Consider the following 114,838-nt stretch of genomic DNA (forward strand, 5'->3'; position numbering starts at 1 on the left):
TTCCCCAGGAAAAATACTGCTTTGGAGAGTGCATCTTTAAAACTTAGTTTCATTTGTGTATTGAATAAATGGCCACGCTACTGCATAAAATTTGTCCGGTATTTATTATCGGGAGCATGGCGATATTATTATTATTATTATTATTATTATTATTATTATTATTATTATTATTTAGCTGGGTTTCCCCCACCACTCTGGGCGGCTTCCAACAAACACCAAAATACATTAAAATATCACAGATTAAAAACTTCCCTAAACAGGGCTGCCTTTAGGTGTTTTCTAAATGTCAGGTAGTTGTTCATCTCCCTGACCTCCGATGGGAGGGTGTACCACAGGGCGGGTGCCACTACCAAAAAGGCCCTCTGCCTGGTTGCAGTGAGGGAACCGCCAGAAGGCCCTCAGCGCTGGACCTCAGCTGAACGATGGGGGTGGAGACGCTCCTTCAGGTATACAGGACCGAGGCCGTTTAGGGCTTTAAAGGTCAGCACCAGCACTTTGAATTGTACTCGGAAACATACTGGGATAGAACTCCCTCCTAGCTGCAATTAGAGACACCTACTCTCTCTCGAGCTTCAGATCTTTCCTTTTCAGCAGACATTTTAAGGGTTTGTTTCCCTCATTTTTATGATTAATTCTAACTGATTTTAATCTTTCTACGCTTTTCGTCATTTTTGTGTACTCCGCTGATAGAGATGTCAGCAATTAAGCGGTATGCAACGACCTTCAATCAATGAATCAATCCCTTTTGACTTATCAGTTATTTTCTCAAAGGTGCTTCATAGAATTGTAGAGTTGGAAGGGATCACGAAGGTCATCTAGTCCAACCCCCTGTGATGCAGGGATCTTTTGCCGAACATGGGGCTTGAACCCACAACCCTGAGATTAAGAGTCTCTGGGCTCTACCAACAGAACCTCACCAAACATTTTAAAAACATGTCTAGGGATAGTCCTTATAAGGCCTTCCAGGTTTGAGCTATAGTTAGCCGAGCAGTTACTAAAAGAATAGTCAATAAATCCTTAGTCCTCGTATCAACACTTAGGCCTTTAAAGAGGGACAGTGAAAACAACTGGGGTGAGATATCTATGGTCCTTTGAATTGTTTTGGATACTTTGGGGGGCACCAGTCCCCCAAATACCTTTAATAATACTAATAAATGCATTTATTGATCTTTTCTGCTTAAAGCCATTTTGCAAATGATGGCTGCTCTCTTGAAGCAGTCTCCTCCTATACATGCCTACTCACACAGAATTCCGTGGGACTTGCTCCCAGTTAACATTTTATTTTTCTCTTTCATTTGAGAGCATTTAATAAGCATTGCACAATGTAAAAACCAAAACAATATCATTAGAATACCAGCAAAACTGTAGTATAAAAGCAGATGGAAACAAGTAAAATAGGATTTCGGGGGGTTCTAAAACATAAAACAGGGTCCTTAATCTCCCCACCCCCAATTATTCTCTACTGAAACTTTCCCATCATACAATAAAACACAAACTAATCTAAATAAAAGGGACGCAGGTGGCACTGTGGGTTAAACCACAGAGCCCAGGGCTTGCTGATCAGAAGGTCGGCGGTTCGAATCCCTGCGACGGGGTGAGCTCCCATTGCTTGATCTCAGCTCCTGCCAACCTAGCAGTTCGAAAGCACGTCAAAGTGCAAGTAGATGAATAGGAACCGCTACAGCGGGAAGGTAAACGGTGTTTCCATGTGCTGCTCTGGTTAGCCAGAAGGGGCTTTGTCATGCTGGCCACATGACCTGGAAGCTGTACGCCGGCTCCCTCGGCCAATAATGCGAGATGAGCATGCAACCCCAGAGTCGGTCACGACTCGACCTAATGGTCAGGGGTCCCTTTACCTTTACCTAATCTAAATAAAAACAAAAAAGAGTGAAGTAAATGCAAAGCCCTCTCTCAAAGGTATATCATAATCCTTGTCTCACCCAGAAGGGGGTGGGCCCTCCCAGTTTTCACTTGGGAGCTTCCCTTCCTTCTCTCAACCTCCCACCCTGGGAGATCTTCTCTTCCCAGCCTCTCATACAGGGTCCCTGATCTTATGGGTCAAGGAAAGCCTAGGCAAAAATAGAAGTCTTTGCAAGACCAGTTGCTGGAGACCACATGAGGGAAGTGCTCTTGTGTTCGAATCCTACCTGTGGGTTTTCTATAGGTATCTGGTTGGCCACTGTGAGAACACGATGCCAGACCAGGTGGACTAGGTCCAGCAGGGCTCTTCTTAAGACATCTGAAACCACTGATGGTTGCAGCCTCACCTGTACAGCCTCACAGTACAGGGGCAAGTGCAGAAAATGCACATTTTCAGGTCACACTGCTATTAGATTTGACAGTGTGTGGTGTCGTGAGCAGGATCCAGTTGATCCTTCATGTCTATACTGACAGGCAGTGAATGTGCTTAGATGTGCAGCCTCGAGAGGTGCTTTACTCTTTTTAAGAATATTCCTTGCTGCTTCTGGGAAACACCTTTACCTGCTTACTTTCCTTGCGCTGAGTTCCACATGGAGCTCTGTTGCTCACCAGAAGCCTGCAGAAAACAGGACTGAATTCCTTGCTGATACTTTCAGAAATCGTGCGCTGGCCTCTTGCCCCGGTGGGCTGGCTTTGACAGGTGGATGAGCTGCCCAGCTGTCAATCACCTGACATTATTATTGTATTGTGTCAGATGATTGGCATGCAGTGTTCAAAACTCCCATTGTTCTAGGCGCATTTTGAGACAGGGAATTTCATTAGCGCGAGCAGTTTCTGAGCTCTGGGTGCAGTACTGCACCTATGATTTTCGATTAAAACTGCAGAGTGGAAGGAAAGGACGACTTTTTTCTGCCTCCTCACTTCCAGCTACTCTCTGAATATTGGAGAGGAGGCCCTCTTAAGAATATTAGGGGGCTGGGCAGGGGAAGGACTAGACCATGTGAAAAAGGAACATTATATTTTAGCTGCAGTTCATTTATTTTTGGCTTTGTATTTTTGTTATAAAAAAAGAGCGCCTAGACATTATGTTGTTGCGCCCATAACCTAGGGTTAAGGTTCCATTTAGCTCCTAACTTTCATATCTCATTTTCTAATACTGGCGGGTGGTCCTACCCACTTGTCAAGTAGGCATGCGGGGTGGGGAGGAGATAAATATTTTGTGGGGAAATGCCATATCTGGAAATTAGTGAGGAAGAGGGAGAAAGGCCCAAATCACTCCCCTGCTCCACATGGCAAAGAGTGATATTTCTTGCAGCAAGCAATTAGCCATCCACTAAGTATGCAAATCTGCGAATACAGAGGCAGATCAAATTTAAGTGATTTGTCATGATTCATGGGTGGCTTAAACAACAGGAAGTCCTGGATGATATGCCTTAAGGACATTAATTGACAGTGAAGTAAATAATAGAGGAACTCTCAAAATCGAAGGCAATTAGGGATTCACAAAACTGGAATGACAAAGCTAGCAACAACAACCCAAGGTTACCACTGTTGCAAAAGCGGTGAGTAATAGCAGTGTTTATCACTAGTTAAGCTACATGTGGGGAGTTCACTTTTGTTGTAGGATATAATATGCATCTCCTTAGAGGAGTGCTGCTATTCAGGATTTCAGACACACACACATCACTTTCCCTGCAATCAACCAATATTTTCAGGAAAGGCTCAAGTGGACGAAAGCGTTGCTTATTTGCTTTGTTGGGTGTACAAAACAATCATGCACAAAAAAAGACTTAATTTATTTGTCTTCAGAAGGGCAATTGGTCATGTCAAAGATATGCACGACTGGGCCGTCAGGACTGGAGAGATCATCATCCGACCTGACTCACAGTGTGACAATTACTAGCCTAGGCAGAGCCATAAGCAAACATATAATCAACACATAATGAAAGCATAGGATTCAGAGGTCCATGGAACCAAAATGTTGTGTTTGATCGAAGAGCCTTCTGGGGCCATCAGCCCAGAAAAGACCTCCCCACCTCAATTACACTGTACCTTTGTTCCTAAATGACTTGCTGTGGGCTGGATGGAAACAAAGCTGCTTCATACAGTCAGTGTCAGAAGATTTTTTTCTACCTACCTACCCACTTTTCTACCAGTATTTTCTACTCTGCAGGTGGAAAATGTGGCATGGCGGTGTGGGAGAGAGACACTTGTAGGCTGCATACACACTATAACTTTAAATTTATTTACTTATTTATTTGCTTTATATTCCACCTTCCCCCCAGAAAGCATACATGGCTTTTCCTGTCTCCCCACTCTATCCTCACAACAACCCTGTGAGGTAGTTTAGGTGAAGAGACAGTGAAAGGCCCCAGGTCACCTAGTGAGCTTCACAGCTGAGTGGGGATTTGAACCCTGGTCTCCCAGATCCTAGTCTGGCACTCTAACCACTATGGCACACTGACGTATCTGTTGGTCCACCCCTTGTGGCTGGTGCTGATCGGAGTTGTAGTCCAAGAGTTCTGGGTGACACCAGATTAGGGAAGGGTGCCTGAGGTCAGAGCTGGGGAACTTGTGACCCTCCTGATGTTTTGGACTCCAGTTCCCATCAGCCTCAGCCAAAAAGGCAAATTGTCAGGGATGGTGGGAGCTGTAATCCAGCAACATCAGAAAGTCCAGAGATTCCCCGCTACTGTTCCCTGGTTCTATCTAGGTCAGGCGGCCCCAAACTGCGGCCCTCCAGATGTTTTGGCCTACAACTCCCATGATCTCTAGCTAACAGGACCAGTGGTCGGGGAAGATGGGAATTGTAGTTCAAAACATCTGGAGGGCCGAAGTTTGGGGATGCCTGATCTAGGCCAAGCATAGGCAAACTCTGGCCCGCCAGATATTTGGGACTACAATTACCATCATTCCTTGCTAACAGGTCCAGTGGTCAGGGATGATGGGAATTGTAGTCCCAAACATCTGGAGGGCTGGAGTTTGCCTATGCCTGATCTGGGCCAATACTCCAACCATGAAACCACTTTAAGCACCTTCCACACACTCTCCCTCAAAGGATTCTGGACACTGTGTATGCAAAGCGTTCCTGGGAACTCAAACTCTGTAAGCGGAAAAGTACAGTGCTCAGAATTCTTTGAGGGGAAGAATGTGCTTTAAAGGTGTGGTACTTTTATGTAGTCTGTACCTAGCCGTAGTCACTGATGCCTTCTCCTCCAAAAATTTCTCAGTGAGCCTGAGACAACCCGCTGTCAAAATGACGTTTTCAGCACGAGACGAAGGCGCACCTGCTGGAAACCTTCCTTGACGTGTGTACAAAGTCCCTCCTTGCTTAGGGAGGATTGGATAAGTCCAATCGAAGGGGTCGCGTCCAGCTCATCTGAGTGATCTCCTGCAACAGATTTTACTTGTTCCTCGCCGGGGCTCTCCGTTCCTGGAAGACCTGGCAAGAGGAACGGAAGCGTCTATCTACACACACACCCACACCCGAAATTATTGATAATCAGACACCCGCTCAGTTCCCTTCTTAAAACGCGCGCACCGACCAATTCCGATTGCGCCAGGAAACGGGTGGGTGTGTTCCCAGTTAAGATCTGCTAAGAGTAAACCGCTTGAAATGAATCTAAGTGGCTCGTGTCCATTAACTTCAAGGGCCTACTCTGAGCAGGACTGACATTGGTTGACTGATAACTGACAACCCTGGGACTGACAACCGTGAGTTGGGCGCACTTGTGGGGTTGACCCTCAGCTCGTCTAGAAGCGACCTTCGGAGAGGGTTTGTCGCTCGCCACCTTCCATCCTTTTTTCTTCCGCCGGACTTTCCCTTTCTCTCTCCTCCTTCCCCCGAATACGCCGAGGCGGTGGGCTGCTTCAGGCTCTCCCTTCCTTCCCGGCCCGGCCCTTTGTCCCCACCCCGTCCTCGGCGCTGCGATCTCTCCTCCCCACCAGCAGGTGACCCTAAGCCGGCTCCTCTCCGCCTCCCTCCCTCCCTCCCGCCCTCCCTCCCTGCCTGCCTGCCTGCCGCCGCCGTTGCCGCCTCCGGCTCGGCGATCTTCGTAAAGCGGAGACGCCTCGCCTGCCCGGGGGGCGGAGGAGCCGCGGGAGGGGGAGCTGCGCGGTGGCCCGGTCGGCGCTCCGGACCAGGTAACCTCTCCAAGGAGCGCGCAGGGGCTCCCCAAAGCGGGCAGGGCAGGAGAAGGTCTTTGGGGCCGGAGGGAAGAGACGGGGGCCGGATTCCCAGGCTGGGGACCTCCTGTTGCGCTCCATCTAGGCGGCGGAAGCCTCTTTAAGGGAGGGCGCGGAGAGAGAGCGCTTCCCGGGCATTTAGACGGGATTCCCAACGGGGTTTTAGCCCCGGATCTTCTTTCCAACGCCAGGGATGCCTCGGCCCTGAAGACGGACGAGGCATCCAATAAGAGAAGCTCGAAGCACGTGCAAAGGGTCTCGCGCCTCCTCCCCACAGATCTGGAGGAAAAGGGGAAAGGAAGGGACTTAAGAGCCCAGGTGCAAGGAGCTCGGTTTTCCTTTAAGAAATTGATGAAATGAAAAGCCCCTCCCACCTGTTGCACCTCCACTGAAATGACTCAGGTAGGAGGGGGGGGCGAATCTCAGTGCTTGAGTACTGTGCTTCACCTTTCCCATTTTAAGGCAGCATTTGCTGATCCCGAGGCTGTAAGTGGGGAAAGGCTTTTTCTATAGTTTTCCTTCCATAACAGTCTCCCCTTCTTCCTCTCCATCTTTCTATTTTGAATTTATCTGTTGTCATTCTAATAATAATAATAATAATACAGTGGTACCTCGGTTTAAGAACAGCCCTGTTTACGAGCTATTCGGTATAAGAACTCTGCAAAACCGGAAGTAGTGTTCCAGTTAGCGAACTTTACCTTGGTCTACGAATGGAAGCCGAAAGGTGGAAGGGCACCGGTGGCAGGAAACCTCATTAGGGAAAGGACTTCCGGAACGGATTAAGTTCGTAAACCGAGGTACCACTGCACATATATTTAAAAATACTAACCTTTGATCTCACTTTGTAATTTCCTTCTACACTTATTCTGGCCCTGCAGAGGAGAGAGAGCTTTATTCTTTTCTCCCTTCTGAATTTCTCTGTCTCCCGGCCACCTTTATTCACCATGCAACAACTTAGTCCATTGTAAGAGGCTATGGTGAGGCTAGGGGTTGGAGCAGGCAAGTGAGGAGGTACTGGGCAAGCTGTGGCATGTGAAAGTGGCCCCCAAAGCTCACTGGTAGGTCTGAGTCCACTATCTAAGAAACACTGCTAGTGGAAACAGATGCAACTGGTTAACCCTCCTTTTAAAAACCTAGTAAGTTTCCAGGCCTCACATAAGCTGCACAGCGTACAATTCGAATAGACGACACCTTGCCTTACACAGGCATGGAGAGGGTTTTTTTAAAAAAATTTTTTTTAAAAAAGATAGAGTACTGCTTAACACTTAGTGAAAAGTTATTGGAAATAAATAATTTGTGGAAATAAATTTCAGGCTCTTTGTGCTGTGCTAACCTTGGGGTTTTCCCAGAGAATGCCTCCCGTTTCTCAAAAGCTTCCGTCGCCTCTTTTTGACAACACCCACCATCCAAGATTGCTATTGAAAGCAGTGTTACAGAAACTAAGATATGGCCCCCTCAAAGCTAGGTTCAAATGGCACCTTGAACCTGGGATATGGTCGCCACAACGGAATGTCTATTCACCAGGTGGTTGGACTGGATGAGCATCAGGGTCCCTTCCAATGCTACAATTCTATGATCTTAACTACATTGCTTGACTCTTACAATAATTCACTTGCCCCAGTATGCAAGATGGAGAAACATACACAGTGGAAATGGAAATGGAATTAACTATGGACTGAGATTTTTAAACCATGGTTGTCAACCTGGCGCCCAGAAATCTCCACGTGGTCCCAGTTGGACCCACATCAGTAGCAAAATGAACCTGGCGCCTGGCTAATTTCTAATTGGCAGGAGTGATTGGTGGCTGTGTATTGTGGGGGGCTCCTGGTTGGTTGCAAGAATTGAGGGATTTAACTTCATCCCCTTCTTTCTGCCCTCTATCCCACCACAGGATGGTGGCTACCCTGGTCCTCCAGGTGACCTTCAGCCTGATTGGCTGGTTCTCCCTCTACACATGGTCTTGCCGTTGGTTCAAAGGTCGCACCTACGAGTGGAACTGCAGGCTGGTCGCTCTGACTCACGGGGTCCTGGCAACAGGCCTCTCCGGCTACATCAGCTTCATCCATGGCCCGTGGCCTATGTCTTACCCAGGTACGCTGCAACCGCCTCACCTTAGATCGGAAGTTGGCTCTACACTAGCTGAAAAACGACGTGGGGACAGCGGCAGAAGAAAAGTAGACATAAGGGGCTATTGGAAAGGGAATTGAAAATAGCTCAGGTGGTTCAGCGTGATGGGCACATGTCTAAAATGGTCACTGCCTGAACAGGTATCCTCCCCTGCTTAATGTGCAATCAACTTGTATGCAGCTACCAGTATGTACACATGCAGCACAGGGAAATAAATACATGGTTGAATTCCTACTGAGTTGGCGAGTCCTCGTGGCTCGTGAGGAGACCCTCCCTGGAGCCCAAAGAGGATGTCACTGAGGGCGGAGGAAGCCCTGCAGAGACTGGAGGAGATGAAGCGGGGCTTTGTTTAGGCTGCTCAGCCTCCCTGCCTAACAGCTGATATGCGGGGTAGCGCAGCAGCAGCCAGTTTCCCACACATCCTCCAGGCTTCTGCGGGCCCCAGAGCTTCAGTTCTAGTTGTGGATTTTTGGGGGATACAGCTTTTTTTTTTTTTTGCAAGGGTTGAAGAGAGAGCGGCAGAGAGGGTGTTTAAAGGATGCTCCCCACATTACATGATTCCACTTATGTGCATGGCGGGCCAGAACATAACCCCAGCATAAGTGGGGGGCGGCACCTGTGTTGTATAATCTTAGAAAGCTGTATAATCTTAGAAGGCTGTGAGTATCATGAAGACTTCTGAATTCGTCACTACACTACACTACACTACTGGCTAGATGGACTGGCTTGATATAAAACAGCTTCTTACAGGCTACATGCAGTCTGACCTAGAGCTGGGTGATAAGTTGTTTTCAACATTGTGATATACCAATACAGAACTACCTTGGTTCCCGAACTCAATCCGTTCTGGAAGTCTGTTCGACTTCAAAACGTTCGCAAAGCAAGGCATAGCTTCTGATTGGCTGATTGGCCCCAGAAACAATGCTGACAGCCGAAACAGATGTTCGGCTTCCAAAAAACATTAGCAAACTGGAACACTTCCGGGTTTGTGGCATTCAGGAACCGATTTTTTCGTCAACTAAGCCATTCGGGAACCAAGGTACCACCGTATATCACAAATGTCTAAAATAAGGATGGCGCTATGTACTGTAGAGGCATTGGCTGGCTTCACAGTTTTCCCCACATTGTGATTTTTGCACAGCACACATACACACATACATCATAAAAAAATTCCTTCAGTAGCACCTTAAAGACCAACTAAGTTTTTATTTTGGTATGAGCTTTCGTGTGCATGCACACTTCTTCATCTGAAGAAGTGTGCATGCACACGAAAGCTCATACCAAAATAAAAACTTAGTTGGTCTTTAAGGTGCTACTGAAGGAATTTTTTTATTTTACTTCGATCCAGACCAACACGGCTACCTACCTGTAACCACATACATCATAATTTGCAATACATTGCCAGGTCAAAAATTATGAAACTGATATAAGGATGTGGACTTCAAACCGGTTTTGGATGATATATTGATATATCGCCCAGCCTTAATCTGACCTTTTTTTGCCTTTCTTTTCAGGGTCACCTAACACCACTCTGCAGGTCCATGCGCTATGCATGAGCTTGGGTTATTTCCTCTTTGACCTTGGTTGGTGTGTCTACTTCCAGGCAGAAGGGGCTCTGGTGCTGGCCCATCACACCGTCTGCATCCTAGGCATCACCATCTCCCTCGCCCTGGGCGAGTCAGCCACAGAGGTCATCGGGGTCATCTTTGGCAGCGAGATCACCAACCCGCTGCTGCAGGCCCGTTGGTTCCTCCGGGAGAAGGGGCTCTACCACACACTTACAGGGGATGTGGTGGACTTCTTCTTTGTGGTGCTCTTCACAGGGGTGAGGATCGGGGTCGGGGCGTGGGTGATGTACTGCGTGTTGATGTCACCCAAGCCCAAGTGGTTCATCAAGGTCAGCGGGGTGATCATGTACACCATGTCTTGGGTCTTCATGGTAGGCATCTGCCGGTTCGCCCAGAGGAAGAGCATGAAGAAGTACCATGCCTGGAGGAGCCGGTGGAGCAAAGAGATGAACTTGAACACCAACGGGCACCTGAAGGACCATTGACACCCAATCTGGGTGTCAATGTTCATGATCTGGTTAGCATGGGGCGGGGCAAGTTTCCAAAGGTCTGGTTCGCAGGGCCATGTGTGCAAGACAGGTCACATTGGAATGAATACCCCGGGCTGTCTAGTAGATACGTAGAGTGCTGGATTAAGACTGGGGAGACCCTTGTTCCAAGACCTCCTTAGCCACGAAGCTCACTGGGTGACCTTTGCCAGCCACTTTCCTCTAAGCCCAACATACCTCACAGGGATTTTATGAGGAAAATAGGACAACTCCTGCCCTGGGTGTTTTGGAGGAAGGGCAGGATACAATCATGATCAGTTGATAGACCCACATCATGCTGGAGTAGGCTGGAATAGGTGTCAACTCCCGGGAAATTTGCACTATGGAAACATTGGCATATTGTGCTGCAGACGAGGTGTATTCAATGAGACGAAAACACTTGTGCACAACACGAAACCTGTTTGCACTCCCAAGGCTGTGACCACTAGGAATGCAATTAACCACAACCACCTCCAGCAATGTCACTACTGTACATGAGAACAGAGGATGCTCCTTTATCTTGAGTGGGATCATTGGCCCATGTCTACACTGTGCACTAACCGGCAGCTGATCCCTAGTTTTTTCAGGCAAGCCATGTTCCAGTCCCAACCCTATCTACAGATGTCTCGGGTTGAACCTCGAGAGGACTTGCTAAGAAGCACCAGTTCATTTTTATGAGACATTTCCCCAACATGCAATTCAGGGATCAGGATAGCTTGTCATTTGTAGCATCCAAAGACTCTGAAAAGTGGCACAGGAAGAGAAAGATTCCTATTGTTGCCACTTTTTGAATGTGTAATATGATGCTGAATTGGAACAAAGATTCACCCAGCCGGTATTTGTTTCTGGCAGGAAAGCCAGATGTCAAGCCTGAAGCTGGCAGCAGCCCTTCCATTCTGCCACCACTGCTGCCAATATTCGGGGGTATTCCACCTCTAAGTGTGGCAGTTTCACTTAGCAATCATACTTAAGGGAATGCTTCCAATTTCTCTGAAGACCAGGCTTGAAAATGGGAGAAGGTTGGGATACATCAACCCATCTTGTGGTGGAACCCAGGTAGACAAAACCATCTACCGCCTCCTGCCCCGGCTGCAACAAATCATGTCTCTCTGGCTTGACTTCACCCTCAAAGGCGCACCCCTCCATGGATGACAACCATCAACCCATCTTCTTAAACCACACACAAACGTATCTTTCAGGAATCGTTGCTCCAGTACGCCTGGGACTTCCCTGAACAGTAAATCGACGTTACTTTGCCCAGTGTTAATGAAATAATTGATTATTGTTGGTTTGAAGATAATGCCTGAAAGCAAATTTTAGAATTGGGGTGGGGGAGGGGGCCAATCCTTAAAGTGGTTCTTGTTTCCTGATAGCTTGCTGTTTTCTCTTAGGCACACTCTTCTGTATTTTGAGTGATAATAAGCGGAAGAACTAAAATCAGTGTTATGGCGCTGTTAGGGTGAGAGATGTTTGGGTTTGTCTCCCCTGTGGGCAATGCTGAGATCCTCTTATTCAGCCAGACCAGAGCTGCAACAAAAGTCCTATTGGTAGATTTGGGACGATCTGAACAGTGTCATGCTCACGGGACTGGACTGAAAGTTTGTAGGTATAGTTTCTAGCTGTTTCCTGGGCTGTGTGGTCTGGATGTTGGTAGAGTGAGTTAAAAGTCCCAGGTAGGCATTATATGCCAGGGTTGAAGTATCGAGGCACCTGACAGCTTCCATAGTATGAGCTGCAATGTGGCTGGGATTTATTTTGATTCGTACCTGGGATACTGGTTAAGCCGGCCCTAGGAGTTTGAACGAACTGATTCCCTCCCTACCCCTCAGGGTTGTGGAGGAAGAAGATGCCATCTCTTGCTCTTAAACCTCAGGAACGTAGGAAACTGCCTTGTACTGGGTCAGAACTTAGGTTCCTGTAACTCAATACTGTCTACACTGATTGGCAGTGGCTCTCCAGTGTTCAGGCATGGGCCACTCCCAGACCTGCAGAAGCCGGAGATTGAACCTGGGACCTTCTGCATGCAAGGCTAATGTACTACTGAGCAATGGTCCTCTCCATTGTGTGTGTGTTTTATATAAAAAACACACCACTGTTCATAAAATCAGAGTGGTTTACAGGCGGCCATTTTGCATGGGGTTTTTTTTCCGTTCCCAGCCCCCGTATGCATTGGCTGAGTGTGCACAAGTATGCCCCACCCCCATTCTGCCCTCTTCTGGGTCCAAAAGGACCTGTGTGTCGGCAATCGCACATCAATTAGACACACCTAAAATGATTGCTGCCTGTACAACAATCAATACAATAAAAACCATACAGAAAATTTTGAACTCAGAAATCAGCTTACTGTTATGGAAAAGTGGGTTCCTAATTTCCTGCATAAGTCTTGCATAATAGTTCTCACCAGGTGTTTAGAAGATGACAGATGACAGTAGGTGATTGCTGAATCTCCATCGACAAGAGTATTCCACAAGACTGAACTGACGGCACTAAAAGCTAGGTTCCTTGTTGCTGTCAAAGGAGCCCCACCAACTAGAGGAACAACTAGTGGTGCTCCTGCAGAAAATCCCAGTGATCAGTCTGGGGTATAAGGATTCAGGGCGTCTCTAAGGTCCCTCGGACCTAAGTCGCTCAAGGCCTTGTAAATTAAAAAAAGGGCCTTGAACCTGGCTTGGTACTAGATGGGCAGCCAGTGCAGGTGTTTTAACAATACTACCTCCATCAGCAGTCTGGCTGCCCTATTCTGCACCAGCTGGAGCTTCTGAACCAAGGGCAGCCCCACAAAAAGCACATTGCAGTAATCCAGCCTTGATGTTGTGCATGGGCAGCATGCCTGCCATTCATCACTGGATCTTGGAATCGATATGGCTTTGATAATACAATAGAGCAAATATATATATCCTCTGAGGATAAATCTGGTAGCTTCTGCTTCCTAAAAAATAATAGTGAAAGGAACAAGTTCCTTAGCCTGGGTTGTTGTGGATTTGTCCATTCACTAGTTTATCATTGTGGGGAGCTGGGGACAAGGGGCTACTTAGCATCTCAGCTTCAATCCTCGGCATCTCTAGGTAGGGCTGGGAGAGTCATTACTAGCCTGGGTGGACCAAGGAAGTTTCCTTTGTTCCTAGGCTTGGGAGCCCTGGACTACCCATTAATAATGTCCCTGCAGGGATCTCTATAATGGCACTGATGCTGCTGGGCCTCATTATATATATATACACATGAAACTCTCCCCTTTTGCCTGGTCAGTGGGATCTCTGTGCATTAGAGGCGTGCAGGATGGAGACAGACCTGTGCAAGAAAGAAAGCTGAGCCGAGTGCTTAACTTGGCATAATCGCCTTATCCGCTGGATAAGGAAGGTCACTCAAGCCACCCTGATGCTTTGGAGTGGCATCTGTGACGTACGGGAGCAACCGCTTCCTTGATAAGGTAGTCCAAGTATGGGCAGGTGCAAGAAACCGATCTTGCAAAAATCAAGGAAGCTGCGTTCGCTGCCATTGTTCTCTGAAGGGCAAACAGGCTCCAAATACAACACAAGAGTGTAGCCACGTGTCACAATAACCAAACCTCAAGATTAATGGGAGCTGAAACGTATGCAATCAGCAGGTTCATATCATAAAAAAGGGACTCAGCAATTCCACCAGTAACCAGGGCTCTGGACCCTAGAAGGATATGATCAAACACTAAATGATTATATATGCAAATAAATGAATGGCCAGATACAGACCTAGCACTGTTTAATTAAACATTTCTGCTTCTTCCTTCCTCAATAGCAGTTCTTGAGGCTTCAAATGAATGCTGGGAACCAAGGCAACAGTGTTAAGAGCACTCAAGATTGAAGGAGTTTGGCGTATGAAAGATAGTTTTGTTTTGTTTTTAAAGGAAACTTAAGCACCACATAGAAATGAAGAGTTCCAAGTGGGATCAGCAACAAAATGTTACAGTGCAGAATGTTCCTGTTCAGGTTGCCAGCCATGCCCTTTTTTTTTATTATATTTCATTCCATACTCGCCCTTGCAGTTTTCTGTCCCTCCCCGTCACATTAGGTAACCAGCATTCTGTGGTTACCTATCCATCTTCATTGGGCTGTTCTTGTGTTTCACCCCACATTTCCTCCCTAAGCACTTTTTGTACTTCTCCCAGGTCTTCAGATAGCTCTAACTTGTCTGTGGGTGGTGCTGTTTTGGCTACATAGGGACCTACACTCAGAAAAATGAGTTTTCCGTTACTATATAAGAAGAATATAGGATCATCCAGATAAGAGTTGGATCAGGTGGGTGTTAGATATAGCAGTTCCCCTTTAATGTTTCTGGATTTGATTATTGCTCTGTGTTGGGGACCACAGCTTCCATCATCCCTGACCATTGGTCATGGTGGCTGGGGCTGATGCAGTCCAACAGCATCTTGGGGTGGGGGGACAGGTTCCCCATTCCTGCCCTGTAAGTAACATTTCCAAGTCAGAGTGGCCATCAGAATTAAAATGTTTCGAAGGAGGTCGATTGAGCTTCTTTGCCAAGATTGCTGATGTGTGATTCCTCCAAAACCCATTTACAAAAGTCTGTTCTTGTGCTTGCATTCAGTTACGTAGATTACATTGTTAGACATGCAGGTGACATTCTATTTAACAAATAGGTCTTATCGCTTGTTCTGCTTTTTAAATATGAGTGTTTTTGCAAGGTAAGTGCAGGTGACTGGGTTCACCTGTCTGTGACTAGCATTTCAGGGAGAAGGCTGGATTCAAACATTACCTTGACATGCTAGATTTCCACAGGCAAAGACTTTTCCTTTGATATGGAAGAGTGTTCAAATATTTGATCTCCCACTGTTACCAGCCCCTGCATTCTGAAGTGGTACAGCTCAACACCAGGTGTGTCATGCCTTGATATTGTACCTCGGTTCCTACTGACTCATGAAAGGCTCTAGAATCGAGGATGGGTCTCCTTTTAAAGGGATGGGCAATGCTTAAAATAATTCGTGATTTCACTATTCAGAAGGGTTAGCCCAAGGTGTCCTGGCCCCAAGTGCGTACAAAGGACAGCATAAAAATACTAGCATAAAAGCACCATGTTTTGAATTTCTGTGTAATAATTATTTAATGTTCCACCAGTGATGGGTGTAGCAACTTTGTATTATATTTTATAAAAATAAAAGATTTTATGTGCGCAAGGCTTGACATAAAATGTGCATTCCTCTCCTTTTTCCTCAGGGACACAGATGAAATGGAAACTCAGTCAAGTTACTCTGTTCAAACTCCCTGGGGAGGCTATTCCGTAGATGAAGTGCTACTACCACAAAGGCTCTGTCCTTGGAAGGCACCTATCTAATTTCAGTTAGCATGGGTGGCTGGAGGACCTTAAGGGTCAGTTAAACATATGCAGGAGGGAGCATTCCTTCAGGAAACATGGTCCCCAGTTGGGTACTGGTCCCAGTTTGGCAAGAGGAATCAGGGGTAGGGTGGGGCTCCCTCTGGATCAGTCTCCCCATGTGCAAACTGAGTGTTGATGACTGAACACACACAGATCCCCCAGTCTTGCTCCCATAACCAGCACCCTGTGTTGTATAATTGGTAGGATGCAGTAGATGGTTATATATACTTTTAAAAACTCACATTTCGCCACAAATTAACTTCCACCAATCTTCCTTTTTGCCCCTCTCCTTTTGACAGGGTCCTTTGTATAGCTGTAATTTGTTACTTTATATACGTCCACGCTGTAAAGTTCAGAGCTTTCTTCTGAGCGGTTAAGAAACAGAGCTTCAGATCTGGGCCGTCTCGAGGAAAGCCAGCACCGTAAGCAAATCTGTTCCTTGGATCCAGAGATGAGAGGAGAACGTTTAAAAGTCTCATGAAAGCTCCAAACATGCTTAGACAGCTCCTAGGTAGCTTCTGTATTGCTTGGTTTGGGGTTGGGGTGAATTGCTGAAGATAGCTTCCATTTCCAAAGAACTCCTCCTTCAAACGCCCAAACAGTTTTCAGCAGACGTTTTTCATTTCTTTAAACCATGCCACTTTGATCTTTTCCGCCCAGACTGAAACGGATGTTTTGTCTCTCTCCGTGTGCATGGGGGTGCAAGAGATTGAGAGAGACTGCTCATTGGAATAAATCTGCAGGATAATGATCATTTGTGGGGACCCATGGCGCCATCCGGGTAGGACTTTGGGGCAAATATCTAGGGACCCACTCAGTAGAATTAGCAGGGAGGCCCCCAAATGCAACAAGGGTTGCTTGACACATTTTAAAGCAAAGTTGTACAAATTTCTATCTAAAGGAGGAGGCAGCCAGATGCACCATTAATTCCAGAGTCAAAAAAACTGATGGGTACAGGAATAATGTGGCTTGTGGGTCTTCCCCTATTTTGGTGGGTGGGGAGGGACTGTCAAGATTTTGCACTCTTAAGCTTGATGCCATTACCAGATATTGTGATGTTGTGAACTGCTTTGAGATCCATGGATCTAATAATAATAATAATAATAATAATAATAATAATAATAATAATAATAATAATAATAGATTGATCCACAGGTTAATTATGTGAAACAAGAAGAAGTACTTCTTTTGTCTGTCCAGAATCTACTGCCCAGTGGGTGACTCCAAGGTCTACTTTCCTCAGCATTTAGGATATTTGTGAATATTCCATGGTATCACAGCAGTTTGGCAAATTTGGGTGGAAGGCTAGGAGAGCCTCTGTGTGTTTATACGTTATGTAGGTTGCTAGCTCAGCCAAGTGCTGTGAATTAAGGAGCACTCCAATTTTTGGCAGCCATTGCTTAACCATGATAGATTTCCTGCATTACAGAATGAAAAAAAGGAGGCTGCCAATGGATTTTCTGGCAAGCTGAAATAAATGGAGCAGCCTCCCTTCCCAAACAGTTCCTGCTTCAGCCTATCAAGATGCTTTTCCCTGGAGGTGCTAGATTCAGAGAGATGCTGAAAAACTCAATAAAAAGAACTTTTGTATTCCTTTAATCCTAAGTAGGTTCCAATCCATTTATCAGGCTGTGTGTGTTGAATACGGCATTGTGTAGTTCATCTATTCTTCTCTCCTATGTCAATAAATTGAGTCCCACCCCCACCCCCCACATTTTGTTAGACATACAAGGATTAGTTCCACCACACCCACACCCCCAATCATGCACTCTCTTTGTGTCTAAAACTACTAAAGTCCAAACTGTTTCCAAGAGTTGATTGTTTCATTTTAAAATGCATCTCCCGTTGATCCACTGCCCTCTCTCCAGATAATCATCTATATATATAAAAATGTAAAAATCTTGAAATTGACGGCCGCTATGTTCTCCGTAACCGCTTGACCGATCGTCCTGAAATTTTGACACAGCGATCCAGGCCACTCCCCGAGGGTTGTAGGGGACATGAAAAACCTCAAATCACACACCTTGGCAGGATTTGACCCGCTTTTCCACCAAGTCAAACAGCGCCCTCAAGTGGAATTCCTCCCACAGTACACCCCCTCCCTTCCTGTGAAATCTAAGCCACACCCACAAATCAAATGACATCATCAACCAAGCAACTGAAAGTCGGCCATTATCAAACCCCTAGGCCCTGCCAGGCTGCTAGGCCTCCACTAGCCCCGGGGGGGGGGGTAAGATAACCCACAAACCCCGCCTCCGCCACGAGATCCTGTAAAACAGGAGGCCTTGGCTCCATTTTACAGGCTAGGCCTCAGCTCTACAGCCCTTTAAATACTATCCCGAATGGAGCCCTGGGTGGGAGGTGGGGGGGAGGAGAAGCCCAAACAGGACATGGGCTGACGTAGGGTAGGGGGAGCAACTGTCCAACAACCACCGAAACAGCCATTCCACCCAAAGCCTCTCCCGGCGGCTGCATTAATAAACGCCTGGCAGCATTAGGCAGCCGTTCATCATTTCTCCTAACACACACTTGGGGGGCACAGCGAGGGGTTTTCGCTTTATAATTTAGTGGGCGTTGTGTAATGCTTAGAAATCCTGCTATGGCTTATTTTATGGGTATGTCTTATTTTAGGAGAAACAACTGATTGTAAGCCTCTGTGTCTTTTTTTATTATTAAAAAAACAACAACCATGTACTTTCTCTCCTCAGTTTAAGTCCTCAGATATTTGCAGTGGCTACCCCCCACCCCATTTACAATATCTCCCCTCGGCTTTGCAGACTAGGCCGCTTTCCAGACTAGGCCAAGTGGAGGTGGGGGGGGAGCAATAGAGGGCAGGGATACGTAATGGGTCAGAAGGGGGGGGGAGAGACACAGGAATGAAACCTGCCCTCTCCACAGTGTCTCGCCTCGACTCAGGGGGACTCTGAGGCTCAGGGGGATCTGAAGGGGGACTATTACCCTCCATTTCATAGACTAACGCACAGCAACGCGTGCAGGGCCAGCTAGTAATAATATAATTTATTGGTTTGCTCATCTATCTATCTTTACAAGGCAGCAATGGGGGATTTCCTCCCAATGCAAACAGCACACCCGGAGGAGAGATTTTCCTCCAACCACAGCAGGGAACAAAATTGGGGGTGGATTTTCCACTCCACACCTGCTCGGATCTTGGTAATAATCACCCTTGTGACCCAGTTGCAGGAGTGGGCAACCTTTGGGGGAGCACATGTCAGTGGTGGATGGAACCAAATACAAAAGTGAGTAGAGTTGCCATACCCTCCCCCCCCAAAAAAGTTATGGGACTTTTTGGATTTTTCATTTATGTATTTATTTTTAAATATCTCCCTTGCCATAGGCCTGGGTTTTCCCAGACATTTTGCTGATTTTGCAAAAATCCACCCAGACGTCATTAGTCATTATGCTGCCTGATTCCAGGAAAATCTGGACATAATGGCAGCCCTAAAATTGGGTAGAGCAATGCTTGTGATCCTTATCTTTGCAGAGCACTTGAGCTATATTGTACTGCTGTGCAGAGGTTTTTGAGGGGCACAAGGATTTATCTATTTTATTTATATTTTATTTATTGAATTTATATACCGCCCTCTACCTGCAGGTCTCAGGGCAGTTCACGGGATAAAATCAGAAAATAAAAGCACAAAGTACATAATCAAAATAAAAACAACAACCCAATTCTTCTTATTTTTTGGTGATCACTTGTAGTTAAGTAGAACTGTCCTCCATGAACAGGGTCTTAACAGTGACTGTGAAGGCCAGTTCTGGATCCATACGTCCTTCCACAGTGGGGACATAGGTTTCCCGGCGGGAGTTGATCATGGTGAGGGTTTGCCAAATGTGCCTTCCTCTTAGCTAGTTTCTCCCTTTCGTCCTGAATTTGAGTGTCTTCAAAGTCCACAACACCTTTGGTAAAGGCTGTTCTCTAATTGGAGCGCTCGCAAGCCAGTGTTTCCCAATTGTTAGTGTTTATACTATGGTGTTTTTTTTAATTGCCTTGAGAGTCTTTAAACTTCTTTTGTTGACCACCAGCATTATGCTTTCCATTTTAAAGTTTGGAATAGAGTAGTTGCTTTGAAAGGCAATAATCATAGCTGTCAAGTTTTCCCTTTTCTCATGAGGAAGCTTATTCAGCATAAGGGAATTTCCCTTAAAATAAAGGGAGAACTTGACAGCTATGGTGATAATCAGGCATCCAAACAATATGAGCAGTCCAACGAAGCTGATGTTGAAGAATCATTGCTTCTTCCAGTACACTGGCATTAGTTCGCCAGTCTTCCCAAGTGATATGTAAAAAAAAATTCAGAGAAGCCATTGTTGGAATCTTTAGAGCAGTTGGAGATGATGTTTATACGGTAAGTGGTCCATGTTTCACAAGCATACGGTAAGGTTGGTAGTACAATAGCCGCCCAGAGTGGATGGGGAGACTCAGCCAGATGGGCGGGGTACAAATAATAATAATAATAATAATAATAATAATAATAATAGCTTTGTAAACAAGCATGTTGGTTTTCCTGCAAATGTCCCGGTCCTCAAACACTCTGCACTTCAATCAGGAGAAAGCTGCACTCACCGAGCTCAAGCAATGCTGGATTTTGGCATCAGTGTTAGCCCTTGTGGAAAGGTAACTGCCAGTGGCGTAGCAAGGCGCTGCGACACCTGGGGGCGTGGCATAGGATGTCAATCAAATCAACCAAAGGCCTGGTTAAAGAGGAATGTTTTTGCCTGGCACCGAAAGGTGTACAGTCATACCTCAGGTTACATTTGCTTCGCATTACGTATTTTCGGGTTGCGTACCCCGCAAACCCAGAAGTATTTTTTGCCACGCGTGCGGTCTGCGCATGCGCAGAAGCGACGTGCACGGTCAACGCATGCACAGAAGCATTCTGTGCAGTTCGCGCATGCGCACAAGTGCACTTTCGTGCTTGTTCGGGTTATGAACAGCACCCCGGAACGAATCGGGTATGTAACCCGAGGTACCACTGTATAATCAAGACAGATTAATTGGTTACTTCACAGAAAAATTGATGGCAGTGGAAAGTCTCCACTACTGAAGTTTTGAATGATACTTAGACCAGTTGCAGGGAACCAGGCAGAGGGCCTTCTCGGTGGTGGTGCCCACCCTGTGGAACATCCTCCCATCAGATGTCAAAGAGAAAAACAGCTACCAGATTTTTAGAAGACATCTGAAGGCAGCCCTGTTTAGGGAGGCTTTTAATGTTTAATAGATTATTTTATTTCATTTTTCTGTTGGAAGCCGCCCAGAGTGGCTGGGGAAACCCAGCCAGATGGATGGGGTATGTATAAATAAATAAATAAATAAATAAATAAATAAATAAATAAATAAATAACAACCACCTCCCTGGGGAAAGCTGGTATGGCCTGGGAAGGGGGTTGGGAAGAGTGCTGAGGGTGAGATACAGAGGCCCCAAGTGCCCCATTTGCCCCTGGGCCTGAAGCTTCTCACTCTTGCTCTACAGAAGGGGTCAGCAAACCTTTTCAGCAGGGGGCCAGTCCACTGTCCCTCAGACCTTGTGTGGGGCCGGACTATATTTTGAAAAAAACTATGACCGAATTCCTATGCCCCACAAATAACTCAGAGATGCATTTTTAAGAAAAGGACACATTCTACTCATGTAAAAACATGCTGATTCCTGGACCGTCTGTGGGCCAGATTGAGAAGGTGATTGGGCCGCATCCGGCCCCCGGGCCTTAGTTTTGGTACCCCTGCTCTACAGTCTACTCTGTGCTATTCAAAGTAGAGGCAAACAGGGTTTCTTTAGGAGGACTGGCCTCTGTCTTTCGTCTGCTATGCAGATACCGTAGTGATAATGGAAATTTGCAGTACTAAAATATTCCAGTAGATGGCAACATGTTGTAGAATGCACTCAGTCACTTCTGGCTCTCTTCAGAGGTGGGCAAATCTCACCCAACCAAAACTCTATTTTTAGGCTTCCTGGCGGTTCAGTATGCAAAACTGCTTGCTGTGTGCACTATTAAACGGGATTTCTTTATTTCTAATTTTACCTTTAGCTTTGCAGTTATGGTTTCCACCATTTAACTCCAAGGGAACAAAGGTAGACGAGCCAAAACGGTGCTCAAAGATGGCCATCTGCCCAGATCGTTCACCTGGGCTACCACCTGGTACACTACCCCAGGCATAGCAACATCATTGATTTTTTAAAAGGGTAACTTTCAGAACTCTCTGCCTATCAGGATTTCCTACTTGAATCATTAACATTTCCTCTTTTGGGTGAACTGGAGGGCTGTACTTCAGGGTGGCACACTCATGAGGCAAGACTGCCTTAGGTGGCAGGATCCACAGGGGCAGCAGACCCAACCTCCAAGGAATGCATCATGTGCACTAGAGTATCTGCACAGGGTTGGATTAAGACATGCAGAGGCCCCAAACCATGACAGCGTTTGCACTATACCTTTAAGGCACATTCGAGGCACAGTGGTGCCTCGCTTAACGAATGCCCTGCTTAACGGAATTTCCGCTTAAAGAAAGGATTTTTCAAACGGAGCTTGCCTCGCTAGACGAATGCGTTTTACGAAAAATTCATCTAGCGAATCGCGGTTTCCCATAGGAATGCATTGAAATTCAATTAATGCGTTCCTATGGGCAAAAAAAAAAAGCCGAAAAAAATTCAGTGCATTCCTATGGGATTCGCTAGACGAATTTTTCGCTGTAAGAAAAGACCCGTGGAACGAATTAATTTCGTCTAGCGAGGCACCACTTTCAATCTTTTCCTCAAAGAACTCTGGGCACTGTCGTTGGTTAGGTTGTTGGGAACTGTGCCTCTTTGAATTCTTTGGGGGAAAGAACGGGCTTGGAATGTGCTTTTCAGGCAGGGTGGATTTGATTTAAATCAAACTGATTTAAATCACGATTTAAATCACGATTTAAATCACTAGTCAGTAAGGCTTGATTTAAATCATAGTTGATTTAAATCATAAAGACTAATTCTTGCTGGTATAACTTTAATATGCAAGTAGATGAAGATTTTTAGAATAACAACTTTTCATATTAGTTTTTTTTATCCCCAGTTTAATAGGTTAATCATTCATATTTGGACAACTTTACTGTTGTACTTAGGAAGGAGAAAAATAATCATTACCTTAATAATAACAATTTAAATAGATTTATTCAACTGAAACAATAACATTTCAGCAAATGTTATTTGCTTAAACAAACATCCATGTTTGTTAACTAATTTGGCTAAACAAAAACAATATATATATATTTTAAGAAACTTAGACTGTCAGCCCAGCCTACACATGAAAAACTTAAATACTGTCCACTCCAAACAATCAGAAAAATATTGTTTCTATTCTATTCACTGAACTTCTTGAAACTTAGCACTGAAGGGGTTGCTTCTGTATTCATAGGTTTGTAGAACAATAGGATTAAGGTCTTTTTCTCAACTCTGTTCATGTTATAACATTTTTGCTGTGAAGAAGAGGCATGTGATCTCTGTTGAGTCAAATTCAGTTTTGAGAACTGCAAAAGTAAACCAAGCACCTGTGATAATATCTTGTAGGCAGAGAAACTGCCCAATAATCTTACAAAAACCTCTGGAAGAGCATGACATTGTGAATGGATTAATGGAATTTATTTACCCCCAAAATTAAACATATACAACCTTATACTACAAAATTAAAAAACTAATCTTTATTTCATGATGGAATAACCTTTGGATGGTAATATGTTTTCCTCAAAAAGCATTTTATTAAAAAAAATCCAATTTAAATCAAAAAAAATCGATTTAAATCAAAAAAATCTGATTTAAATCAAAAAAATCCGATTTTTTTGATTTTTTTTAAAAAAATCATTGATTTTTATCCACTCTGTTTTCAGGTATAGGGTGTACACAGCCTGTCAGGTTTAAGAAGCTCCACAGCAGGGGTCAGCAAACCTTTTCAGCAGGGGGCCGGTCCACTGTCCCTCAGACCTTGTGTGGGGCCGGACTATATTTTGAAAAAAATAATAATGAACAAATTCCTATGCCCCACAAATAACCCAGAGATGCATTTTAAATAAAAAGCACACATTCTACTCATATAAAAACACGCTGATTCCTGGACTGTCCGTGGGCCGGATTGAGAAGGTGATTGGGCCACATCCAGCCCCCGGGCCTTAGTTTGGGAACCCCTGCTCCACAGCATTATGGGGAGGGGAAACGCTATAAACCCAGTATGCAGGGCCGGATTTAGGTTTGATGAGGCCCTAAGCTACTGAAGGTAATGGGGCTCTTTACATGTCCAGCTGTCCTTTGTCAACAACAAATTGTCACTGTTTCTTGTGTTGAAGATATGCTATATAGTTATTTATGGACCTAATAGGTATCTAAAGCCATTTGCCACTGTTGCTGTATTTTTTATGTTATTTGTTTTCTATCTTATATTTTGGAAATGTATGTTTTTTCCTTTAAAAATTTTTTGGGGGCCCCCAAGAGAGTGGGGCCCTATGCGACAGCTTGTTTAGCTTATACATGAATCTGGCGCTGACAGTATGACAAATAATTGCCCAGACATTTAGTATCTTTTCATCACATCAAACAATAATGTCTGTTTTAGAGTCTGTTTTCCCTGTTTCCTTTATTATGTAAAACACAAAATTAAGTGGGTTTTTGTTTTTTTTAGTATTTAGGAACACTTCATAATCAAAGGCCCTAAGCTGTAGCCTACTTAGTTTGTGTGTTAATCTGCCACTGAATCTGCACCCAACAGAGGTTTAACTGTGAGGGAAATGAAACAGTACACAGGGCTGAACCCTGGCGAAGGAAAACTTGAGCAACTTACCTTAACAGCATTTTAATATGGCAAAACCTGGGACAAAATGGGGACAGAGATTGAACAAAGCTGGGTACCAGAAAGTGCAGAGTGTTTGAGGACCGGGACATTTGCAGGGAAACCAAAATGCTTGTTTACAAAGCTATTGTACTACCAACCTTACTACCGTGTTTCCCCTTTTTTAAGACACCGTCTTATAACTTTTTTTCCTCAAAAAAACACAAGGTGTCTTATTTTCAGGGGATGTCTTAATTTTTTATTACTATTTTTATTATGGACCCACCCTGGGGAGCAACTTCCTTTAAAAAGAGACAAGGAAAAAAGAGCAAAGGCAGCGGTGAGGGAGACACTTTGTGCATGCTCAGAGACCACCCCATCCCCAGCTATAAACCCACCCCGGTTTTCCAAGACGCCTTTTCCCCGGCACTGGACTGGCGGGGGGATGTGAAGGGGGTGTCTCTCTGTGCATGCTCAGAGGCAGCCTCGTCCCGGGCGCCGCTATGGGAGTGGAGGGCACTCACCTAACCATGACCCAGATCCCGGCCACGACGAGGCGCCGTGTGCCGGCAGCGGACTGAGCCGGAGCCCCTGGTGCAGGCCAGCGTTGAGCTCACTACCGGCCCCGCCGAGCACAGCCACGGGCCCATCGCCCAGCCCGCCCGCCTGCCTGCCTCCCGCTTCCCTGCCCACAAAATTCCGGCGGCGGGCCATGCAGCCCATGCCGCTCCAGCAGAGCGGAAGGGGCCAGCAGCGCTTCCGCCGCCGTCCGCACCCCGGCGCCACAGAAGGACCCGCGAGCCTCCCGCCACCGCTCTGCCTTGGGCCATGCGGCCCACAACATTCCGGCGGCGCGGATGGGGCCAGCAGGGCTCCCGCCGCCGCCCGTCACCCTGGCAGGGCCAGCGGGGCTCCTGCCGCCGCTCTGCCTTGGGCCATGCGGCCCACAACGTTCTGGCGGCGCGGATGGGGCCAGCAGGGCTCCCGCCGCCGCCCGTCACTCTGGCAGGGCTAGCGGGGCTCCCGCCGCCGCTCTGCCTCGGGCCATGCGGCCCACAACGTTCCGGTGGTGCAGAAGGTCCAACGGGCCTCCGGCCGCCGCTCTGCCTCGCCGCTCTGGCTGGGCACTCCGCCCGGTGCTGCTGGACGTTCCGAGCGCTCGGCGCTGCGGAGCGCTCCACTCTGCAGCCGCCTGTTCCGGCGGCGGGGCGGCAGGCCTCCTCGGCCGGGCCAGGAAGAGGCCAGGCCGCTGGCTGGGCGCTCCACCCGGCGCTGCTGGGCGCTCTGAGCGCTCGGCGCTGCAGAGCGCTCCACTCTGCAGCCGCCTGTTTCGGCAGGTGGCTCGCCGCTGCAGCAGCTGGTTCCAGGCCCCGCTGGCTGGCTGGGGCGCTTGGCGGTCTCGCTGTATATGGTATGAGAGGTATGTCTTATTTTCGGGGGGTGTCTTAGATATAGCAACTCCTAAAAAATGCTGCCATGGCTTACTTTATGGCTACGTATTAAAAAAGGGGAAACACGGTATATGCTTAGTTACAGGTAGGTAGCCGTGTTGGTCTGAGTCGAAGCAAAAAAAAAAAAAAATCCTTCAGTAGCACCTTAAAGACCAACTAAGTTTTTATTTTGGTATGAGATTTCGTGTGCATGCACACTTCTTCAGATTCGTATCTGAAGAAGTGTGCATGCACACCAAAGCTCATAACAAAATAAAAACTTAGTTGGTCTTTAACGTGCTACTGAAGGAATTTTACTATATGCTTGTGAAACATGGACCACTTATAAACGCCATCTCCAACTCCTCAAAAGATTCCATTAGCGGTGTCTCCGAAATTTTTTACACATCACTTGGGAAGACAGGCAAACTAATATCAGTGTACTGGAAGAAGCAAAGATCACCAGTGTCGAAGCAATGATTATTCAACATCAAATTCATTGGACTGGTTATGTTGTGCGGATGCCTGATGATCATCTTCCAAAGCAACTACTCTATTCCAAACTTAAAAATGGAAAGTGTAATGCTGGTGGTCAACAAAAGAGGTTTAAAGACTGTCTCAAGGCAAATCTTTAAAAATGTAGTATAAACACTGACAACTGGGAAACCATGGCCTGCGAGCGCTCCAGTTGGAGAACAGGCTTTACCAAAGGTGTCATGGGCTTTGAAGAAACTCGATCTCAGGACGCAATGGAGAAACATGGAGAAGCGTGCTAAGAGGAAGGTACGCTTGGCAAATCCAATGTCCCCACTGTGGAAGGACGTGTGGATCCAGAATTGGCCTCCACAGTCATTTACAGACCCATTGTTAAAACCGTGTTTATGGAAGACAATCTTACTCAGCTACGAGTGATCGCCAAAGAAGAAGACGACACTTGTATACTATGATACCAATAATAAATGCAAAATAATTAGTATAGATCCCACAAGTCTGAAGACTGCCCACTCCTGCACAGGTAGCAGGCAGGTTTCTGCTAGATTGAGGCCACATTCACACCATACATTCAAAGCAGTATCGTACTGCTTTCAATCGTTATGGCTTCCCTCAAAGGATTCTGGGAACTGCCGTTTGTTAAGTGTGCTGAGAGTTGCAAGGAGACCCCCCTATTGCCTTCCCAGAGCGGTTTAACAATCTCCCTTCCCGAGGCGTGGCAAGCCCAGGTGGTACCCAGTGTGGAATTTTTTTTTGTCACCCCCCGCCACGCCACTTTGCGGGCAAAGCTGTGCCCTCTTGGGAGCCACGGCTCCTGTCCGTTCCCCTCCCTCCCTCCCCAGCTCGCTGTAAAGCGGCAAAGTGGGAGCCGCTTACAGCGAGCGAGCGAGGGTGGGAGGGAGGCTGGGAGGATCCTCTACATGCGGCCACGCTCGTGCTGCCGTGGCGGGGCGCTGCCTTGTCACCCCTAGAGACATGCCACCGGGAGCACACCACCCCTCTGTTGTGATGCCACTGCTCTCTTCCCAGGGGACTCTGGGAATTGTAGTTCTGTAAGGGGAATAAGGATCTCCTAACTACTCTCAGCACTCTTAACAAACTACAGTTCCCAGAATTCTTTGGAGGAAGCCCGGACTGTTGAAAATGGTGTCCATAGTGCAATGGTGTGACTGTGACCTGAATGGCAAAAATGGCTACCTGCTGGAATCAAGGGTGCCACAAGTGGCTTAGCAGGATAAGTCCTGTTTGAAAGCCATCCAAGCTGGTGACCATCAATGTTCCATAGTTTAAACCAATGTTCCATAGTTTAACCAAATAAATACTTTGTTTGTCCTCAATCTTCCAATATGCAGCTTCATTGGATGTCAACGGCTGACAGAACAGCACCCAAACTTAGCATCAGGCAAAACAAAAGAACTTGGTAATGCAGATGGGGCATAGAAAAAGAGGAATAAATGGACTGCTGTTTAATCATGGGACGCGAGACTGCGTTTTGGGCAGTTCACATACCACCCATTTCAAGCATCTTCAACTGTACATTTAAAGCACATGACTTCTCCCTAAGAATCCTGGGAATTGCAGTTTTGTTAGGGTGCTGGCAACGATAGCTCTGAGAGGGGAAACTATGGTTCTCGGGATTACTTGGGGGCGGGGAAGCCATGTGCTTCAAATGGATACATATTGCTGCTGCTCTTCCCGAATAAGTCACCTTCTCCTGACATGAGGGACGTGAGCGACAGGAGGGTCAAAGGAAGATCTGCTAGGTGTGGCCTCGAACGGACTCCTTTCCTTCTCTCTCACTCCTCCCTCACCCCCCACCCTCCCGCCGCGGACTGTGGAGGCGGCGCGCTGTGTATGGCCGAAGAGCAGCGACGACGGAGATTCCAAAACGACGTGTGACGCGTCCCGGCGGAAGGATTCGAGGAATGGAACGGCGGGAGGAGGAGGAGACGAAGAGCGAGGCGGATCCCTGAAGTGAAGCGCTGTGTGTGTGTTGGTGGGGGGAAGAATGCATTAAGAAGTGGCGAGGGGAGGGGGGAAGAGGAGGAGGAGGGGGGACAAAATAGTCCCGGAACCGCCGGAAGAGGCCGAACAGAGCCGAGTGGAGTCGAACCTGGGCCTGCCCCAGCGAAGCCGGCGGTGAACGTCGGCCTGAGGAGAATCAAGCCCGAGCGAGCGAGCGCCGGCGGGAGCGGAGAAGCCGAGTCAGGCCCTCAGACGACGGCGGCGAGCAACGAGAGGAGGAGGAGACGCGGCCTGTGGAAAGGAGCCCACATTTCTTCCCCTCCCGCTCCGCTTTCTCCCCCTCACATTCCGGACTCGACGGCGGGAAGGAGCCGCTCCGGGAACGGCAGCCGCTTTCGCTGTTGTTTTAATCTTCTTCTTCTTCCTCTCCTCGTCCCAGCCGTCGACGGGAGAGGCTCGGGTGGGTTGCCTCCACCGGCGAAGCCTCGGCGGCGAAGCGGGCTCCCATACCGGACTCGAACCAGAGTCAAGCCGGTTCGACGCGGAGGGGCGAAAAGAAGTCGCATCTCTTCTCACACACCCCACCCCCACCCCGCGGCCGCCGCAACTGCTGCTACGAGGACTTCGGGGCGTCCGACCCCCCCCCCCCCCCACGCATCGACGAACTTAGTCCTGTCAGATGCTGGGGAAGAACCTCTTCGGGGCCTAGAAGGGGAGAGAGAGAGAGGCGGAGATAAAGGAAAAGGGCGGGTGGCGTCGAGAGAGGACCCCCACCCCCGGCCTGGCTCGTGTGTGTTTTCATACTCCCAACCCCCACCAAAGTAGGGAATATTATGCACCCTGCCCTGAGGGGAGGCTCCGAGGTGCGACCTCAGTTCATGCAAGACTAATTTTCTCTCTCCCTTTAATCAGCCCCAGAGCCTAATTTGGGGCCGGGGTGCGTGTAGATCTCATTTCCCCACCCCTTCGTAGAGGAGGGGGGCTGGCTTACTTTGCTGGTTTTTCCCCCTCCTAAAAGGCAGAGTTTCTCTTTACCCTCCATAGAAGGGCTAAGGGGGTTTCCTGCCTTCCTAACATCTCGCCACCCCCACCCCCACCCCCCTTGGTGGAAACAGCTCAAAAGTGGGACACCCCTACTAGCTTTTCTTGACAATCCTACAGAGAAAGGTCAGCAGGGCCATAACAGCTAGTGCTGCAAAAGGGGTTTCCCCGCCCCCCCCCTCAGGAAAGGAAAAAGAAAATCAAGTGCAGGAGAGAAGTGCCACCCCACACGGTCCCATAGAAGGTCATCAAAGGGTTCTTCAGTTTAGAAAGTGGTGGAGCCTGGAGAAGCAACTTTCAGCAGTGGGGAGTTGACCCCAAAGTGTATTAGATGAGGCGTTCCTGTCCTCCCATGGGGTAGTAAGGGTGGGAGGAGGCTAGTTGCTCCCCCACAAGGTTCCCTCACCCCTTCCTTTGGACAGGGATTGCTACACTATTTGACTACTTGTTGGTTTGCTGTGGCCTAATGACTTGAGAAGAGTTCTGGAACTGTGATGCCTGGACACAAGGCTTGGGAATAACTTGAAGCAGATGTGTCTGCGTCTGACAGTTACCATCTTGAGGCAACAGCAGGATTTTCAGAGGATTGAATCATGACTTTGAAGGCCTTCTCCCATACTACTTGGAGGATTTGGGGCAGAAAAGGTGCTTTGTGGCTTTTCCTGAGTGTGCTCTGATATGGATCTTTTGGGCAATCGTGAAGAACTGCATTGCTGTTGTTTTTAACTGACTTCACTAGTACTTCTCTGGAGCAAAGTTGGTGTGTGTATGGGAAATTGACAGTAATGTACTTAAATTATAACTAGTACAATGCAGATTGGCTAAAAAGTCGTCTCCTTGCCAAGGGCTCCAATGAGTGGCACACAGTCTGCAATCACGGACAGGTCAGTATGAATAGTGTTTCTGTGCACCCGTTACATTGACTGCTTGGAGTTTGGTCGGATTTTAAGTTTTAATATTGCAACAGTGGGAAAGGTGCAAAGGTTGACAGCCTTGAGTAAATGAGGTTGGAATTTACTTTTTGAGTTGGCAAGCCCAGCTTTGATCTGATGATGATCAAACTATCTGGGTTAGGTTCTAAATGGATTCAGATAATAGGGTTTTTAAAGCTGCTAGTCTGTTGGTCCAGATGTGCGTTCTGGTATACTCTCATAATAGGGTTACGTCTTGAAAGTATTTCCTATCTTCAGTGAAGGGGCTGTATAGAAGATTGCTCCATCTTGGGGGTGCAAATGTTTAGTGGGCAAGTCGTTCTGAGTGGAGCTGGAAAACACCACGTAATAACCTAACCTGTTTCCCAGTTGGCACGGTGGCATTCTTCAGTACCTGGCACCCACAGTATTTATTTGGAGCATTGTATTGTGTTTGGACTTATATTTTGTTCTTCAAAATGGGATGCTGAAGTGTCTGTCTTTACAGTAGATCTGCTGTAGTTGGCACATGAAAGCCTGCCCTCCCCCCTCTTCCTCTCCTCCTTCCCCTCTGACTCATGTTCCCTAGCTTCTCTTTGCATCCTATTAAACTGCAACCCCACCCCATTTCCTCCCAGCAATTGGTACTGGGTACTTAATGATACTGACAGTTCTGGAACCTAGGATATGCCCTCTTCATCTGCAGGGAAGTCCTAGTTATCTGGGACATGCAATATGTTGAGTTTAGATAAGAGGTTTCATATAGCGCTTTTATTATTAAAGTCTGCTTCCTCCTCATTAAGTACTAAATTAAAAAACAAAACTTTGGAATCAACCATCACTTTGTATTTTGGAGTTTGGATGCATAATCATAAAGAAAAGGATGCGGGGAATGAACTTGACAGCTGCTTTTTCTTTGGCAAGTATCTGTTACTCTTCTGGATAGGAATAGTGTTAGTTTGTACTTTATCACCCAATAACATAGGCATTACAAGAAGTGAAGTTTGGTCCAAATGTTTGGCCTTGTGACTGCTGCAGCAGCCCTGAAGAGTTTATTTTGTAGATGAGTCATGGAGTCAACAGGCACATAACCCAGCTCTGTTGATTATCTCAGACAATTTTCTGGGTTCCAGAGCTGGCTACAGAACTGCTAAACAGGCTGCTTATTTATGCTTCTAAAATGCTGAACCTTTTCTTTAAAAGCAGCAGCAGACTCAATTTAAATGCATAATTGGATTTTGAATGCATTTTCTTGTTTGAATCATTCTTCTATAAAAGTAGGAAGAATGCTTTGGATTTTCTTGTACAGAGCACAAGCTCTAATTATCTCCCTACAAATCTGTTTCGAGCTTAAAAAATAAGAGTGTAAGTGTTTTGTTTCGGTAGCTTACTGGAAGTTCTATTAGGCCATTCATTTATTTCATGTTATCAAACAGGTTTAAGTCAGCTAGTAACTGATCTGAATAGCAGAAAAATAGGCTGCGGGTGAGCAGTTATATAGTGGAGATTGTTGGTTGCTGAAACAAAGTATCCTTTTTATCATTGTATTAAAATAACCATTATAAAAATTGATATATATTGTCTTTTTATATTCCTTGTCTTTTTAATGTGCACATTCAACTTACAGAACAGTCATACCTTATGTTGTGTCCGCTGCGGGTTGCGTTTTTCCAGGTTACGAACGCAGCGGACCCAAAAGAGTTTACTTCCGGGTTTCGCCACGTGCACATGCGCAGAAGTACTCTATTGCGCTTTCGTGCACGTGCAAAAGCGCTGCTTGGGTTGCAGACTTTTTGGGGTGTGCTCAGCACCCCGGAACAGATCGGTCAGCAACCCGAGGTACCACTGTATTAGCAACTACTTGCTAATGGTGGTGAAAACTAGCTTTTTGTCTTCAGCCCAGGTGGGCTGTATGACAGGAATCTTAGACTTTTTATGCCACCCTGCTTGACCTCTGTTCTTGAGCAACTCCTTTTATAATGGTGATAAGGTAATTGTTTTCACATTCCCACACTCACTTTCCTAAGCTTTGACTCTGAACATGATGCTGCATGAATATATGTCTGCTCAGTAGTTTCCTCTGCTCAGAAAACACCAGATAAATAATGACTTGGTGACTGTCCTATGTTTTATTTTGGTAGGAGACAGATAAATGGTTCTCTCCCCCCCCCAGCTTTTTTATTATTATTTAAGAAAAAGAAATGAACAGTTCTGTTATTCCTAAACGTCAGCTTCATGTTTTTTGACTTGCAATGTATCCAACCTGGCCTTGGTTTGTCATGGACATCAGTCTTCACTCATAGACTAATTTCTTACCAATTACTCTTGAAGTGCTAGAGATGAACTGGTGAGAGAGGGCTACGGTAATTCCCCCATGTCTTGCTTATGGACTTCCTATAAGAACCTGGTTGGCCACTGTGGAAAAAGGATCCTGGAATAGATAGACTTTTGGCCTGAACTAGGAGGACTCTCATTCTGTTTGGAATTTATTTCTTACATACTGCTAATTTCTTCAGTCTGTGTTGGATTAAGCAGGATATAGCTTTTCTCTCTGCTTTTTTTTATTTAAAAAAACAGAGGTTATGCTTGCAGGACAGGTTGCAGATCAAGGTCTAGATCTGTATGTCAACAGTAACTTCTATTTCCTGTTGGCTTCAGATCTCTATTACCAGTGTTGATGCTCTTGTGACCAGAACGGAACCTGCCCATTCTTCTACTTGCAACTTTTCTAGATAATATCATTTATGGTATTGATTTTTGCTCTCATTTATGGTATTGATTTTATAATGATCATGCTTCCTATATGCTAAGATCATCCAAAGAGACTTCACTTAGGTCAGGTTTTTTGGTGTGTGTATGTGAAGCTGGGTAATCAGGACTTTCATTGAAGTAACACTTTTTTCAGAATTCTGTCTATAGGAATAGTTTTGTCATCATCTTCTGGAAAGTAGTTAAGAGTAAGACCTTTTAATTTCAGCAATATATTGCAAGGTGGAACCAATGCAATTTAGTCAAGTTGGGAATTAAACTACCCATAGGCTCTTTTTTTAAAAAAGTATAGCTTTACAGGCTCTGTTTTTATTAACTGAATTATTGTTGTTAAATCTTTGTGTTAATATTTATATATTATTAGCTGCCTCAAGGGCCTTCTTAAAACTACTGTATATGGGAGGGTTTGAAAAAAGTGTCTATATCTATATCTATATCTATATCTATCTACACCTAACAGTAGAGAGACTCATGGCAAATCTGTTCTCTTTGCCCTTTTATTTTATATATAGTAAAAAAAACTTGGGGGTAGGGGTTGAACTGTTTAGAATGTGTTTCAGAATGACTGCTTCACATTTTCAGTATTTAAACACATTTTCAGTTTTTAAATACTGTACAGTATCTGCTTAGAGCTTAGTCATTATTTTTTAATCACAGTATATATCAACGTACAGATTTTCATGGCCACGGTCTTGGCAGTTACATAACAAAGATAGAAAACAATATTTTTGGTCTCTGCTGTCTGAAACAGGCAAGTGTTGGCATTGAACATCCTCTGTTTGCAGTGGCAGGCGATATATGGCTGAGTGGGATAAAGTGTGTTTTTCCTTCATTGCTGAGCAATTAGAAAACGTTTAAGATGATCATGATGACTTGAGTGCTTGTGTTGCTACAACCTAGAAACATCTGGATGTGCCTGCTTCCCTTTTTTGTCAATCTACTTAACTGCATTTATTTCCATGCAGCATTGCCAGTCATTGCCTCACACACTGTGCACATTTTTTGAGTGTCATTAGAAGGTAGTGTGTCCCATGTTTAACAATTGATATCTTTTCCCCCAGCATGTTTTTGTTAAAGTGAATTCTTATAATAGCATCTAAAATCCCTGCTACCATGAGTGAAATAAGGGTTTATGGAGAATTTACACAATTACTTAAACAAGATTTCTTAATCATTGTTTTTCTTCATCACTAGATGCTAAAATTGACTCTTTCTAATTTGCCCTGTATTTCAGCGTATGCCTGCATAATAATAGTGACATCTAAATGGGTGGGAAATAAGAATTGTTCTGCTAAGCACAAGCATTTTCTATGAAATTCTTATCCTTTGTTGCAGTTGTTTAGCTGAAAAGTTGTAAGTATATAAAAGTTGTGCATACTTCTCATTTTGCTAATTTGTAGTGTTCAGACATTTAAACTACTGTATATTTGTAGCAGTCATTTTAGCCAAACATTTCCAGTCATCGGGTTATCTTTTTTTAAAACTTGTGTTGCCTATCACTGTAAAGTACCTATTCCCAGGTTATCTGGAAACACATTAAATGATAGCATATACAGCAGAATATAAAGAAATATATTCTGTTTCAATGTACAGTGATTATTCAGACTGTTAGTGCCACTGATTTTCTCTGAGAAGAAGAGACAAGTTATGACTTTTTGTCCTCCCACCTAGAACATTCTTATGCTGCTTTTTTAAGCACCACAGTCCACTGTGTCAAACTGCAAGCTGTGTGTTTGATCCATTGTCAGAAAGAGGTCTAAAGACTGCCATTTCAAGAGGCAACCTCTTGCGCTTCACAGACAGAGGGTCTGGCCAGTTCTGTTCCAACATTGTGTCAAGCAGTACAGAATGTGAGTATTTCATTAATGAGATACTCCCTTTCCCTCAGTGGAAGCTGGAAGTGAAGCAACCAGTAGTTCCACCCATGAAATAATGTAATACAAATAATACAAACTGCACTAGCTGGTGTGACCATATACTTAGTCTGAGCTTTCCTTTAGTTATTATTCCCCCCTTCAAGTTGGAAATTTTGATCATTGTTTTTGGTTAGAACTAGACAGTTTCTTCAGGCTTTTATTCTATCTCTAGCAAAAATTGGAGCTTGCTTTTCTGGTTTTGAAGAAAGCTGTGGGTGCCAAGGTAATTGCTTGGGTGGAGGCGGGATACTGCTGGCCAAATGGATGTAATCCTTTGGTTGCACTGAACTTACTATGACATAAATTAGTAATGCTGAAAGGTTCAAAGCGGTAATGGATACCAAGTTATTTTCATTCCATCCAGTACATCATATTTAAATCCTGCCAAAGCCTGAAAGAAGCCAATTAGGAGTACCTTATATTTCAAATTGGATAACAGTCGGATTGGGGATAAATGAGAACTTCACAATGACGGCCAATACACTGGAGGGGCAAATATTTCTACCAATTCTTGTATGTGAGAGCTGCTTCATTTCATCAGAATTCAGATAAAGCCTGTGGTGTTCCATGCAGGATTCTCTAAAGTGTGACTATTGATTCATATTGATTTATACACCAACTGACAACCTTGCATAGACAGTCAAACTTAGTCAAACTTCAACTCCTTCCTATATTTTGATCATCAAAAGTTGCTTTGGATCTGAAGTTGAAACCAGCTGGATGGGCAGTGGTGATTCCTTTGTTTAAACTGTGAGACACACTTTTTGTATAATCAAAACCTATAGTTGGTACTGCATGGGTATATATGAATGCTGCACTAAAAAGTATTGAGGCTTTTTCAGTATATGTGCCATATTTTAACAGTACAGTACTAGAAGAACTCAATGGGATACCATTTTCTAATGCAACCAAGGTGCTGGTTTTAACATTTAAAGCAGTGCACTGGGGCAGCCAGTTGGTACCTTCCAGATATTGTGGACTCCAGCTTCCATTATTCTTGGCCATTAACTGCATAGACTAAGACTAATGGGACTTGGAATCTACAGTATCTGCAGGGCACCACACAAAGGAAACATTCCCTCTTGTTTTGTGAGGAATAGTATGTGTGTAAACAGACAAGCAATTACGCATTTGTCACTTGTTTTGCAATAATGAGCTCTGGTTAAGGAAGGTGGAGATGCAAAGTTAAAAACAAAGCCCCACAACAAAACCTTTAAGATATTGCTTAATGTTATAAAAAAGAAAGAAAATTTATATGAAGGCACCCTGTTTAAAATTCAGTATTTTCTTAGTTATGAATACAAAGGTATAAGAAATGAAGATGGGAAATGGAAGTCTGTCTGATCTTAAGACATGCTTATTTTATTTTGCTTCCTTAGGGAACATCTAGCAAGTTTCTGGCACCATGTAAATAAATGAAATTTGTTCCAAAACACTTTAACTCTTGAGCCGCATGCATCTACCCTTTACTTGGTGCCATTTTCAGAGATACTTCATTTATTTATTGCTAGCGAACTCAGTTCTAGAGATGTGTGTGGGTTTTAATTAATTTATAGTCTACAGAAGTTCTGGAGAAAAAATGGGCCATTTTACAATCCTGATTTCTGGCCAGCAGAAACATGTATTGCATATGTTTAGAAATTAGAAAGGTAAGCAGCTACCATCTCTTGGCAAACACTTGCATATTTCCTATCCCAATGCTTGGTTGGACTTTCCACTCCCCTTAGCTTTGTGTTCTGTAGAACAACAAGAACTTCTACAATTAACTCAAAGCAGTAAATAAGCATAGAAATGCTTCCCAATGGATGGAATAGTTGTGTAAACTTTTCAAATTCCCAATCTGTACAGTTCATTCAAGTTCATACCTTGTTTCTGTGTAATTAATTTGCGTAAATCATAATCATGTTTGTCAGGTGCCCTTCAGCTACTGATGGCCAAAGTATTGCTGTCTCTGTTAGAAACACATTGTCCTCTTTAGGATTGCAACAGGATATACTTACTGACTCGGGAGATGCACTTTAAGCTTCTAAACTTGTTTAAACAGCTCAGTGAAATTATGGCTTCTCTGTTAATGATCTCATTGGGGGATGCAGCATGAAGTGCAAGGTGTGAATTAACCAGAAGGGCCTCTCAGTGTGGATAAAGAAATGGCATGTATAAACTGCCAAAGGGAGAACTGCCTATCTTTCTGCTTGTACTCACATGAATGAGGTGTGGCTTTACAAGGGCAGTACACTTGGAACAGTTTGATGCACTCCTGAACTAAATGTGTGATGCAAATAAATTTGACTTATTCAAGCAGTTTTTATTGTAGCGATGTGTCCTGGTCTGGCCAAATAGTTCCTGTTTGTGTAGGAAACTGATCTCAGACCCTCTCTATTCATAGTCTTGGTTTATCATGTCACATGGCATAGTGTTTGGATAACTTCCAATGTTGAAAAATTAAAGCTGATGGTAATCTGTGAGCAGTTTAGGCATGTTTTTGTGGAATTTCGAATGAGCCAGTATTCTAGAAGGTGCCTGGAGGAAGTGTTATTGGAATCCGGAGGCATGAAGAAGGGTCATTTGATTTTTGGCACCAGATGCAGAGAAAGGAGGGGGATACAAGTTTGGAGAGACTATATATAAGAATTGAAAGAAATTGCAGGATTACAAATTCATTCATATTTGGCTGTCAAAATTAAAACAAGCAGTAGGTCTTGGGAACATACAGATTTCTTTATACTCTGGTTGTGGTGCTAAGGACCAATTTATGCTCCCTGCATGTAGAAAAATAATGCCAGAGAGAAGAGTTTGACATATCCTTTTCACTGGTACATATTGATTTTCTGTACATGAGTATACAATATACAAACCCACTGCAACTGAAGTGTCACTTTACCACTTGAAGCTACTGATTCTATAAATTGTTACTCCATTTATTATAGCTATTATGCACATTTATCCTATTGAAGACTCCTTGTATAAGAGAGGGAGAGGAAGACTGAGGATGGGTATCATTTGCAAAAAATTATTCCAAGTATTTATTTGCTGCTGTTTAGCTATTTGCCAACTCATTTATGCTCTTTTTTTGCTAGGTAGGATACTGATGCTACCAGAAACTTGGAAAGGGTGATATTAGTCATTAACAATCCAACTGCATATAAGCAGTGATGAATAAGATACAGAAGGCTACAGAACTTGTAAAGAGTCAGAAATAAGGATTATTATTATTATTATTGATTAAATTTGTATACTGTCCTATACCTGCAGGATGGCTTCAGCTGCAGAATTTTTATGGTTTTTCTGTCTGGGTGATGTTATTGATCACTACAGAACAGCTGAATAGGAATATAATAGTAAACCTCAAGTCTGTATTACAGGACAGCGGGTAGAAAAGAGATGGAGTTATCTTCATATTGGGAAGTTCTATATAACATTTTGATTCAATTTGATTTGTGGCATAAAATGAACAATAATAGATCCATAAAATGAAGTGTAAAGGGAATTGATCTGCCTACTTCCTGGAAGTAAGCATGAATTCTGGGATAGAGGACAAAGGAATCTCCTTGGATATTATCATGGATAGCTGCACATTTCAAACTGGAGACCCACTGTAAGCTTCTGGGGGGAAAAGCTGTGGTTTGCCTTCTGCAGTCCTTGTGGTTTCAAAAGCGGAAGTGGCTCTTGTGGGTAATGATATGATCACATTTGGTACCACATGTGTTGTTTCTGTTTCTATTGGCTGGTTGAGAAACCAGCCCCATTACTCCAGGGTGGCTTTTATAGACTCGAGATGTTTTTCAGCCCATGTAGAATTGGTGCATTAAAGTATCCAGAGTTTTGTCAGTGAAGCTGAAATTGTTGCTGAAGTCATACATGATACAAATAAATGTCACAGTCCTGAGTAGACATGAGAGTGATTGGATGAGATACAGAAAGTTGTGTAGAGTTCTGGGATAAAAGGAAAATGTTTTATTGTTGTCTTGTTGTAACAGCAGCAAAGGGTAAGCTAACAAACTATTGAGATTGCAATCTTTACATCTTTGCAATATAACATGGAGGTAAAAATGCCTCTGTATTCACATAAAACTACTTTAGTGTGCAAGGCAATGCTCTGGTGTGAACATTTATTTTTAGTTACAGGGAATATATTATAAGAGCTGTCCCCTCTCCCACCCCTACGTGGTGTAAGTCTTATTTGCCATAAGAAAATGTTTTCTTGGTTTACCTGTTTCAGGGGCTATCATATCCCTTGCAAGATACTCTCCTGCACTCCATTCCCTGCTTTTATTGTTGGGGAGAACAAGCATTTTACTTGTAGCAAGATCTTACTCCCATGGAACTCTCAGAAAATCTTGTACTGTAGAGGAGTAATAACATTTTTTTGTCTGGCTTTGAAAATAAGTTCACAAAAGTTGTTAGCCCATTTTAAATTTGTTTTTATTAGGTGGCCCATACACTTTGTGACACCGAGTAGCCTGCTGAAAACAACAAGAAAAATATCTCCCAAGTTTTAGCTATAGATTATAAATTCTAAGTGTTTTCCTTTGTCTCATACTTGAGGGTTATTAGTTAATAAGGAAACATACCTACTTGATGATTTCCCTATATGGCCTTTCACATCCCCTGAAATTCTATGTGCTCTTTGGGAAAATCAGAAAACAATATCTCAACTTTTGCGAATAGGAAGCTGGCAAAATATAGAGGAGCTTCTAGCTGTGGTGTCTCAGCTCTCCCATTGAGTGTGGAAAGCTTTTTGGAGCTGTTTGACTTTTCTGCAGGCTGACATCCTTTAGCAGTTGTGCTTAGTGGGTTGGTGTTGAACAAAGGTTCAGAAATAGATATGATGTGAAAATGTCCCTTCTAGAAGTGTTCCTTATTCACTAATAAAATAGTAGATAATTAAGCTTTGAGGATGAAAACTAACCTTGCAACAAGTTGCTGTGAGTCACAAGCAGTTTGATGTTCTCTGCTGTATTTTGGAATACAGCCAGTTGACAAGAATCCCATTTTTTATATCAATTGTTCCATAGCTGCTGGAAGTTCTTTGTTTATTTACTCCATTGACAAGAACATCAGGATGACTGAGACACACTTCTAAAATCTTCCCTCTCCCTATCATTTGTTTGCATTGCAGGGAAATGGTTCCTTCTGATCTGCACTGTGTTTCCTGAGATACTGGAACTGTGCTTAGTCTCCAGGCCAGCTGCTGAGTGAATTGTACTGGAAAGTTCATAGAAGCTTACATCAATGTGAAAACATGCCTTTTGCCTGTCTGTCCTGGCAGTGTAGAGCAGGCAGCTTTTGTAGAAACCCTTCTTGCTTTATCTTGGTTCTGAATTCCAGTAGTGAACAAGGTAGACTTCTTATTTAAATCACCACTTGGATCAGATTAATCAGAAATAAGAAAGAAAGAAAAACAGCAAAGCTAGCTGTTAGTGAGGTAAAATGACCACGGAGACGACTGGGCTTCTGGTGTTTGTCGTCAAAGCAGGACTGTTCTTTTCAGGGATTTTCCTAGGTAGAAATCTGCCCCCAATTTGTTGTAAATGCCACTAATGGGACCAATAGTCATTTTCATTTTGCTGGGAGATGCATAGCAACATAATCTGTGTATGGTAATACCATTGGCAGCTGGAATTTCTCAGAGTTGGTAGTATGTCTGTATCAATCCATATACAGTGGTACCTCTACTTACGAATGTTTCTACTTACGAATGGAGCTCCGTCCGCCATCTTGGATGTGGTTTAGATAGGATTTTTTCTACTTACGAATTTTTAGATAGGGTTGCTTCTACTTACGAATTTTTTCTTCCAATGCATTCCTATGGGATTCGACTTACAATTTTTTTCGACTTGCAAATGTGCGTTCGGAACGCATTAAATTTGTAAGTAGAGGTACCACTGTACTGGATTGTGTGTGCCTGAGTGCACATTGGGGGGTGGTGGTATTGTTGTAACTGTTAAGCAGATTGGTAGGGAAAGGTGGAGATAATGGTAATGTACAGTTTATAACATATATACAAGTATGTTATAGGAAAGTGGAAATTTATAATCGATCAGTATATGTACAAGATGAGAACACTGCAGACATTGGGAATAGTGAGGAGACGACTGTGTAAATGACTAATTATTCAGGTACTCTTTGGTCTAAATTAACAGTATGTCAGGGCTGATTTGGTTACTGGTAGAGATGCATGACTTTTCTCCCCAAGTTCACATGAGAGTGGCTTGGAAACTAAGCCAAGCGAGTTTTACTCCGTTTTCTTTATGGAAGAGTTACCCTGTGGAGGAGAGCTTCAGCTATGGGAAAAATAAGAAGAGGGAGATGTGTTCTTTTTCTCTTCCTTCCTTTCTTTCTTCCTTTCCAGTACATGGAGGAAGGCAGACCCTGGTGGACCTTGCAAAACTTATTGCAGAGGTGGATTTAGGGCAGTGTGACCAGTTCCCCTGCACAGGGTGCTGAGCTGAGAGGGTACCTTCCTGCCTCCTTCCCAAAACCTAGTAAGTGCTGGGCTTTGGGAAGGAGAAGTGAGGCCTCTGCAAGGTCCTAGAATCCTCCTTATTCCTTCGTAAAGTTTAGTTAGCGCTTGCCCAGCTTTGGGAAGGAGGCGGGAGGGCTCTAGGACCCTGTCAGAGCCTCATGCCTCCTTCCCAAAGCCTGGTGCCTTGCTTAGCCAGCTTTGGGAAGGGAGTATGTTGGCTGGGGGTGGGCAGCAAATGTTGGCCTCGCACAGGACACCATATTACCAATGTCCGTGCCTGGCAGTGGGTGCCAGGACCTGTCTTCCTGTTGGGTTCCAGCTGCACTAGAAAGGGGACGAGGGCACAGGGATTGGTTCTCCCTATTTTGACAGCTTGTTATCCTTGCTACTGTTGTTGGATGCCTTTTTTTAAAGGGGTGGGAGGGGCTCTAGTCTGAACTAGAGGAGGACTAGAGAAGGACTAGAATAGTCCATTTAGATAGTATTTTAATGAATATTTTGGATTTTCCTTTCTGTAAAGTGCTTAGAGGTATTTTTAAAAGAGTAAGTGTTATGCACATTTTGGGTAGTGATGCACAGCCCATCTTTTTTTCACAATTTTTCTACACGTGGCCTCCTTTAGTAAGTTGAATGTTCATATGGTGATCAGCGATGTATAGTTAACACTCTTTAGCTCTTCACATCAAAAGAATTCCAATAATTAATTTTTAAATTATAATCAGTTCAGTGGCAGAGAATTGCTTAATTTTAATTAACTATCCTTTGGACCATGCAGGTTCTTGGTTCCATTATTAGGTAAGCAATCAGACTAAATTCAAGAGTCTCAATGAAAACAAACATATTTAAAAGAAGAAATGGAGTAATGACAAAAAGTTAACCACTATGATTGTTGAAACATCCCTCCCCCCCCCCGTTTGCAAAGCATTATTTTGAGTAGCAGTGCATGTTACTGTTAAACATAAATTTGGGAAGGAACACCAGAAGGCCTGGAAAAAAGACTATTGATCATTTATTGGCTTGGAGGGGAAGGGAGTGAAATTATCAGTGTGGAAAAAAGTCAATAGCTTTATCAGTGACAAAAGAAATGATTAATGTGTGGTGAGTGGGAATCAGAAGGTCTGTTGTGAGCCTCTTATATACTTTCTGGGCTTAAAGTTGCTCATTGGTCTCCAACATTGAAATCTGAGTATCTGAAGCTGTTTTAGGCAATGGATCTTTGTGTTTTCAGAGGTTGGGAAAATGAAAATAGGTACTGTTGTTTTTGATTCTGTATCCATCCTATTGCTTTCTGATATTGGGTATGTGCAGTTCTAGACTTATAAGTACCCAGATGTATAGATTTCAAATAGATTTGGGCATGTTACAGTCCATATAGTTGTGGCTTGCAGTGTTCTGGGCTAGTGCTGAAGATAGCATGAGATTGCCTGTGGGCCTTCTAAAATATTTTTTTTGCCAGTGCAGGTATCCCCTGCCAATTGTTCCAGAACTATTGGTAAGTACTGAATGAATATATACTTTACGAGTACCTTGATAATCTTCTTGCTTCCTGTTTTTTTCCAAATACTGTAGATTGCTATTGTGATATAGAAGAAATCGAGATCTTGGTCTGTAGTTGTTGTTTTATTGCTTGTTATTTCCTTAGGAGTTATTTACAAATATTCAAGGATTGAATTACGGTAAGCAAGGAGCAGGCAATGCTGTTATGCTTTTAGTTCTCAGCTCAGCAGCCTGTCTGGAAGAGCCTTGCTTAGCATGCTTGTTCTTTAGATAAATGAAAGTTAACTTTATTGGTGCATTTTCTTTATTTTCACTCACCTTTCCTTTCCCATCAGCCCAAAGAGCTGTTCAGCCTCAGTGAAATTGCTGCATCACGTTCCTTTCGTGGGCCCACTTCAGCTCTGATCTTTATAATTTTAACTTGTTCTTTATTATACACACTGTTGTTGCCTTAATAGTTAGCTATTTATTTATTTTTGTAGTTTTTAATTGGCACTCATAAAGTTGCCTCTAAGATTCATCACATTTGAGCTGCTGCCTTCTTTCTTTCTTTCTTTCTTTCTTTCTTTCTTTCTTTCTTTCTTTCTTAATCTGAAGTTTCTCTCTGTTAATACTATACAGAGATCATGAACAGCATATGATGTGTGCATTCTCAGGTGGTTTAATATATGAAAAAGAAAACCATAGCACTGTACGATAACTTGAAGGGAATGTTAGAATGCTTCAAGTAGCAAGCACAGCATGGTTTCATAATGTGCAACAGTCTAGACTGGATTAATATCATTTGGTACAGTGGTACTTCGACTTACAAACGACTCGACAACCGAATTTTTCGACTTACGAATGGGGCTAATGGCCGCACGCTTACGAATGTCTCGGCATCCGAAAGGAAACCACGGCGGTTTTAGATAGGGATTTTTCGACTTATGAATTTTTCTGTTTCCAATGCATTCCTATGGGAAATCATGTTTCCAATGGCGTTTTTCGGCTTACAATTTTTTTGACCTATGAAGGTGCCTTCGGAACGGATTAAATTCGTAAGTCGAGGCACCACTGTAGTTCAATATTCAAATTTGAAAATTGCTGAGAGTCTAAGTGGGCCACTTAATAATCTTTTCCTCACTTTTACATTGTGTATATACATTGTGTATATAATAATAGAAAAAATCTTCAGCACTGACTTCTTCCAGTGCAACTGGTGTTTTAATTGTAAAATTAGTAGATTGTAATATGAAAATCAAAGGCTCTAAACCAGGGTGTTAGCAGCCTGCTTGATAAAGTAATTTGGCCTTGTGACATTGTGTGGAAACAACTTGACATGAAGGACTGAAACCACTGTAACACCATGCTTCCCAGCCCCGTTCTAACCTGCTGATTCAGGAAGATACTATGGTCAATGGTATTGATTTCCCAAGCATCTCTTGATGGTGTTCAGCAGGGTCACGTTCCCTTTTCACCTCCCACTTTAGGTCATCCCACCAACGTTTCATTACTAGACACAACCAGAAAGAAGTTTGGAATTGTTCTAAATCAGGGGTAGCTTATGTTGTACCTTCCAGATTTTTTGGACTACAACTCCACTGGCTTGGGTTGATGGAAGTTATAGTCCAAAATATTTGGTAGCCATCCAGTTGGCTACCTCAGTTCTAAATAATCAACTCCCAAAGATGAATACTAAGGTAACTCATGTTTTTTCCTCTCATCAGTGTCAAAAGACTGAACTTTTTTTACATTGAGCATTATGGGTTTTGAAAGCTTGCATGAATTAAAAGAAACTATTCAACTTTTCCACATGTTCATTTATTCCGTGACAGATGTTTCTTTTTTAATGCAGAAGATGGAGGAATCTGAGGCTAGTGAGAAGCAAGAGGAGTTGGAGGCTGTGTTGTCTAAAATACCTTGCCATTGCTTGGTAGACACCTAGCTTGGCCAAAATATATCTTAAGATGCTCTGCATTCTACAACATTTGAAATTAGTCTTCTTAAATGAAATGTGAGAGTTTTTAGTTTAGTAATGTAGACTGATGTAGTAACAGTTCTCTCGTGAGTTTTGCAGATTCTCTCCCCTCCTCCAATTTTGTTTTAAAAAACTGGAGAAAATTGAGAGGCAGAGACCCCCCAACACCCCCCCAAACACACACACGACCTTCTTGCCTCTACTCTTAAGATGCAGGAAGTGGCTGGTATGAAATTCAGGCACGTCCAACAGGTAGATCGTGATCTACCGGTGGATCACTGGACGTCTGTGGTAGATCTGATAGATAACTGTTTTGCCCCAAAGAAGCTCAATAACTTCGGCTCCCCTAAAGAAGCTCAACATTTTAGCCCTGCACCCCCCAAAACGGTGCTTTATTTCCACCTCCCTAAAAAAGCTCAACAACTATGACCTGAACCCCTAAAAATGGACCCAACTTTGACCTGAAACCCCCCCCCCCAAGGAGGTAGATCACTGCTAGTTTTTAACTCTGTGAGTAGATCGCAGTCTCTTGGGAGTTGGCCACCCCTTAATATCGTTTCCCTTCTTGCTAGCCCTTTCCACCTCAGTTTGTTGGACTGATTGCTGATGTGTTGAGAGGCTGAACTTATCAAAGACCGCTTGACAATCTGTGGCTGTGCATACTGTTGAACTGATACAAATCTTTGCAGAAGGGAAACCAGAGACTTTTTAGTATGACCCAGCGCTGTAGTCAGTGCACTTCATCTTCCATTGGTGATAAAGCTTCCGTTCCTCGGGGACGCCTCCATATCCGCTGTGTAGAGCTCTGGGAAGCTGCTCATTTCCCATGCCTGGCTCCTTATTTGGGGTAAAGGTCTGTGAATTCTGCATAAATATTTACCATATCTTGTTCTGAGCAGCAGGAGAGCTTCTTGTGTTGTTTTTTCAAGAAGCTCCAATTTGCTTGGTTTGTTCTTGCAGGGGATCATGCCTTTAGTACCGGTAATCTAAAACAGGAAGGAGTTCCTTTATTAGCAAAGGCCAAATTGAAAATGAAAAGACCTTATAACAGGAACAGCAGAAAGATAAGCAAGGTATCAGTCTGATTTTTAATTATATTTCCCAGGATGAGAAGTTGGTTTAACTTATGTCCCCTAAGACCAGTGCTTGTAGTATAGTGGAACCTGCTCTTTGAAATGCATTCCCAATTCAGTGTTTGTCAGACAGACACCTACAGTATAGCACTTACGGTAGATACCTCTGTAGAACTAATCTTTTCACCCTTGCTTTCCCTGAGGGCATGATTCAGTTATGTTTTAAGCTGATCTACTGATTAGTTATGTATTTTGTAGTAGTTTTATAAATGTAATTTTATTGTTTATTTTATCTTGTTTGCCATGATAATTATTTCTTAATGTTCGTGGTATATAAATATATGCTGAATAAATATTCCAGAAAAGCATTCTTATTTTAAGGCAACTCATGTTGCATGAAAGATGAGGCATTTAAAGAATGTAAGCGACTTACACACTTCTTTTGATCTGATAATCCATATGTAATCTATTTTTAACTTGCTAAATTGCAAATGTATACCAAATAAAATACAGCCTTTTCCCTCTGAGGAAGGTATCATAAAACACAAAACAATGCTATCTTTGTCATGTATGTTTTCCCTGTCAGTATTTTCCACTTAATAGGCCTACCTTTCCTCTCTATTAGCTCTGTGAACATTTTTTTTTGAATGATCATATATCTGCAATATTTCTCTGTAAAGGGTAAAGGGACCCCTGACCATTAGGTCCAGTCGAGACCGACTCTAGGGTTGTGGCACTCCTCTCGCTTTATTGGCCCAGGGAGCCGGTGTACAGCTTCCAGGTCATGTGGCCAGCGTGACTAAGCCACTTCTGGCGAACCAGAGCAGCGCACGGAAACGCCGTTTACCTTCCCGCCGGAGCAGTACCTATTTATCTACTTGCACTTTGACGTGCTTTCGAACTGCTAGGTTGGCAGGAGCAGGGACCAAGCAACGGGAACTCACCCCGTCGCGGCGATGCGAACTGCTGACTTCTGATCGGCAAGCCCTAGGCTCTGTGGTTTAACCCACAGCGCCACCCGCGTCCCATATTTCTCCTTACAGTGTGGTAAATGTCTTTGTTATTTTACTCTTGCTGAAAATCACATTCTCACAATGTCTTACAACCTGGTAATGTATGAAGGTGCCAGAGATTGAGCATGGGACCCTTTGAATGCAACGCATGTACTATACCACTGGATTATAGCCCTTCTTATATATGTTGGTAGAATGTATAGTAGGGTCAGCATTTCATAGGATCTGAAACTGCAGTAATGGATCTGTAAAATCTTTTAAAATAACTTGTCACTGGGATTGTTTATTCCCAGCTAATGATGATTTGATGGTTCAGTTAGTAAATGGGAGTGGTGTTTTGAGAGCTTTTCACTTTTCTGAAGGATATTATTTAAAGCACTGCTTGCTTTACATCTTTCTGCATTATAACCTTGCACAAATCGTGACAATTGGAACATTAACCTAAAATAACAATAATCATAAAAAACCCAACAACAACAAATTGGTTAATACCAATGGTTAACAGAGAGCTTGATGATATATGAGTGTCTAGGTGGGCTTTTGATTTGATTTTTCCTTTAATGCTGACTTTGATGTTTTGATTACTTGTCATATTGCCTCTTTCTCTGGCTTTAAATTGTTTTAGTTTTTTGGTGGTGCATTTTTGTGGACGTTAGCTACCTTGGACATTATTAAGGCAAGATATCATTTATCTTAGTATGTAATAAATATGGATTTATTTATTTTTTACATCACCAAAAATCAAGACATACTAATATTGGCAAGAGTTCCATTTAATCCTCAGATTGAACAAAAGTAAGTAACATTATACCTGTTTACAGCTAAGGGAACTGGAGTGATCTAGTTACTCAGTACATGAGAGTAAAAGAATGAGGAACAGAATTGGTTTAGTTTTTTGTTCCTCATCACAGTATCTGTGACATATATGGGAATATGCATGAAATATGGACAGTTGAAAGTTCTAGGAATGAGGAAGTTTCAACCTCCTGTCAGCCGTGTGCTAAGGATACCACTTAATGAAGTTCTCAAAGGCAGGCTGATAGAGGCTTAGTGAGAGAGGCTGCGGCCTAGGGCATCTGGCTTACAACTGAACTGTCATTTAAACCCGTTTCCTAGATCAGATTTCCAGCACCATAAAAAAGTCATATTGGTTATACAGAGAGATGTTTGCATTTTCAGTGTATGCAGGGCAGTGTTGGAGCAGTAGCTGAGCAAGTGAGCTGGACATTTAAGCAGCCCAGTATAGAGCTTTTAATCCAGTAAGTGTCCAGAGGAGACAGAGAAGTATTAAGACTGTGAGCCTCTCCTCTTCCTGGTCATCTGCTTGGTGTTTGAGGCTGGTTCTCCTCTCTCCTCTGAAGTAAACCGTTTTTCCTGAGGACTCCCCTGGTGACAGAGCGTTTGAGCAGCCAAATGGTCACTTGTATGGTGACTCTGGACAGCCCACGAGGTCCACTGCTAATTTCACTCTTGAGGCCCATGGGGCAAAAGGGAAAAATCAAGGATCAAGGCAGGGCTTGTGATGTTGCCATTGGCATAGTGGGGGCAGTAGAGCCACCAATGAAGTGGGGGAGCTTCAGGCTGTCTTCTGACTTCAGGTTCCTCCGGGTTCTCAGTTGCACTATGGTTCTCCATGAGGTCTCAAGACAATCTCATAAAAAATATCCCGGAGTCTGGACAGTGTCAGGTCCTGACACCATGGTAACAGGACAAAATTTGGACTTTGGATTAGCATCTACTCTTTTGACCAAATCCTAGGAGTCTGCATCAAATTCCTACGTAGCATAGTAAATGTTTTGCATGTGAGGGTTTTTTTTTTTTTTGAGGAATTTTTGCTAAACTCTTCAGTCTTTTATCTTGGTTGCGACTCATGCATTGCCTGTAATGTGGAAATCAATGACTTTGCTGTATTTCATCACATCAGTTTTTTTTTTTTAATCTTAAATCGATCCAGACTGCAGGTGATGTGATGCCTGTCTTGTAAGCTATAGGAAAAGTGTAAAGAAATGTTGTTGCTTCCTTTCCAGATTTGCTATTCCACGCAGTTCTTTGGTTTCCAACCCTGATAATGTGAGAATGAAGTGATATCACAGACAGTAGATTATTTTAGGGGAAATTCTTGAGGATTCCCCCTCTACTACTACCATCTTTGTGTTTTCTTTCTGTTGTATTCAGCTGCATGGATGCTTGTTAACAGAGCTTCAGCCATCATGTTGCCTGAGGCATGGTTAGTGCCTTGGGAAGATTTACATTAATCAAACACAAACAGACAGTGTAGCGTGAAGAAATTTCTCTCCCGCCAGCACTGCTCACAATCCTAATTATGTTTATTGGGGCAGAAAAAGAAAACAGCCCTTCCATCCTTGCCCTCCTTCCCCTGGGCTGAATTGGTTATGTCTCCGGAAGAGAAGTGAGCTGACTGCTCTCTGCACTGACCTGCTGACCTCCATTCTCCCTTGTGGGAGGAAGGGATAGGATTCCTGAATGTTGGTGCTATTTTTATAGTTGCCAGGTGTAAACTTCTGGAAGTCCTTGCAGAATTAGAACTCTAATGAGCAAATGAATTCTGCATATGGAAGTGTTCTGGTCTGGCACACCACATAAAAGTTGCCAACAGGTCTATATGAGAGAGAAGTGCCAAAGAAAGACAGGATTGAGAACCAGTAAAACCATCTAGTTGAACACAAAGTAGAATTGGAAGTGTGGCCAAAAGTGACCAGGCAGTAAAGGGCAGGGATTGGACAGTGAGCTGGACTGGTAGGCAAGCTAGGAGATTTATCGGTATAGTTACGTAGGGGAGTCCTAAAAAGAGTGGGCCAGAGGTCTTCTTGCAAAAAGAATAAACCTCTTGATTGGTGGAAAATCTGCATATTTAGAGTTTTTGGGGGAAGGTACAGCTTCTTAGAACGGAGGATGCAGATTCAAGGCTTTTTTTCTCCCTTGCCCCTCATCCCTCCAAGGTGCACTTCTCTGCTTAAAGCAGTGAGAGTCAAGATTGCTTTAGGTGGGGGATCTCAAGTACTTGGCTTTATCTTCTAGTTGCCGTTCTTACTCCTACACAATTACAAGCTCACCAGGCATCATTTTTAACTACATGCACCCCCGTTTTTTTTTAGCAAGGGCATAGCTCAGTACCACAACAGCTGCTGTATACATAAGATCTCAAAATCAACCCCCAGCATATCCAGCTACGGTTGAAAATGCTCTGCCTGTAAATGTGGAGAGCCACTGCCAATTAGTGTAGGTAGGCAGTAGGAGCTAGGTCAGGGGTTGTCAACCTGGTCCCTACCGCCCACTAGTGGGCTTTTCAGGATTCTAGCAGGGTGGTAGGGGGTTCTATGGCACAAGCTGAATCCTCCTTCCATCGAGCACTGGTGGGCGGTAAGGAAATTTTACCATCAAGAAAGATGTATTAGTGGGCAGTAGGTATAAAAAGGTTGACTACCCCTGAGCTAGATGGACCAGTGATCTGACTATGCATAGGTCAGCCTGTGTGTTCCTATGTTTGTATTAGAATATATAGATACCATTTATTCTGTGAAGCGTTTAGAATAAACCTATATTGAGTTGCGAACACCACAAAAAAGAACTCTAACCCAATTTGTGGCTGTAGTATCAGTGATTTTTTTACTCCCCACACACTGCTATTGTAATTATATTTTTATTTTTTGTCTCTAAGATAGCTAAACACTCAGTCCTAAGTTGTTCTTTCTACTGGTTGAAGTCCTTTCCCGAAGATCTATGTAGATGCTGTTTTCTTCCTCTCCATTAGCAGCATTGAGTCTTCTCTGCGATAATAGCTAAGAGGGAGGTATGAAGAAACTCCACCTCTTTTTGCCTATCCCAAGTGGACTGACCAAATGCCTTTTCAGGAATTCCAGATGAGCATTTCTAAGGAGCCATCAAAATCAGATGGGGTGGCTGGGTTTCTTAAACCATTTGACCTTCATCAGAAATAGTATTGCTGGCTAATTTCTCTGGTCCCTTTCAATCCAGGTAATCTCTGTAAGTCTTTGTTTCCTTGTTCTGATGTGTGATGTGGGAAGAGGGATAGAAAACAGCTTATCTTGGTACAGAATAATAAAAGGTGAAAAATTCTTCTTTATGGAAAACTATGTGTTTAAACAGAGAAAATAATATTGTACACAACTGTGTTGTGTTTTGTGGTCTAGCTCCTACTTTTTAGAAAGCATATTTCAAAAAATCTGAGCTCAGCCTCGGTTTGAGAACAAAGGTTTGACAGCCAGGAAAAATGTCTCACACAGAAGAGGCAGACAGCAACACTGTCTCCGCTATGCAGAATCCTCAGCTGAATCCTTATGCTACTTTGCTGGAACCACACGACCTGCTTTTGTGATTTAACTGTATGTTAATCTGTTTCATATTCATTTAGTAGTTACTGTTAGGTGTATGCTAGATGATCTCTTATCTCTGTTGTAGTCCTGAATATAGCATATCTCATTCTTATTCTTACCAGAAAAAGCAAAAAGACTGCTTTTTAACCAAAGGATGTAAATTAATAGGAGTAAATAAGAATTGTATTTATTTTCCCTTCATTTTTATGGTCTATGGTTCATTTAATAAATTTGACATATGCTTCTAAAGCAGACTAATAGATCTTTGTCATAAGACACTCAAAAGCACAACTGCTGACAGGATCTCTGTGCTGAATTACTATTGCTTTTTTAAAAAAATGGGATGAGGGAGTTAAATTGGTAGTTTGTTTTCTGCAGAACATTGCTGGATAACAAACAGAAAACATTCTGAAGATTTGGTTGTATTATCAGCAACACACCATGTGTGGTGAAGCTGCTGTGTGGGTTTCTGACAGCACGGCGAGTGTTATGGTATCCATCATGCCTATTAATGCATGGATGTTAGATTAGATGTGATGGGCGGAGGATGTTGTGAAACCATTTCCTTGAGGGGAAACTGCTTCAAAGGAAGCAGTATTTTTTTCATAGGAGGCAGTTTTCTAGTTACTCCTGTTCTAGGGCACAGCTGTGTAAAAAGGGATGTGCTTGACTAGACAAGGCATTGTGAGCTTTCACCTTTCTCTGAACTTAGTGAGAATTGTCTACTCTTTGTGCTGAATAGAATTGGACATTTTAGTTTTCAGAGCTGGTTTTGTTAGCAACGGTTCAGCAGAAATATCTGGAAGGAAAGGCTTTGGATTACGTACAGTATTTGCATCTCTATCGTCTAACCCTAGTGATCTCTCTATCTCTCAGTCTCTTCTTTAAATGGGCATGTTTTATGAAGATGATCCAGGACAGATAGAGAATGGTTAAAGCTTAGTGGTAGGGCATATGTTTTGCATGCAGTTCAGTCCTTGGCATCTTGAGGCAGGAGTGGGTGTGACTCTTGACTGAAAATCTGAATAGCCATTGCCAGTTAGTGTAGACAACACTGAGATTTGATGTTTTGCATGTTCCTAGATAATATCTTACAGTATCATTCTCCTTTTATTTTTGAGACAGGTATGTCTCATCTATTCTCTATCAAAAAAACCTTCCTTTTAAATATTTGCATGCACAATAGCCATTTCAATATATGTGATCAAATACAGTATAACAGTAAACCAGGGTGGATAAAAATCAGTGATTAAAATTTTTTTTAAAAAAAATCGGATTTTTTTTATTTAAATCGGATTTTTTTAAAAAATAAAATGCTTTTTGAGGAAAATATATTACCATCCAAAGGTTATTCCATCATGAAATAAAGATTAGTTTTTTAATTATGTAGAATAAGGTTGTATATGTTTAATTTTTTGGGTAAATAAATTCCATTAATCCATTCACAATGTCATGCTCTTCCAGAGGTTTTTGTAAGATTATTGGGCAGTTTCTCTGCCTACAAGATATTATCACAGATGCTTGGTTTACTTTTGCAGTTCTCAAAACTGAATTTGACTCAACAGAGATCACATGCCTCTTCTTCACAGCAAAAATGTTATAACATGAACAGAGTTGAGAAAAAGACCTTAATCCTATTGTTCTACAAGCCTATGAATACAGAAACAACCCCTTCAGTGCTAAGTTTCAAGAAGTTTCAAGAAGTTCAGTGAATAGAATAGAAACAATATTTTTCTGATTGTTTGGAGTGGACAGTATTTAAGTTTTTCATGTGTAGGCTGGGCTGACAGTCTAAGTTTCTTAAAATATATATTTTTTGTTTTTGTTTAGCCAAATTAGTTAACAAAAATGGATGTTTGTTTAAGCAAATAACATATGCTGTAATGTTATTGTTTCAGTTGAACAAATCTATTTAAATTGTTATTGAATTGTTAAATTCAACTTTTCCTTAAATTGTCACTTTTGATGATACAACTAAATAATAGACTAGACAGAATTTCTTTACCTAAAAATACATACATACTCCAGATAGAGGAAAATAACTTGCATAACTTATAATTTTAATTATTTATTTCATATCACTTGATTGTAAAAATCCTCAAAGCAGTTTACAAAAAGATAAAACAAGAAACTCAACAAAAATTCACAACCATACTTTAAAACATACAGCAGTTAAAATACTGAAATAGATTAAAATTACCTCAAACTGCTAAGCATCAAGCAACATATATACAGTATACCCTTTGGCTCACAGGTATTTTGGGACAATAGCCAGATGATTCATAGGGAAGCATAGTTTGGAATCTCACTAATGTATCGGTTCTGTCTGGTGAGAAGAATATCAAAATGCTCAGATTTGTGAGATCTTAATAAAACTGCTATATAATGGGCAGTCCATGGAATCTAAGATGTGGAAACATCTTAGTATTCCTGTTTAGGTACTTACTGGTATGCTGTGTAACTTACTGGGGAAGAATGATTTCACTTACTCCTTAGATTTTTTTTCTTTTCCCATTTTGGAGAGCTAGTAACTCTTCCTAACATGCCTGTTGGAATCATCACTATGCTAGATCTCAGAGTTGCACAGGATGTGGCATCAATGCACTCCACTAGGACTGCTGAGCATAAATGTGGAATGAGTTGCTACTTAAATCTCAAAACCAAATGCTCTGCATAAGTGTGGAATATGCATGATGAGTTGTGAGGGGTAGAATTTATACCATGTTTGGAGTATCCTGATTGCAATCTTCTCCCAATATGCTTAAATTAAGGGATGACTTCCTTCATTTTAATTCCTGTTGGTAGTATCAGACGATGGCTGTACTGTATTTCTGCGCAGTGAAAATATGGTCTTTAGAAACCTCTGAGATGGGAAAATTTGGTGTCACGGCACTTACCAATACTGTACTGTCTTGTGAGTACCTTGCCAAATGTAAACTAGTTTTGTTCCACAGGTTCAGTGGGCCTAAAATACTTAGGGCATTAGATGTAGAATGAACTGCCCCATGAGAAGTACAGTATTCAGTGCTGGAAATGTTTGATTGTAAAACACCCTTCTTTCTAAACAGGCATAATTTCTGCAGCAACTAAAACCAATCTGCAAGGCTCTGCTCTGGCTGCAGCTACAGAGCAGCACAATGACCACATTGAGAGCAGCTGGGGAAGCCCTCCTTCCTTGCTGGCTCTGTAAATGCAGTTCTTTCTCTGTGAAAAGCCCTGACATCAGCTCTTGGAAAAAATTAGAGGACTTGTGTCATGGAACAGTGCTGAGGAACTTGCTTGACCAGGGTCTGAATGGCTGGACTGTGGCTGAAACTTAAGAAGCAAGACTTTTACACTTCCACCCCCTCTATCTTCAGCCTTTCTCTAACCCTCTTGCTGAAACAGATATTAATCTATATGCTTGAAGCCTTGCTTGGAACAAGAGCAGCACTGTACTTTGTTACTGGCAATATATGTAAAATAAAAATGCACCTTGCTGTTTGAGGCTGCTGAGAAGCTTTGGAATCTCTTAAGTGTTTTAGTGGGTTGCAGAGGAATTGGGTGGGAATGTGAGAAGCAGACTTTGAACACAGCATCCAGAGTTGCACCATGGTGGCTCTGGCTTTTAGTTTTTCCTGAAGTGGCACAGTCTCATCGTGGGATGCACATATAGGGCAGAAACAGTAGCCTGATGCATTGATTTGCCAATCGAGCTTAAAGCTCATACAGTGATGCCTCGCAAGACGAAATTAATTCGTTCCGCGAGTCGCTTCATCTTGTGATAATTTCGTCTTGCGAAACGCGGTTTGCCGCGGCAAAACAAACAAACAAACAACCCGCAAAAAAAATTGTCTTGCAAAGCATGGCCATAGAAAACTTGGTGTTGCGAGTCACCAAAAACATCGCAAAACGCTTTTGTCTTGCGAGCTTTTCGTTGTGCGAGGCATTCGTCTTGCGAGGCATAACTGTACTTAGATTGAGTAGGCACAGTAACCTCTTAAAACAATGGCTACTCTTAACTTTCTCTATCAATCTTAGATATTGCATGTTGCCAATAAGCCCACAGGGCAGTTGCATCAACTAATTAAAATACATTGAAAACAATTTCATAACTCTTAAGACATATTAGGAAAAGGCAGCATTAAATTATTTTTCGCTTCCATATGAATCCCAACCGTGTGAGATCAGCTATCAAATCTTTACCCCACCCTTCCTCCAAAAGCCTGCAAAAAGCAATGTTTCTTAACCTGTTTTCTGAAATAAATAAATAAATAATGAAGAGGCTGGGTACATCTCAGTGGGGAGGAAGTTGCACAGATGTGGAACCACCACAAAAAATGCCTTTTTCTAGGGGCCTGTACTACATACTTTGTACTGTGCATGGACCACCATGTCGGTCTCTTCTGCAGATCCAAAGGCACAGGCAGGTTATATGAAAACAGGTGTTCTCTTAGATATTTGGGGCCCAGGCTTTTAAGGGATTTATGCAAGTGTAAGCACCTTGGACCCAGAACACAATTGGCAACCAACAGAGCTGGTGTAAAATGCGGTTTATGTGTGTTTGACCTTCTGTTACCATCATGATCCTAGCTGCCGCATATTGCATCCTTGCATTTTCTGGATTGTTTCCATGGGCAGCCCCATGTACTGCATATTGCAACAGTTCAACCTGGAGTTTACCAGAGCATGGTGACTAGCCAGGCTGCCCTGTCCAGAAATTTTCACTGTAGCATATAGATGGAAAAATATTATGAAATATTATTTTAAAAACTAAGCCACATTGGCCACATGTCTCTTATCATTCAAATTAAAAATGAATAGTACATACAAAAGCATTCTTAACACATTTACTATATTTAGACATGCCTACTACTGAATTTGATAACACTGTGAAATCTGAAATTGGATGTTATAACTTGCCTCAAGTTCTGAGTTCCTTAAATCATGAAGCTTTAATGTTATTGCATTGAAGGTGGAGACTTGAAGTGTTTGTAGAACAGCCAGAAATCTAAAACAAATAATACCATGCATCATTTTCTCATTAGTCACTTTTTGGCTGTGTCTGCTGTCCTATTCTTCTACTAAAAATGTTTTTGTTGGTTTATGTACATGAAATTTGGGAACAACTCTGGCAGTGTATATCAGCTGGTCATTCTCCTAGGCCAGAGCTTTTCAAACTTTTCATTTTTAACATGCATCATTTTGTGACACATTAAATCAGTTTTACTAGCAAACCAGAGGTTGAACTAACCAATTTCCAGCCCTGTGAGGAGAGCAGGGAGCATTCACACGACACACCTACACACTGCAGCTGACACACTAATGTGTTGTGACATAATTTGGAAAGCTCTGTCCTAGGCTGATGGGTTTTCTCCAGTCTGTGTCACACGAATCCTGTTGTCATCATTGGAACTGTAGCATAGTGGTGTCTTTAAGAGTTGTGTTTCTCTCACCTAAACACAAAGCAATGCTTTAGTGAGAGCAAGAAGTATGAAACTGACTAGCTGCTTTATATGTTGTATCTGGAGAAACAGCAGAGGTGTAATCACTGGATGTGAATGTAAATCTAAAAAACCCTCAAACCTAAATTGAATCTCATCGCTGTAGTCTACACCAGTACTATACACAGTTCTGCCTAAATCATCCACATGGGGTTGATATAATAGTAAAAATGAATGTCTTCAGCAGACTGGCATGTGCTGTGAATGTTATATAAGTGGACTGAGAAGAAGAAATTCTTTGCGTAACTAAATCTTTCTATTTTGTTTAATCGACATATTAAAATCATATTTGGTTTAATATGCTTTGTTCTATGCTTTGTGGAATATCTCAGAGATTACTGAATGATCTTTTTTAAGGAAGGTGGTCAGAGTCTAGTTTGACTATTTTCTTTAAGTGAGCACTAAATAAAAGAATTTTATACTAGAAGGAAGAAATGAGACCTTATTAGATTCTACTTTTCAGACTTGCTTGCTACCCTGCCTCCATATCCCTTTCTTCCATTTCTCTCTCCCCCCCCCCTCTCTGTGTGTGTGTAGAGCGAGAGACTGGGAAAACTGGCCTGCAGCCCAGGAGCTTCCGGGAATCTATCACAGAATCCCTTTGGAACAGTTCTCCCCTTGACATATGCAACATTGTTTTGTGACTGGCATTCTCATGTAAGAAAGACTGAGGCCATGGGAGATAAGCTTGGAGTTTATTCTCCCAGAACTGCATTATGGAGTGTTTACATCCTCAGGCTTCTGAACAAATCTGCCCTGGTTAACGGCAGATGCTCTGCTGCAGCATGGGGGTGGGGATATTATAGAGAAATGTTAACAGTTTAAAACAGCTGCTTCACTGTGCAGTAATATTGTATAGCTTGAAACCACCTTTATGGAGGTAGATGCATATAGAATGAAGTGAGTTGCCCTACAGATTTACTTGGTGTGCCACAAGTACTTACGTACACACCTTTCTAACTCGTGTTTTTAATAGTAGCAGTCAAAATATGGAGTTGCTAAAAGTAATTATGCCAAACTCTTTGGCATAATTTGGTTACTTTGAGGTTTGTGTGTGGAGAGAAGCAACAAAGAAATGATAGAGCTATGCTAGAATTCTTATTCTTGTGATTCTTAAATGTCTAACTATTCTACACTAATTTTTATTTTTATGTTTCAGGTTTCCCCTCAAAAAACCTACAAGGTGAGTGTTTGAGAATTTGACTACCTACATACTACCTACAATATTATCTTCATAATCAAGATAATATTGGCAAATTACCATACTTGTGCAGACAAGTGAGCTCTTGGATCCAGCTCGGTGCTTCTGTGTGCTTAAGAGTTTCAAGGGTGTAGGGTTATTTACCTATCAGAGATGGATCTGCAACTGCTTGAAGTTGGCTTTTCTTAGGCACACATTACCTCCCTACATACAGGCAACTCCCCATTTTTGTGCAATCTACTTGCACGTGACCGTGGTGATGTTGGGGACCTGGAAATGGGGAGCATCCTAGAGACTCCTAGTGACTTGCAAGAAGGCACTCACCAGAACCCGAAGAGGATGTTCTATTTGGTCTACTTGTGAGCTGGAAGCACAGCAGGGATTTATTGAGGTTGCAATGCTCAGCCTTCCCACCTAACAGCTGATGTGTGGGGTAGTGCAGCGGCCACTACTGTTTCCCTGAACATCAGCTGAGAAAGCCCCGCTTCCCCTCTGGTTTGTGCAGGGGTGTGTGTCTCTGCATGAGCTGGAGGGGCAGCAGGGCTTTGCTGAGCTGTTAGGTGGAAATGTTGAATAGCCTCAACAGATCTCCACTGCCCCTCCAACTCGCCAGGAGACCTTGCCTGGGCTCCGGGGGGGGGGCGGTCTCCTCACAAGCTACTAGGATTCTCCAGAGTGTCCCCCATTTATGCACATTTCACTGTGGAAGGACGGAACGTACCCCCAGCGTAAATGGAGAGTTGGTTGTATCAGTAATGTGGAGAGCCCAGCACTTGTTAGTGTAGGGCTAGGAATCAATCAGAGTTTTTCCATGCAGAAAACATGGGCACAAAATTGACACCCTCCCCCACCCCATCCAAGTTTATCTTCAGGTTTGTGTCTCCTGTGACTTCTTGCACTGGAAGGCAGGAATCAGGCACGTCTTCCCTGTCTTTAGGTGCTGTAGAACAAAAGTGGCTGAGATTACTATAGCTGTGACCATTTACAGAAGATAAACTTGAATTTGAGACGCAACTTCCAGTGTCGCTTTGCCCATCTATGGGCACCGAAAATGGCCGCCGACGACACCGGAAGTTGCGCCTACGCACTTCCGGACATGCGTAGATGCAACTTCCAGCGCCGGCCATTTTCAGTGCCCATAGATGGGCAAAGCAGAAAAAAAAGGCCGCCGACAGGAGCGGAATAAGGGAGAATAACGGGAGACGAAGTGATACGGGGGACCGCCGGGAAACGGTACGAGAAAACGGGGGTTTCCCGGGGAAAACGGGATACTTGGCAGCTATGGGTGGTGGTGGTCAACTTCATACCCTCAGTTGGGTATTGCAACTTCACAGCCTGTGAAGTTAGGATAGCTTCAGCTCAGCTTTATATATAAAACACTTGAATTTTTTAAAAATAATATTCTCTGCAGATTTAGACAGCAGAATAGAAGTAGCAGCAAAATTTTACTGGATACATGGGAGGAGCTGTGCAGATTTCTTAAATTCTGCAGGGTCATTTCATGTTGATGATTTTATAGTATCTGTTGTCTTGGTTGATCGTCCATCTTTGCTTCTTTTTGTTTTGCTTCAGACATGGCAGCATTCTGAGCAGAGAGTCTCCAGCAGACAAGAAGCAGAAGGTTGAACGCTGCGTCAGTGCCCAGGACTTTGACCCTACAGGTAGACTCCTCAGCCTCCCGCACAACTCACTGCTTCACAACAAAGAGCTTTTAGAGTGAAAAAGTCATCTAACTTTTTCCATAGTGTAACATTAAGAAGCTACTGCTGCCTTTCTTTTTCACAGTGATTGCATAATTTTAGATACCCCCTTTTCACAAGTTGAATTCCCCAATGTATTAACTGTTGTGTTCTTCAGTTATGTAGATAATGACTCCAGTAGTGATAGGTGGGGCGAGTGGTGGTGGCAGAATCTCTGGCAAAAGCAAATATGATGGACTTCTGTTGTTACCTGTTTGATTCGATTTCTTTTATTTTAAGCCTATTTGGAGAGAAAGGGCTATTGGTGGAGCACACATATTCTGGTGGAAGAGGTGTTTCGAAACCCTGGAACCAAGCTATTTGAACTATGTGTTGGATCTCCAAACATTTCTCTTTTTGAATAAGTCTTCTGTGGCTGCATTTTTAATTGGACCAGTGGTCTCCTCCAGCACTCCTTCTATACTCAAAATTGTGGCTGCGTTTTGGAAACATTAGAAGATCTAGTTGCACATCCTATGTCATTTATCCCTATGGCTCTAGGAAACAATTATTTAAAGCAGCTGCAGCCCTTAACTATGCAGGTGCCAGTCTTGCTGATTTGGCACAATGGCAAACTGCATGGGGATTATGCTGATCTGCATGCATATTTCTGCAACGCAAAGGAGCAGACCATATGACTAGCAATCATCGAAAATGGGTATTACTGAGGGTTTTGTTGTACAAATTCCTGCACGACTTTGCATCTCTTATCCTACTTCACGTATTTTTAGGACAACATTATTAAACCACCAGTATTTGGGGACCTCCCTTTGGTAGGTTTCATAGCTACTGTGTTTTTAATAATCTAAAGCTGACTGTAGCACATTATTGGTCTAGATAAATTATTAAGGCTACTCTTTGTCTGTGAAGCGAATTTTAAACATCACCTGGCTTCATCACCCTTCTGAGTGATACCCGTCCTCACCCTTTCTCTATATATAAGCATCTGGGGACGTCTGTTTCAGTGTATCTGAAGAAGTGTGCATGCACACGAAAGCTCATACCAAAATAAAAAACTTAGTTGGTCTTTAAGGTGCTGCTGGAAGGAATTTTTTTATTTTGTATCACCTGGCTTTGTGAACCGAAGAACTTCATTTCAGTCTCCTGAGTGAAGTTGTACTTTCTCATTTTGTATTTTTATAAACCTTTAACTGGACATGGCTATTCACTTTCTTTCTTTTTCCCTATACTTGTAGACCATCTATGTTGCATTCAGAGTCTATTGCTGTCTTGGAAATTAGTCTGCATGTGGAGGTTCCACCCACCCCAACCTACTAACCCAGTGACTGCTGTGTGCTCCTAACTGTATGACTGGCTTGCGGGTGAGCCTCTTGGCCCCATGTGTTGTGTTGCTTTTTGTGTGTGCACCATACTGTTTAGTCTGTTATTTCCCCAAATCATGCAGCAGGTAAGAGGTGACTCTGAAGGTTGCAGAATGTGATATGCAAAGATAGGTCAATCAGGTATTTATACTACATCTTAATACTGGCTGGGTTCAAGCATGTTGGGCTTGAATTTTGGAGAGCAGGATTCAGTGTCTAGTTAAGCTGTGGTCTATGCTGAGTTATTATAATTATAATTATTATATATTTATTTATATAATTACTTATTTCCCCTTTTGTGAAAATTGAAACAGTTGCAACCTATTTCACTGTTTGTTTATGAGGGTGAGTGAAAATAGAAATTTCTATCCATTACTTCATTTGCCCCTGCTTAAAACTACTTATTTGTCACAGGAAGGACGTACTGCTCATTTTTATGTTACAAGCTCAACCCATTTCTAAGAGTGAGGGCTGGTACCAGTTCTTTTTTGTGAAAGTAAGAGTATGTAAATTTTCAGCCACAACATTCTGATCGTAGGTGTTCAGGATTCTTTCACCTTTGTATCCTAAGTTGTAGTGATGATCTGTTCCGACTGCCATGAAACATGTGATTCTAGCTTAAATAGGGAACTTAAATAGGGCTGGAACAAAACTATTTCACAGACAGCTAGATTCAAAACTTGCTGCCATTCCCCAGAGTGGTGGGAGCAGCCCATTTTTTATATGGTGCTTTTATAGAGTAGGGCCTGCATGTTGATCATATTAAATGCAATCCAGTTGTTGATATAGGGAGCTGGATTGTGTTAACATTTTCTTCCTTAAAAAAACCTTACAGTGTGATCTTACCTGTATTGTTCAAACCTCTGGTATTCACATTCTGATTTCAAAATGTTATCACCTCTGTGTTGTTCATACCTTGTTTGTGTTTTGCATGAATTAACCCAATTATACAAATCATTCTGACTTTTATGAATTTTTTTCCATGTTGGTCTCCATATTTCCTATATCTTTTTCTCCTGCTTTCGTGCAGATAGCTCCTCCAGGAAGACAAAGTGTAGCTCGGAGGAGAGTAGATCCGAGACGTATGGTAAGCTGAAGCAGCCACTGCAGCCTTGTGCCTTTGTTCAGTGTGCTCTGTGCTGTTGTTCTGTGTGCCCAAGGCCTCTGCCCTTTACCTGCCATGCATGGCTTATTCTGCAGCAGGGAAAAGGACTGAGCTTTTTAATGTGGCTGCTATGTGCAAGCTTTTGGCAGATGGAAACTAACTCGTGTAGTAAAAGCCAGATGTCTTTTATTTTGTCTTCCATTTCCTAATAAGAAACCTTTTTAAGGGTTGGAATATTTAGGAATCAGTGTCAGCTAATAGCAGCTTAGGGACGCGGGTTGCGCTGTGATCTAAACCACTGAGCCTTGGGCTTGCCGATCAAAAGGGCAGTGATTTGAATCCCCACGACGGGGTGAGCTCCTTTTGCTCGGTCCCTGCTCCTGCCAACCTAGCAGTTCAAAAGCACCCCAAAAAGTGCAAGTAGATTAATAGGTACCGCTCCGGCGGGAAGGTAAACGGCGTCTCCGTGCGCTGCTTTGTTGTCGGTGTTCCATTGCGCCAGAAGCGGCTTAGTCATGCTGGCCACATGACCCAGAAAAACTGCGGAGCGGACAAATGCCAGCTCCCTTGGCCTGTAAAGCGAGATGAAGCGCTGCAACCCTAGAGTCATTCACGACTGGACATAACTGTCAGGGGTCCCTTTACCTTTACCTAATAGCAGCTTAAAGGTTTGTGAATAGGTTGAGTTATAGACCGTACAGGATATGGATATATTTGCATTTTGTTTGAAGGAAATTACAGTCATTTCACTTTCCAACTGGGCATCTCTTGCTGAGTTTTCCTTAGAGAAATTGATATCCTTACTATACCTAAGATTGACAGCTACCGTACTTGCATAGAACCATTAGAACAGCATGGGTAGTTTTGTAATTGAAAATATTAAAATTTCAGTTAACTGTATAATAGGCATGCTCCACATCAGGTATGATTTCTACCCCATAATTTCTGTTCTGCTACTTGTCTTGTGAATGATCAGACCTTTTTAAAATGGGTAAATCCAGAACTGTAAGATTATTTAATATCAGTGTTCCTACCGCTTTCCTTGCATCCTCCCAGTAGTGAAATACATTTTTATCAAGGAATAACAAATGGCCCTATAGGACAAATACCTGCCTTCCTCTTGTTTTGATTCCACCACCTCCTTATATGTATGTTGGCACAAAACCTTCTGATACTAATCTCAACTTGAATTTGGTATAATCACTTGTTACCCTGTGTGTTGTTTTTTAGCACTTGAATTCTTTTCAAAACAATTTCTTTCTAGATAAGTTGTTTCAGTTTCTAGCTTTAATGCACTTTGGAAGAAATCCCATGCTTTCTCTAGAAAAATAACAAATTAAAGGGTCCAGTCTTGTTAAGATTTATGTACTGGTTTGCTGAACTAATTGTTCCCTGCTGCAGAATCATCTTCATCAGTTTTGCTATGCTGAACTGCTCTGTGGGATGGAATGGACAGTGAGGTGTGGTTTTTGCTATTTGTTCCAAACAATGCATATGGAAACTCTCCACAGCTAATTCATTCTTGTGTGGTTCCTTAAAAAGGAATTTAAGTAGCAGCCATAGTGGTAGCTGCTGAACCCTCTAAAGCAGTGATTCCCAATTTGCTATGTACTGTGGACCCCCTGTTTTTCAAAATCCAAGCCAAGGACCCCCTACTTTTGAAAATTCTGATATCTCTATTGTAGTTTTTGGTATGTGAATGATGCCACAGACCCCTTGGGTAGATAGTGCAGACCCCCTGGGTTCACATACCCCCATTTGGAAACCACTGCTCTAAAGCAACCTTGGCCAACCTGGTGCCCTCCAGAGTTTTGGACTGCAATTTGCGTTGGCCTTAGCCAACATGGTCCTAACAAATAGTTTGTACTTTGAAGTAGAAGAGTTGACTATATTGATGTAATCCCCTTTGGGAGAGGAGTTTCCCCTCCCCTGCAGCTATTTGCATATCCTTCTGCTATGTACAAAATGGAGGAATGACAATATTGCTACCTTAGAGGTCAGAAGAAATCCCAGTGCTAGTTGTATTGAATACTGGTCTAAGTATCATTCAGAACTTCAGTATGGTAGTGCAAACTTTCCACTGCCATCAGTTTTTCTGTGAAGTAACCAATTAATCTGTCTTGATTACAGGAATTGTGCTGTGTGCCTTTTGGGATCAATCTTAAATTTTGTTTCCCCTGCCTTTACTGTGTGCCTTGGCTTTTCATGAATGTAGAGTGAAACATGATTTCCTAACCCAAGCCTTTCTGCTTCCTCTCATACTTCCTGCAGAAACTTTGTCTTTGGTTAGGATTTATCTGTGTGACTCCCATTCCTTTCCTTTATTTTGCTGTGCTGGCTCTCTTCCTCCCCTCCTCCCTCTTCCTACTGGTGCTGTTATTTGTGTGGAAAAGTTTGTAGTATTTGTTTTGGATGGGGTCAAGCTATTTAAGAGCCTGCAAGTGGAGAATGCTATGCTTTTTATGACTGCAGCCTCTTTTGCTTGTCTTTGGATATTACTGAGGGAAATGTCTTGAACAGGTAAAATTGATTAGAAGTGTTGCAGTTACCCTTTTAAGGTGAGAGCTGTTGAGATGCCTGTTTTGAATGAGAGAGAAGTTCACACTCCTTGATTGCTTATGATATGAGATATAACATAAAACATAAACAGGGACTGTGGTTTTAAACTCCTGGATAATACAAGGTGTCTTTTGCATTCTTCTTTTTAAACATTGCCAGTTTCTCTTATATTCAGCCGACAAAGACTAAACATTTCCCCCCCTCCCCCCTGTTTTAGAGAAATAGCTCCATAGCAGAGTTTGATACCTACACATTGAATCTGTGTTGTGGTGAATATTGCTGTGGTCTGTTTCTCAATACCTGTAATTTCAGACATTTAAGAGGTTCAAGGAATGGTTTTGAAATCAGGTTCTTGGCATAAATTGTAGTTTTTGTTCCAGAAAAGCTTAGCCACCTCATGTTCATGGCAGATAATTTGGGGGTTGAGGATGACTCGATTAGACTTTGTTGACCCTCCCCTCAACAGTTTTCTTTATTCAGCTTTATTTTTGCAAAGCATTTGTGTTACATAAAGACTAAATCTGAGATTCTTAGTCCTAAACTCTTTTTCTATATTTTTTTTTTGGGGGGGGGAGTTTACATGTCTATATTTTATAATGCCATTTTTTTCTGTTGCCTAAATGAATGCTAAAGGAGTCTATATATTTTGTACTGCCCCTTTCCCTCATTTTACGCCTCCTACATCCTTGCAATATGTAGCAAGAACAAGGAGCAAAATTATCGTGGGGATTCGAACCGCCAACCTTCTGATCAGCAAGCCCTAGGCTCAGTGGTTTAACCTACAGCGCCACCTGGGTCCCCTATACCTATTTTAGGTATAAATAAATAAATAAATAAATAAGTAAGTTGAGCACTGGACAAATGGAATTGATTGAGTTCTACAAGTAGTGTGTGAGCTATTGCTACTGTAATAATAAGCTCACAAATAATAGTTCAGAATGCTGCACTGTAATACTGTTGAGTTGTTGCTTCTATACAGGGCTATGCTTTTGGTTTTGCTTCTTCTCACCTTTCCCATGTGTCATTGTACAAATAGCCCATGGTACTGATAGAAATACAGCTATTCTTTTACTGAATACTTGAATATTGATTTATTGTTACATGATTCTTTTGTCAAGCCAGTTGGCCAATTACCTGAAAGAGAATTTTACCTCAGGATTTTTATTCCCCCCACCCCCGCTGCAAGGAAATAGCTGGACTAATGGCCTGACTTGGTTATAGGGCTGCTTCCTACATGTACTGCAGCATTTAAAAGACAAGCAACAAATATCAAAGGAAAAAGCAATCTGTAAAAGTAGTACTTTATTTTTTAAAATTATTTTCATTTATAAACATTACAATTATTCAACAAACATTCTAACATTTCAAACTTTGACTCCCTTCCCCCTCTGTCTGTGGTTCTTTGCATTTATTTTTGTCATTTCCTGCATACTCCAAATTGTCTTAATTTATTCTTTTATTCATCTATCCTCATAAATATCTCATATACATTTTTGAAACTGCAGGTTGTAAAAGCAATATTTAAGAGGGGTTGGGAAGATGAGTAAAGGATTTTCTACAAGGCAAAGCTTCAATGTTGCTTGCTACTTGCTTGTGCAATCCACTTTTGATTGGAAAGCAATGGCAAACTCTCAGTTGATTCTGATAAATCTGGATTGCATCCAGTATGATTAAAGTTTTATACTGAACTTCAGATGTATAACCAGAAAGATTAAAAATCTGTGTGACTAGAGAATGTGTTGCTAGCCCATTCATTTACTTGCATGGAATTCCTAGTCACCTATGGAGATCAGGTGAATCGTGAAATACAATACTGTATTCAGTGCCACCACTTGACAGACATTCATTCTGGCCTTCATTTGTCAAACTGTTTGGGCAGAAGGCGGTTTTTAAAACTGGTTTGCTGTGAGGCCAGTAGCCTGTGTTTCCTATTGGCTGGAGAAGAGGGGAACCTCTCCCCACCCTCTGCAATCAGCCTAGAAATGGAGACTATGGTAATTACAGATAGACAAGTCAGTGAGTTCTTTGGCTTTATTTAAAAGCTTAATTTTACATTACAGCTTTTAATACTTTACCAGGTTATTTCTGTTTAAAAAGGGTACGCTTTTAGTGTGTGGTTTGTTCAGCCCATCTGAATATCTGGAGTGGGGTTATCCATTTTGGTTTTCTCCAGATGTTGTGAATTACAGATCCCATCAGCCTAAACCAGCATGGCCAACGGTCAAGGTTGTTGAAAGTCATACCCTCCATATGTTTTGGACTCCCACTCCCACTGCATATCAAATTTGGTAGCTTTTTGGTGGCCATTTCCCTGATATTGGGATGCTCTCCTTGAAATGTACAACTACAAACCTGAGGATGGTGAGCCTGTGCACAGCTTTAGCAAGGGAAGCAGTTTTTATGGGAACTGTAGGTGCTTTGTAGAAAACATTGGAAAGAGAGCAAATGTGCAGTATCATTAAGGAGCCCGTTAACTTGGAAATGCAGGGGAAAACAGTATAAATGTAAGAAAGAGGGGGAGGGAAGTCAAAATATGATGTGGAATAATTCAAATTTAGGTTTTGTGTTTGTTGTAAAATGAAAAGTATAATTTATTTATTTTCATAAAAAGAATCATTAAGTTGCCCTCTTCTCCAAAGGTTATTGTTAGTTGATGATGTGGCTGATGTGCCTGTGTACTTTACCTTTCTTTACTATAGCTTTGTGTCATGTGATCAATGTTGTAAGCATGGCCAACCTTCTGTAGTAATTACCTTGCTTATGGACTGATCTCCCATTGTTGGTTTTTTTTCCCTCCTTCCATGTCCACCCTGCAGCTTCCCTTTGCGCACATTCTGTAGGTTGCAATTATTGCTAACCAAAATGAGGTTTTGGCTTGATGCCTATATTGTGTCTCTTTTTCATTTCCCCCTTATGCAGGTCTTGTCCAGCGTTGTGTTATTATCCAGCGGGATGAAAATGGATTTGGGCTGACCGTCAGTGGAGACAATCCTGTCTTTGTACAGTCCGTCAAAGAAGGTGAGGGTGCTCGTTCAGGGCAATTCCATGTATTACAGTTGTAGTGAATACATGTGTGTCTGCTTGTACCTTGCAGTGTGAAACTTGAATATGCATGTTTCACATTACAATGCATTCAGAAACATGGCAAAGAAAGCTTCCATTGACCCTTATTGTTAGCAGTATATTTATGTAGCATACAGGTAAAATGAACATGATTGTTTTGTTTCACATTACAGATGTGCAAATAGGTTGAATATTGTAATGTGTTTCCACTAAAATTCTAACATGCAAAAGGGCACTAAGTCTTTCATATGAATTTTTGTGTTTGAAGAACAATACCCATGTAGAAAATAGCATTCTGTGTATTTCGGTTGTGAATTCTGTATGTATATATATTTTAAAGGGACAAGCATAGAAAAAGAGGATTTCCACATTTGACATGCAATACATAGAATTTGTATTTGGGTATTCTGCCAAGTATATAAATCTCTTATGAAGTGATCATAAGTATGCTAGAGACAAAAATTAATCTGTAGTCGATAGAGGCCTACATGAGGAAAAAGCCTTGCTTTATTGCATATTGGGAGAATAGTGCAACTCTAGAGACTGAAATAAAAGAAGTGCTTTATTGTCTTTGCTATGAAGGAAACTAATTAGTTATGGTTCTACTTGCAATTCAATAAATTCAGTAAACTTTATTTGTATAGCCAACAGCCATAGCAACAAAATACATGCAATATAGAATTAAAAACAACAAGGATAAAAAGATCATATGACTATGGTTGACGTTTAAAAGGTAGCCCTTAGTCTCATTGCACCCTCGATAAATTTGGCAACTGTTGTTGTTCTCAGGTCATTTTGATCTGATAGAAGATCAGATTGCAACCAATCATCAATTTCCTAGAATATATAGGCTCTTGGAATTGTAGGTGGCAAAGGTCTTCTTTCTGTAAGGCAGAATGAAGGCTTGGATGCAGCTGCATGATAACCTTCCACATTGTATATTTTGGCCCAAAACAGAAGCAGGTAGGCAGGTAGACAAGTGGACTGTCCTTTTTATGAAATCCAGCAAAGCAGGTTTTGTGGCTCATGCTGGTGATGGTCTGGCATGGTCTGCAGTTGGGGACAATCTGTGCCATTGGAACAGCATACATAGTCTTTACAGGGTGTGGGCCTTGCATAGCAAGAAAGGGAAAGGTGTGTTTGGCTTGGACACGAGAGTAGAAGAACACTGGGAACAAAAATGTGTTGAGTTCTAAATGGCTGATTTTTCCCTTTAGATGGAGCAGCCATGCGGGCTGGGGTTCAAACTGGTGACCGAATTATTAAGGTGAGAACATTTAGTGTCATTAGAAGAGTAAATTGCTGCTGGAGAGTGACAAGAATGCTTCCGTGGTCGTCATCACAGTGTTTTGCCAAAATCTACCGCCCAGGAACATTTGAGACACTGTGTGTTTTTCTATATTTAGAATTGGCAATGAGCAAGAGGTATTTTTGGGGGAGATGCTTTTTTTTGTACAGCACTCTAGTTTCATAACCTTGCTTTATAAGCTGATGTAAATTGCACAAGGCTTCAATTTCATGTCTACAAAAAGGTCTTTAAGCATAGAGTTGGTGTTTGTACGTGTGTGTAGAAGAGGGCAGAGCCAGAATTCACTTCAGTTTCTCAGTTTCTCATTCCCATTAAAAATCACAAGAAAGTGAATATTTGGTTCTAAAACAATCTAAGAGTATAACTCCAAAGGTTTTATCTGTTGTTAAATTGTCTCTCTGATGCCTGTGGTGAAAATCTTTTACTGTTTTAGTTAGATATTTCAGGGCATTCTTGTCTATCATGCTGTTGGAGCATAGTTCCTGTTAAAAGGCATGAAGGAAGTGAAATCAGTTCAGTTTTGTAGCATGGAAGACCCATGTTATGTACAATTGAAAATGCAAATTCACACAGCTATTACCTCTTCCTAGGTGAATGGGACTCTGGTAACTCACTCCAACCATTTGGAGGTGGTGAAGCTGATAAAGTGTGAGTAAACTAAGGACAAACTGCTATTGTTCTCCCTGGGCTTAATCATGGAGGTTGAACTGTCCCAGTTGAGCCAGGGGGCAGTTTGTAACGGGATTTTAGCCATGATACTGCTCTATTACTGTCTGAAGGCATTGGGGTGCATTTCAGGATCATAGTATTAAATGGAATCTTGCATAATTTGGAAAATTATGAACCTGTGGGTATGAACCTTGAGACCTGTGGGTATAGGGCAGTAAAAAAATTAATATATAATAATAAATATTTTTTTTAAAAACCCTCAAGGTCTATGAGACAGTTAAACCTATTTGACTAGCAGATGACTTCCGCTGCTTATTTTGTTAAAAGCTAGGGGAAAAGTTGCTTATCTGACAGTCCCTCACATTTAATTCTTCTTGTTGTCAACATTATTAAGTTGATTTTAAACCTGTGCTTGTCATGCTTAGTTGTCCTGATTCCCTGCACTATAGCTGAAGCAGGTGGAATGATCTTCTGACCAACTTCTTTAAACAGGGATTATTTGGCCCAGGACAACCCTGTGCTTCCTCTGCTCCTGTGGTACTGCACACATTGTTTGGTGCTCCAGTGCCATAAGTATACATGTGGTGGGTGCTTGAGGAAACAGAAGGAATCTGCTTCCCTCTTGTTGCACCTTTGTAATGTACACAATACCCTGACAAGCATCACACTTTAGGAATCCTGGGTTGATACTTAATAACTAAAGTGGGCTTTGCTTGCTTGCATGTGTTCTCTCAGTTGGTAGTAGTGGCAGGTATCTTAGCATGAGAAGTTGGTTTTCTGAATGGATAGACTTTTTCCTCTCTGGTCACAAGAACAAAAATAAATGGAATTTTGTCCTTTCTCTGCAGCGGGTTCCTATGTAGCACTCACTGTGCAAGGGCGCCCACCTGGGTCGCCCCAGATTCCACTGGCTGATTCTGAGATGGATCCAGTAGCATTTGGACATATGTCTCCCATCATGACATCTCCACACTCACCTGGAACATCTGGAAACACAGAGAGAATTACCAGCCCAGTGTTGATGGGGGTAAGATCTAGCAGGTTTGGGGAGAAGTGGGTTAGACTATGTGGTATGAAAATGTCCTTTGTCCTGCCCCAACCACTCTAATGGTACCGTAATAAAGTCTTAAGTCCTGAGATGCATCTGATTAGTCTGTTACAATATATATTTCTCTGCCTAGCCACATTGCCACAGAACTCAAATTGTTGTATTTATATGGAGGCATGAGACAGAGGCAGAATTGGGATAGCAGTGGGTGGCACTGCTGTTGATCTGTTATGCTGCTGCTTGAAATAGTATTTTCTCCAGCCCATCTGTCATCCATAAATTTGATTCTCTGCTGAAGGCAAGGAGAGAGGATCACATGATAATGAAAATGCAACATTGCAACAAACATGCCCCTTCTAAGAAATAAAATTAGCCCAGTGATTGTGTTGTCTTAAATACAAAAATAAGTATGGATAACTTATAATGTGTTTTAACATACTGTGAGCAATTTAGAATACTTTGTAGAAGATCTGTTTGAGAAGAGTTGAACTTGCCTTGTAATTATGTTTTGCCTTCTCTTCTTATCAGGAGGAAAATAATATTGTTCATAGCCAGAAGGTGGAGATTTTGAGGAAGATGCTTCAGAAGGAGCAGGAGAGGCTACAGGTACCAAAGAGGAATCTTTTGGAGAAAAAAAGAATGCTGCTTCCTAAATTGGCCATTTAACCTGGTTTAACACCTGAATCCCAAGCACAATGCATGAATGATTGTACATTTGAAAGCTCTAAGATTAAGTCTGCATTGAATGTTTCTCAGGCAGGCATCTTCATGTTACCTTAGCAGGGGCCAACAACCTAAGGCCCATGGGCTACAAGCGGCCCACGGGGGTCGTTTAACCGGCCCATGAACCGCCCCCGAACTGAGCCACCCACTTGGCGAGTCCCTGCGCGCTGTCAGCATGTCCAGGAGGGTGCCTACTCAAGAGTAAGGCCATGGCAGAGACACATACCCAACTGGCATGCTCCCTCCCTCCTGGGAGATCGTTCGGGAGCTTCTTGAGCGTTCTTCAGCCCGAACGTCACAGTGACCGGTGATGTGAAGCACCAGCACACTTTAGGGATCCGCAGAGGTTTGCACAGTTGCGTGACAGACTCAGCAGCACAGCATTCTGGCTAAGCTAGTTTATCTACATATAAACAGACTCGGAGCTCTTCATTATGGCTCCCTCTCTCTAGCATCACAGGCAGTAAAGAGAGTGAACAAAGGAACAACAGTTCCACTTCAGGAACACGTAAGACAAACATCCTGTCTACGTCACTTCCACACTGTGGAATGAAAACACATACAGTCATATGATACACAATAAACCTATGGCTGCAGATGGGCACAGCGCGGCGTGGGGACTCGCTTCCGCGGTGCCAAAAATTGTGTCTGCGCAAATGCCAGAAATCGCGGGGCCATGCACGTGCATGATCCAGCCCACGGAGGGATCTCCACTGGAGTGAACCGGCCCAGGCGAGGTAAACCTTGCCGACCCCTGCCTTAGAGAAACAAAAAGTCACAGGATCTCTGGAAGTGAATATTAGTGCAGTTTACTATTCTTAGGCAATGTTTCAAGTTAATTTATTTTCAGATTTGGGAGGCACATTGCCTCCTTATCCCAGCCATTACATTAACTTGAATCATTGGTTGCTAATATGGAGGGAAAGGGGACAAATGGCTATATAAACCTGTATAGAGCTGTTTTTAGTCTTCAGTGTGATTGCAGAATTATGTCCGTATATATACAACTTTTAGTCATTTTATATCTGGCACATTTTTGTATACTACAGAGCACTTCACCAATTCAAACTAATTTATCTTTACAAGGCTGAGGAGTCCTTGTCTGTGGCCTCCCAGTGACCTTCAGCCCTTTTTGTCTCCGAAATTATCTCACTGAACTTGACTGCATTAGTAGGAATAGTATTTATTTATTTTTATTTCTTACAATTTAACATTCAATATTAAAAAACAGTGTAAAACAAATTAGTCACAAGAATAGGGTGGGTGCTGAAAACGTGGCTTAATTTGTATTTGAAACTTGGCCTATAAATACAACCAGGGGATCATAATGATGGAATGATTCTCCAAATCTTTAAATTGTTTTAGTCCTTGCAAGAAGATTACGGCCGCACTCCCACTCCAAAACTTCTCAAGGAGATCCAGGAAGCCAAGAAGCACATCCCTCAGCTACAGGAACAGTTGTCCAAGGCAACAGGCTCCATTCAGGTAATGGGAATGCTTGCAGTCTTGATCAGACTATCCTAGAAGGGAATGTTGTGTGGGAGGAGGAAACTGTTCCCAGCTCTGTCTGTGCCAGTTTGCACAAGCTTGTAGTGTTCTCTGAGTGCAGTAAATTAAAGTACACACAAGTTAAAGCTTGGTCTCATTTCTGATTGAGCGCATAGAAACTGATGATTGATGAGGGGATCATTATGCAGAGGATTTAAAGCCTTTTTATGAGTAATTACACACATTCCTTGTTCAAATGGTTTAGTAGGGTTAAATATAGCTGTATTTATGCCTGGCCCTTTTTGGGGATCCCTTAAATTAGAGGCCGAGATGTGTTTTGCAGAGTTCTCATCAGGGACCTGCAAAATTTTACATGCCCCTCTTCTGATATAGCTCACTCTTGTAAAATTTTTGTTAAAGCATCACTGCATGGGGTGCTTGCTGTTTCTTACCCATGTCTGTCTATTTACAGGATGGAGTTTTATCTTCCAAGTCTGTGACAGAGTCTTTGCAGATCAGTGAGGTAGAGACTGAGAGCGGGGATGGGCTGAACAAAGGAGACTGCAGTTTTGGTGATGGCTCCCAGTTAAATAGTGACACAGCTGAGGTGAGCACTTTGCTTGAAGCAACATGTGACTTGATTAGTGAGGATTGTCTCAGCCAGTATCTTGTATTTGTAAGGCAACCAATCCCCTGTTCTGATAGAAGCAAGTGAGGCCCAGTTTGAAAGAGTTGTGGTGGTTTTAGTGTCCACTGTCACTTGACAACCCCCTTAAAATTGCTGTTTCTATCCTGTTTCTCCTGCCTTCCTCCATAAATGTGCCAGGTGACTTTCTGTGCAAAAAGATCTTATGAGATGTGTTTGACGGAGTGAGTGACTTGACCAAGATGACCCTGTGAGCCTCCTGGCCTAGCAGGAATTTGAACCCACCTTTCAAGCCCAGTTTTGATCCTACAAATAATTCCTGCTTCTGTATTCTTCCTGTTGTCTCTCCTACCTTTCAAATGGTTAAGCTGTTAGTCTGCATACTCTTCTTAGAAAGAACAGTATGAGGACAGAACCCATTGTTGTGTGGAAGCCTGCTGTGCGAGTCTTCATTGGCAGCCTGGAGAAGGAGTGCCATGTTTTTCAAGCCCAGGGTTTCCTGGCACGCACCCAGTTGCTGTGCAGAGAACAGCAATGCTGGCCTCTCCTAGTGAACCAAGGGGGATAACAGTACCTTTAAGAACATGTTAGAAGCCATTTTGTGGTTAGAATGACTCAAACTTGTAGGGGCAGGAGTGTTAAAGGGAGGGGGCAGGAGCTTGATTCCTACCACAGACAGCTGAGTCCCTTTCCAACTGTTTTTTTGTGAATTTAAATATTTGGGTAGGGCTCAGGGCAACCTAAACCATTCCATACTAGCCTAGGTTAATATATCTCCAGGTTTAAAGCAAGAGAACTAAATGGTATTTTCCCTTGGGTAGTGACTGTCTTACGTCACCTCACTCCCCTCCCCTCTATCACCTAACTTTTAAAAATCTGTGACACTATTGTAAACTTGATAGTTTTAATTAAAGGTAAAGGTAAAGTGACCCCTGACCATTAGGTCCAGTCGTGACCGACTCTGGGGTTGCGCGCTCATCTCGCATTATTGGCCGAGGGAGCCGGCGTATAGCTTCCAGGTCATGTGGCCAGCATGACAAAGCCGCTTCTGGCGAACCAGAGCAGCACATGGAAACGCCGTTTACCTTCCCGCTGTAGCGGTTCCTATTTATCTACTTGCATTTTGACGTGCTTTCGAAGTGCTAGGTTGGCAGGAGCTGGGACCAAGCAACGGGAGCTCACCCCGTCACAGGGATTCGAACCGTTAATTACTGGCATGTTTATGAATGGTACCACACAGATGTGAATTTGTGACAGCATATACTTCTAACACTAGATTCCTAGCCTGGCAGAAGCAAGTACTTTGAAGCTATACACTTGGAATGCTTTCAGAGAGGAGTTTTTTGTGGAGTCACAGCTGAATTGCTGCTATTTGTACATCCAGTCCCCCCCCCCCCAGCATTCTTACAATGCCATCATCACAGCATTCAATCCCGATTTCCCTTTTCTGCAGAGAATCTGATAAGCAAAAATAGCCTTAATCATCTGCAGTCATTGCTGCTGTGGAAGTTCATTAGTGCATTATGGGGACAGTGGGTTGCTTGCCACATTTGTGGAATTTCAGTGGGTGGTCTCTTATCACCACACCTCTATTTCATTTTTTTCCTCACCTGAGCAGAACAGAGTGATTTTTTCCCTGACACCCCACTGCCAAGCAAAATACACTTATTACGATTGATTGCCACATGCTGTGAAGGCACACAGCAAACCATTTTGAATGAGCTATCCCTCAAGATCTTCACACGGTAAATGTGGAAGATTGTCTCTGAGGCAGCAATCAAAGTACATATATCAGTCTTTAACAAATGCAGAGGTTTTTAAATTATTTTTGTAAATGCATTATTATACATGCATACAAATAGGACAATACTTGATATACACACAAATGCACTTTTCATGTTAGGCTGTACATACATTATTCTGCCATGATTTTCTTTTGTACATGTTACAAATAGGAAATGCTATTTGTATGACTTCTACAAAGTTCATAAGCAGGAAGTAATTGGTGGTGGTGGAATCTAAAACTTAGAATTCTGTACCGGCTGTTTTGGGGAGGAGGGTGATGTTTCCTTTTCATTTGCTTTTGAAACATGATTGCTATTAAGTGACATTTTGGTAGCCTTCATATCACTGGGCATTTTCAGGTTAAAGAATGAAGACTCAATTCAGGACCATAATCCAGCTTTAAAAATGACTGCAATTTGGAATTTACCAGAAATGGAGGCTCTTCTCTTTACTCTAAGAAAGTAGTTGAACAGTTATTTACCTAAACTTTCAAGTAAGTGTGTGTGCACGTGCATGCACACAATTTTAGTAAATATAATTTTGAGAGAAAAACGAGGATTTATTAAAAAGTGGGATGAGGATCCTAGGCATAAAAAACAACCACAGCATAGCTAAATTCTTAGAGAGATTTGCATAAAATTTCTTGTAGGCTTCTCATGGTTAAGATGAAGTATTAGCATTGTATAAATAATTACAGTTAAATAGTGGATCATTTGGCAACTTTGATTATCTTTTTAATACTGAGGTGCATTTTAGGCCACAATTGCTATACAGTGGTACCTCCGGTTGCGGACAGGATCCGTTCCGGAGGTCCGGTTGGATCCCAAGGTTTCCACAACCTGAGGACCACTTCTGCGCATGTGCAGACCTCTTCTGCACATGTGTGCACGGCGAAACCCGGTAAAAGTACTTCTGGGTTTGCCAAGCGCACATCCCGAAGTTTACGTAACCAGGGTTACGTAAACGGAGGTACGACTGTACTCACTGGGAATAAGTCCAGCAAAACTAGGTGGATGTTACATCTTGGTAGTCATGTGCAAGATTGTGTTGCCAGCGGGATTTTTTTTGAAAACAGTGTTTAAAAAGAGGAGCAAGCCAGAAATCACGAAGGCTTTATGTCTAAAATTAAGTTTGTTTCTCTTTCATGTCCCAATGAGATTTTAAGGCCAAATGATTTTGAGATAACAGTATCTCGGAGAGGATACTATACCATTCTTTAGCATCCTCAGTATGCTGCTTTAACAAGTTCTGCTCTATTGCAGAAGAATATAGAACTTGGTTATTCATATACACTATATGATGCTGGTGGTGCCCATTAATGTTGTTTTAGCTCTAATGTATACTTTACAACTGTATGATTGCAGGAGTCATGGGACCATCCTTTCTTGTTTGTTCCCATTTTTTGATACTGCAAGCACTGAGAAGAAAACTTTCTCTCTTTGTTTTTCCCAGAGTCCCCGGGGTGGCCTGAAGGAACGGATCTATCTGGATGAGAGCCCAGAGAAGAGTGAGACACAAGATACTGTGAGTGTATGATAAAGATTTTGGGTGTATGGGGTGTTAGGGGAGGGGTAGTATATATAGTGTGGGACATGCTCCTTCTGGGGTTGTTTGTCCACTTTTGGTTCCCACCCTGCACTCAGCTCTCACCAGTGACTCCTAGAAGCTGTCAGCATGTGACAGTGGCCACGCCCTGGGAAACTGCTATGACTGGCCAGCTAAATCAGGTGAGTTAGGAACTTCTGTTACATGCAAAGACAGGCAATGGTGGATTGAGTGGACAAGACCAATAGTGGGTCCAACAGTCAAGAAGGTTTTTGCATGTGCTGTAGAAGGAAGTGAGGGGCAAGTGGGGCTCGTCAACTTCGGAAAGTAACCTATCTAGGAGAAGGACAAGTCTTATCCTTAACCTCTGCTGCCGTGCGGAATATATTTGAGAGAAGAAAAGGCTGAGGAGTAAAATAAGAGATTTTATTCATTTATTTTATTGTCTTTTGTTGAATGCTTCCTAATGTGCCAGCCAGGATTTTGTATTTATCAGAGCAACTCTCTTGTTGTAATCAATTGAGAATTGCCACTCAGTGCAAGCCTGAAGGGAGGGGTTAATAGGTCTGTGCCAGAGCACAGGCAGACATTCCTAGGTTCATTCCTCAGCATTTTCATTTACAAGGGTCTGAGAAAGCAGGGCTTCCTCATGAGAGAGCTGCCAATTCCTTGATAGTGCTGGGTTAGATAGATTAATGGTCTGACTCAGCTATTGGTTTGTGCATTGAACAGCAGCTATGGGCCCATGTATTTGTCTTATGTGTACTTAGTTAGAAGGATTATATAACTTAATGAGCAAGGATTGCAGCATGTGGGTTTGAAGTGTTTTGTTCTTTTCTTTGAGTGCCCTTGAACTTGAGGGGCAAACTCTAGCAGTGCTTGGGTTACTTCTGCCTTGCCATTAAAGAAGATAATTTGTGTTTTCCTTCTATGTTTATACCCCACTTTTTTACTGCAGTTCTCAAAGTGGTTGACAACATTTTATAAACATACTAGTCATTCATTCATTTATATCACAACCATTTATATAGTGCTTAACAATGTAGTATCTAAGCAGTGGTATAAGGCTACAAAAGAGATACTATGTAGCTGAAACCAGTTAAAATTAGACAAACTTGGATTACTTGAAATGCTTGCTGAAATAAAAATAAACAATAACAAAATTTCTTCATCAAACACCAGAAGTTCAGCAGTGAGGGGGGCTGATCTGAGCCAGGATGGAGTTACTGAGCTGGTAGATAAATGTTGGCTGGTAGCACCATGCATTGAAGTCATAGGCCACTAACAGTGACTTCTCCAAAGACTTCTGTGATTGGGCAAGGATGTAAGGCATATCATTGCATCAAGAACAGCTCACTTAAAATGAAAACAAAACAAATCCTGCAAACAACCAGCTCTGCTGAAGCAAGAATTAACACTTTCTGTTCTGACCCGTTGGGCAGTTGTTGTAAGATGTCCTATTGGTTTGAGAGGAGTCAATCCAGGTGGAACAGAAGCAGGATACTGATGATGTCTTGTCCCTCACACATATTTCCCATATATTTCACTGTAGTTCTTTACAATGGTCTATAATTCTCCATGTACCACATATACAGTGTTTTGCTACATGTATAAATATGGGTAATAACTCAAATACCTTTTCTTGAGGATAAATCACACATGCCATTTTCCATAACTGTACTACATAATTCTGACTGCTGAATTTCAGTGGATTCACTGCAGTGTAATTTTAGGAAGACCCTTGCAGCATACATGATGCTGGATAAATTAAGTAGTGTTATTATAACAAACAAGCATCACCGGGTCTTGTTTTTATCCTAAACTAATCAGCTGAATAAAAATACTAAACAGAACACCCTTGTTTTATCCACATTTGTCAAAAGAGCAGTTGCTTTGATTATTATTTATTTCTTCCTTTGTCAATGCTAGGACTCTCAATCCAGTATTGGAAGTCCCTCCAGTCGTATTGCACCTCCAATCATAGGAGCAGAAGATGACGACTTTTATGGTGAACAGGAGCAGGTGAAGTTTAAACTATTCTCTTCTCATTGTAAAAGGCTGGTTGTGGTGTGATTGCTTTCCTATGGTTAAGTGACAGGTTTGTTCATGCAGGAATTTGTTTTGGTGGTGGTAGGAGCCCCTCTTGGGAAAATTCTGTTAAACTTGTTAGATTCATTGATAGGTTGACCTATCAGCCAGCAGTAATTGTTTGGGATTTTTTGTTTTAAAATATATGGGCTGGGAGCCATTTTTTCTATCCTAATTTGTAAATATGCTTAAGTTATTGGCATTACTGAATTTTCTAATCCTGGTACAGAAGAGGGGGGGGACTTGGGGTTGTCACGTCTAACCCTGCTTCCCTTCCATAGGAAAGTGGCCTTTGATTTTCCTGGTCATCAGGACCTTGATAATAGTAAAAAATGTAATATTGCTTTGCAGAACTTACCAGTTATAATGGTCTACACCTTTAGAATGAAACTGGCAGTAAAGCAAAATAATTCTTTGGCCCTGTTGGGGAATGCCTTGGATGGAGGAGGATATTCTTCCTTTTTTGTTTCGTTCTGGCTGCTTTAGTTCCGGAAATTATATATTTGAATGTTTCCGCTGTTGATATTTATTGATTTCAATGATTTTATGTATAATGTGAACCATATTAATATTTGTAATCATATGAATGAAAAGTAGCATTTACATTAAAATAAATAAATAAGCCAATCTCTTCCTAAGTATTTTGACTGACTGGAGATTTATAAGGAGGTTAAATGTGTGTGTTTAAAAACTATGTTAAAATGCAGGGTGGTGTGAAAGGAAAAGGAAGCAAGCTTATGCCAAGTTTTTCTGAATCAACAAAATGAGGGGGGAGGAGGCAGATGTCTTGGAGATGCTGGTTCTGATATTGTCTTATCTGTATGTACAGATCAATGGGCAGTGTAGCTGTTTCCAGAATATAGAGCTGTTGAAATCTCGCCCTGCTCACCTTTCTGTCTTCCTGCATCATGTCGTGTCCCAGTTTGACCCTGCTTCATTGGTAAGATGCCATTCTAGTTTCATGTTGTGGATCTAATGGGTTTTGAATTTCTATTTAACCTATTTCCATGCAGTCTTAGCCTTTTGGGTTCAGGAAGGAAAACCCTTATTTATTTTCAGATTTTAAATTTATTTCAGAAATGAAGTTAATGCTCAAAGCAACTCAGCTGCTGGTGTTAGTGTTGATCTGGTGTTTCTCAAAGGAAATTGTAACTCCTTTAGAATATCCTTTTAAAAAAAATCCTTTTCTTTCCTCATAGCTTTGCTATCTTTTTGCGGACCTGTACAAACAAACAAACTCCAAAGAGACTCGGCGTGTCTTTAGTGAGTTTAACCAGTTCTTCTTGGATCGAGCTGCAGTAAGTTCCAAAGCATGCATACCATTCTTCCTGTATGTATTACTAATTGCAACTAATTTTGCTTTACTGATCTTTGATTTGATGGTATCAGGGAGCAAGTTTTAACTTTAAATCATCATAATTGCTCTGTAACTAAATGTTCACATTGAGGCAGTGTAGGCAGGGTCCCCTACATTTCCAAGGCAGATTAATATTTAGATGTGGTTCTTTGTTGTTGTTGTTGTTTAGTCGTTTAGTCGTGTCCGACTCTTCGTGACCCCATGGACCATAGCACGCCAGGCACTCCTGTCTTCCACTGCCTCCCGCAGTTTGGTCAAACTCATGTTCGTAGCTTCGAGAACACTGTCCAACCATCTCGTCCTCTGTCGTCCCCTTCTCCTAGTGCCCTCAATCTTTCCCAACATCAGGGTCTTTTCCAAGGATTCTTCTCTTCTCATGAGGTGGCCAAAGTATTGGAGCCTCAGCTTCACGATCTGTCCTTCCAGGGAGCACTCAGGGCTGATTTCCTTAAGAATGGATAGGTTTGATCTTCTAGCAGTCCATGGGACTCTCAAGAGTCTCCAACTAATTAATTTTTAGATGTGGATCTTTGCTCAGCTTACATATCACATTAAACCAAAGTTTAAAACATAGTATGGTTTAATGTGAACAAGTTTCCACGGTGCTCCCCCTCTCCTCCTGCAGCTGTCATGCCACAGTTGAAATGTGTCAGAATCTGGCTTGTTGTTTATTTGGAAAATGCAGGCCTTGGTTTGTTTGGTCTGCAGCCCAGAAGCAGTAGAAGGGAAGGCACTTCACAATAACTGCTTATTCACATTAAACCATAGTTTAATGTGAATTTAAAACTAATGTGACATGTGAACCAGTTCATAACAGTCATGATCAAGGGAACCAACACAGTAAAAGATTGTATGCCTCATGCTCTGTGTGTGTGTGTGTGTGTGTGTGTGTGTGTGTGTGTGTGTGTGTACACCCTGAGATGATGTGGAGACAGAGGACATCTCTGAGGATGTGAAGGTGCCTAGACTGATTGATTGATTTCACTTGTACCTTTTTATTGTTGCAGAATCTGAAAGTCCCAGTCCCAGAAGAAATTTCTGCAGATCTAGGTAAGGTTATTTTAAATCTTGCATTGAGAATGCTTTCTGATAAGTACCTATACTGAAGGGGTTTCGTGTCCTCACAATACTCTCTGTGATATCAAAGAGCTGAATTTGGAAGACAGAAAAAAATTGCTAAATCCTTTGGTAACTGGGCAGGAAGATAATCCATGCTGCAGGACCCAAGGAAAAAAATATCACAGAGAAGTCTTTCATTCTGAGTGAAACAGATTGACATTTCTTCCTTTTACCTGCAGAAAAGAGAAGGCTAGACTTGATTCCTGAAGAATTGCACCGCCACTATATTCAAACTATGCAAGATAAAGTTTTTCCTGAAGTCCAGAGGCACCTCGAAGATTTTAGGTAAATTTTGATTCAGTATGGCTTTCTGCTGGCCTCAAAGAGTAATTCTGCATCTTATTTCCAACCTTCTGGCGTGGTCCCAGTATGGGATGATTGGAGCATAGGCCAAAGCAGTGGAGTCTTTTAGAGAGAGTTTGGCTTCTGCCCTTCCACAGCAGCAGCAGAAGTAGCAGCAGTAGGAAGGGTTGCGGCCTCAGCCTTTCCTGTTTAGCTCTTTTCAGCTGCCCTGCCAAGCAGCTGACCTCCATAGAGTCAGTCCTTTCTTGGAAGAGAAAATCACTTTCCAGTGAAATTGATCACTGTAAAATTATTATTATTATTAAAAAATCCTCTTCAAAATTCAGAACTTCTTTTCGCCTAGATAGATTCTGTGTATGGAAAACTTCTTGTGGTTTCCAGAGTCCAAAAAACTCATTACTGTGACATTAAAGAAAGATAGGTAGTTATTGTTGCTGTTTCATGAGCAGGTCTTAGAACCTGGTATTAATATTCTGTGCATGCCTGACAGGGAAACCAACTGGATGGCACAGGCGTAGCAACTGACTTCACACTGACCCAGCAGTTCCTGTGCTCACCAAAGGTTTTTTACAGCAGTACTGCATTCTGCTTGTTGGTCACTGTGTGTAAAAATCAGTGCTTCATGTTAAGGTTGCTGCACTGCAAGCTTACAACTTTGAAGTACGGTACTTGTTAGCTTCACCTTCTGCAGTCTGAAGTACAGTCTATTGGAAGCAGATTGCTCAAGGGTACAAGCTTGATAGTGGCATGACTGGCTACAATGCCCTGAGGGCATGTGTTAGCTGCCCTGAGTGATGGGTGTAAATTTCTTCAGTTCTGCTTCCCACTCCACAGTAATTTTATTCAGGCTGCTGTTCCCCTATGTATTCAGACAGAAACGCAGCATGGGGCTGACCATGGCAGAAGGAGAGCTAGCCAAGCTGGATGCAGAACGTTTTCGTGACCGGAGCACACTGGAGAAGGAGAGAGCATGTGCAGAGCAGATCATTACTAAAATTGAAGAAGTGCTGTAAGTTGTGTGTGTGTTGGATGTGGTATCTCTGACTCCCATAAGCAGGGAAGGTAATTTGATGATGATGTCTGTCACAGCTGCATTTAGTTGTAATAAGGCTCATCTCTAGTCCTAACCAGGACTCAATTTTTTAAAGGACCTACAGAACCTCAAAAAGAATTCCATTCTGTAAAAGTTTGGTCTGATAGGTAATTCAGAATTTGTCAGACAGAATTAGAGAGAACAGGATGATGATGCAACTGCTAATTGGCTTCTTCTGCCACTTTCCTTTGCAGGATGACATCTCAACCCATTGAAGAAGAGAAGAGGCAAGCAAATAGTTTTGTAGCTGTTGTTTTTAGTAGTGCCTTTGTCACAATCCTGCTCAGTGTTGTCTGTGTTGTGGCCAGGTAGAGAGAGCCCTCTGCTGGCTGTGTGGGGATATTTAACTTCTAAGTTCTAAGCGGTACACAGTAAACTCAGTACTCTATCTTTCTGTAGTGTGAAAAGCCCCCCCCCCCCCCCGTTCCTCTTTGCTTTCTGGCAGCATTCAGTAAATTTGCAAATCGGGTATATTTTGGTTTCAATAACTTCTAGTTCACTTTCTACATGATTATGCAAACTTCTCCATGTCTCAGCAGTAGAGTACATACTTTGCATGCAAAAGGTCCTAGGTTCAGTTCCCAGCATTTTTAGGTAGGGCTTGAAATGTCCCCTCTCTGCAACCCCAGTGAGCTGCGTGTGGGCAATGCTAATCTAACTGGACCAAGGGTCTTACTCAGTGTATGGCAGCTTCCTGTGTTCTTTCAATTTCCAACTGCATAAACAGGTTTTAGTACCATATTGGCCTGAATATAAGCCGCACCTGCATGCAGTGGTACCTCTGGTTGCAAATGGGATCCGTTCTGGAGGCCCCTTTCGCAACCTGAAAAGGTTGCATCCTGAAGCGCTGCGTCTGCGCAGGCGCGTGACATAATTCAGCACTTCTGCACAGGCGCAAAGCGCGATTTAGCACTTCTGCACATGCGTGTGCACCGAACCCGGAAGTAACCCGTTCCGGGACTTCCGGGTTTGGCGCATCCGTATGCCGAAAAGATCCCGTATCCTGAAGCGGACGTAACATGAGGTATGACTGTATAAGCTGCACCCTTAAAATTCAAGGCTTATCTGTGGGTGTGGCCACCAAGCCGGTGCTGACGCTTGGTGCCCCGCTCCCCAAGCTGGTGCCAGCTGCCCCCGTTCAGGGCGGTAGTGCTGGGAGGCGGTGAGCAGAGTGCCGGCACTGGCTTGGGGAGCTGGGTCCCCGCCTCCCAGCTGGTTGGCGGTGCCCACGCTCCCTAGCTGGTTAGCGGTGGGGTGTGTGTGGCATGCCCGCCTGCCAGCTGGTTGGCGGTGCGTGCGCTCCCTAGCTAGTTGGCCCGCGCATGCTCCCCACCACCACCAACCAGCTGGGAGGTGGGCACGCCACTCCCCCCCCCACTGCCATGCTCCCCAGCCGCTTTCAGCAGCATATGGCAAAAAGTCGCGAATATAAGTTGTACTTTAACTTTTCAGGGTCTGAAATTGGAAAAAAAAAGTGCGGCTTATATTTGGGCCAATACGGTAGTAGTCGTCAGGCTTATTATTTCTTTAGAAGCAGAATAGATATGCTGGCCATTAATAAGGGTATCAGTGTGTGGTGCAGAAGCAGTACAAGCTGATGCTCCAATGCCAGACAAGTCCTTAAGTGGAGAGAAAACAATTTGCTACTCTCTCATTTCCCCATTGCTTAATTCAAGCAACCTGATACTACTACTTATGTGGCTTAAATATATTTTATATTTCTGTTTGACCTTACCTACAGTTCAAGTATACAATATGTGGTTCTCACCTACATGAAACATCTTGGTGTGAGAGTCAAAGAGCCCCGGGGGCTAGATCAGAAGCGACGGATTGGGTTCCTGCCAAAAATAAAGGTAACAGTGGCACATATTTGGTTAGAATTTCTATCCAGCTAAGTTTGGCAGGCAGGCAGACTAATGAAAAGCAATAGTTGACCTTAATAGAACCTTGGTCTTAACTGTTACTAAATACTTCTGCTGTCTCCTAGAGCATACTTCATTAGAAGCTACTTGCACTTCTTGATGGGCAATATAGGATCTAATTGAGAACACCGAAATCCTCTTTAGCCTGCAAAAGCATTTTGCCTCACTGGAAATCAGTTGCAACATCCTTGTTAGTTCAGAATTATTTTCCACTGTGCAAGACCATTCACCTGTGTCCATGGTTCTGAACAGCTAATGAAAATTTCTTTTTAAACTGGTGCATGTGGGAAGGCTGCCTCAATGAATGTTCTCTTTGACTTCCTTTCAACAACAGCAGAGTATAAAGAAAGACAAGGAAGGAGATGAAAAGAAGAGGCGAGTCTTCCCCAATATTCTGGGACCCCCAAGGAGGCCAAGCCGCCATGACAGCTATGCAAGTATGTAAGATGAAGAAATATATTCTTTTTCTAGCATCCCGACTGGATTGTCCCAAAGCTGAACATTGCTTGTGTGGGGTGGATTATTTGGGTGAAAATACAATATCTCTGCAGCTGATTGCCTCTTCTCTATCCAGTAGGCAGAGCCATGGAAATTCAAAAGCAGCGCCATCCAAAGCACTTACCCACACCTTCCTCCATCAGTCCAGAGCCACAAGACTCAGCCAAGATGCGCCAGAGTGGGTCTAGTGATGGCACAGATGCAACCTACCCACCTGCTAACCTCATGTCTCCACAAGCTGCTGGAACTTTTCTTTCCCAGGAAGGGAGCAAGGATAGTGAAACAGGTGAAAAGAAAATAAGATTAAAAACAATGTGCTTTCTGCGCTCTTCCCAGATTCAAGAAAATGAATGTTAAACTGCCACCAGAATTTCACCAACATGTAGGCTGCAGTCCTTTTGGGGTTGCTGTAGGTCCCTAACTGCTGAAGACTCAGTTACTTCTTGCTTGGTGATGGCGGTGCAGATAAATAAGGTGGAGACGCTGAAGTCTTTTTGAAATGGATGTGATTGATCAAAGTTTGAGAGAGAAAACCCTCTTATTATTTTTAGGGTCAAAGCAAGTTGGAGAAACTCCATCGTCTAGTGACTCTCTGGATGGTACACCTCGTACACCTAATACCGTCTTTGATTTCCCATCTCCACCACTTGACCATTTGCAGGAAGAGGAAGGAGAGTTTGACAGGCAAGTCTTAGCTTTGAGGATAAGTCATCATTGCCCAGCCTTTGTTCTGGGTGTGGGTGAGAGGAAAATGGGGCACCAAACTACTTAGAAACCTAGAAAGGCAATGGTATTCTAAATTTCCAACCTATTCCCTCACTCTACATCTAGCATAACACACTCCTAGATGGTATGGAACCTTTATGCGCAACCTAGAACTTTTGTTTTAGACCATGCTATAAGATTTGTGGCTGACTGCCTTGCTCCATCAATCAGTGTTTGATAAATAATTATTTCCCTTCTAGGTTAGCAGAATCAGGAACACCAAAATCTTTCCGCAAGTGAGTACAAATGTGAAAGCAGATTTTGTCAGTGACACCTGAATTAGGCAGAGTTTGCTAGAATAAATATCTGCTTGTGCTGCCTTCTGGTTAGGGAGGGCTTCAGGTCTTTAGAGGTGTTTTTAATATTCTGTTGGGAGCTGCCCAGAGTGGCTGGGGAAACCCAGCCAGATGGGTGGGGTATAAATATATTATTTTTATTTTATTTTATTATTCAGATTCAAATACATTAATATAAAGTTCTGTTTGGATACCTAGACACAATGCAGGGCTGCTTGATATAAGGATAAGGTGTCAATAAAGAAATGTTGCTTGAAAACTTGCAGATTTTAATACCGGAATGTTTTCAGGAGAGACATTTCCACCCCTTTGCATTGATCTACAATGTTACTTTAGTTAAATCACTTGGTTTCTGGCTGCAGCTTTTATCTGCAGAGGGCATCTACACATTCCATTTCTCTAACCACAAGACAGGCTTTTTGATCAAGTCCCTGGGGTGTTTTATTATTAGCTTGCATTTCTTATTCTTCCTAACCCACAAAGTCCGTTCCCAAATTTAAAATATTGTACTGAAACTTCCCTTCTCACAGGATGGACAGTGTGGGTGCTGTGGATAATCAGAGTGAAGATGAGCTCTTTGATTTTGACATGGAGACAGACCCTCCCAACTGGCAGCAGCTTGTGAGCCGTGAGGTGCTGCTTGGCCTGAAACCCTCTGAGATTAAACGGCAGGAAGTGATTAATGGTAAGTTTTTATTTTGCATTGATCAGATTTACTTTAGATTGTCCAACCCTCCACATGCCAGTACCACCTCTGTCTTCATTTAGATTACTCTGAGTAGGAATTGTTCTTTTTCACAAACTTCAGCTTTAGAAATCCAGGTACACAGATGTTGAAGGACGGATGGAGGCGATCCTGGTTCACCACCTAAGGTCAGGATCTAGCCAAGATAGATTGATAGGTGGTGGAACAGCTCAAAGGGCTGCCTGAAGGCTTTTCAGACTTCTACAAAAGGCAGTCTAATATTTTTGAAAGGCATGATCTGAACATAAATCTAGTGCTTTCTGGAATATTTCTTAATCTCAGTGCATGCACATGCCTTTTTGACCAGAAGGACCAAATGCAATCATTAACACATCTTCTTTCTTGCATATTCAGTTTTACTTCTTGGGAGCCCTAAAAAAAAAGCAGAGTTTCCTTGCAGATTTAACCTGCTGACTATGCAAGATGATCTGTTCCCTGAAATTGCTTAAATCTGATTCTCCAGCTCCTGATTTTAAACTGTTTAATTTCTTCCCATCCTTTTCAGTTTTTCCATGCAAAGGCCATTTCACCTTTCTTGTCTCTTTATTTATTTCTAGAGTTATTTTACACTGAGCGTGCTCATGTCCGAACACTGAAGGTTCTTGATCAGGTCTTCTATCAGCGTGTGTCCCGTGAAGGGATTTTACCTCACTCTGACTTGCGGAAAATATTTTCAAATGTGGAAGATATCCTCCAGCTCCATGGTGAGTGAGGACATCTAACTGTTTTCAACCCTGCTTTAAAACAGTACTGGCAATATGCTCATGCTCCTAGTGTGGCCGTGTTGAAGTAAGAGCAACCCTGAGGTAACAGACGACTGTGTGCAACTTAATCAACAGGGAGACCTTACAGAACAGTAATTGAATATGTGATATTTACAAAATACTGTTTTTGGATTTCCAATTTTCTATAATATCTGAAGCCTTTCTTTCTTGATACGAAGCTCCACAAGTTTCTGGTGTGCATATGGCTTTCTGTCACAAACAAGGACTTTTGACTCACCTCACGTTGAAGGGACAGCACAGTGAGGGTTAACTCTGAACTGGTTGGCCAATGTTTGCCTAAACATGGAAACTCTTTATTGATCTCACATCGGGCGTCATTGGATTGAAGCAATTGCATCAATAGTTTGAAATTGGTTGGTAATTTCCTCTTCTTTTTCTTGGTTATTTAGCTGGATTGAATGAGCAGATGAAAGCAGTGAGGAAAAGGAATGAAACATCAGTTATTGATCAAATTGGAGAGGACTTGTTAACTTGGGTAAACTGAATTCTGTTTGCTTCCCCCCTCCCCCTTTCCTTCTGAAAACTGAAATGTTTTGAGAAACCAAAGATTGAAGTAGCAAATAGAGTCGGAGGTCAACCTTGGCAATTTGTCTAGTCTGAGAACCCATTATCAGGAATTCTTCACTTCTGAAAGAATAGCATTGATCTGGGGGAGTCAGAGTTGTGCAAGATGAAGGGAGTTCAGTATGGTGTACGTGTTTCATTTCTCTTACAGTGTATCCATCTATCTGAGCACTTCTTTTATTCAATTAACAATAAATGAATGAGTCATTTAGCTTAAAGGTGACCTACAAAACGGGGGAGGACTTGTTTATCTCTCTAAAAGTTGCCTGTGAAGTTCAGATAGCATAAAACTTGGATTTGATACTGGAAATGAACTACTGTAGAAACATTCAAGTTATAAATTCCTTCATCAGTTTTGCGGATTAACCCCCCTTTTATTCCAAGAAGAATCAAGAACTTATTTGGCTTATTAAAACTATTGTCAGTCTACATTCCTGAGACAAGACTTTTATAATAGAAATCCTAGGTAGGCATGTACTAGTAATGGCATTCAGCAAGCTATAGTTACACTAACTCCACCATGATACCACCCAAAAATAAGTGGCACCCATATCTACTTCGCATTAATTTACTTTCTATATCACCATTAATTAAGTTTTACATGGGCGATTCTTCACAAGAATCCAAAACTTAAACCACAACATGAATTCCTTCTTCCATTTTTTTTAAAAAGGCGGACCAATGGTGAGAACTGGGAATAGGGGCTATAGGAGGCTGTTCTTCTGAGGTACAGTGGTACCTCAGTTTACAACCACAATTGGTTCCGGAAGTCTGTACTTAAACTGAAGCGTACTTAACCTGAAGCGAACTTTCCCATTGAAAGTAATGGAAAGTGGATTAATCTGTTCCAGATGATGAAAAACACCCCCTAAAACAGCAATTTAACACGAATTTTACTGTCTAATGAGGCCATTGATCCATAAAATGAAGGCATTAATCAATGTACTGTACTATAAAATAAATCAGACAGTATTTTAGGTGAAAAAAATTTAACATCGCCCGCACCTTCCTGCCTCGTTCCTGGAGGCACCAGCTTGTTGTGGCTCCAAGGCCAAAATATTACCCCGGGGCTTGCACACAGCTCCTGACGGGCCTAAAACCTCCTGCCTCCGCCGAGGGGTCCCCTGAGGGGAGGCGGAGGAGGGAGAAGGGCCGGTACTGAGCCTCCCTTCCCGACAGGTGCCCACCCCACAAGGCGGCCAGGTTTGTCCTGTCAATGAAGGGAGAAGGAGGCAGCCGGTCGGTCCCCTGCCTCAGGGCTGCGCCGGCATTGCCGCCGCTTCTCCCTTCCTTCCCCTCAGGCGACCCACCCCCCACTCGGCCCACTTAGCGCTCACCTGCGTCCGCCGCAGTCCTGGCGCTTCACATTGGTCTCCCCCCCCCCCGGCCCCACAGTAATGACAACCTCACAGCAGTAACAGCGGCAGCTGCTTGCGGCGGCGGCAGCAGCAGTTGCGGCAGGTTCCGCGTTTGTTCAAAATCATGCGCCCAGCGCCATTCCGCTGCCGCTGCATCCCATAATAGCTCGGGCAGCGACACCCTGGCAACCAGCGCCGCGTCACCTGCTCCAAACAACCAACCAACCCATAAGCCCGCTCTTTCTCGCGCCGCGCTGGTTTTTCCCGCTTGTGGGGTGGGCGCCTGTCAGGAAGGGAGGCTCAAAGCGCGGTCCACTTGCCTCCGCGGATGCCCCGGGCCTTCGGCCCAGTCTTCAGGCCTTCGTGGAGGCCTCCATAGGCCTCGGACACCTCGGGTTACTTACTTCCGGGTTACAATAGTTTGTAAACCGAAAATTTGTAAACCGAGGTGTTCATAAACCAAGGTTCCACTGTACTACCCAGCCCTATTTTGGATACATTTTTGACAACATCTCCTTTGTTAACAGAATAACAGTGCATGCTAGTCTTTATGTCATAATATGACCTTTCTTGCTTTGTGCTTTGCTACATTTGGTTCCCTTGGTTTCTTGTCTCAGTTCAGCGGAGCAGGGGAGGAGAAAATGAAACAAGCCACTGGCACTTTCTGTAGCAACCAGCCCTTTGCTCTGGAGGTGATCAAGTCACGGCAGAAAAAGGACTCTCGCTTCCAGACTTTTGTCCAGGTAATCTTGATTGGTATAAATCTAGCTTATACCTGCTAGAGGACTTGGCTTATTAAACATTGTAGATTAGGATAATGGGGATTGGTTTTTTTTTACTACCATCTTTGGTAGAAGAATCTTAATCATAAATGCTGTGCGGAATACGTCATTCTCTGATTTCAGACCAAAAGGGAGTTGGTCTATACAGTACAGTGAACTAGAAGATATCCAAGACATTCCTTTAGGAGCTCAGCAAGTCAGAAGATGTGCTACCCAGCTTGCACTGCTCCACGTCAAGCATGTGCGATGGCAAGACCCTTTTTAGATGGACCTGAAGATTGTCCACACATCTAGTCTGCAGGCACTTAAGTTCTCAGTTCCCAAAGTAGGACTTCACAAGAAGTTCTTAGAAGTGTGAAATGTTAGTTATCTTAAACTAGAGTAAGTGCAGCACTCCTTGTTGTGCAATGAGGGGAGATGTGGGGTTTATGCCATCCATTACTGAGGAAGAGCTTTTTCACATTGGTTGTAATGTCTGGCAATTTGGAAGCAGTGGGAGTTCTGAAAAATGTGTAGTGCATTTTCTCCATGGCTCTAAAGACTAAGATGACTCCTCTTTAAGCCGGTGACCGAGATTGATTGCTGATGATATCAGGTCTATATGAAGTAATGAGGGAAGGAAGCCACCGCCAGTTTTTGTGATGAGCCTTTCCTTTATATAATTGCCCACTACAACAGGGCTGTGTTGCCTGTCTGATAAATCTTAGCGTTCCTTGACTTGTATTTAATTGCCAAAAATGTGAGCCAGCAAGACATTTATATGATGAATAGACTGTACACATTCAGGTAATTATGGCCTTAATAAAAATGACAAATGCTGTTATTATGCTGTTTAAATTTAGGATGCTGAGAGCAATCCGCTCTGTCGCCGACTGCAGCTGAAAGATATAATTCCCACTGAGATGCAGAGGCTGACCAAATATCCCCTTCTGCTGGATAACATTGCAAAGTACTCAGGTACTATATAGCTCTTTCAGTTAGTGAGTGGTTCGGACTTCAGCAGTTGCAAAAGAACAATTTGGGTTTCAAAAGGAACCTGACTTCCATGACTCACTCTATTCAGTACCGTCAGTCCCTGCCCCTAACTTATTGCCACATTTCCTCTTTCAGGTGCCAATGTCTTTCTCTGAATTGGGGAGATAAACTACTTTCCCTTGGTCAATAAAAATGTAATGCAAAAATTTTTAAATTCTGCTGAAATAATTGTAAAGCATCCATGTGAGTTTACTGGGGATGGTAGAACTATGAGTGCTTTGTTTTGTCATTGCTGCTGGTGCCTTTCTATATTCTTAATTGCTGTAGCATGCATGCAACAGAAGCTTGCTAAATTTTGGTTAAAAGTGCATCTGTTTAATACTCTGTAATACTTTTATAGGGGCTTGTCAACCTGGAAAGTTAGCCCATCTTAGGAGAAGAAAAACTGATCCTAAATCTCTGCTGCCTTGCAGCTATACTCATTTATGAGAACGGCTTCAGAAGTTATGGTTTGAGTTCACCCCCAGAGTTGCACTCCTTTTCTCATGCCAACAACAGATGATGTGTGTTGTTCACAGCTTGTCCTAATAGCAGGGTTGAGATTCTAGAGAGTGAGCTATACTGTATACAGCTCTCATTTGACGCCAACAGTGTACATGACGTGTGCTAATGATATGTTAGGAAACACAACAGTGACTTTTTGTCACACTTCTAGATCTTTTAAGTTGTAACATGAAAAGGAGGCATAGTAATGAGAGACTATTATATACACACACAGCGTAATGCTCTTTTTTGTATTGCTAATTGAGTCAAGTAGAATGTGACAATTTCTACCTGTACATTTGTGGGCTATTCTCTGGAGACAACGGTCTTGATCACTGTTTCATTTTTAGAACAACCTGAGGAGAAAGAGAAAGTGAAGAAAGCAGCAGATCACTGTCGGCAGATCCTCAATTATGTGAACCAAGCTGTCAAAGAAGCAGAAAATAAGCAGGTGAGAGGAAGGGGGAGGTCCATGGGTCTGGGTCTGGAGAAGCTAAGAGGGAGGGGCTGCCGCCGCGGTGTGTAATATCCATAGCAAAAGGATAGAGACAACATATGTGCAACTGTCCTCCTAAAGGGATCCCAAATTGATATCAAGCTCTTCACGGTGCTGTTGCCTGGGTGCAGCCAGTTAGTCACTGCCAATGTAATTGGCTTAATTCTCTCTCATGTATAGCATTTGGAAGACTACCAGCGCCGTCTTGATTTGTCCTACTTGAAGCAGTTGGAGGGTCCTATGCTGGATGAATTCAGGGTGAGTGGAAACATTGTGCCAATTTCATCAGCCTTTAATATCTTGTTCTTAGATCCTTTTGCCACCAGCTCCACCTCCAATGTTGCCACATACAATATTTGTAGCCTACGGGGTGTACTGGTGGTGGTGCTTGCATCCTGCATGAAGCTGCATATTCCCTGGAATTATTAGAGTGGTACCTACACAAACACAATTGGTTCCGGAAGTCTGTACTTAACTTGAAGCGTACTTAACCTGAAGCGAACTTTACCATTGAAAGTAATGGAAAGTGGATTAATCTGTTCCAGAGGGGTCCGCGGAGTACTCAACCTGAAGCGTACTTAACCCGAGGTATGGGTGTAATTGGTTCCGGAAGTCCGTACTTAACCTGAAGCATACTTAACCTGAAGTGAACTTTCCCATTGAAAGTAATGGAAAGTGGATTAATCCGTTCCAGACAGGTCCGCGGAGTACTTAAACTGAAAATACTCAAACTGAGGTGTACTTAAACCGAGGTATGACTGTACTTGCTATTGTTTTTTTCCTGTAAAGTCTTTAGACTTTCAGCTTCTGTTGCTCCTCATTTTGTAAGCTCTATTAGACTTCCATATTTTATTATTTTATTTTATTTATTTATTATTAAATTTCTATCCCACCTTTCTTTCCAAAGGAGCATAGAGTTTTCATGTTAGCTGACAATAGTTGATTGTTGACATTTATTACCTGCCCAATATGGAATCTCTTAGTGAAGAGTAGGGAAGGGGATATATTTAATATCAGTCAGTGCTACAAAGCCCGCCAGTAGTTTGGAACTTTAAAAAACAGAGATCTGTTAGGTTTTGCTATGCATTGTATTGACAAAAATAAAGGCATGAAGTTTCATCTGATCAAGTGCCTTTTTCTAACCCATAAAAAACCAGCAGCACTTTAATGAATTAAGTAACTTTTAAGCCAGTCAGCTGACTTGCACTGTGGGATATACATGTGCAGGCATGCACATGCACCAAGCCTGCCTTTATAAAAATTCCTATAAGTACTCTCCAGGAATATGTTTATTTAATTGTGCATTTCTAAGAATCTCGGAATTACTTTAGGTTCATGCATGTCATGAAATTCAGAGTCTATCATTCAGTAGCTTGTAATACCACGAAGTTTAAAATTCTACCAGAAAAGTACTACAAACTGTAAACTGTGATATAAAGAATTCAAGGTGATCGTGAAATGTTAAGTTTGTGATGGCAGTGCTTGAAAGGTCAGAAAGGAAGGGCTCATAAAAATTCTATTTTACATGCATAACGTCTCAGTATTGGATACTTTCAGGTGCATGAGAGGCATTGAGAACTTACATGACCTTGCAAGTACTGTACCTATATATTTGTAACTCCTGTTGGTTTGTCATATTCATAGGACCAAGGGTGGGCTATGGAAGTTTGGTGAATCAGCAGTTTAATTTGCAGGTTTGTGATATGAGGATAGATGATAGGGCCCCCAAATAGATGGTTCTACTGACGGTCCTTTGTTTGTTATGAAAATGACTAGAGCAGAGCCTTGGGTTCATGTCCTTCCCTCCCCTCTTTGGGCATAAATGGAGAAGATTAGAAACTTATACTTCTAGTTTATGGTGAACCATAGTTTGCTGCATATACTTCTAGTTTATGACAAACCATACTTTGCTGTATATGGCCAAAAGAACAAATTATGGTTCTCCATAAGCTAGAAGCAAACACTTCTAATTCTCTCGCTTCATGTTATGTTATGTAATGTAATGGAAGGGAAGGAGGAAATGTGCAAGCCCAGTGGTTGCAACTGCTTCTGTAACTGAAAGTCATGGTTTGTCATTTTTGGTGAATGGAGCCTTTGTACAGACTACAGGGAACCTTTCCACTCCATTCGTTATACTAAAATTTTATAGGTAGGCATAGGAATTCTAAACGTTAACTATCTGATATCAAAATATTCAAGTCTTCCTGCATCTGGCAAAGTGAACTCTAGCTCATGAAGGCTCTTGTTACAATTTATTTGAATAGTCTTTGAGGTGCCCCAGGGTTTAGAGTTGCTTGGGGCTATACTTAAGGTGAAATTGGCCCCTCCAGCCTTTTAATTAAGTACTGCTTTCCGTTTTCACACCATTAATGTTCAACTGTCATAGTCTGAAAAATTTCTAATATGGCATTCTCCGGTCAGTATTGGTGAACCTCCTGTGAATGCTGCTTTTTTGCTCTGTATTATGTTGACAGAATTTGGATTTAACCAAGAAGAAGATGATCCATGAAGGGCCTCTGACCTGGAAGGTGAATCGGGACAAGACAATTGGTAATCCTGTACATTATGTTGCCTGGTTTTTTGTGAGATTTTTAAGCAGAAGGGGAAAATTAGGAGGTGCATCTGCACAAGTTAGCTACTAACAATAAAGCTTGTAGGTTTCTTGAAGTTGATTAAGCTATTTCTGGGCATTTTGGAATGGGCTGGAGGATCATTAAGATTATGCAAGGACACAGCAGTGATAATGCAAGATGATTCAATCAATGGCTCTGTAGTTCCGAGGTGAATTATTTGCATGCCTTGCGGAGAGAGCACACTGCTGATTATTGTCTCTGCGTAGAATGCCTTCTGTGTACCACAAAAAGTGATCAGTAACCCATTCCTGACTGCCCTTATAACCCACTGCAGATCTCTACACACTGCTGTTGGAGGATATTCTGGTGCTTTTACAGAAGCAAGATGATAGACTGGTGCTGAGATGTCACAGCAAGATCCTGGCTTCCGCTGCAGAGTGCAAGCATATATTCAGCCCTGTCATCAAACTGAATACGGTGCTGGTTCGCCAGGTGGCCACAGGTTAGTGCAGCTCCGAGGGCCAGATGGTGGAAGAAGAAATATGGTTTCAGGGAGATGGTTTTGTCTAACAGAGCCATTGCTCAGGTGGAAAAAATGAGTCCACACTGAACTGGAGCTGATTACAGTCTGCTTATACATCCTTGTAACTGGATCAAGCCTGAATGACGCAGGAAAATTGTATGAGAACCCCCCCCCCCCCCCAACTCTGTGTTCCCCACAATCAGTGCCTTGAAGCAAGGTTGTGTCTGTTGGGAAGAGCCTAATGTTATCTCATTCTGCTTTTGAAACTTTGCCAGAGTATGCCTGCCTAAGCTTGGAACAGCTTTGCTGTTAGCTACAGTGTTGTATCATTTAGGTAGCTCTGACATTTACTTCCCAAAGCACTCCTTTAGTTTTCTGTCCTCACAGTAATGATGTGAGTAGGTCACTGGTATTCCCATTTTATTATTTTCCAAGGCCACATAATGAGTCCATGGTAAATATCAGACTTAAAGCTCATTCTTCCAGGTGCAAGTCCAACTTACTGTCCAGTTTACCATACTTTCTAGAAACTTGACACCCCTGGGTCCTAGATTCACTTGTTAATTGCATTAATTTAGGGTACACGACTGCAACTTATATGTGCTTATTATTGTTCATCACTTGGTTTGAGTGTGTCTGTTTTGTTCATACTAGGAGGAACAGTCTCTGTTCAAATGGAATGACTTTGTATTGTTTCTGAAAGTATGGCCAGCCAACACTATGGTCTTAAATGTTTTTGTTGGAAATAACATAGCTGGATTAAACACCAGTGTGCACTCAGTGTATAACCACCCTGCAGATTTGAACAGAGCAAACACTCCAGTAATATTTCTTCTTGGGTAATTCAAGAAGTCAATATGGGGAGCAGTAACCTTGCTCTACCATCAATTTTTGAGCACTAGAAATGAAATCCCATCCTGTATTCTTGCAGTTCTTTGTGAGAGTTCTCCTCCCCTGATTTCTAGGTAAAAATGCCTCCTGATTTCTAGGTAAAACAAAACAAGACAAGACACCATCAGATTTAACTTGTTCTGTATTTCCCCCCAGATAACAAAGCCTTCTTTGTCATCTCCATGTCAGAGAATGGAGCCCAGATATATGAATTGGTGGCACAGACGGTTTCTGAAAAGACTGTGTAAGTGAGCTTGGCAGTCATCGCCAATGCAGTGTGCTTATCATTTTCTAAGGAGATAAATCTTGTGTTCCAGATCTATGAAGCAGCTTCCCACTCAAAGTAGTATACTGTAGTTGCTTTTAGAATTTTAGATTTCCCCCTCTTTACAGCCTCTGGGTTAATGCTCTAAACTCCTCTCCAGCTAGGAAGCATGGGACATATACTTAGAGGGATTCAACTGGTCTACAGTATTGGACCCTACATAGCTTACCCATATGTAGAGCTGGTCTTGGTTGTAAGCTTAAGTAAGCAACACCTCCAAACTTAGATGGATGAAGACCTTGTAGCTGGTAGCATTTAGCAATGATTCAAATAGAGAGATAAGATGCTTGCTTTCAGTGAGACATAATGTTGGACGACCTGTTTCTTTTTTCCTAAAAGAAATGAGCTAGTATAAATGCCATCTTCTTGCTTTGTGGTCTTCTAGGATTTCTGTCATTGACTCAAAAGCAGGGTGCAGGGTGCACTCTTTGAGCTAGAAGACTTGATGAAACTTCCCCATTTGCTGTTTCTGCTGCATTTTATGCCCTGCAGTAAATTATGCAAGGTTAACAGGAACAGCTTTTTTTTTCTGGGCAAAAGTGGTCTAGGCTGCTTATAGAAATTTTGAAGTCTTGGCATGTCCCCACCTTTTCTTTAAAACTGCTACAGCTAAGAGAGACTCTTAGGAAAATTGTCAGCTCCAGGGAGTTGGCAGTGATCCAAACCTCTTGCTGTTTGTTTTAGTAGTCCTCAAATCTTGCATAGCAGAAAATTGTCATTTCCTCCTCCTCCATGGTGTTTTAATTAAGAGTTTGTTTAGAAGGTCAGAGATTCCATAAGTGGCTATGCCATACTGACTTAAACACACACACACACACACTGCCTTAAGACATGGGGAATTTGAGGGCATCTCATTCATTTTGCTCCTCGTCTTTGGTTATTCCCTGGTCATTGTTTGCTTTGAGTGAATTATATACTCTCCCCTTATTTTACTGTAATCTTCTCAGAAGAATCCATTATATTACAGTACAATTTTCCAAGAGCATGTTTATATACATTTAAAAAGCCTAACTCTGTTATTATCAAATATATTTCCTGAAGCAAATTTAAGTAACTAAAATCACCACCATGTATTGAATGCTATGTCAGTTATGTTCCATCCGCCTAACAGTACCATACAAAGCAGCTTATAATGTGGTTGGGGTGGGTGAGTGGGAGGTCGCTGCCAGCTTCTCTAATTGAATACTTTCCCATACTTTCTGTTTCTGAACTCACCTCTATGTAGCATGAGAGATGATAGCTTGGCTGTTATTTACAAGGCTCCTTTCTCCTGACTCAAATCCTGTTTTCACAGAGGACTGCTCTTTCAGCCACTAATTAACACCTTTGAAGCAAATCCCAAGGGTGGAGGGGGAACTAACATTGCTGAACAGTTATGTCAACAGGCCACAGCTTTGCTTTCAGAATTTTCTTTCCCATGTTACTTGTTTTATTATTATTTCTTTGATTTTTATCCTGCCCTTCCTCCTGGACAAGCCCAGGGCAGCAGAAGCAATGGCAAAACATTACAAAAATCAAAAGCTGACGTTCGGGGTTGGTGGTCGTACAATAGCACCCAGAGTGAAACAAGGACTGAGAGATTGCCGTGGGGGGGGGGGATGTGGGGCTTGTTGAATCTCACTGTAAACAAGTGGTACAGCGACAATAAAGTATTTATTATTAACAAACCCTACTACTAAACACAATTTAAAAACATTTTTAACTAGTGATCTCAGGGGTGCCAAGAACAGTGTGTTTCAGCTGCCAAATGTTTGGGCAAAGAGGAATATTTTATATTTTCTCCTGAAAGTCAGTAATGAAGGAAGCAGACACATTTCACTAGGGAGGGCATTCCACAAGTGGAGAACTGCTGCTAAAAAGTTCCTCTCAGGGGTCACTGCCAACTGAGTAACCCACCAACAAAGCCTCGCATGCTGATCATTTGGTCCAAGAAGATGGTTAGTACTTTCCCCAATATTTTAGGTATTTTGCAGTGTTCAAAACTCCCATTGTTTTAGGCACGTTGTGTGACAGGGAATTTCATTAATGCGAGTAGTTTCTGTGCTCTGGGTGCAGTACTGTGTCTAAGATTTCAGATTAAAACTGCCACTGCTGGAAGATAAGGACCTTTTTTAGCCTCCCAACTTCCAGCCGCTTTCTGTAGACTGGAGAAGGGACCCTCATAAGAATATTAGGGGGGCGGGCAGGAGAAGTATGTCTTTCTTCTTCTTTTTTGCAGTCTTCAGATGAGGACTAGACTATGTGAAAAATGAACATAAGATTTTAGCTGCAACTCATTCATTTTCAGCTTTGTATTCTTGTTATAAAAAAGTGTGCCTAGACACTCTGTTGCAGTGCCCATAATCTAAGTTTAAGGTGCTATTTAGCTCCTAGCTTTCATAACTCAGTTTCTAACATTGGTCGCCAGCCATTTAGGGATTTTTATGCTATGAATAACATCTTGAATTTGGCCCAGTAGCTCACTTGCAGCCAGTGCAGAACTTTCAGAACTGGTGACACATGGTCCATCAGGCTACCCACTTACCAGCCTAGTAGCTACATTCTAAATTTGCTGCTCCCATTGGACTGTCTTCAAGGGCAGCCCCACACACAGGTTTTTACTGTAGTCGAAGTGGGAAGGCACCAGAGAATGGACAACAGAGGGCAGGTTATCCAGATCTAGGCAAAACTGCAGCTGGCAAATACGTCTAAGCTCTCCTAGCCACAGAAGGCCATTAAGTGACAAATGACAAGTTGGAATCCAGGGGTGCTGAAAGGTTATGAAGCTGTTCCTTCCGGGTGTGTGTGTGTGTGTGTGTGCATCTTCTCTCAGGACAGGTTGTACACCTAATTCACGCACAGGAACCACCCACCTATATCACATCCATCTTACCAGAATTCAGCCTCAGTTTATAAGCTACCACCCAGCCATTCACTGCCTTCAGACCCTGGTCCAACACCTGCACAGCCTCTCTTGATTCAGATGGGATGGAGAGATAGAGCTGTGTGTCATCAGCATACCAATCACATTGTGCTCTAAATCCCCAGATGACAACTTTCAGTGGTTTCATTATAGATGCCAAATAGGATAGGAGACAGAATGGACCCACAGCCCAAAAGCCAGGAAGCCAAGCAACAAACTCCTAGTACTGTACCCCTTTCTCATAGTGACCCTGCATATAGGAGTGGTAGAACCACTATAATGAATTACCTCCAACTCCTGCGTCCCTGAGTCACTCCAGAAGAATACAATGAACAGTGGCGTCAAAAGCTGTTGAGCTGCCAAGGGGACCAGCAGGGTTGCACTCCCCCATCTCTCCTTATAGAAGTCATACAGGTTATGCCAGAGATTAAAATTATTCATGCAAGAGGCCCAAATGGGCCTTTTGTGCTGTGTGTCTTGGGATGTGCCTTGAATTTCTTTCCCTAATTGATAACGTTTCTTCCCACTCAATAGTTAATCCTGAAGGGCATATTTAGCAGTTGCTCTTGCACACTAGACATATTTGGTGACTGTAACAGAGGATTTAGAGTTTAGAAGGCACTATCTGCAGCATCTTCCTGTGCACACTGCATATGTTCTGAAAAGGTGTGAGGAGCATTAATTATAATTTGAAAAGTTTGCTGCAGAAAGCGAAATCTTCAAGTCTGTCTTTCCTACAGGCAATGTGCAATTAAAATGACTTCTGTGTACCTAAAGATCTCAGCAGCCTGACAAGTTTTGTATGTGTGTTTTTGTTCACCTACTTGGAATCTCAAATAGGCTATTAAGCTCTAAGTGCAGGAGTTAGAGGTGTATGTTTGGGGATAGTTTCTGCAGTGATTCTCTGCATATTTTTAATAGGTTGCAATGTTTTCTGGTGTTCAGCATAAACTCTTTATTCATCAGTTGCCAAATAATCTGACTAGTTTTTCTCAGTAAAATGATACATTGCTGGAAGTAGTCTGCATTTTCCAAGCAGACTGTACATTGTGGAGCTTCTCTTTAGCCAGCATGGAAGCAGTGGTTGTTAGCATCTTAGCAGATTATATTTTTAAAAAATGTAAATGGGATGCTGAAGGTGGGACAGAACAACTTATTTCTCCTTTGCCAGGGGTTGCCTTTCCTGACTTTTCTTTCTTCTGTCTTTCCTTCTTTTTCTTTCTTTTTCTTTCTCCCATTGCTGCATTTGTACATTTTTTAGGGCTTTGGTGTTTGGTTTCTGGATGTCCACTGATAGATGTGGCAGGATCAGTTAGTTTTTATGCATTTTTTGTCATTGCGTGTACCTTAAACATTTAGGGAAACCAGAATAGCTACATGTCATGCTTTGTCACCATGTCCCCCTTTTTCAGTGCTCTGCTGCTGGGATTTCTCACATCAGCTTCCCTCCCTGCTCCCTTCAGCACTCATCCAGTTGCCACTTTTTCCTTTTTGACGACTGAGTGCATGTACAGCAAAGCAGCATGTGCTCCAGCAATAAAGACTTTCCTTTCGTGGCTTTGTGTGATTGTGACGGAGACCCTGTGCAATCTTAGCTACTTGGCCATCGCAGAGACAAGGCTTCTTGTTTCTAAGCTGTTTTTCTTCTCTCCCTACGGAAAGAAATGTATGCAAGGAACTGGCAAAGGTAAATTTAGGGAGACAGGGGCAAAGTGAAATGATAGGTTGGAAGAGTCGTGAGCAGCACGTAAACCTCTTGTCCCTGTGTATTAGAAAGAGGTGAGGAAGAAGTGCAGGAAGAATCATTTAGCAGTTTTGCTAAAACTCAGCACACTTCTTTTTCTTGAGCATCATGTTTTACACTAGTTCTTTTTTTACTTATCTACAGGTGGCAGGACCTCATAGCACGGATGGCAGGAACAGTGAAAGTTGGAAGAGGTAGAAGCGTAATTCCATTTCCGCCATCTGGGCCATGCGAGTAAGTTGTGTATTTGCTTTTGTGTTTGCTTGTGTACATACACACAGGCACAAACACTCTGGTTTTTGTATTGCTTTTCAAACTTCATACATTATAACTGGGCAGGTTCGAAAAGAAAAGGGAAGGGAAGGGAAAAGGAAAAGGAAAGAAGTTGTGATACCACCTGTTATGTGGTTGATTTGTTTTCTCTCTTTGGCTTGCAGGGAAGATCATGAGGAGGAAGACCAGCAGAAATTGAAGGAAGAACAAGCTACTCCTGATAGCAGCATGCAGAGTCCAGGTAAAAGTTACATGCTTGGTACTGCGTCCCACCACTGTGGCGTGAGTTAGTTACCTTTATACTGTTAATGGTTTCTGGCAAATCCAAGGTTTTCTTTATTGTGAATTGTGTTTCAAGTGTTAGATGCACACATGACACAAAAGTCACTTTTGAGCCATGGTCCATTTATTCCTTCCAGGTTTGTGTCTCTTAATAGCCAAATGTACTGTATACCGTGTTTCTCACATTTTAAGACATGTCTTATATTTATTTTTACTCAAGAAAATAAGCCTATGGCTTATTTTCGGGGGGTGTCTTATTTTATTTCTTTTACTAACCGGTAAGTTGCTGCTGCTGCTCAAGCACCGACAAAGCGCCCAGCAGCGTGCGCCGCATGGAGCCCCGAGCCAGCGGGACCCGCTGAAGCGCCGACAAAGCTCCCGGCAGCGCTGCGCAGAGCGCCCTGAGCCGCAGGAGGAGCACCGTGGCTCTCGGCCTCTCCGCCGTCCCGTTCCTGTTTCCGCCGCAGGCGCCGCCTCCTCCTGCTCCCTCCCGGGGCGTCCCAGGCTTCGCCCGCTCGGCAGTGCTCCATGCAAAGCCAGGGGCGAGCGCAATTCCACAGGAGGTTCCTCCGCGGCACCCGTAGAGACCATAGAGGAAAGGCGCGCGGCAGACACACCACTTCCGACTTCCGTTACCCTCACCCACTCCTGCTGCGGCTCGGGGCGCTCTGCGCAGCGCTGCCGGGAGCTTTGTCGGCACTTCAGTGGGTCCCGTGCCAAGGGGAAAGGAAGGGAGGAGGGGAGAGAGAGCGGGCAGAAAGGGAGGAGGGGAATAATCGCTGACGCTACACGGCGAAAGAGAAAGGCAAGTTATGGCTCCAGGTGGAGCGACTGTCCTGAGATAATTGGAAAACAATCCTGCACTGTGTGAGCGTTTCTGCAGACCACGAGGCGCTGCTTGGCCCTTCCAGTTTGCTGCTGCTGCACGCCACAAACAGCGGAGGGTGAAAGGAGCAGCGCCGGGTAGCCAGAGTAACCTCCACAACCCCACAGCCACGACGTTTCCCAGCACAGGATGATTGAGGCTTTGTCGGCGCTTCAGCTGGGTCCCGCTGGCTCGGGGCTCCACACGGCGCGCGCTGCTGGGTATTTTGGCGAGGTCCTCCAGAACTGCACTTACGGTAGCACTACAGCTTATTTTCGGGGTATGTCTTATATTTTTTCAAAGCATGAAAATCGTGCCATGGCTTATTTTATAGGGACGCCTTAAAATATGAGAAACACGGTATGTTTATACTTTACTGTCTTTTGTCCCCATCCCCAGGACTAGAAGCATGCATACATTCAGCATATTTAATAGCAATTATTGCATTTTGTTATAGCCTTCCTAAACCTATAGGCTAATAGTGATAGGAATTTAACTAAAGGTATTTAAAGCAGTTTTGAATTCGCATTGATTTTGGTGGTTTGTTTGTTAGATAAAGATTTGGGACTGGAGTCTCCTCTGATGGCGAAGGTTCAGTCTCCTTCAGCAGCAATGTCTGAGCAGCTGGAAGAGGAGGAGCTCCTGGAGGCTGACAGGCAGTTTGGAGAAAAACCAGCAGCAGAATTGCTGATCAAAGAGTCCTCTGAGCACTACAGCCACACAAGTCCAGAGCACTTGTTCCAAAGTTCAGAAGAGCGATGGGCATTGGATGCACTAAGAAATTGTAAGTAGCTGAGGATGTGTGGGGCTCAAGAGTAAGTGAATGGTGGATTTGATGGTACTCAACTGTTATCCATTGCCTCTTGAGCTAAATGAGCATTACCTACCCTTTTTGGTAGAAGCATCATACGAGAGAGAGCCAAATATGACCCAAAAGAGCTAGGTGCCGGCTGGTTGTGTGTTTTTGTAAAATACCTTTTAAAATGAAATGGTTCTTCAATACCATCATTAGGTTGGTGAATTGGTGATGTTTATCATAATTAATATAATAACAGTTATATTAATTTATACAGTTTGTCTTACAGCATGTCTAAAAACATAATGAAAACATCAAACATTAAAAGCCTCCTGGGCTGCCTTCAGATGTCTTCTAAAAGTTGTGTAATTCTTTATCTCCTTGACATCTGAAGGGAGGGCATTCTGCAGGGAGAGCACTCCCTATTTAAAAAAGCTTTGTATTCTTTGAAAGCACCAGGTAATTTTTTCCACTTCCTAGATAGCCAGTTGGTCAAGATATACACACAGAGAAGTGATGGGTTGATAAAATATTTTGCCTTATGTCTTAGGTGTCAGGAAGGTGAGGCTCAACCACCAAAATGTGCTTTCTGATTAAACCAGGCCTAGAGCATGAGAACAAATGAAAGGCAAGGGATATGCCTGCAGTGCTCCAGGTGTCTCAGAAAAGTACCACTCTACCTAGGCTGGGAAATGGGATGAGATTTGTGGAGGAGCTGACAGCTGTTGCCTTGACATAGAGATGCACAGGGCTGCATTCAGATAACATGCCAGTCTTTGGATTATTGTCTCCTGACATGTCTTATATCTTTCACCTTCTCTAAAAAGAGAAAAGGAGCTGGCTGCTGAGTTCATGCCTTCTCAAGAGCACCAGTCTTTAACATAACATTTATGTGCACAGGTTAATTTTGGTCACAGGAGATGACCTGCAAGATCTGTGATGATTTTATGTTCCCTTTCAGTGGGCTTATTGAAGAAATTGCTAATGGAGCAGCTGGGCATGTCTGAAAAGGAGTCTCCTGAAGGCTGGCAGTGTATTGCCAGGCATAGGACAATTTGTCAGAGGACCCAAGTGGAGAGTTGTGTCCAGAGAGGACTACAGTACTCAGACAATGACAAGACATCCCTTTCCGGGGCCAGTAGGACACCCTCTGGCATGGGAACAAATAATTTTGGACCTTGTCGCAGTCATCGGACTTCAAGCGAATTAATGCAACCAGGGGACACTGTGTCAAACACCAGTCAGTTAATGTACCCCTTGAGCACAAACCCAGATACCCCAACCACCGAGCCTGAGGTGATAGGTTCTGAGGATGGTGGAGAGCACTTTTTTGATGCTCCTGAAGCCCACAGCGATGAGAACCAATCAGAGGGTGAAGTGGCGGAAAGGAAGGAGGAAGAAGAAGAGGTGCAGTTGCGGATCTCAGGTGAGTAAATCCCACAGATGTGTAAGGCTGAAATGAAATATTGCTATAATTTGAGCAGAGCTCTTAAAACATCAGTTCTGATGGCACATATCATTGTGAAGGAAGATGTGCGCATCCACTGTATCTCACTGGTTGTGAGAATGCATAACCTAAAAATCCCATGGGAAGACACCTCCAAGTACATCAGTTCTTTTGGGGGGGGAGGGGGGACACCATTAACCATTCAAGGGCAGTGTTCCATGGAAGAAATTTGTAAGGTGGCAGGTGTATGAGCACCTCTACCTACCTTCACAAAACATGAAATGATATGTTCTTGACTGCAAATACTGACTTTAGCAGAAGAATTCTGCAGAGGGTTCATATTCACAATCCAGGTTCATGTCAGGAGCCACAGGAGAGAAGGGGTAGCTTTCTTACTACGAATTCCTGTTTCACCACAGCTGAACCCAAAGCACCTGATATTAGGGAGAATAACCTCCAGAGAGGCTTGAGTCCAGTCACGTACTGAATGCATCTTGACATTTTTTGCTAAGGTTACACCAATTTCATACTTGCATGCCATGCACAGGTGTTAGGGGCAGGCACATACAGTATTGTTGCTGCCATCTTAGATGAGCTGCTCTTATCTGGAAGTGTTAGTGTTAAGATGTTGTCTTCACAGGAAATTATTTGATCCTTGACGGATATGGCACAGTACAGGAGAGTTCCACAGATGAGGAGGTAACTTCGTTGGTTCTACAGTGCACTGCAGGCAACAGCACAATGGACTCTGCCCACCAACCACCACCATCACTGCAAGACACCCGGACAGATGGAGGAAGCTTGGCATTTGCAGAGGAATTAATGGCCTCCCACTGGGAAGCTGCTAAGGAATCCTGCTCAGATGCACTAAGGTCTCCCTTCTCTGTGGAGTCTTGTGCCCTGATAATGCATTACATCCAGAAGATAGAAGCCAACCTTGAACACTTAAAGGTACAGTGTGTTCTTGTGTAAATTAGGCTGCATTTCTTTTTTCTAAAAACATGTGTAGAAAGTGGGGAATTGGGAATGAAAAAGCTTCCTGGGGAACAAGGCATGCTGAGGATTTGTATATGTTTTATTTTATTCACTGATTTTCACTGTAGCTTTTCAAATTGAGATTGGTGGTGAGTTTTGTACCCTAAGTTCCAAGACTAGGAGAATTCAGTTCAGTTGAGTTTTTCAAAGGGAAAGAAATAAAAACCTTAAGGTAATCCTGGAGAAAGAGAAGCTTCATGTGGGGAATGTGAATGAAGGGAAAGAGTGGTTTTAGGATCCAGTATTGTGAGGGATCATTCAAAAGCTCAGGCAGCAAGGAGGCGGGGGGTAGAGCAGAAAATCTAGAGGCTAAGATCAGTTTCCATTTCCTGAAACGATTGTGTCAAAAGCCACAGTTTCAGGTGAGAACTTCTCCGTGTCTTAGAGGCTGAAAGAGAGACAGGGACACTTTAGATCTAAAGTTGGCAAGCTGGGGATTTGGCCACAGTGAAATGAAAGTACAGGAATCAAAGTAGGGGAAAAGATGTGAAGACAATGCAGCGAAGGGCTGGTTGTTACATGACAGAACCAGGGCTAGGGCAATGGTGTCAGAGGCAGGCCAGTTCCTTACAACTAACTGGATGGCTCTTGCAACTTTTTAACAGTCCCAAGAAACCAAAGAGTACGGTATTGTACATCATGTGCTAGTCTAATATGAAGCACATTTTTCTTTGTAAATCGCTTTGAGATATTTTTTTTTATAATCAAGCGGTATATACATATTATGAAATAAATAAGAGTTTAAGGACTTATTCTCTACAATCTATTTTTTATCCTGGCACCAACCTGAATAAAGACAAAACATTGCAAGATAGAGTCCAGTGATGAGGGAATTCAGCCTTTGCTTCATCATAGGCTTGGCTTCCTGCTGCACCACAGATCGATAAGGTGGAGCAATTAATATGTTTCATTTTTTCCAGGCACAGGATTGCTCCTGTGAGTGATGCCATGGGCATAGGATGTACACATTTATTTATAAGTGAGACTTCCTTCCTTGTCCTTTGCACTGTGGCTCAGAGATACTCTGCTCACAGATTACTAGAAATATGGTCCTTCTGAATAAGACAGGGATTTTCATGGAGTGTGAGGTGGAGATGTGAAAATGCAACATGGGATTTGATTTGAGAGTCCTCCTGTGTCTCTTCTCCATCTGGGAAATGTGCTCAGTGACTTTTCACCTTCAAGATGCTAGAAAGTGCAGACTTTTGCTAGCACAGTAATGATTGTGTGAGTGTTTCTTCAGGAAGATATACAGAAGGCAGACAGGCCAATGCCAAAGAGATGCTTAATTGGGATGAGTGGTGTAAAAATTGTGTTGCTCGCTTCTGAGGCATTGCCCTTCTGTCCTTGATGGGCTGCTGTTTTCAGCTGCTGCCAAACCTGCAAGACTTTCCCCATATCTGGAGAGAAAACAAGTAATAGCTTGAAAGAATAGGAGAGTTTCTCTCATCACTGGAGTTCGCAGTGATGGAGGACTGAGTCTGTTCCAGAACTTGGCCAGTCACAGTTTCAGTGAGTCTGATCTGATTGCCTTTCTGCAAGTGAGCCACAGATCAAATGTGTGATGGGTTGTATCTTCCAGGAAGTGGAGGAGAACTATGCTACTCTTCTTCAACAAAGGCTGGCTGGAACAGCCCCCACAGATGAGCACTCAGGTATGCCTTCCCCATTCCCTGGGCACTTTCTAAACAGAAATATATAAGAAGGGGAAACCGTTGTTAATCTTTCTTGCAAAAGTTTTTAGAACTTTCCCTGCAGCTCCTGAATTTTCAGAAAACGTTGCTGGCTATAAAACATTCTGGGTTTGCTGACATTGTGCACCTTTCTCTGAGTGGATTGTATGGTATAGGAGGTCCTCCCTTCCTTGCTGCTCAGCACTCAGTCCACTGATAATGTGATAATTCTAAGGGGCCAACAGAAGATTAGCTGATAGCTTGTTTCAGAGTTATTTTTCCATGTTCCAATGGTCATAATTTGCAAGCTGACCTGCCCTGCCCAGTGTAATTTGTTCTTTCTTAAGACATTTTTGTAGCCTCCTATTTGTAGATATGAGATCTCTTAAGAAGCATACAATTCTATAGGTACTTTTACCTCTCTCCTGTACTGTATTAGCGTTAGTTAATACAGTGGATGTAGCTTCCATCTCAATACCTCATGTTCTTTTTGCAGCTTCAGGGAGCAGACAAATGGAAATAATTGTTTGTGTTTTGTCTTCGGCTCACATATAACTGTTTAGTGCAAAGATGCATCTCTGTAAAGCACCAGAGCAGTCTCCCTAGGATAAGGTTACAAGCTGAGACATGGAGTTGCTTTGGATTGCGCACCTGCGGTAGAAACACCTGTGCATAAGATCTGTAGTGCTCAGCTGCCACTTTATAATATTGTGTTCTACTTCTTTCTTTCTCTTTAGATAAAAGTTAGTCAAGCTTCTTGGAGGTTGGATGGAAACATCAACCTTGCATTGGCACCTGTCGGCTTCTGCCTGGACTCTTGCAGCATGAGGGCTCTTTCCGTGGACCATCCAAGTGCAGCAGAGTGGGAACTGGGGGGGTTGGGGTGGAGGATGGTTTCCTTTTAGGCCTCTGCACTAGCTTGTCAGGGAGAGGTGGTGATTTTTTTCTCTCCTCCTTTGCTACCAGTAATTCTTTTTGATTCCAAACAAGAGGAAAGAGAGGAACAAAAAGAAGAAACCAAATGTATAAAGCTTTGGGTGTAGGATATATAAAAAATGTATTTAGACATATACAAAAAAAAATCAATGTATTTATTTGACTTCATTCCATGTACTGAAAGCACACTTTAATTTGTATTTTATTAGGCCCCAACATCCCTATGCTCCTGGACCCACATTCAGGGCTGCTTGTGTGTGAGAGTGTGTTTTGACTTTTCACTGGATTGGATTCTGCCAGCAACCAGTCCACTGCTCAAAAGAGCTTCGCCTGCAATGGTCCCCACCCCCTGTGCAGTGACGGTATGCCATGCTGTACACAACCAGGCACTTGAAAGGTTGGCAGCCTTTGGGCTCTCCTTGCAGTGGCACATGGTGCTTTGACAAGGAGACGAAAGGCTTGGGGTTTTTACCTTGGCTTTGAAAGCAGTGAGGTGGGGCAAAGAATGTGCCTGCTAAGTCACTCCTGGTTTGAGCATCTTCTACCACTGGAGTTAGCCACAGGTACTTCTGCGTAAAATCCCAGGTATGTTCGACACCCAGAGGTGTGCTTTGTTGGCCATTGCATGTGCAGGGAGAACGGGATTGGTTTGGGGTGGTGGGTTTTTGTTTTGTTTGTTTTGCACTGTTTGTGCCAAAGTGCTCTGAAATCACACTGGTTAGCTCAGAAGCCTCCATGGGAGCAGCTCTGCAGTATTTTTCCTAATAGGAATTCTGACATCCTTGTGTTTTGAAACTGAACCCTGTCTCAGAATGGAAATTGAAGGCTCACAGCACATACGTAAAAACACTGGACATTCCAGACTGGTTACCGGAAGTGGTACAAGACTGGGTGCTACCTCCATGAGACAGACCGTTCAGGATGCAGCTTCTTCCTTTCACTGCACCAGGTCACCAGGTTCCCAAATCCTGGCCTTTTTTGGGGGGGGGAGGGGACACAACTCAGATCTAAATGTGCCGAACTCTAGAAATCCCCGTAACTTGTGTTCCTCATGTTGAATGTGCTGCGAAGTGTGGAGAATTTTTCTTTTTCTTTTGTTTTCTCCCCCTCCTTCCAGCGTGAAGGTCATACGGTCTGCTCCATTAACACAGAGACACATTTTCCCTGTAGCTATAATGGCAGAGAATCAAAACGCTGGTTGTTTCCCAGTCATGCGAAACACAAACCTCTTCTTCCCTTAGCAGGAGGAATAGTAGTACTAAAAATGGGCAGGCTGTGCAAGGACAAATTTTAAAAACCTCCCCTTCCCTCCAACCTCCAACAATTTGAAACCATGAACTGATGTCTGTCAAGATGGGGAGATAAGATTTTCCAGAAGCAAGTTGTATGAATCGCCATCCCTCTTCAGTGGCATAAATTGCCCCAAAACCAAAGGGTCTCCTTCCATATCTGCACAAGCTTCCTTTTATCAGTGCCGTTCTGAGTTCCTCGTGGATCTGCTTGTTCCCATTTCATAACTGCTTGATTATATAATTTCACTTTGTTTTCCATGTAAAACTTCTATTTTGCCACCTCTTGGCATTAGGAAAACTAGGTGTGCCTGAGTAAGGAAGATAAACATGGACCTTTTCAGATTTTAAATAGCCCCTGTTTTTTTTACCTTTTAGCTATGTAACATCATGCCAGCAGCACTTTTACGTTCCCTTTCCACAGCCCATGTCTAGGACGATCAAGAAATCACGCTCACAACATGGACCTCTCCCTAGCATGAGTAGCTTTTGAGCAGTGGAGATTTCCACCCCAGATTGTTGTTGCTAGTCTCTTCGCTGCATTCTGTGGCAGGAGTCCCAAGATCATTGTCTGCTGTAGCACTTCCACTATAGATTTGACCTGCAGAGGTGTCTGGCAAGATATTGCTTCAGCATCTTTACAATATGCCTCTGGGTCAGGTTGCCAAAATCTCCTGAGAATCAACCTGAGAAAGGAGAGCATGCAAGGTGAATGCAGGTTTCGTGGCAAAGCCTGAAGGGTTCTTGGCCATCCTTAGAGGATGTGGCCATCTCTTTCCCTCCACCCTGGGAAGTGAAACAGTACTGTGCTCCTGTCCTTTTGGTGGTGTTTGGTTTTTGTGTGTTTTTCAGGCTTGTTCTTATGCCATATTATGCAATCTCCTGTTAAGGGCATTATTCAGCTTATAAGAAAGAGAAGGTGGTGAGAAATGGGGATTGTCCATTGCTCCCAACACAGTATCCTAAAATCACTGGGGATGTCTTAACTCCCTAGCGTGTCTACTGTACAACAGACCCCAGGCACAGATCCATTTTTGTGAAGAGGGTCAACACTAAAATGCACTTTGCGGGGATTCCCATTGGTTTTGGGTGTGTGTGGTCCCCCCCCTTTTTTAAATGTACTAGAATAGCCATGAAAAATTCCAACCAAAGAATCCTTTCCTGTCCTTCATGTCTGGCTGTGAACATTCCCTTCTTTAGACAGGACAATAGTATGGAACAGCCTTTCCTCTCTCCTTTCCTCCCCCCTTGCAAAATGAAAAACAAAACAAAACCACAGGCTGAAAAAAGAAGTAATGGAATATTTCATGGACAAGATAACATTATGTTGGCTCCACTATACTTATTAGTGTTTAACCTGGATTTATAGAACAAGATTATTGCAGGGGGTGGGGGGTTCAAAAGGCAAGGCCTCGATCCAGATGTCAACTTCCTGCACAGCCTGTTTTTATATCATTTGGACCTGGTCTACACATGAAGCAGAATGAGTTGGTAGAATGCCAAGAGTGGTAGACTGGACTGTTTGTTAATTTCTTTGGGTTAATTTTTTTCCTTCTGGGCACAAGCAGCGCAAAGCTTTAGATGAAAGTTGGGATTTCTTTAAACATTCAGGTACACATTTTCCAGTAAAAACAGAAGGGCCAAAACAGTTGTCTCTGTTTACAGCGCTTTTGCTTTTATCTGCTTTTAGTAACATTAACTCCAATTCTTGTGATAAATCAACTCTTAACAGCCACGTCTGAGGGCCTGGTAGACAGTTTCTCTCTCTCTCTCTCTCTGTGTGTGTGTGTGTGTGGATATTTTTAATGTTTTCTCCGAGGCACTACCTATGCCTGTACCTTGTTGAGTTTATTTTTTAAAACTCGCAGACCATTCTTTCTTTGCACTGTAGGTGGGTGGGATATTGTAAAATATGGTCCCCGGTCCAATTTGGCACTTTGCCTGCAGCAATACAGATCATGCTGCCATCCCAGGGCTCTGCTTCCTCATCCTCCCCTCATTCTGCTTGGTGTGTAGATCAAACCTCACTGTGTAAATGCTGTAGTAAGGGAGGAGGAAACAGTACTGAGTTTTCTGTGCATAATTTTTAGCACAGCAGTCCTAGGCCCAGTTGTCTGGTTTGACGCTGCCACCTGCTGTTGACCTACCATTTAAACATGCAAGGAATGGGGTTGCTAGGTGGCACTTGCGGACATCGGGCATACATTACTTGTGTGACCAATTCCTGGAGTGGGGGTGGGGGTGGGGAGGTAATTCCTGGGCAATAGGGACCCTTGATTCTTGACAACCAAAGCTTGAGAACAGCTGTGGCCCTGGCTTCTCGAACTCTTCCATGGTTGTCGAAGCATAAATGTTCCAACTTGATAGAAAGCTCTTTTTGAGGTAGAGGAAGTTGTTGGTGTTTGTTCCTTGCGTTGTTGTCATCTGGAATATTGGTGCATCTTGCATCTGATCGATGGATTTGACCCCTTGCTGTCCCCATTTCAAAGAGATCCTTCAGTCCTCCTCTTCCCTCCGTCCCCAGATGCCAGCTGATAAGCCAATGGTCTCCAAAAGGGATACTGCAGCCAGAACACTACACTGCTCTTTAAGAATTAAAAAAACACAAAAAAAGTTGTTTTGAAACTTCCTTCCTACTAAAAATGTATTTTATTTGTTCACTATACAATCATGTACTCCTTTTAACCGGTTTTACTTTTATGGAACACAGGAACAATCTGGAATTTGAAAAGCAAAATGCAGAAAAAGAAAAAGAAAAAAAGAAATCCTCTTAATACCTTGTATTTTTAACTGATCATGTTTGAATGTTTAAGAAAAAAAGAATTTATTGTTCTAATTATCCAGATGTATTGTATGTTTGTAAAATAGCTCTTATTAATTAGCTGATAAGGTGGTATGTTTCTGGAACAAAATATTGCTCATTTTAAAAAAAGAGGTTTTGTTGGGTTTGTTTGTTTGTTTTGGAATCTGGGAAATAGAAAATTAAAGCATTCAAATGCCAGTAAATAAGCTTAAAGGAACCCAAACATTTGACTATGGTATTTTGTTGAATCCAGCAGATTCAAGTTCACACTCCTGGAGTAGACAAATAGCCTGGTGGACCAGTGATCTTGTCTGTCTGCACTGATTTGGCAATTCCATGATAAAGAACACCCCTTTCTGACATCTGAGGCTATCAGATCTATTCTCAGCTTATAGAGAGCACGCAACAGTCACAAAAGAATGCAACATTTCTGACTTGTCTTTTGCTTCTCAGGCACAGAACACCCCCCCCTGAAAACACAGGACTCTTCTGCCAGTTCCATGAGATTCAGTGTACAGTGGAAACTCTGCTTACAACCATAATCCATTCCAGAGGTCCTGTCATAACTAGAAACGTACATAACTAGAGGCACACTTTTCCATAGAAAGTAATGGAAAAGTGAATTGATCCGTTCTAGACGATGAAAAACACCCCCTAAAACAGCAATTGAACACGGATTTTACTGTCTAACAAGACCATAGAGCCATAAAATGAAGGCAATAATCAATGTACTGTACTATAAAATAAATAAGACAGTATTGTAGATTTTAAAAAATAACATTTTTTTTCTTACAAGCACTGAGGGTAGGTGGGCTTACCTAGCTACAAGCTGGGGGTGGGGAAGGGTCAGTAAAGAGCTGATTCACTTTGGCCAGGGTCACTTTTTTTTCTTGCCAGGCCAGGTTCTTCTATGGACTTCCTCAGGTTAGTTCTTGGCAGGGTTTGGGGCTACAGTGTGCCCTGCTGTGCCTCTTGCAAGCGGCACCTCTTCCACAGCTTTGGGGGTGGGATGGGGGCCCTCTCCCGGCAGTGGAGGCCTCTACCCTGGCTACACAGTTGTAACAACATTTTATGTAAGATAAACATGCAGGTGCTGCTATCTGGGTTTTCCTGAAGCCGGGCTTCCTAAACTAAGACAGGATTGCTTTGAAGAAAAGCTTAACTTGTTAATTTGGAGGTTATCTCGTCACAGGGCCTATGGCCGTTCATTCAGGGCCCCTCCCTGGATGCTCCCTGGATGCTCCCTGGATGTGGTGTTGGGGAGTCCATGGATTATCTAGTGTCAAATACTTCAAATGGATTTGTATTTTTCTCTCTATTAAGACACAACTTGGCTGGTGCTCAGACAGTGGGGCATTGGCTAGCAAAGAGTCTGTGCACTGCAGATACACTTTTGTTGGTGCAGCTTCCATAAGAAAAAGCAAACACATAGCTGCCAATTTTTCCCTTTTCTCGCGAGGAAGCCTATTCAGCATAAGGGAAAATCCCTTTAAAAAAGGGATAACTTGGCAGCTATGCAAACACTTGAGAAGTTTGGACAAGGACTAAAGAGCAGAGGGGTAGGGGGGAACAGGGAAGATAGCTTGGTTCTGAAAACCATACACGTGTTAGGAAGCTAGATGGGCAGGAAAGTTGGGAGATAGAGGAAGTGAAAGATGACAGACTCAAAAGGCAGTGAACTGAGAAGCGAGACCCGCAGGGGAAAATTACATTTGGACAGCTGGAA

General features: G+C 42.8%; 2 protein-coding genes across 7 annotated transcripts; both read left to right on the forward strand.

The window, feature by feature from the left end:
• The first annotated feature begins 5,924 nt into the window (after positions 1-5,924).
• LOC118097341 (TLC domain-containing protein 5-like) lies at positions 5,925-15,505 on the forward strand. Of its 2 annotated transcripts, none has more exons than XM_035140104.3 (3): positions 5,925-6,063; positions 7,997-8,196; positions 9,747-15,505. In XM_035140104.3, the coding sequence occupies exons 2-3, from the start codon at positions 7,998-8,000 to the stop codon at positions 10,283-10,285; spliced, it is 738 nt and encodes a 245-aa protein (XP_034995995.2). In that variant the 5' UTR covers positions 5,925-6,063; position 7,997; the 3' UTR covers positions 10,286-15,505. The 2 variants fall into 2 exon arrangements, with proteins under 2 accessions (XP_034995995.2, XP_034995998.2); XM_035140107.3 differs by lacking the exon at positions 5,925-6,063 and adding an exon at positions 6,104-6,507.
• A 13,006-nt stretch (positions 15,506-28,511) lies between these two features.
• ARHGEF12 (Rho guanine nucleotide exchange factor 12) lies at positions 28,512-113,335 on the forward strand. Of its 5 annotated transcripts, none has more exons than XM_035140228.3 (41): positions 29,294-30,308; positions 58,024-58,047; positions 59,638-59,726; positions 62,157-62,213; positions 67,710-67,808; positions 69,071-69,120; positions 69,753-69,810; positions 70,680-70,858; positions 71,408-71,485; positions 72,968-73,087; positions 73,563-73,697; positions 76,974-77,045; positions 78,996-79,088; positions 79,984-80,094; positions 80,354-80,452; positions 81,519-81,561; positions 81,810-81,915; positions 82,805-82,942; positions 83,221-83,253; positions 84,768-84,879; positions 85,283-85,385; positions 85,523-85,732; positions 85,998-86,130; positions 86,412-86,447; positions 87,038-87,192; positions 87,810-87,956; positions 88,427-88,512; positions 90,577-90,702; positions 91,584-91,698; positions 92,610-92,710; positions 92,936-93,013; positions 95,230-95,305; positions 95,663-95,830; positions 96,899-96,986; positions 101,858-101,947; positions 102,151-102,227; positions 103,687-103,917; positions 104,891-105,355; positions 106,017-106,327; positions 107,994-108,066; positions 108,822-113,335. In XM_035140228.3, exons 1-41 carry the CDS (start codon positions 30,277-30,279, stop codon positions 108,830-108,832), a joined length of 4,608 nt encoding a protein of 1,535 aa, XP_034996119.3. In that variant the 5' UTR covers positions 29,294-30,276; the 3' UTR covers positions 108,833-113,335. The 5 variants fall into 5 exon arrangements, with proteins under 5 accessions (XP_034996120.3, XP_034996119.3, XP_060139089.2 ...); XM_060283106.2 differs by having other exon boundaries at positions 85,526-85,732; XM_035140230.3 differs by lacking the exon at positions 29,294-30,308 and adding an exon at positions 61,001-61,126 and having other exon boundaries at positions 58,031-58,047.
• Positions 113,336-114,838: the final 1,503 nt, after the last annotated feature.

This window comes from Zootoca vivipara, chromosome 14 (genome assembly GCF_965207765.1).
Source record: "Zootoca vivipara chromosome 14, rZooViv2.hap1.1, whole genome shotgun sequence".
NCBI classification, from domain to species: domain Eukaryota; kingdom Metazoa; phylum Chordata; class Lepidosauria; order Squamata; family Lacertidae; genus Zootoca; species Zootoca vivipara.

Bases quoted from the DNA above. Each gene is read 5' to 3' on its own strand.
- LOC118097341 (XM_035140104.3), top strand. From the start codon at position 7,998: ATGGTGGCTACCCTGGTCCTCCAGGTGACCTTCAGCCTGATTGGCTGG. The intron at 8,197-9,746 runs GTACGCTGCAAC...CTTTCTTTTCAG, and splicing joins GTGGCCTATGTCTTACCCAG to GGTCACCTAACACCACTCTG.
- ARHGEF12 (XM_035140228.3), top strand. From the start codon at position 30,277: ATGAGTGGCACACAGTCTGCAATCACGGACAG. The intron at 69,121-69,752 runs GTGAGAACATTT...ACCTCTTCCTAG, and splicing joins CTGGTGACCGAATTATTAAG to GTGAATGGGACTCTGGTAAC. The intron at 81,562-81,809 runs GTAAGGTTATTT...TTTTACCTGCAG, and splicing joins AGAAATTTCTGCAGATCTAG to AAAAGAGAAGGCTAGACTTG.